Raw genomic sequence first — 144,179 nt, forward strand, 5'->3', positions numbered from 1 at the left:
CTCATCCATCACATTTGGCCTACGTGGTTCAATTATTAGGAGATATGCACACATATCTTTCAAGCTCTTCATCACTGTCCAGCACAACCCCCTGTTCACTTTTTCACTATTAACCTGCAATAAATTGATTTGTTGGTGGGTATGTAGCACTTATTTGTATTTATTATGGATCCCCATTAGCTGTTGCCAAGGCAGCAGCTACTCTTTATGGGGTCCGGCAAAAGTAAGGCAATTATACAATTTAAAAAAAATTACAATACAGTTAATACAGAATTCACAACACACTAAATGTGTGCCCTCAGGCCCAAACGTCACTGCCACATATCTACAACACAAACTTCATATGTATGAGTCTGTATAGTGCGTATGTTATCATGTGTGTGTATGCATGTGTCTGTGCCGATGCTTGTGTTGCTTCACGGTCCCCACTGTTCCATTACGTGTATTTTTATCCGTTTTTTAAATCAGATTTTACTGCTTGCATCAGTTACCTGGTGTGGAATAGAGTTCCATGCAATCATGGCTCTATGTAGTACTGTGCACCTCCCATAGTCTGTTCTGGACTTGGGGACTGTGAAGAGACCTCTGGTGGGATATCTTGTGGAGTATGCATGGGTGTCTGAGCTGTGTGCTAGTCGTTTAAACAAACAGCTCAGTGTTTTCAACATGTCAATACCTCTCACAAATACAAGTAGTGATGAAGTCAATTTCTCCTCTACTTTGAGCCAGGAGAGATTGACATGCATATTATTAATGTTTGCTCTCTGTGTACATCCAAGGGCCAGCCGTGCTGCCCAGAAGTCCCTCTTTGTGGCACCTGACCACACGACTGAACAGTAGTCCAGGTGCGACAAAACAAGAGCTTGTAGGACCTGCCTTGTTAATAGTTCTATTACACTATATTATGGACAGACTTCTCATCTTAAATCAAATCAAATTTTACTTGTCACATGCACAGGTAGACCTTACAGTGACATGCTTACTTACAAGCCTTTAACCAACAATGCAGTTTTAAGACAAATAATAGTTGAGAAAGTATTTACTAAAATAAAATGAAGTAAAAAATAATATTTTAAAAAGAAAATTGAAAAATAACAAATAATTAAAGAGCAACAATAAAATAACAGTAGCGATGCTATATACAGGGGGTACCGGTACAGAGTCAATGTGCGGGTGCACAGGTTAGTTGAGGTAATTGAGGTAATATGTACATGTTTTTCCCCACAAAAGGACTTTTGCAAACGAGGACAGGCGATTTTTATCCGCTACGCGCTTCAGCACTCGGTGGTCCCGTTTTGTGACCTTGTTTGTCCTACCATTGAGGCATTGTTGTTCCTAGACGTTTCCACTTCACAACAACAGCACTTACAGTTGACCGGGGCAGCTTTAGCAGGGCAGAAATTTGATGAACTGACTTGTAAAGGAGTCATCCTACGACGATGTCACGTTGAATGTCACTGGGCTCTTTAGTACGTGCCATTCTACTGACAATGTTTGTCTATGGAGATTACATGGCTGTGTGCTCGATTTCATACACCTGTCAGCAATGGGTGTGACTGAAATAGCTGAATAGCCTTGGCCATGTACTCTTGATCCATGTAATGTATTTCCATTACAGAATAAAAAAGTAATTTTGGACTGATCAATGTAGATAGTTTCAAATAAATGCTTAAAAGTTACATATCACAACATTTCAATTTGAAATCTTTTGGACCTCAGAGCAACCTTGAGGGAATCGTATTTGAGTCAGAAAATGATGGTCGTATGATAGGGAAGATATAAAAAACCTTGCAAAGAGCTTATTCTCTTGGAAAATAATAATAAGTAGGTAATAATACAATACGTTTTCTGAGCAAATGTAAGAAATAACAAAAATATACTGCAAAGTTGGCACAGAGCTAGAAACAGGGTGACAGTGTCTGTCGGCGCCATCTTGTCAAAGTACATGTTACCGTGGAAACGATATCAACTACTGTCAGCTCAGCTGTCCTACAACACAATATTCTATAACTGGCTAGTTTTGTCTTGACTCATCTCTCCTTATTTCCGCCGTTTGGCCTAGATCTTTCCTGGGAGACAAATCCCAGAACGGATATCCTCACAGTTGTGGGCTACATGTAGACATTGCAGAAACATATCCCAGCTTGAATGTAGATCAAATCAAGTTATTTATACAGCACATTTCAGACATGGAATGCAACGCAATGTGCTTTACAAGAAAACACAAATAAAAAACAATGAAAATAAATGCTGAAATATTTACTACACAACAAACACAAGATAAAAAAATGAAAGAATGACACAAACTGAACAACTAAAAAGCACCCTAAGGAAAAGCTAAGATAAAAATATGTGTTTTAAGATCTCTTTTAGTATCCACAGTTTCAACCCCCCTCAGGTTCTATGTTGCCTTCTCTGGATTTGAGGTCTTACCAATGCCTTGCCCAGCTCCTCGAGAAAGAGCCGTCTCCTCTGGAGCTTCCCTCTGTTCCAATCTGGGTTCAACGCCATCCAGATGACAAACACGTTTCACGCTGAGATGTCCAAAATTAAAAAAAATATCAGAAGTGGCCAGCTTAGGGTTCTTCTTTTGCAGCTGTAGCCATTGCCAGCTTGTTTAAACCCCTCCTTTTGTGGCATTGTAATGCATTATGATTTCTGGTTTTTGATGTTCCTGACCACAAATTCTCCCATCCCTATGCAGCGTACTCATGAGTACCACATTTGTGCCTTTCTTTGGCACGTAGGACACTAGGGACGTGTCGGCCGTGAACAAACTTAGAGGAATTGATAGGCCTGTTTATTCAACAGCTGAGGTGGAAGTTCTGGCATATTTTTTCGTACTGTTCCTACCATCGTCAGCTTCCTCTTGAGGAGCTCCTGTCCCAGCTTGTGCGAAAGTAAAAAACTTTATTGCATGTGATGTTGTGGCCACGGAGTCCCTGTGTCACGTCCAGGACAACCCACATCCTTTGGTTCTTCTCAGGGGCTCCTCCATCTGACTTCCCCGTATACACTTGCAAGTTCCACGCATATGATAAAGCGGCATCACAGACAGCCCAGATCTTGATTCCATATTTTGCAGGTTTAGACGGTATGTACTGCCTGAAGGGGCAGTGGCCCCTAAATGGCATATGCTGTTCATCAACAGTAACGTTGGGCCCAGGGTTGTAAAACAGGGGAAGGCAGTCCATCCACTTGTTCTACACTGACCTGATTGCAGCTAGCTTGTGTCTCTGTCGCTGAGCTGGTCTGGTGTCTTGGTTATCAAAGCGGATAATCCTGGACATAATGTGGATGTTTTCCAGAGACATTGTTTCAAGGAAATATTATCTGCCAGTTTCTGCATCCCACAGGGATTCTATGGATTCCCCATTGGATCTGAAAAAAACAGCAAGGATAAGAACCCCAAAGTATGCATGTAAATGAGTTTGGTCCATCTCCTTCCTTCTCTCTCCAAAAACACACCTTCCCTCCAAATTAGTGCAGTCCAGAATCATTTTCTTGATGGTGTCTGGGATTAACAATTCAAAAGAAGACTATGTCCTGCACATGAGTAACCATCATCTGCGTCGGCCCTGGTTGCATCCTTATCACATTGACAGCCATGCGGGGTGGCTCATTCCTTGGGCAAGAAAACCATTCAATTTCCCAATTTTTTAACATCCATATTTCTCCTCCTGAAGGCTGCTGATGAGCTGGTTGCTGATGGGCTGGTCCTGGGGCTGGCTGAGGGGTCAATCTAATTGTCTTCTCCAACTCGCTGTCAGACTTCGTATTCTGAGACTCCAAGACATGATCCTCATATTCGGAAAATTCTTCATCTTCCAAAGTGGAGGACGCTCCTTCGACACTAGCTTCTCTCTCTGCCAAAATTACTGTGAAGGTACACAGCAAGCCTCTTTGTTTAATTTTTACTTGTTTTCACCTACACACACACACACTTTGGCACACTTTTACCAGTGGACCCGAACACCACATATGTAATATAAATGTGTAGGGGGGTGTACAGTGTGCACTTCATGAAAATGTGTTATTTTACATGTTCTTCACAGAAAATGAGCCGTCTGGTCTTGATGAATACCCGTGCTGCAGCATTCTCTATGTTTTGCAGTTGACCAATGGCTTTCTTGGGTAGACCAGGCAGGAGAGAATTACAGTAGTCAAGCCTGCTTGTAATAAAAGCATGGATGAGTTTCAGCCTTAGAGCGAAATGGACGCATTTGGCAATGTTCCTCAGGTGGTAAAAACCTATTTGTGTCACATTCCTAATTTGTGATTCGGATTTTAGTTCAGAATCTAAAATAACACCTTTATTGCCCATGAATTAAAATGTGCGGCTACATTCTCTCTCTGTGCTTTGGCTCCAACAATAAGTACCTCGGTCTTGTCTGGATTTAGCTGGAGGAAGTTGTGAGTTATCAAAGTTTTTAAATCACTAATACAATCACTAATACATGGAGCTAAAATCTACTGGAGACACAGGAATGAAAAATTGTGTATTGTCTGCGTAGCAGGGAAAATCAATGCTGTGCTTTCTGATAACGCTGCCAAGGGGTAACATACAGTTGAAGTCGGAAGTTTACATACACCTTAGCCAAATACATTTAAACTCAGTTTTTCACAATTCCTGACATTTAATCCTAGTTAAAATTCCCTGTCTTAGGTCAGTTAGGATCACCGCTTTATTTTAAGAATGTGAAATGTCAGAATAATAGTAGAGAGAATTATTTATTTCAGCTTTTACATTTATTTCATCAAATTCCCAGTGGGTCAGAAGTTTACATACACTCAATTAGTATTTGTTAGCATTGCCTTTAAATTGTTTAACTTGGGTCAAACGTTTCAGGTAGCCTTCCACAAGCTTCCCACAATAAGTTGGGTGAATTTTGGCCCATTCCTCCTGACAGAGCTGGTGTAACTGAGTCAGGTTTGTAGGCATCCTTGCTCGCACACGCTTTTTCAGTTCCGCCCACACATTTTCTATAGGATTGAGGTCAGGGCTTTGTGATGGCCACTCCAATACGTGGGGATGTTTTTTAGCGACAGGTACTGGCAGGATCGAGGGATGAACAGAGCAAAGTACAGAGCGATCCTTGATGAAAACCTGCTTCAGAGCGCTCAGGACCTCAGACTGGGGCGAAAGTTCACCTTCCAACAGGACACCGACCCTAAGCACACAGCCAAGACAACGCAGGAGGGGCTTTGGGACAAGTCTCTGAATGTCTTTGAGTAGCCCAGCCAGAGCCCGGACTTGAACCTGATTGATCAACTCTGGAGAGACCTGAAAATAGCTGTGCAGCGTCCAACCTGACAGAGCTTGAGATGATCTGCAGAGGAGAATGGGAGCAACTCCCCAAATACAGGTGTGCCAAGCTTGTAGCGTCATACCCAAGAACGGTCAAGGCAGTAATCGCTGCCAAAGGTGCTTCAACAAAGTACTGAGTAAAGGATCTGAATACTTATGTAAATGTGATTTTTCAGTTAGTATTTTTTTTTTTACATTTGCTAAAATTCTAAAAACCTATTTTTGCTTTGTCATTATGGGGTATTGTGTGTAGATTGATGAGGGGAAAAAACGATTTAATCCATTTCAGAATAAGGCTGTAAAATAACAAAATGTGGAAAAAGTTAAGTCGTCTGAATACTTTCCGAATGCACTGTATATGCCAAGTTGCTCTCTCAGAATATCATGGACCTGCAACTTTGACTTTCTCCACTCTTCCTTTCTGCAATTTCTCTTTAATTGATTAGTTTCCTCACTCATCCAAGTTTCATCACATCCAAGTTTCCTCACTCACCCTCACTCATCCAGGCTCTCCTATTGGATGTGGCTTTTTTCAACTTTATTGGAGCCACCGTATGGCATCAATGGTTGCCCTTAATTTGCTTTTAAAGTTATTAACTAAATCATCACGAGAGGAAGGCGGAATAGGTGGTGGAGTATTGTTCATACACTCAACAAAATCTATAGCAACTTCAGAGGTAAGATAGCGTTTATTAATAATGCGTTCAGTATTACCCTGTGCTATGGGCAACAAGGTAGTAAAAATGTCACAGTGGTGATCAGATAAAGCAACATCAATAATAGAGGATATGTCAATAGAAAGCCCCTTGGTAATAACCAGGTCCAGAGTATGGCCACGGTTATACAGTAGGTGGGCCCAGTAACATGTTGGATAAAGTCCATAGAGCTCAAAAGATTCATAAATTCAATGGCCTTGGAGTCAGTCTCTTTGTCAACATGAATATTAAAATCACCCCCAACACAAGGATTTTATCATAGCTCTCAAGGACAATAGACAATAGTTCAGATAAATCAGTAAATAAAGTGGGGCAGTGCTTTGGTCGCCTATACAGGGTTATGGCTGCTGGCTGACTTTTTATTGTCATTCACAGCCAATACAGATACTGTACCTATCTACATTTTCTCTGGTGGTGCTGGGGCTACCTTGCCAAACATGTCAGTCGTCATACCTTCCTGCATGGTGTCCCATATTTCAATGAGTCAAACTCTTGTACATGCAAATGTATTTGGTGATTAAAGGTGAATCTGATATTACTAAAGACACTTGTGAGTCCTCTCGTCACAGACTTACATATCTGACCCAGCTCCTATCACAGAGAAAGAGGGGGTGGGAGAGAGAAAGTCTGTCACCATACAGGCATGGAAGCCAACATTAAATACACTGTTGAATTTAGCCAATCAGAGATTATGATTCATAGCTAATTTACAAGGGACATATGTCAGCATGACAAAATGTAGCTACTTGCCAACAACACACCAGTCTCAGGTTTGACGGTTGACAGCCCAAGTAGAAGCTAGTCGGAGGTAATCCATATCCTGGCTATCAGCCCAAGATTGTTGAACAACTTTATAGAAACCCATTTTCACTAGAGTAGCTATTTCCCGAGCAAGGGCAAGTACTATCCACATGTAGGAAAGGCTATTCATTGATGTTTGTAGCGCAGGAGAGTCGAGTGGGGACGAACAGATTCGGTTCAGTCAGTTGTCCTGATGAGCTCTTCCCAGCGAGCTAGTTTATGCTTGTGGCTAGAAACTTCAGCTAGAATTCGAAACTTGTCTCCTGAAGTTGAAATCATAACATTTTTATCTGAGTATCTGTTCGGTCTTTTTTAAAAACAAAAATCGAACGTTAGATATAAATGCCATAGTTGTAACTTTTCGATTAAAATCACTAAAATAAATGTGCTTTAGCCGTCACCCTGGCCTGATATTGCCTACACTATCTAATTACTTCCCCCTCCTTACTGCTGCAAGCGGGAGCAAAGGACACGGTGTCTGCCCTGTGTTGTTGTGTTATCAGCTTGCAGCGCAAACTCTCCCCATTGAGCATTGTAGACCAGGTCACGGTGACATCCACATAGTTACTACCAATATTACAAGTTATTTCTCGTGTAGGCTGCTATCCTAATCAAAATAAAATCAAGTCGGTTGGAACAAATTGAAGATAGTGAGCAAATCCAGGGAAAGGTATTTCTCACGTCACCCATCGACATAAACATCACTTTCGTTTACAAGTTTTAACTAGTGCCATGCAGCTGCGGTTGCCAGCTAGCCAGCGTAAATTAACTGGGAAGGGTTTATCAGGATGACTGTCTGAAACTAATCCATTCTTCTCCACACTAGACTCTGAGCTACGCAACATACGTCATCCATTTGGATGAGACGTTCCAGTGGGCAAGTTCATTTTGCGTGACTTGATACTTCGGGTGGGCTCATTTTCTACCATACTATTGGTCCTCCTAAGGAAAGGTCTTCGGCCGCCCAGTTAACAGGCTAAAGAAGGCATGAATTGTTGACATATTTGTAATCCTAACCAAACCCTCAAGTCATGAAGCATGACTTTATGACCAAATTATCCTATTTACCCTTTGTAGTCAATTTTGACACTAGAATAAATGTTTCTGACTCATATCGATTTCACATAGCCGGCTTTCAAAAGGAGAGGTCAGTTTTCAAGGGCAGTTGACCTTTAATTCAATGAAGGGGAAAGTATTGTAATTTTTATTAAGTACATGTGGGCCAGTTTCCTTGACACAGATCAAGCCTGCTCCAGAACTGAAAAGCATGGTCAATGGATAATCGTAATTGAAATGTCTCATTAGTCCAGGATTAGCTTAATCTGTGTCCAGTAAAACTGTCCCCATAGTGTCAAACTTAAACTGAGTGTATCGCCGGACATATGTAATCATTACCGTAACTTCATTTATTTAATCAAAGCATTGTTGCCCAATGATCACATAACATATTGTTCACAAAGCTACATGACATGGAAATGCAATCATATAGTTATCAAAATGATTCTTACTGTATTACTATCAGTGATGATGAAAATGAAGGACTGTGAGGCAATGCGCCATTTGACACTATTGGGTCACAGTGATTAAACCACCATGCCACCGTTGACAGATGCAGTTACGCAAAATCGCAACCAATTATTCTTTCCATTCATTGTCACATTTGAGGAATTATATTAATTTATTCTGTTTGCTGACAGTTTTCAAACGTTCTACAGATGCAGTCACAGTAAGCTTCCATTTTCCTCTAATATTTCAATTTTTAAAGCTCATTACTTATCCTGTCATATTGTCTGCTTATCCTCCACCGATTATGAATTAGCCTAAAAATAACATTGTTGTTCGACAATGTCACGACACTATGTGCAGTATGTTTTGTGCAGTACTTGCCAGTTTGATACAGCATACACTGATGGTATGGACATTTGGTGTTTGATTGTATGGTCATCACTTTCATATTCCTGTGTTAATTCCATCTCTGACTTATCCTACAGATGTTGCGGATACCATGTTTATCCAAGATAAACTATTATGAATGAAATGTATGAGATTGCTTCCCTTGAGTGACAGCGGTGTATTCATGACATCTAGATCACATATATATAGCACATTTTCAAAATCAACTTTGTATTTTGGTCCACCGCACCCTATCCACTTAGTACTACCAATATAGCAGCATCCACATGGGCACATTTAATACACATCAAGTCAATGTTACTTTAGCTAATGATTCATAGCATGAAGACCTTGTTGGAAACCAATGATTGCCCTCTGTCTTTGGTTACACTGGAACAGATAAATCAGGCAGTTCTACCTGGAAAGACTTAAGGTTAACCTACCCCCTGAGGCAAATAGAAACAGTTGCGTGACTGATAGACATCCTTGTGCATTAAATGACAGATGGCTAAATTACCCATTCTCAAGATAAAGTATCTCTCACACAGTAGGATACCAGGAACAGAGGCAGACAGGCTCCTGTTTTACCTCTGTACTCGGACTGGTCCGCCCTAGGCTCTCTTGGTACAGTAAATGGAGATAACCACAGAGAGAGGAGTACCACCTACTGTACTTACCCATTTAACCAGAGACAATAGAGGAAACTGAAACCAACCACACATTGTCGAGTTCCTGTCAGATTTGTGGGGGTGAGGCAACAATCAGTAGACCAGAACTGCATTTGATAGATTTTCTGGACAAGTTGAAAGAGTTCTGAGCAAGCCTCCCCCTCTTCAATTTACTGGGGGAAAACTACTTTGTACCCATGTAGTTCTATGGTGACCATTAGGCAGGCATGAGATGACACGCCCATTTAGGCAGACGAACAGAGGACAATGTGGAGAAGCCCGTCTGCGGTATCTCACTAAATCTCAGATTTAACTTCTCTAACTATAATTAGTCCCGAGCTCCTATAATCATATAGGCCAATGCATTGAAGGGCCACTAATTCAGAATGGATGGTCAACTTTGATACATTATATATGTTAATGTGATAATTGTGTAGTGAGAATAATTGGGCGCATAATTGAGATTTAATCGGTAAGAAAGGCTTTTTTGAAAAGCTGTGGGAAGTCCAATTCCACATGATCTTAATTTAGATTTCAGGTTGTTTTATTACTACAAATTATGTGAAGTTTGAAAAATCAAAAAGTTTTGTTACGATTATGTAAATGATCTTATACAACGTGTGGGTCTAATCCTGAATGCTGATTGGTTAAAACCGCATTCCAGCCGGTGTCTATTCCACAAGTTACCACCGGCTAAATCCATGACGTTAAAATGCCTATTTACTATGTTTCATCTGAATGTGCAATCCACTATCTCATCAGCCCAGCCATGCAATTTATAAACTTGATCTCCACTATAAAAAGCATAAAAAGACATTATCTCACAAATTTTTTTAGACATTTAGTTTTCAACAGCTGAGATTTGTATAAACCTTGCTGTCTCTCTCCGAAATTTTGCGACATTGTTTCAATATTCAAATTCGATATCCAGCTGTCCCATAGTAATGAACGTGTCGGGGGTCGGGACGAGACAGACAGGCAGGCAGTGTTTCTCAGCCAGTGGAAATAATGAATCAGCTGGCATAATTTTTTATGGATATATACAAATAAATGTCAATTGAAAAAAGGTAAAAACAAAATGAAGTGCAGCTAGTTTGCAGTCTTTCCAGCTTCAGTTTGAAGTTATTGTGTTAGCTGTGTTGGCTAGCTCCTCTGAACAACAGTGTCCTGACGAGTGAGCACATTTTCTATGACAGGGGAAATCGCACCTCATTAGCTCATTGTTATGGATGTCTCCAAATAAATGTCACTAGGAAACAGCTTAAACAAATGCAAATGCAGGTACTTCGCTGTTTTTCTGGCTGCACTTTTTGACGTGGTGATGTCAAAATGAGGGTGTTGTACAAAACAAAGTCATCAGCAATTGGATAATCTCTAACCAATGAGGGTATCAAAGCCAATTATGAATTTTCAAAACGCTGCTTTACCCACGTGTGTTCTGGCTCTGGCCCAACCCATTGGTTTTTGGGACCAATCAGAACGGTTAGAATGTGTTCTCATTCGGTAAAGAGTTGGGGAGGTACTCAGATCCAGACTGAGGAAAATGAACAAGTGTCCGTGGGCATGGTATAGCATTTGGCCGGAGCAAGGAGTCTGGGTAGCCAGACAATAATTAAATGGTAGTAGAATGAAAATGGTTTGTGTATGTGGGTCTGGCTTTCTTACTTCTGATTAACTGTATGATAAGGAACTGCATCCTGCCATTCCTAGGGCCTGAAAAATAACTGAAGTATGGTTAAAATAATTGCATCTACCTTCTAACATAAAGACATTTTGAAGTTTGGAAAATGAGAATGCATACACAGTATGTGACCCAATGACAGTTTTTTATGACAGTGTTATAACGATGAGTAGAAAGGACACATTGTTTATGTATTGTATTTTCTTTAGTCCTTGACATATGGAGGAATATACAAGGGTTTTGTTTTTCAGGAGAATACAGGAAATTGAACAGTGTTCTGTACATGAACATAGTATCGTCAGTGTGGTGGTGCACAGTCACCAGAACCGTGAGGTTTGCACGTCTCCACGTGGGGTACATTTCAAAAGTATTCAATCACATGTGAGAAGTAGCAGCAGCTCAGAGAAGAAATATAATGTACACAGAAGTATGTACACCGTCAGCAAAGTCACATTACAAAAATGGTTTTGCATATACATATATATACATGGAGGAAGGAAACGTATACAAATTATCAGAAGCTATAAAATGTTTTTCATAAAGACATTTGCTATGAGTGATCTCTGAAAGCATAAAATCGACTTGGAAAGTCAGGGACTATAAAAAAAGAAGAATGTTAAAAAGCTGCTATTAGAAACGTATCCCGCTGTTGTTAAGCAGTGGTACTGATTTGGGTTGACCACAGTAATACAAGAGACAAAATATCCATTTGATGATCAAAGTACAGTAGAATATCAACACATTCATCCTGAAACACCATTGTTAGAATGGGGGTTAAAACTATGGGTAAAAAAAAGGCCTGCTGTAACCAACTGTTCATTTCCTCAACCCGTTTCTTTGTACTTGTGTGGGTTAGAAGCAGAAGCTTGAATAGTCATGTCTTTGATTTTCAAGACCATTTACCTTTAGATGTTAACAGGATTTAATTGAGATTTAATCACATTGTGGAATTAGGTCATTATTCAATGAAACCACTTGGAATGCACATCACATGGCATCCTATAAATCAAATTCTTAAGAATTCTAAAAGAACTAAAAAGCATGTAGGACAGCCACAAAATGTCAGCCATCTAGGCTGATGTTTTGTGTGGAAATTAACTGATTGGAATTGATTTATAACTCATATTGAGTGGTTGGGTGACATTTTCTCTTCCATTGTGGTCATATTGGTCATCATGTGATAAAAAAAAACACAGCAAATCCAAGCCCTACTTAGAGCATATAAATAAACTGAAATAAAAATTGAAACTTTTTTCATTTTGTTTATTTTTCATTACTCCTGAAAAGAACTTGGCAAATCATCAGATCAGCACGAAAGAACATTACTTACCTTTAAAGAATCCCACCCAGTGCTTTAACATTCGTCACAGTCTAGCCAATGCCTCTACGTAACCAAACCTACAAATGGCATCCGATTACATTTATCATTTAGTCATTCTAATTAGTGCAGGTACACTAACCAAAACTCATAACATCAAAATTAAGATTTCATCAAACCAAGTCAATTCTGAGAAACTTAATAGGTGCCACCACCAAAACAATGGCACAATGTGTCAGTACCGGCGCGCTTGGCTCCTGTGGCAATCATGACCAGCTCGTATGCAGCATCCATGCTTTATTACTGACATATTCTGGACCAAACATAGTACTTCTCATTATGTGTTTAGGTTAATTGGAAATTGGCAACACAAATATTCTGACTCTGTACAAATGAGTTGGTGTCAAATCAAATCACATTTTATTGGTCGCGTACACATATTTTGCAGATGTTATCGCAGGTGCAGCGAAATGCTTATGTTTCTAGCTCCAACAGTGCAGTAATACCGAACAATACAAAACAATACACACAAATCCAAAACATTTAAAGAAAGAAATTAAGTTCAATTGGGTCATGATTACACGAGTTGACGATAATTTAAAAAGAAGAAAAAAAGGAAATGGAATGATTTCTGCTGCAAAATCTTTTGTCGGGATGAGAGTTCTTTCATTGTAATTCTTAGGGCCTCGGTGTACAGTGGGAAATCATAGTAAAAACTGCAGAGGAAACACTATGGTTACAGTGATGGGCCAACATGTTCCCAGCACACAACACTTCCCCCCTTTTCTGCCTGATAACTAGTTCAGTGTAATGTTGTTGCTGAAGAGGACCTCAGCTGGCCATGGTATGTACATATGAGGAAGGGCTGTAGTAGGCAGGTCTGGCACGGCATGCATGTAATGCATGATAACATATGTCCTTTAGTATTGTCTAGGTATGATTAGATAATAATTTACAAATTTAAACATCTATAAATTTGGAAAATTGCTGATTGTGCCTCAGTATCTCCTTTCATGCAAAGAATTTTGGAGATTGTTTACTTCATGATATACGTACAAGCTCTTGTCTTTTCCAATATAACTAAACCTTTGACCAGTTGTAGCATTTTGGATAATTGCCCCCTGCACTGCCCCTTAACCCAAAGTGTGCAAACAGGATGTCAGCATTGAAATCAGTTGTGATCAGTGAAACCCATTCTATAACCCATTCTAAGGCATTAGACTTAATCAGGATAGTGTATGAAACCAGTAGTAGGGCACTGACTTGGACTATGTATGAAATGTAGCAAAATGTACGGTAATGACATTGAATGAAACCATAGTATGTGCTGTACCAAGAACAAAGAAGGAGGTTTTGCCATTGACGAATGCTTCCCTACTTTGGTAAGATAAAAAGAAATCCGTAATATGGTTTTTAATGAGCGTCTTTGACAATTGGTTGTCCATCATGTTGTCCCATGTTGGCCTAAAACCATGCGTCCCAAAAACGGTTTCTTTGAAATGTAATCTGCACATCAAAGGCCTCCTTGTTGGAAAAGGTACTTGGAGTTTGGATAAACCGACAAACACAGAGCCAAGACCCAACCCGTCCCGCTAAAAACACTCCTGTCTGCTAACTAACCCTCAGCAACAGTGACAGAGAACTTCAAATCCATCCTCCAAAACAGTGCTCATGACTGAAGCTTCTAATTCCATTTGAGAGTGTACTCCCCTACCTCTGTAGAAAGGACATCCACACAAAGCCATTTCACTAGCGTTTAAAATCCTTTAGTCCAGTCTTTGACTTTCCAATTGTTTTTGCGACTTCCAAAAAAAGTGAGTGTGTACGGGAAACAGCACTGTGCAAAGAAAAAAAAAGAACCCAAACAAAAACAGAAGAGTAGTTGGCCATGGTTTTTGTTTGTGAAAAGTTGTCAATAAAGTGAAAAAGAGAAAAATAGAAAGGAAAGTATTTTTAGAAAGCTCCAAGGCTTCTTAACAGCCGCCCCTTCAGGCTATTTCCTTTATCCTGCGCATGTAGTCATGCAATTCCTCTGGGTCCTGAAAGCCCATGTCCTGGCAGACCCACTGAATGTCCTCTTCATCTGCGATGGGGATAGAGTTGTAGGGCATGTCTTCTGTGGGGAGCGTGGTGAAGGTGGTGAACTTGACGCGCTTGCGCTTGGATGTGGGCGAGCTGGCCTCCTCGCCGTGTTCCTTGGTGGAGCCCCCGGAGCTGCCGTCACCCCTCCCATGGACCTGGCTTTGAACGCTGGTCTGGGAGCTGCCGCTGCTGTGGTGGTCCCCGTGGCAACAAGTCTGTAACCCCTCCATGGGGTTGATGGGGTTCTCCACTGTCTGGGGTGAAAGGTCACTCTGGGCCCTCAAGGGCTGTCCGTTCCCTAAAAAAACCCAGTGGTGGGAATGGTCCATGTTGGCTTGGCCCTCGGGGGGGATTCTCTTGTGGCGGTACTTGAGAACGAACACGATGCAGTTGATGAGGAAGACCAGGATGGCAAGGCAGAAGACGCCCAGTAGGGCATACATGCCGATCTCCAGGTCGGTCATACTGCGGGGTGCGTGGATGAAGTCATCGTCTTCCTCCTCTTCCTCTCCCTCGGTGGGCCTCTCTTGGTTGCTGATGGTCGGGAAGTTGGTGTAGTCGATGGGAACGCTCGCCGGCTGCTCGTTGGACGGCTCGAAGCCTCCACCACCGATGTTGGAGTCCACCACTGGCTGCCTGGTGACATGGGCTGGCTCGATTTCAATCTCCATTTCCTCCTCTGAGTCTTCCTCCGGTCCGAAGCGGACTTTCACGTACACAGGGGCCGAAGCGATGATGCTTTTGCGCTTGGTCTTCTGACAGGCCTCACAGATGGTCATCTCCATGCGCACAATCTCCCCGGAGCCCTCGCCCTCTGCCACCACCACTGGCCAGCGCTGCTGAGGCTCCTGGGATACATACACCACCTTGTCGTTCAGCGTGGAAGCATTGAGATTGTAGTCCTTGGGGTCGAAGAAGGTCAGAGGCGATGCGGTGCTGTCGCTGTAGTAAAGCCAGATGGACAAGCTGGCCTCCTGTGATAACAAGCAGATGAAAATGTAGTTATTAGTGTTTTTTCTACCATTACAATGCCCCAGCATTTCACTGAGGAATTATACATAGTGGACAATCTGTCGACAAACTCTCCTGGAGGCTAAGGAGAGAGACATTTTTAATGTATTTTTAAGAAACACAAACATTTACCAGATAAAAATATGCTGAAATGCTTTCAGGACAAACACAACATGAGCATTTCGTTAGTTGGTTTGATGAAACCAATGCTCTTTCACACCTCTGCATGATGTGTGATATGAATATACAGTACCAGTCAAAAGTTTGTACACTACTCATTCAAGTATGTAGAAAATAGTAAAAATAAACAAAAACCCTGGAATGAGTAGGTGTCCAAACTTTTGACTGATTCTGTATATGTGACCAATTCCTGCCTTTGAAGTCTCTTGACTCGCTCTGATCCCTAAATCTTCTAAGCATGTCTAAACATCGGAACCCCCTACCTTGGCACAGAGCGAGACACACACAGGCGGTCTGTCTCAGAAGTGTACGCCAGCGAACACACGGTTCACTCTGAGAAAGGAGGGGTGAGTGGGTGTTGGGCAACTGTTGTCCTGCAGGCAAACAGACGGAGCTGCATGACTGCACAGCAGTTTCCCTGACAGCTCGAGTATGGCATTATGAGAACAATGGCAATGTTCGGTGGCCATGTCTCCAGGTAACAAGGTATTTTTCTAAAACAATACCTCTCCGCGCACCTGCTTTGTAGGGCTGACAAAAGAAAATAGCTTTTCTGACAGAGCGCTTTTAGATCCCAACTGAGACGTCTTTTCACTTTCCAACGAGAGAGGCATTTATCTAAATTCTGTCTGGATTGGAATGCCCTGTTGGAGAGCTGAGATTTATTTTTATTTGATTCAGGTGGACACTGAACTTCAAGGTTGCTATGACATTCCTGCTCGAGCACGGGCCTCTCATCTCCACTTGTCAAAATTAAGGGGGCCTTTGAAACACATGATTTAAATAATACATTGAGTATGTCACCCTGTCCTGATGACCCACTAGTACAATGACACATGAAAAAGGTTAGGCACAAAGCAAACAACCCACTGGGCACAAACTGGTTAAATCAACGTTGTTTCAACATAATTTGTCAACAAATTGTGATGTGAAATATACGTGGAAAATACATTGGATGTGAAAAAAGTAATTAACGTAAACTGTTGTTTTGAGGTTGAAATTTAAACCTCAGGATTTGGCTCCCAAGTGGCACTGCATCTTCTCAGTGCTAGAGGCGTCACTACAGACCCTGGTTCGATCCCGGGCCCAGCGTCGCCCGGCTAAGACGGGGTAGGCCGTCATTGTAAAATAAGAATTTGTTCTTAACCTCATTAGGGTATGTGGGACGGTAGAGTCTCACCTCGTCAACAGCCAGTGAAACTGCAGGGCGCCAAATTCAAAACAACAGAAATCCCATACATAAAATTCCTCAAACATACAACTATTTTACACCATTTTAAAGATACACTTTGTTGTAAATCCAGCCACAGTGTCCGATTTCAAAAAGGCTTTACGACGAAAGCACACCAAACGATTATGTTAGGTCAGAGCCAAGTCACAGAAAAACACAGCCATTTTTCCAGCCAAAGAGAGGAGTCACAAAAAGCAGAAATAGAGATACAATTAATCACTAACCTTTGATGATCTTCATACTCATGTTACACAATACATGTATGTTTTGTTCGGTAAAGTTCATATTTATATCCAAAAATCAGAGTTTACATTGGCGCATTATGTTCAGTAGTTCCAAAACATCCGGTGATTTTGCAGAGAGCCACATTAATTTACAGAAATACTCATAATAAACATTGCTAAAAATACAACTGTTATGCATGGAATTTTACATCCACTTCTCCTTAATGCAACTGCTGTGTCAGATTTAAAAAAAACTTTACGGAAAAAGCACACCATGCAATAATCTGAGTACAGCGCTCAGAGACCAACACAACCCAAACAGATATCCGCCATGTTGTGTAGTCAACAGAAGTCAGAAATAGCATTATAAATATTCACTTACCTTTGATGATCTTCATCAAAATGCACTCCCAGGAATCCCAGTTCCACAATAAATGTTTGATTTGTTCGATAAAGTCCATCATTTATGTCCAAATACCTCCTTTTTGTTAACGCGTTTAGCCCAGTAATCAAAATTCATGAGGCGCGATCACTAGGTGCAGACGAAAAGTCAGAAAGTTCCGTTACAGTCCGTAGAAACATGTCAAATGACGTATAGAATCAATCTTTAGGATGTTTTTAACATAAATCTTCAATAATGTTCCAACCGGAGAATTCCTTTGTCTTTAGAATTGCAATGGAACGCAAGCTACCTCTCACGTGAACGAGCATGGTCAGCTCATGGCACTCTGGGAGAGACCTTACTCAATCCCCTCTCATTCGCCCCCACTTCACAGTAGAAGCCTCAAACAAGGTTCTAAAGACTGTTGACATCTAGTGGAAGCCTTAGGAAGTACAATATGACCCCATAGACACTGTATATTCGATAGGCAATGAGTTGAAAAACTACAAACCTCAGATTTCCCACTTCCTTGTTGGAGCTACTCAATACTGGCCCCAGCCATAAGAAGTTAATCAGGGCAAGGTGACCGGAAACATGACCGAATACAAACAGTGTAGCTATTCCCTCCGCAATCAAACAAGCTAAGCGTCAGTATAGAGACAAAGTAGAGTCGCAATTCAACGGCTCAGACACGAGAGGTATGTGGTTGGGTCTACAGTCAATCATGGACTACAAAAAGAAAACCAGCCCCGTCGCGGACCACGATGTCTTGCTCCCAGACAAACTAAACAACTTCTTTGCTCGCTTTGAGGACAATACAGTGCCACTGACACGGCCCGCTACCAAAACCTGCAGGCTCTCCTTCACTGCAGCCAACGTGAGTAAAACATTTAAAAGTGTTAACCCTCGCAAGGCTGCCGGCCCGGACGACATCCCTAGCCGCATCCTCAGAACATGTGCAGACCAGCTGGCTGGTGTGTTTACGGACATATTCAATCAAGCCTTATCCCAGTCTGCTGTTCCCACATGCTTCAAGAGGGCCACCATTGTTCCTGTTCCCAAGAAAGCTAAGGTAACTGAGCTAAATGACTATCGCCCTGTAGCACTCACTTCCGTCATCATGAAGTGCTTTGAGAGACTAGGACCATATCACCTCCACCCTACCTGACACCCTAGACCCACTCCAATTTGCTTACCGCCCCAATAGGTCCACAGACGACGCAATCGCAATCACACTGCCCTAATCCACCTGGACAAGAAGAATACCTATGTAAGAATGCTGTTAATCGACTACATTTCAGCATTTAACACCATAGTACCCTCCAAACTCGCATTAAACTCTGCCCTGTGCAACTGGGTCCTGGACTTCCTGACGGGCCGCCCCCTGGTGGTGAGGGTAGGAAACAACATCTCCACCCCGCTGATCCTCAACACTGGGGCCCCACAAGGGTGCGTTCTCAGCCCTTCAACCTCAGGAGGCTGAAGAAATTCGGCTTGTCACCAAAAACACTCACAAACTTTTACAGATGCACAATCGAGAGCATCCTGTCGGGCTGTATCACCGCCTGGTACGGCAACTGCTCCGTCCACAACCGTCAGGCTCTCCAGAGAGTAGTGAGGTCTGCACTGCGCATCACCGGGTGCAAACTACCTGCCCTCCAGGACACCTACACAACCCGATGTCACAGGAAGGCTAAAAAGATCATCAAGGACAACAACCACCCGAGACATTGCCTGAAGTTTACAAACTATAATTTCAAGTTTGTCAAAGTTTCATATATTCAACTTCTCAGATGCATTCAGATTCAGTTTTCAAATTCAGTTACCTACATTCAGATTCAAAACCAGAGACAACATCCTGGTACTTTGACAGCCAGGAAAAGTAGAGGAGAACAGATCGAATTAAATGCTCATTGTTAACAGAAGCTTCTGGCAGTTTCTGAAGCCAATGTGGCATGTTTAACTTTTTAGGGATAGGGGGCAGCATTTTCACTTTGGATGAATAGCGTGCCCAAATTGAACTGCCTCCTACTCTGTCCCAGATGCTAATATTTGCATAATCTTATTAGTATTGGATAGAAAACACTATAAAGTTTCTAAAACTGTTTGAATTATTTCTGTGAGATTAACAGAACTCATTTTTGCAGGCAAAATCCTGAGTTGAAATCAAAACAGGAAGTCAGAAATCTGAGCTTGTATGTATTCACCAGAGTCCCCAATGAAATCCCCTTGAGATATGAATGATTGTGCACTACCTAGGGGTTCCACTAGATGTCAACCAATTGAAATTATAATGAAGCTTCTATGTTGTTTTGGGAGTGAATGAGAGCAGAATATATCAGATGTCCATCAAGCAGCCATTTTGTGATCACATTTTTCCTTATGTTAGTCACTTGCATTCCATTGCTCACGAAGACAAGAAAGAATACTCCGGTTGGAACTTTATTGAAGCTATATGTTAAAAACATCCTAATGATTGATTCTGTACTTAGTTTGAAATGTTTCTTCGACCGGTAATATCACTTTTTGAAGTTTTTGTCCGATATAACGCTGACCAGAATTAGCGTTTGGATATGTATACCAAACGCGCTAACAAAAGAAGGTATTTGGACATAAATAACGGATTTTTTCGAACAAAACAAACATTTATTGTGGACCTGGGATTCCTGGTGTGCTTTCTGATGTAGATCATCAAAGGTAATGGAATATTTATCATGTATTTTCTTGTTTATGTTGACGCCATCTTTGCGGCTGTGGTGTTTTACTTTTGAGCGCCGTCTCAGATTATTGCATGCGTTTCTTTTTCCGTAAAGTTTTTTTGAAATCTGACACAGCGGTTGCATTAAGGAGAGGTATATCTATAATTCCATGTGTATAACTTGTATTATCATCTACATTTATGATGAGTATTTCTGTTGAAACGATGTGGCTATGCAAAGTCACTTGATGTTTTTGCAACTAGTGAATCTAACGCCTCAATGTAAACTCAGATTTGTTTATATAAATATGAACTTAATCAAACAAAACATGCATGTATTGTGTAACATGAAGTCCTATGAGTGTCATCTGATGAAAATAATCGAAGGTTAGTGATACATTTGATCTCTATTCTGGTTTTTGTGAAGCTATCTTTAGCTGGAAAAAATGGCTGTGGTTATTGTGGTTTTGTGGTGATATAATCGTTTGTAGTGCTTTCGCTGAAAAGCCTATTTGAAATCGGACACTTTGGTGGGATTAACAACAAGATTACCTTTAAAATGATATAAGACACATGAATGTCTGAGGAATTTTAATTATGAGATTTCTGTTTTTTGAATTTGGCGCCCTGCACTTCGACTGGCTGTTGTCATATCGATCCCGTTAACGGGACTGCAGCCATAAAAGGATAACTTTTTGAAGTTTTCGTCCGAAGTTATGCGGGACTTGCACGAGCGTTTGGAAATGTGTACTAAACGCGCTAGCAAAAGTAGCTACTTGGAAATAAATAATTGACATTATCGAACAAAACAACAATGTATTGTTGAACTAGGATTCCTGGGAGTGCATTCTGATGAAGATCATCAAAGGTAAGGGAATATTTATGATGTAATTTCGTATTTCTGTTGACTCCAACATGGCGGAGAAATGTTTTTTATATCTGAGCACCGTCTCAGATTATTGCATGGTGTGCTTTTTCCGTAAAGTTTTTTTGAAATCTGACACAGCGGTTGCATTAAGAACAAGTGTATCTTTAATTCTATGTAAAACATGTATCTTTCATCAAAGTTTATGATGAGTATTTCTGTTATTTGATGTGGCTCTGCAATTTCTCCGGATATTTTGGAGGCATTTCTGAACATGGCGCCAATGTAAACTAAGATTTTTGGATATAAATATGCACATTATCGAACAAAAAATACATGTATTGTGTAACATGATGTCCTATGAGTGTCATCTGATGAAGATCATCAAAGGTTAGTGATTAATTTTATCTCTATTTCTGCTTTTTGTGACTCCTCACTTTGGCTGGAAAAATGGCTGTGTTTTTCTGTAACTTGGCTCTGACCTAACATAATCGTTTGGTGTGCTTTCGTCGTAAAGCCTTTTTGAAATCGGACACTGTGGCTGGATTTACAACAAGTGTATCTTTAAAATGGTGTAAAATACTTGTATGTTTGAGGAATTTTAATTATGAGATGTCTGTTGTTTTGAATTTGGTGCCCTGCAGTTTCATTGGCTGTTGACGAGGTGAGACTCTACCGTCCCACATACCCTAGAGAGGTTAACGGGATCTCAGCCATAAGAAGTTAAAAGCAGTGGTTCGTACTTTCAGTTTGCGTGAATGCTGCCATCCATTCACGGTTTCTGGTTGGGGAAGGTTGTAATAGTCGCTGTGGGTACAACATCACTGATGCACTTGCTAATAAACTCGCTCACCGAATCAGCGTATTCCTCAATGTTATTGTCCGACGCTATGCGGAACATATCCCAGTCCACGTGATCGAAGCAATCTTGAAGCGTGGAATCCGATTGGTAGGACCAGCGTTGAACAGACCTGAGCATGGGCGTTTCCTGTTTTAGTGTCTGTCTATTGACAAAAAAATGGAGTTGTGGTCAGATTTTCCGAAAGGAGGGTGGGGGAGGGCTTTGTATGCGTTGCAGAAGTTAGAGTAACAAGGATCCAGGGTTTTGCCAGCCCGGGTCGCGCATTCGATATGCTGATAAAATGTAGGGAGCCTTGTTTTCAGATTAGCCTTGTTAAAATCCCCAGCTACAATAAATGCAGCCTCAGGATATGTGGTTTCCAGTTTACATAGAGTCCAATGAAGTTCTTTCAGGGCCGTCGATGTGTCTGCTTGGGGGGGCGGATATACACGACTGTGATTATAATCGAAGAGAATTCTCTTGGTAGATATTGTCGTCGGCATTCTAGGTCACGACTTCCGCCGAAGTCGGCTCCTCTCCTTGTTCGCTTCACTTGTCACTGTTCCATTTGTTTTGTTTTGTTTCCCTGCACACCTGGTTTAAATTCCCTAATCACACTACATATTTATTCCCTCTGTTTCCCCCATGTCTTTGTGTGGAATTGTTTTGTTACATGTTTCGTGTTACGCGCCAGGCTTGTTTTACCCCGGGTACCGTGTTGAACCCGAGTGTGTTTAACTTATGCATTATTGTGACTGTTGTCGCGCTTTGCACTTTTGCCATTTTGCCATTTGGCTGGAGGTTTTTGATGCAGTCGCGTCCGTCTGTTGTTACTTCTGCCAATTAAAGTGTGCGCCTGATCACAACTCTCCGCTCTCCTGCACCTGACGTCTTACCAGTAGCGCACAACCTGACATGAACAAAAGGACTTGAGTTCCTGTATAATCACACCACGTCTCGTTAATCATAAGGCATACACCCCCGCCCTTCTTCTTACCAGAGAGATGTTTGTTTCTTTCGGCGCGATGCGTGAAGAAACCAGGTGACTGTACCGACTCTGATAACGTATCCCGAGTGAGCCATGTTTCCGTGAAACAAAGAACGTTACAATCTCTGATGTCTCTCTGGAAGGCAACCCTTGCTCGGATTTCGTCTACCTTGTTGTCAAGAGACTGGACATTGGCGAGTAGTATACTTGGGAGCGGTGCGCGATATGCCCGTCTACGGAGCCTGACCAGAAGACTGCTCTGTCTGCCTCTTCTGCGGCGCCGTTGTTTTGGGTCGCCGGCTGGGATCCGATCCATTGTCCTGGGTGATGCACCAAACAGAGGATCCGCTTCGGGAAAGTCGTATTCCTGGTCGTAATGTTGGTAAGTTGACGTTGCTCTTATATCCAATAGTTTATCCCGGCTGTGTGTAATAAAACTTAAGATTTCCTGGGGTAACAATGTAAGAAATAATAAATAAAAAAACTAAATACTGCATAGTTTCCTAGGAACGCGAAGCGAGGCGGCCATCTCCGTCGGAAGTAGTTAAGTCTTCTTTGGATCAACATCTCAACCAAATATTATCCACGGTTGAAATGATTTAGTGTGCCCAGTGGGAAAGCACTAAGTAGATTTAAGGTTGACTGTCCTAGCAGGTGACTGTAATGTTCTAATTATATTCCATCAATATGAAAATGTATCCATCAGAAGGGTGCATTTTTACCCATTTGTTAAGTCTTCTTTGGCGAGCTCAGATTAACTTCGGTAAACATATCAACAGTATTCCCTTCGACCATAGAATTAGATACTAGATTTTAATATGATCTCTGTGACTTAAGACAGCTAAAGCGTTGCTGACTCATAGGAGAGGATGTGGGCATCGACTCTGTCCTTACAGGTAAAGTGTCACATATGCTCAATGACAATAGCTGCCCTGGCAATCAAGATCACAGTTCATGCTCAGGATGGTTGAACTTAACAAATGTTAATCAAATGCAGATGTAGCCTAATAAAAAGGGGTGGAGACCTTGTCCACTTCCCTCAGTTGTAAACTCAGCAAAAAAAGAAATGTCCTCTCACTGTCAACTGCGTTTATTTTCAGCAAACTTAACATGTGTAAATATTTGTATGAACATAACAAGATTCAACAACTGAGACAAACTGAACAAGTGCCACAGACATGTGACTAACAGAAATGGAATAATGTGTCCCTGAACAAAGGAGGGGGGGTCCAAATCAAAAGTAACAGTCAGTATCTGGTATGGCCACCAGCTGCATTAAGTACTGCAGTGCATCTCCTCCTCGTGGACTGCACCAGATTTGCCAGTTCTTGCTGTGAGATGTTACCCCACTCTTCCACCAAGGCACCTGCAAGTTCCCGGACATTTCTGGGGGGAATGGCCCTAGCCCTCACCCTCCGATCCAACAGGTCCCAGAAGTGCTCAATGGGATTTAGATCCAGGTCTTCGCTGGCCATGGCAGAACACTGACATTCCTGTCTTGCAGGAAATCATGCACAGAACGAGCAGTATGGCTGGTGGCATTGTCATGCTGGAAGGTCATGTCAGGATGAGCCTGCGGGAAGGGTACCACATGAGGGAGGAGGATGTCTTCCCTGTAACACACAGCGTTGAGATTGCCTGCAATGACAACAAGCTCAGTCCGATGATGCTGTGACACACCACCCCAGACCATGACGGACCCTCCACCTCAAAATAGATCCTGCTCCTGAGTACAGGCCTCGGTTTAACGCTCAATCCTTTGACGATAAACGCGAATCCGACCATCACCCCTAGTGAGACAAAACCGCGACTCGTCAGTGAAGAGCACTTTTTGCCAGTCCTGTCAGGTCCAGCGACGGTGGGTTTGTGCCCATAGGCAACGTTGTTGCCGGTGATGTCTGGTGAGGACCTGCCTTACAACAGGCCTACAAGCCCCCAGTCCAGCCTCTCTCAGCCTATTACGGACAGTCTGAGCACTGATGGAGGGATTGTTCTTTCCTGGTGTAACTCGGGCAGTTGTTGTTGCCATCCTGTACCTGTCCCGCAGGTGTGATGTTCGGATGTACCGATCCTGTGCAGGTGTTGTTACACATGGTCTGCCACTGCGAGGACGATCAGCTATCCGACCTGTCTCCCTGTAGCGCTGTCTTAGGGGTCTCACAGTACGGACATTGCAATTTATTGCCCTGGCCACATCTGCAGTCCTCATGCCTCATTGCAGGATGCCTAAGGCACGTTCACGCAGATGAGCAGGGACCCTGGGCATCTTTCTTTTGGTGTTTTTCAGAGTCAGTAGAAAGGCCTCTTTAGTGTCCTAAGTTTTCATAACTGTGACCTTAATTGCCTACCGTCTGTAAGCCGTTAGTGTCTTAACGACCGTTCTACTTTTGCATGTTCATCAATTGTTTATTGTTCATTGAACAAGCTTGGGAAACAGTGTTTAAACGCTTTACAATGAAGATCTGTGAAGTTATTTGGATTTTTACAAATTATCTTTGAAAGACAGGGTCCTGAAAAAGGGGCGTTTCTTTTTTTGCTGAGTTTAGTTTATGGCTCATTCATTTATAGAGTAAAAGAGGGGATGTTTAGCAGACGAAGTGGTGGAGGATTTTCCTGTGAAACAGAATCAAATGATGTGAAATAGCCTGAGAACCCCTCTGAGAGTTCCACTGGCAGATGGATTGACTGCCTTTTATGGCCCAGGCCCAGATAGCACTTTAGGACAATACATTACCCTAATTACATTTTAAGGTGCCAAGCAGCGAAAGGCGAGATAAATTGTCATTTAATGCCAGGGCCTGATGGTAGAGGTTTTTTGGCCAGAGCAAAGAGAGAGTTGGTAGAGAAACAATAGCCATTGTCCCCCAATTGCCTAGCCATTGAAACCTGGCTGTGTTCTCTCGTCATGTGGAATATGAACGAACACGGCCCAAGTGCGGAAAACACAGTTTCATCCAGCTTCTCAGGATAAGGTGGACTTGTGACCAATTATTTCTTTGTGAGGATTAGAGAAACCAAAGTCCCCAGTTGCCATCGTTGCCAGGCTCAAACACGACGGAAATAAGACCTCTTATTAAACAACATTTATTTTTGCTTGTATGATGTGACGTTCCCTGGGAGTTTTTCGTAATAAATCCGATTTTTTCCCCCACCCTGCGCCCGTGTTTAGGGGGGTTGTTTGGGCGCAGCACAGCATTAAGGCAAATAGGTTAATGAGCAGTGCGAGCGTCAACAGTCCGTCTTGTGGATGTGTGCTGCTTCCCCACAGATGTTCCTTGTAACTTTTTCTAAATCAATTCCAGGATCATATTAGCGGACTGGATGCAGTGTTACAAACAGTAAGACCAATTAGAGAGAACGTTTCCCTATGGAAATCTATGTGTTATGCAGGTAAGAAAGAGACTTCAACAGTAGTTGTTTTGCCAGCTATAGACGCTGTTAAGAGAGACACCCATGCGTTAAATCAAGGTATCAAAACAACTTAGATTGAATTAAGTGTCAGTTAAGATGTCAGTCTCCGTAATCAACTGCTTTCGTCTTACGCTGTTGCCGCTTTCAAGGAGCGGAACACTAAACCAGACGCTTATAAGAAATCCCGCTACGACCTCCGATGAACATCAAACAGGCAAAGCATCAACACAGGACTAAGATCGAATACTACTACGCCGGCTCCGATGTTCGTCGGATGTGGCAGAGCTAGCAAACTATCACAGTTTACAAAGGGAAACCCAGTCGCAAGCCTACCAGATGAGCTGAATGCCTTCTATGCTTGCTTTGAGGCAAGCAACACTGACACCAACACAGTTGGGATGGCACGACAATACCTCTTCCCCCTCAGATCTTAAAAAGTTATACAGCTGCACCATTGAGAGCATCATGACTGGCTGCATCACGGCTTGGTATGGCAACGTCTTGCCATCCGACCGCAAGGCACTATAGAGGGTAGTGCGTACGGCCCAGTACATCACTGGGGCTGAGCTCACTGCTATTCAGGATCTCTGTACCAGGCGGTGTCAGAGGAAGGCCCTAAAAACTTGTCATAGACTGTTCTGTTTGCAAACAGGCGGCAAGAAGAGAAGAAGAAGAGTCTGGAAATTACAGGACCCTTAACAGCTTCTACCCCCAAGCCATAAGACTGCTAAATAGTTAACCAAATAGCTACCCGGACTATCTGCATTGACCCCCCTTTGAACGAACTATTTTGCCTCATCACATACGCTGCTGCTACTGCTTATTATCTATCCTGTTGCCTAGTTACTTCACCCCTACCTTTATGTACATATAGTGCCTTCAGAAAATATTCAGACCCCTTGACCTTTTACACACTGTTACGTTACAGCCTTAACCTACATAAAAAAAAAATATATGATCAGCAATCTACACACAATACAAGGCAAAACCAGGTTTTTAGAAATGTTTGCAAATGTATTAAAAATAAAAAACAGAAATACCTTAATTAGATAAGTATTAAGACCCTTTGCTTTGAGACTCGAAATTGAGCTGCGGTGCAAACTGTTTCCATTGATAATCCTTGAGATGTTTCTACAACTTGATTGGAGTCCACCTGTGGTAAAATTGAAATGATTGGACATGATTTGGAAATGCACACACGTCTATACAAGGTCCCACATTTGGCAGTGCATGCCAGAGCCATGAGTTCGAACCAAGCCATGTGTTCGAAGGAATTGTCTGTAGAGCACAGATCTTTGGAAGAATAGCTAAAAATGTCTGCAGCATTGAAGGTCCCCAAGAACACAGTGGCCTCCATCATTCTTAAATGGAAGAAGTTTGGTACCACCATCACTCTTCCTAGAGCTGGCCGCCCGGCCAAACTGAACAATCGGGGGAGCAGGGCCTTTGTCAGGGAGGTGAACAAGAACCCAATGGTCAATCTGACAGAGCTCTAGAGTTCCTCTGTGGAGATTGGAGAACATTCCAGAAGGACAACCATCTCTGTAGCACTCCACCAATAAGGCCTTTATGGTAGAGTGGCCACACGGAAGCCACTCCTCAGTAAAAGGCACAGCCCGCTTGGAGTTTGCCAAAAGGCACCTAAAGTCTCTCAGACCATGAGAAACAAGATTCTCTGGTCTGATGAAACCAACATTAAACTCTTTGGCCTGAATGCCAGGTGTCACGGCTGGAGGAAACCTGGTACCATCCCTACGGTAAAGCATGGTGGTGGCAGCATCATGATGTGGGGATGTTTTTCAGCGGCAGGGACTGGTAGAATAGTCAGGATCGAGGCAAAGATGAACGGAACATAGTACAGAGAGATTATGGATGAAAACCTGCTCCAGAGTGATCAGGACCTCAGACTGGGGCGAAGGTTCACCTTCCAACAGGACAACAACCCTAAGCGCACAGCCAAGATAACGCAGGAGTAGCTTCGGGGCGAGTCTCTGAATGTCCTTGAGTGGCCCAGCCAGAGCCCGGACTTGAACCCAATCGAACATCTCAGGAAATACCTGAAAATAGCTGTGCAGCAACGCTCCCCATCCAACCTTATAGAGCTTGAGATGATCTGCATAGAAGAATGGGAGAAAATCCCAAATCAAAATATAATATTGTAGATTCTTCAAAGTAGCCACCCTTTGCCTTGACAGCTTTGCACACTCGTGGCATTCTCTCAATCAGCTTCATGAGGTAGTCACCTGGAATGCATTTAAATGAACAGGTGTGCCTTGTTAAAAGTTAATTTGTGGAATTTCGTTGCTTCTTAATGCGTTTGAGCCAATCAGTTGTGTTGTGACAAGGTAGGGGTGGTATACAGAAGATAGCCCTATTTGGTAAAATACCAAGCCCATATTATGGCAAGAACAGGTCAAATAAGCAAAGACAAACAACAGTCCATCATTATTTTAAGACAATTCGATCAGTCAATACGGAACATTTCAAGAACTTTGAAAGTTTCTTCAAGTGCAGTAGCAAAAACCATCAAGCGCTATAATGAAACTGGCTCTCATGAGGACCGCCACAGGAAAGGAAGACACAGAGTTACCTCTGCTGCAGAGGATAAGTTCACTAGAGTTACCAGCCCAAAGGAATGATTCACAGAGTTCAAGTAACAGACACATCTCAACATCAACTGTTAGGAGGAGTCATGGTCGAATTGCTGCAAAGAAACCACTACTAAAGGACACCAATAAGAAGAAGAGACTTGGCTTGGGCCAAGAAACACGAGCAACGGACATTAGACCGGTGGAAATCTGTCCTTTTGGTCTGATGAGTCCAAATTTGAGATTTTTGGTTCCAACCGCGGTGTCTTCGTGAGACACAGAGTAGGTGAACGGATGATCTCCGCATGTGTGGTTACCACCGTGAAGCATGGAGGAGGAGGTTTGATGGTGTGGTGGTGCTTTGCTGGTGACACTGTCTGTGATTTATCTAGAATTCAAGGTACACTTAACCAGCAACGCTACCACAGCCTTCTGCAGCTCCAAGCTGTGTACGGGCTATTTGACCAAGAAGGAGAGTGATAGAGTGCTGCATCAGATGACCTGGCCTCCACAATCACCTGACCTCAACCCAATTGAGATGGTTCGGGATGAGTTTGACTGCAGAGTGAAGGAAAAGCAGCCAACAAGTGCTCAGCATATGTGGAAACTCCTTCAAGACTGTTGGAAAAGCATTCCAGGTGAGGCTGGTTGAGAGAATGCCAAGAGTGTCTAAAGCTGTCATCAAGGCAAAGGGTGGCTACTTTGAAGAATCTCAAATATAAAATATATTTTGATTTGTTAAACACTTTTTTGGTTACTACATGATTATATGTGTTATTTCATAGTTTTGATGTCTTCACTAATATTCTACAATGTAGAAAATAGTAAAAATTAAGAAAAACCCTTTAATGAGTAGGTGTGTCCAAACTTTTGACTGGTACTGTACCTCAATTACCTTGTACCCCTGCACATCGACTAGGTACTGGTAACCCATGTATATAGCCAAGTTATCGTTACTCATGGGGTATGTATTCCTCGTGTTATTATCTTGTTATTATTTTTCTATTTTTCTCTCTGGATTGTTGGGAAGTGCCCTTAAGTCAGCATTTCACTGTTAGTCTACACTTGTTGTTTACGAAGCGTGTGACAAATAACATTTGATTTGATATCTGTATGTAAAGGCTAGCATATACATTTCCTTCGCTTTAAATAGGCAAATTACATTATGTACTGTACTCAGTACTGTATGTTTAGTTTAATAAACTGAACATCCTTTAGTTGTTTTCCTTGAACTTATCTATACAATGGTCTTCATCAGGACGTACAACGGCATGAGGCGAAAGTCAAGGCTATAACTGTGGTTGACAAACTTACTATCCCGACACACATGTATGATTTGCATATATGATATGTATGATAGTCGTTCACGAAGGAACATTCATAAAGACCCGCTGTACAACCCACTCCAGATAATGGTGGTGCTCAAGCTGAAGTACTTTGAGAAAATGAATATGAATGAAAAGAATGTCCTCTTGACACCAATTAGTTAAAATATGGTTTAAATGGCTTTCAATGTAAAGAGGTACTATATATAGAGAGAAATTGCTACAGTACAGTGTTATGTTCGCTGGAGTGACCTTCCTCCAAAGTTGTGTGAAGCCTTCTGTAATTTCAGGCAGCTAATTTGACAATGTTTATCATTTTGACCTGACAATGTCTTCTTCTGTCATTGAGTATCTTTGAAGGCCAAAACAAAGTGGGTCTGTACATTGAAGAAGAGCTTTTGGTTCTATGAGTCAGGCAGTTGCTCTGGTGTTCTATTAACACCATCAAAAGACGTGAAGCTGAATATGTACCTTGGTGAAAATAAACTCACCTATACTCACCTGAGTACCAAACAATATGATGACAGGTGGCTTATGTATATGAACATATACTTACTGACATCCCCACACAAACTTAATGACATCCACACGTATCATCTTATCTATTAGTATATTAGTATAGTACCTGCTTTGGTGCAGTAAGTGTCTGCAGGCCAGTTGCCTTGGCAACCATAGTGTGACTGTTGCCAGGGCTGGGCTGTATTGACAGAGCAAGTCCAGAGATAGCATGGACGCGAAGTTCCAAGATGGAGACTTTCTCGTCGGTGACGGAAAACAGCGTCTCTCCCAACATGGCCTCCACGGCGAGTGGAGACTCCACCTGCAAACAACAAGAGACCATTTGACTGTCACACCAATCATTTTGTGTCATGACAGATGGAAACACAGGCAAGTGGGACAAAGACATTGGCATTAAATATGAGACATGGGCATTAAATATGGAGTTGGTCCCCTCTTTGTTGCTATAACAGCCTGCACTCTTTTGTGAAGCGGTCTAAGGCACTGCATCTCAGTGCTTGAGAGGTCACTACAGACATCCTGGTTCGAATCCAGGCTGTATCACAACCGGCCGTGATTGGGAGACCCATAGGGCGGCACACAATTGGCCCAGCATCGTCCGGGTTTAGCTGGTGTAGGACGTCATTTTAAATAATAATTTGTTCTGACTTGCCTCGTTAAATAAAGGTTAAATAAAAAATATATATAATTATGTTGGAAAATTGCTGTTGGAACATTGCTGTGGGGACTTGCTTCCATTAAGCCACAAGAGCATTAGTGAGGTCGGCACTGATGTTGGGCGATTAGGACTGACTCGCATTCGGCGTCCCAAAGGTGTTCAATGGGGTTGAGGTCAGGGCTCTGTGCAAGCCAGTCAAGTTCTTCCACATCCCTCTCGACAAACCATTTCTGTATGGACCTCGTTTTGTGCACAGGATCATTGTCATGCTGAAATAGGAAAAGGCCTTCCCCAAACTGTTGTAACAAAGTTGGAAGCACAGCATCTAGAATGTCATTGTATGATGTAGCGTTAATATTTTCCTTCAACTGAACTAAAGGGCCGAGCCTGAACCATGAAAAACAGCACCAGACCATTATTCCTCTTCCACCAAACTTTACAGTTGGCACTATGCATTGGGGCAGGTAGCGTTCTCCTGGCATCCGCCAAACCCGGATTTGTCCGTTGGACTGCCAGTTCGTGAAGCGTGATTCATCACTCCAGAGAACAGATTTCCAGTGCTCCAGAGTCCAATGACGGGGAGCATTACACCACTTGAGCCGACACTTGGCATTGCGCATGGTTTTCTTAGGCTTGTGTGCGGCTGCACGGCCATGGAAACCCATTTCATGAAGCTCCCGACGAACAGTTACTGTGCTGATGTTGCTTCCAGAGGCAGTTTGGAACTCGGGAGTGAGTGTTCCAACTGAGGATAGACAATTAAAAAAAAAAAAAAAAATGTATACTTTGTTTTTATTGTAGGAACACAAAGAAAGTACAAATACAATTTTTACGCGCTACGCATTTCAGTACTCGGCGGTCCTGTTCTGTGAACTTGTGTGGCCTACCACATCGCGGCTGAGCCGTTGTTGCTCCTCGACGTTTCCACTTCCCAATAACAGCACTTACAGTTGACCGGGGCAGCTCTAGCAGGGCAGAAATTTGACGAACTGACTCGTTGGAAAGGTGGCATCCTATGATGGTGTCCTGTTGAAAGTCACTTAGCTTTTCAGTAAGGCCATTCTACTGGCGGTGTTTGTCTATGGAGATTGCATGGCGGTGTGCTCAATTTTATACCCTTCAGCAACGGGTGTTGCTGAAATAGCCAATACACTCATTTGAAGGGGTGTCCACATACTTTTGTATATATAGTGTATATAGACTAATTGAGTGATCAAGTAATGTCTCTCACAACTGTGTAAACAATACAAAATCTGACTCTTACACCCTTTGTAGTGCCGTACTTTTAGCAAAAAAAATAATTAGCTTTCCAAAAAGAGAGAAGGAAGAACAGTGGGGGAGGCCAAAGCATACATTTCACAAAAGTGCTGTTACGCCCTTTAATTAGGGGTTCACAGCAAACTGGTGAAACCTATTGTTATTCTTAGATATCAAATTACTCAAGCATAGATTGGTAACTTTTTTCTAATTTGCCACACAGACACTAGGGGCCATTAGGTGGTGCTGTTATAAGCAGTCTCACTTAAACCCTCATATCTGACACCCCATTTGACCTAAAGACGTGGAACTTTGTATGTAGGTGTCTTTCCTCATATGTCCAAATAACACTATATTTGGTATGCAGCCCCATGGTACATCTCTTAGTTGGTTAAGAGATGGCTGATGGCTTTAATGTAACTATTTAAATCCTTTGTAAATCCACTTCACAATGGCCTATCAACTTGAAACGTTTTAGGGTCATCAAAGACATTACCATGATTAACCATGTTAAGTTTGGCATTGACATCTTAAAAAATAAGGAAACTATTCTGCACTACAAAGGCAAAACGTAGCAACTACGTATTTTTTCTTCTTCCGGGAAAATCTGACTTAAAAGTTACTGGATTCTATTCAAATGTAACATGTTTCAAGTTAAACTGTAGTTTGTTTGTATCCTGTGTAGTGAATGATTAGTTTAGGCCATGAAACTGTGTGTATGCTAATTTAGAAACCATGACCTAATCAGAGAAGAGGAAATTGCCTAGGATTAGAGAGCAGGGTCAGGCCCAGAACAGAAGATGGATGAAGTGGGATCTGGCTAAACAAAGAGAGGACCATGGACATTCCACAGGGGAGCCAGAGGGAAACTCATTGGGGTCATAAAATGTATAGCTGGTGAGGTGACAACTACAAGGAGAGAGTAGGAAATGGGTTGTGAACTTTCTAAATGGATGCACTCAGCTGACTGTATCCTTGGTATTAAACACTTGAAACTTCTCTTGAGCTTTTGGTCTCAATTCCTTATTGCAAAGAGGTTGCAATAGCATTTTCTTTTTAACAAAGTATTTTTCTGTCTAGACAGACAGCAATTTATGATTCTCCATGATATATTCTGATCAACTGGCTTGATCTTGTGTCAGGAAAATAAATACCACATTAATCAGATAATATACCTGGCCATTACAACAGATCAAATATTTTCAACCAAATTCGTAGTTACTTTGTTTTGCCTTTGTAGGGCAGTATTAACAATTCACGTTTGTTCTAGGCTACTCTTAATTTTCTAGGACAGACAGGTCCAGCAGTCCTTGTGCACCATAAAATATGCTATAAGCTTGAGATCTTTTGATTTCTCCCAGCCTTCTAAGCCATTGATCACTCAGGTTGCTAAAGCTGGTAACTGCACAGTGGGAGACTAGGCGGATGACCATATAGAGTACATGCCTATGCAAATGAAGCCATGTTTAAAGGAAGGACGACCACAGACAGATCTCCTTCATCATTTAATCCTTGTAGAGCATTCCATTACAAATACGAAATGGGTGTAAGAAATGAGGAAGAGTTATACTTTTCTCGCTTTCACATGTCCAGTTTGTCTAGGTCAGTGTGCATGAAGCAGAAAATATCTTGTCTCGCATTCTCTAAGTGCTTCTGCATATTACTTCTGCACTTCGGTCAAGTGTGATCCAAACACTCTACCTCAGTGTCAAGTTACTATTAGCCTCTAGGGCTCTAGCCTATAATGCTTTTGAGTGCAAGAACATAAATTAAGGAAAAGAGACAATTGAAAAAAGCTATTTAATTTCTCAGACTTTGGAGACCTAGCCAATGTTCTATACCTTCAGCACAGTGAATACAATTGAAAGAAGCAACTTCACTTTTCATACTTTGGAGAACTAGCCAAGGTTCAATACCTTCAGTACAGTGGACCCCAGCTCCAGGCCCACCAGCACAGTGCGGTCCACCAGCTCAGCTATCCTGGGGTCGACCACTTTCAGCGAGTCCTGCACCAGGTCGGTCACATCCACCTGCCAGTCGGGCCCCAGCATGGTGATGACCTGGTCGGTGCCCTCGGTGGAGGTGGTGTGGAACTGGGTCAGCACCTTGACCAGGGTGCGCTGGTACTGCAGGGTGCAGCCCCGACTCACCCGCCGGTCGTCCTCGTCGTCATCCACGTCACTGTCTCTGGCGCTCCTGATTGAGAGAGGGGGGTGACAAATGGCCAATGATGTTAGTATCAATACCGTAACCCTGGTCAATATCGTTTCCGGTATCAATTCCATTACCAGTGTCAATACCATTACCCATGTCAAAACTGTATCCAGTGTCAAAGTTTACAACAACAAAGTTGAACCACATAAAAATGTATTTGCTTTACTATTTACTAAACAGTTTCAGCAGTTTATCATAACCTTTAATGATGCATGTTTACTTAATATGTTTGTGGAAGATGCTGTAGTGTAGTTAAATCCTGCGTCCTGTTTCGGGAGATTATGTTATTAATTGCTTCTTATCATTATATAATTAACATCATAGCACTTGATGTGATGAGAGGCCCAACACTAATTCATATGGAGGACATTTGTTACAGTGTCTGTTCCAATGTGCCCTTCGTGAGGGAAAAATCCTACAACCTGGCACAAAACTCCAAAAACGACCAATCAAGCAAGATTTGGACGTGTGCCTTCCATTCTTTCCTCAGCAGTCTGACATGCTGCCGGCATTCCCTAAATGCTAAAAAGCTCTCCTCTGTTTCCAAGGGTAATTAATCTTTGCTTTGACTTATCCTTTCAGATAACTTGAGAAGCAGAAGCAGGAGCAGCAGCGAGCATTCAGTGACTGACAAAGCATTTACCATCCATTGATTCCCGGAGCCCGCCTGAATATCAAGCAGTCCCGTGTTTCCTAAAATGTCTGACAATACTCGAACATGTATCACGTCCCCTGGCAGGCTAACGCTAGACATTTTAAGGCTAAAATGTGCTGTTCGCCTGTGTTCCTCATCTTGTACAACAAAGCCGCAATGGCAGTGGAGAGACAGACGAGAGTGTAGACGAGCGTTCAGTTAAGACTAGGTAAACACGAGAGAAAGCATGACTCTCTTCATTGAGTATCATGACTCTCGCTCAGGTGAGAGAGAGTTTACCACGTTGAGGCTGTACCTGGAAATATGTTGTTGTTTTTCTTCAGAAGATTGATACACACGAATGAGCTCAAGTTTTGATGCACGTCGCCCGGCCTACACGATGACACTTTTTTCCTCTTTTAGAACCCATTACTGGATAACAAAGACAGTCAGCAATGCAGCGAACACACTGCGGTCCAAGAGACCTGGCCATTGATAACGATTAGGTATTAAACAGCATTGTGTTAGGGGGGGGGGGGGGGGGGGAGAGCGAGAGAGAGAGAGAGAAGACTAAATAAAAGACCATTCAATTATTACAAAATTAATATTGTAAAACTGCAAAAAAATTATATGTAATACACAGTTTAGTTTTTTTGTCCATGTTCTGACGACATCGCAAACATCTAGGTAAGAGCTTAATGTTTTGCCAAAATGACATTTGGTGATACAATTCTCTCCCCATTCAAAAATAACCATAAAAAGCCTTCTGCAGTTATGTTTTTTTCCTATTCCCTACAAAATATGAATACATTGCAGTTAATGTAGTTCATTGTGGTTCATGGTTTAGAAAATGTGGAACCCTAGCGGCCTATTTCCCGGACACTGATTAAGACTAGGATTAAGAACCATTCTCGATCGAAAATCTCTATTGAAATAGGTTTTTCAGCTAGATTTAATCAGTGTCTAGGAAACCGTCCCTAAAAACATGCAGTGAATTTACTGTCAGTCGGATGTAAAATTGGCTTAAAGTCCTGTTCTCAGGCAAACATCATAGTTTAGTTCAATTATTTAAGAGGGATAAGTGTGATTATTTGAAACCATGGGCTGGCTTAAACTCTAATAAAACATGTGTGCACAGGCAGTAGCTGTGCTAAGATGCCTAAACATTGCTTAGGCAGGATCCCGTCCCTAGAACGACATTGTTGTGGAAAACTCAATCCAAAGATCTAGGCAGTCACTATTTACAGTGTAGTAGTACATCTTTAAACAAGCAGCTGCAAAGGAGATCTGTCTCTGACCACAGTCAGGGAAGAACTCGGTTGCATGTCCCTCATATAGGGCGGCAGGTAGCCTAGTGGTTAGAGCGTTGGGTCAGTAACCGAAAGGTTGCTAGATCCCCGAGCTGACAAGGTAAAAATCTGTCGTTCTGCCCCTGAACAAGGCAGCTAACCCACTGTTCCTAGGCCATCATTGTAAATAAGAATTTGTTCTTAACTGACTTGCCTAGTTAAATAAAGGTTCAATAAAAATGTAATAATAAATATAGAAGGAGGTGATAATACAATCATATTGGATACACAACGGTTTCTTTAAACAAGCAACAGTCCCAGAACATAATGGCCTTGTGTTAGGGTGCAGACATAACAGGAGTCTATGAAATGCAGTTCATCACAGAACAGAGCATAAACCTTGAGAAGTTACAACAGCTCACCCCAAATTCCGCCACCACAACATGTAACATACGACTTAAGATGATACATGACAGACGATACAAACAAGAGTGCAGTAATCTCAAATGTAATTCAAATTCAGTAAAAGAAACATCAGCTCGAAAACAGCAGTGCACTCCATGTTTAGTGTGTGGGCGAGTCCTTCCTACCTGCGGTCAGGAAGAATGGGTACCCTCCAGCCCTTGATGAAGCTCAGGTTGCTGTCGGACAGTTCCACTTGGAGGGGGAGTTTGGGCACCCACACGGTCAGCTCCAGGGGGGCACTGAGGTGCTCATAGCTGAAGATGACCCGGGCGTTCATGGAGCCCCGTGTCTCCTTCCCGTTCACAAACACATAGTCACAATTCATGGACACCTGCGAAAGAGGTGATGAGTCAAGAGTCATATGATAATGTATCTGCCATTGATATGGGTGATATAGTACAGTATGGATGCAGGGGTGGCGTCAACCACCTACAGTGCATTCGGAAAGTATTCAGATGTCTTGACTTTTCCCACATTTTGTGACGTTACAGCCTTATTCTAAAATCGCTAAATTATATATTTTTACTCATCAATCTACACACAATACCACATAATGACAAAGCGAAAACAGGTTTTTTGAAATGTTTGCAAATGTATTACTAATAAAAACTGAAATACCTTATTTACGTAAGTTTTCAGACCTTTTGCTATGAGACTCGAAATTAAACACAGGTGCATCCTTTTTCCATTGATCATCCTTGAGATGTTTCTACAACTTTATTGGAGTCCACCTGTGGTAAATTCAATTGATTGAACATGATTTGGAAAGGCACCACCTGTGTCTACAAAGTCCCACAGTTGACAGTGCATGTCAGAGCAAAAACCAAGCCATGAGGTCGAAGGAATTGTTCGTAAAGCTCTGGGACAGGATTGTGTCGAGGCACAGATCTGGAGAAGGGTACCAAAAACATTTCTGCAGCATTGAAGGTCCCCAAGAACACCGTGGCCTCCGTCATTCTTAAATGGATTTGGAACAACCAAAACTCTTCCAAAGAGCTGTGCGCCCAGCCAAACTGAGCATACGGGGGAGAAGGGCCTTGGACAGGGAGGTGACCAAGAACCCGATGGTCACTCTGACAGAGCTCCAGAGTTCCTCTGTGGAGATGGGAGAACCTTCTAGAAGGACAACCATCTCTGCAGCACTCCACCAATCAGGCCTTTATGATAGAGTGGCCAAACGGAAGCCAGTCCTGAGTAAAAGGCACATGACAGCTGCTTGGACTCCCAGACTATGAGAAACAAGATTTTCTGGTCTGATGAAATCAAGATTGAACTCTTTGGCCTGAATGCCAAGCGTCACGTCTGGAGGAATCCAGGCACCATCCCTACAGTGAAGCATGGTGGTGGCAGCATCATGCTGTGGGGATATTTTTCAGTGGCAGGGACTGGGAGACTAGTCAGGATCAAGGGAAACATTAACGGAGCAAAGTACAGAGAGGTCCTTGATGAAAACCTGCTCCATAGTGCTCAGGACCTCAGACTGGGGCGAAGGTTCACCTTCTAATAGACAACAACCCTCAGCTCACAGCCAAGACAATGCACGAGTGGCTTCGGGACAAGTCTCTGACAAGTCCTTGAGTGGCCCAGCCAGAACCGGGACTTCAACCCAATCAAACATCTCTGGAGAGACCTAAAAACAACTGTGCAGCAACACTCCCCATCCAACCTGACAAAGCTTGAGAGGATCTGCAGAGAAGAATGGGAGAAACTCCCCAAATACAGCTGTGCCAAGCTTGCAACGTCCCAGAAGACTTGAGGGTGTAATCGCTGCCAAAAAATTCTAAAAACCTGTTTTTGCTTTGTCATTATGGGGTATTGTGTGTAGATTGATAAGGAAAAAAACTATTGAATCAATTTTAGAATAAGGTAACAAAATGTGGAAAAAGTCAAGGGGTCTGAATACTTTCCGAATGCACTGTAGTTTATTACATTGGATTTGCTGGTGCACAGCTTTCCTCAGCTTCAGCTGAAGGAAATAGGGAGTACACATTCCTTTTTTCGCTTACAGAGTATGTGCAATGTGTACTATTTTTAGGTCGCAGTAATCCTCCTTTGTGAACGTTCCAATATTTTGCCACGAGGGGCTGTATTTTTGTAATTAGAAATATCTGGGAACACAGTGTAAACAACACTACTTGAGGGTTTTCTCCAATCTAATTTGCGTCTCTTGTTGAGTGGAAGAATTGGCTCTTAAGTACAACCTACTCAAAGCCTTTAAAAATCATTCATGGGGCGCATGCTGCCCCCCCCCCCCCCCAACCCCACTCACCACCATTTTCTGTGTTATGATCTATACAAAATTATGTGGAGACACACTGCATAATATACTAACACAAGCTTTCAGGCAACAGATAATTCATAGAATACGAAAGCTTAATACACCAGGCACCCACAAAATTCTGTTTATTTATTTTTTATCCAGCAGTTGTCCAACTTATCCAGTTTATCCAAGCAGTCATTTGGCACAGAATTTCTCATAAATACCCATCCCTTAAATACTAAAATATTTACTGTAATAAATAGCAAGGTTTGCTTTTGCTTTTGGGATACCATCAATGATTGATCTGGCAGTCGGAGGCAGCTGACACTAATCAAAGGAGCTAATCTCTTACAAATGGAGGTTGGGATCGCCAGTCTTCTCAGTGCTGGGGATTCATCATAGTGGGGGGACTGGGTAATAAAATACCCAGTTCATCCAGACAGGCCTCTCCACTCTGCAATCCATACAGGCCGGGTCGGAAGCCTTCAGCGAGAGAAAAGTATGTATCTTTCTTTCCCTTGTTCTGATCATTGGCGTATTCAGATCTATGAGACTTTGCCATCTTTAGCCACCTTTGTGTGAATAGGGATTTCGGGATTATATTTGTCTGCCGGAGATCTAGGATGACGGTTGGAATCAGCGTAATAGACTTTTGGAATACTGAATTATGACAATTAGGTTAGTGCTTGCCAGAAGGGCCATGCACAGACTTTTCATGGGCAGGTGCTCTGCCACACACACATTTTAAGCAAGTTAGTACACAGTGCTTCACTCTTTAACCTGATTGACATCAGGAAAAGAGTGTGGGCTATCAGCTGATCTTTGATGTTGATGATTGATGCAAATATGCTAGTTACAGGTGTAGGATCTTAATTGGAGCCAGTTTGCTAAAATAATACATTTTTGTTAGGGCAAATCAACTCTGACATTTTAAAGTGGGAAATTACAAACTTAAGAAGCCTTTTTAAACCTTGAATACACTACACACAAAGTTTGCATTTCCTGCTCTGCAGGAGAATTCTCAGTAAGAGTTATCAAATTAAGATACGACATATGTAGCTTGCTCGATTTCTTTTACTGATTGTGATTAATCTTCAACGCTTGTATCAAATAATAACTTCATAACTTAATATTCATAATTGTCTAACTCGGGCCTCCCAAGTGGCGCAGCGGTCTAAGGCATTGCATCGCAGTGTTGAGGCGTCACTACAGTCTGGGGTTCGATCCCAGACTGGGCGGTGCACAATTAGCCCAGCGTTGTCTGGGTTAGAGGAGGGTTTGGTCGGGGGGCTTTCCTTGGCTCTTCGCGCTCTAGCAACTCCTTGTGGCGGGCAAGTTGACAAACAGTCGTCAGTTGAATGGTGTGGCTGGCTTCCGGGTTCAACCGAGCTGGTGTTACGAAGCAACTTGGCGGGTCATGTTTTGAAGGACGCATTACTCGTTTTTTGCCTCTCCTGAGCCCGTTGGGGAGTTGCAGCGATGAGACAAGATTGGATTGCAATTGGATATCACGAATTGGGGAGAAAAAGCGGGTAAAATTACAACAACAACAAAAAACATAATAATTGTCTAACTCATGATATACGGCTGGCTGGCTAGTGGCTTGTGTAGATATTTTAGTAGATGGTAGTTAGCTAGAGTGTAGACTACCTGTGTTGCTGCTGCCCTGACATACATGCGCAACTCCTGACTGAAGAAGGGATGGAGTTGGTTCGGAGGGTCATTGATGCAGCCGCTCCTGTCTGTCTTTCTGCCTCTCTCTGCTGTGCTATCAGCCAACCAGACTGAATATTAATGATGATGTAGGTTAAATCAAGCGTTATCAAGTGTTAATCAAATGTTATGCTGCTGTGGCAGTACATACTCGACCGATGTATGCATTTTTGGATACCGGGTAAGCGCAATCGTCGTACAGGGCAGACTTGGAAAAAGACGCAACTGGGCTCTGTACAGGGCAGATCAACAGGTGCAACCAACGGATGGGGTGGGGGGTGGTGAACTTGACAAAGTTACAACGAATTGCGGCGGGCAAACAACAATGACAAAACCTTTATACCAAAAAGTTTTTAGGGGAAAATTATACCACCACCCAAAAGTACACTTTGGAGACTGTGAGGGCAAAGGGGCATGTGCCTGCACTGTACAGAGCAAAGGACATACCTGCACCCCCACCCACACCCAGGCACAGACAGACAGACAGATAAAGTACAGTCATCCTCTGTACCAAAACCACCACAGTGCACCCTCCACACCTGTGACCTACCACTCTAGGCCTCCACTTCGCTATAATGCTAACACCAGCCTCCCTATCACTCTCACTCACTTTGCTGATACGCCCTCGCTAACTGCACTAACCCAAACTATCCCAGCTCCTGCAGGCAGCTAATAAACTTGCCTGGCTAATTGTGAGTCAAAAGCTGTTAACGACTACAGGCGTCAGAAGGCCAGCGGGGGTCCGTGAAAGTGCTCTAATGCACGTAGCTGCGAGCTGCCGTCGCTACACAGCCCTCTAATGTTCTGTGACACCTTCCATGGTGCCAGCAGATTGCCTGCGTGGGTTCAGGGCAAAGAAAGACAGGGCGGGCACTGCCCACTATGGTGGCATCCAGTTTAAACCCACAAGCAGAGCTGCAGGATCAAAAGGATCACCACCCGCCTTCAGCACAGTATATCCACTTCGTTGAGGCATATGCATGTGGAAAACAGAAGGTTGGTGGGGTGACCTGATAGTGCTTATTCTACTGACTAATGCGTATGGATCTAATGAGAAACAATGATCACCGTTTAGTCTATGCACATCCCATGCTGGCCAGCCTCTGCTCACACTCTTAACTTCAACATGTGCCTCCAAACAGGATTTAGGCCTGTAATGAGTTCCGTTTGATCGCATGAGTTGTTTGAATGTATGACAATACCTCATGCAGACTGTAGGCCTATCAATACCACCTGTTTGGTTCCTGGAGGTGCAGTATATGGCAAAATAAAGCATAACCTGGGCAGTGTTCATTAGGACACACAAAATAAAAATGCTTTAGAATGTTTTGCAAAAAGAAAACAAAAAAAAGTGTTTCCTGGTGGTTCCTGGTGGTGGTATTGGACGAGTTCAAGTAGTCCTTCTCTGTTTCAGTTTGGTTCTTTTCATTTGGGGCCTAATGAACACACCCCAGTTGTGTTACTGTTGCCCTGTATTTACCATTATGAAAACCTACTTTAATTGATGGAAGGTACAGTAAGATAATCAATAATCAATTCTCTTTAAAAAATACCCCATAACTCTTTAATCGACAGAGGAGCACTTTGCGAAACACATTGCGTTTCATTGCTTTATCTATTCATACATGATTTCTGGGCCAGCAAGCTCCAATTGACTGGATTAAGTCCTCATTGTGAAGCTATCAACAATAATAAGACAATTTTTTCAAGACCTCTCAATACCACAGCAGACAGCAAGGAGACAATACTGAAGACAGTATACCACTCAGGTGTACTTATCTCATTGCCTCACAAAGCCTTTCTTATATAAGCCTGGTCACTGGCTGAAGGTGAATGTGTCACAATGGTGTGAGAGTGCAGAATGGAGGAAACTGAGGACTTGGCTGGGCAAGGGTTGGATGACCACTGGCGTGGAAGAGGGCGCCCTGCCGCCACACGCGCGCGCACGCGCGCACACACACACAGCCCTGGGAGAAAGGATCAGCTGGGGGAGTCATGTCGTCTCCTGCTTGCTGACAAATCCCCAGCCCTCGCCTCCACTCGCCCAGCCTCCCCTCTGCTTCCTGCCTTCTCCCCATACTGCCTCCCGTACTCGTGCACTCCTCCCACCCCAAACAACACAACATAAAACACCACAACAAACCCCAGTCTGAGCAGAGCACAGATGTATGGTTTAATAACAATCCTACTGTGCTCTCTCTCGCACACAAACACCATCCACTGTACATTCAAATGGGATTGGGTTATCTGCCAGCGCTGACATATATCGTGGCCTATTTATTTCAAAGGGGGAATAAAAAAACAAACAAAGAAATAAACGCCTCAGCAAAGAGAAATGAGCACCGCGTAACGTTTTCCAAAAGTCGGGTACAAAAACAGAATAACGGCAGGTTGGCGAATATCCAAAGCTTTAAAAAAAACACACACGCTTTGTTAAAAACAAAATCCAATAAATGGATCTGACGTCTACACATTTGGAATTCACAATCTATGTGCACATGGTGCGGCTTGGTTTATATAACAAGACGTTCTCTATATGCTTTACTTATAGACCACGCGGAGCCTATTGAGTGTTCCACAGACTCACCAAGGCTACACAAACACAATAATAAAATATAAGAGAATAGAGTAATCTGATTAGAATAAATCTGCATTAAGAGCGCGGTGTATGAATAATGGGAATAATGTGGCATCACGAAATGCAAGGGGAAGAGCACACAACCACACACACTTGGTGGGTTGTCTTTGTGAACCTTTCGTTCGTATTCTGTGGAGTGTTGTATAGAACTGTCAGGACTCATGTACATCTCGGCGTGAAGGGCTCATCTTGCGTTAGCTTCTAAAGTTCAATGGCAGGGGCAGTGAACCAAAGTCCACTCAATAACACTGCACTAATGCAGCTCGTCTTGAAACCATTCTAAACCTTCTCACATACAGATTAATGGCAAAAAGTAATGCTTTTTATTCACGCTCTGACATATAGATCCTAGTATTATCACACATATGAATGTCAGAATAAGATTAGGGACTGTCTGTATTCTGTCTGTGTTTTACAGCTGATGCTTTTCCTCCATTTATTCAGAACGAATTTGCATTATAATTATGCACTCCGCTTTCAATAATCCCACGTGATAATCTCAAATAAACAAAAATGCATAAATCCACATAAAAACAATTGCCTATAATTTTTCTCTTCATCACATGTATAATTTTCTCACATGTCCTGTAAGGTGTCATGGTGCAGTCATCAAATGCGCTCGGAGAGAATCAACAAATACATTTGGATTCAATTTCAGAGGTTGCAGCCTCCTTTATCCAGCTCTTTCTACAACAAAATGGGATTTACCAACGCTGGTTATGGGGTTTGCTTCTTTAATCCACAAATGGGAGTTGATGTTGCATACTACAGCTGTGGCTCCCAACGGGCTAGAGTTGTGTTTGTGACTCATCCCAGGACACTAGCAACGTCTCCTCGCCTCCAGTTATCCTACTTGGCTAAGGTCACGTCCCAAATGGCACCCTATTCCCTATTTAGTGCACTACTTTTCTTCGGGGCACATAGGGCTCTAGTCAAAAGTTGTGAACTATATAGGGCATACGGATCCATTTGGGACACAGCCTAAGTGAATGGAAATGGATGGTAGGCCTTGCCCCAGATAATGCAGCTAAAGTAAACTCTAAGGTCTGGAGAAACGATGGCAACCAGACTAGGCATCCTTCAGAGCTATTACTGTGCTTTGTAGCCTATTGATTTTGGTGTACCAGTAAGACTATGAACATCCATTGATTCATCCGTGGGGGGTTCAAAAGCAACTGAGTCAAGAGCACATAATTATGGACAGCCATATAATGAGGTTTTGTTGTTCGCATGATGGTATATTAAAGTGTGCTGCAGGCCCCTTAGGGTGTGTCCAAGTACGGTGGGATTCCATTTGGTATCAGATGCATTACCAAGACAATATCATTCTTAGAGGGATAGGGTTGAGAAATTCCGGTAACTTTCCCAAAAGTCCAAGGTATTCCAAAATCACGGTTGGGAAAGTTACTGGAATTGTGCAACCTAAGAGGGAACTACTGTACCTTACCTTCACAATGTCTTCGTTAGAGGACTTGCATTCTACGAAGGATGATACATCAGTCACGACTCCACTCATTTCAATGGAGACCACTTTCACGGGAATGGCCACGGTTCGGCCAGTCAGTATCGCAGTGTTAATGATTTCGGTGTCCTGTAGAGTTTAAAGGAGAGAGGGAACAAACATGAAACAGTGTTAGATAGTGTTTATCGCACATTTATTTCACAGAGTACTACCATATTAACTTTTCAAAAAGGAAGTCCAAAGAGTTCTGCTGGAAGCCATTCTCAGTGGTCGTCTGGGTTTGATTTTAAATGGGCCACCCTTTTTCGATACATTTCATCACGCGAGGTATGCATTTTCAAAAGATACACTGTAGAGGTGTCCTCAAATGTTCCAATGAACACTTTGAAAAGAAAATTAAGTGAGACAAGATAAAACATTTTTAGAATGCACAAAGAGAATAATGAACATCAATCACTGTGCAGGACACAGTTTTATGTTTTCCCCTCCACGCTGCAACTGTACGCTATAAAAAAAAAGGCAAGACGTTCGCATTGACAATGTATGCAAAGTCATGTGAGTTGTGAAGTGAAACATTCATTCTTCATCAAGCGGATGCAAATATGAAAGAGAAGTGAAACGCCAAAGGAATCTTTTCATAGCCCTACAAAACATTATGTCGTCCTCAAAACCTTTTTGTCTGTCCTCACAATGTTGGTTACGGTTAGAGAATCTGCGTTATCATCTTATTTGCACTAAGGCGGCAAATAACAAAGTCTAGGGTCACTAATAGATGCCTGAAATCACAATGCTGGGGAATATACACTGAGTACACAAAATATTAAGAACACCTACTCTTTCCATGACATAGACTGACCAGGTGGATCCTTATTGATGTCACTTGTTAAATCCACTTCAATCAGTGTAGATGAAGGGGACGAGACAGGTTAAAGAAGGACTTGTAAGCCTTGAGACAATTGAGACATGGATTGTGTATATGTGCCATTCAGAGGGTAAATGGGCAAGACAAAAAATGTAAGTGCCTTTGAACAGGGAATGGTAGTAGGTGCCAGGAGCACCGGTTTGTGTCAAGAATGGTCCAGCACCCAAAGGACATCCAGCCAACTTAACACAACTGTGGAAAACATTGGAGTCAACATGGGCCAGCATCCCTGTGGAACACTTTCGACACCATGCTCTGACAAATTGAGACTGTTCTGAGAAGGGAAACTCATTATTAGGAAGGTGTTCCTAATGTTTAGTATACTCAGTGTAAACTGACTTGAGAACTGATTATAAACAGGGCCAAGACCATCAGCAGATGTACACTTATTTTATGACTCCAGTGATATAGAAACAGCCAATTAAAATGCACACAGTCTTCAATTGGACGACTTTGAATTCATTATTTTGGCGGAATGAATGTGAGCTGTGCGGGGGTAATGAGTTAGACTCTAATTTGTGTCCCTCGTGAACCCCCTAGAGAAAACACAAACCATGTAAATGTGCCTTTGATTTCAATCAAAACACTATATTTAAATATCTGTTTTGTCTCAAGCCTTAGAGGCAAAACAGTATTACTTAACGTGGTGTAATAAAAAAAATGGCAGCATATGAAATACTAATTATGTTGCACGGTCAGGTCCTGCCCAAATCAAATTAGCTGGTGCACTATTTGAACATTGATGCCATTCTACCTGCTGACACATTTATTCATAATACAATGTTTGTCAGGCAATTATTCAGTGAGGAGAATGTGTAAACCTAGCCTCCTAGTTTCTTACTAAACAGCCACTGCAGACCAATGACAGGGGCCTCAGACGTAGACAAATGAAGGGATGGAGAAAATAGAGTCCCAATAACTATTTTTCCTCACAACAAACAGCAACCGCCACCTTATAGTAACAAGACGCCCCATCCTCCATCATGTTTCTCATTTTCATGTGTCAAATGGTATTCTGCTGCATGGCTAATGTAAAAAATGTAAATATGGGCCTGAGTATTTGCGGTAGCGGTAAGCGGTAGCTGCAGTGTCTGGAGTAATGAGTGAGAGTTTATCATGAACACAGTAAGGGGAGAGCTATCAATAACGCGCAGGAGGCGATTTCAAAGTCATTAAACATTTCATAGCCCACGAAACACCAAGGTTAAAGCATTTAGACACATGAAGAAAACTGTCAGCTAGTGTACACACAAGACATGACTACTCCAGACCAAATAAACGGGACTGAGACAACTCTATCAGTTCAATACATGGCGGAAATGAAAAATGCATTATACTGCTACTGTAACACTGTAACATTGACTAGTATCGACTACTAGTTTAGCTTTGTCCATGTGAGCATTGTTGTTTTAGATTTATTCAATTAAAGAAGCAGGGTCCATTTGAAACCAAGTAACCAAATGACAAGCAATGAGAGAACGAATTAAGCTTGGCAGCCCTCAGTTGTTGAGTTTTGACGAAGCTGATTAGCAAGTGAAACCCATCAAAGCCTCTGCTGCTTACTGTGCCCTGGCTCCTACTCCTCATGTAAATGATCAAAATGCAACGTCAGATGTGCCAGACATGTGGTGTGTGCATCTGTGTGTGTGTGTGTGTGTGTCTGTCTGTGTGTGTGTGTGTGTGTGTGTGTCATGCGACTTTTTGCCACAGGGGCCTCGGCAAAGACGCTGTCATGTTTTATTTATCATCTGTTCGCTACTGCGGCAGCATGGCGCAGTGGTGGAGCCAGCAACACAGTACCCCGCTATTCCCCTCCCTCCTCTCCTTTGCGCCCTCATCCCCCTCTCCTGCTCTCTCCACCTCCCCATCCCCCGTTTATGAGAAGCCCCTGAGAGGGCTCTTTGGCGCGGGGTGCTAATTGTGCCGAGAATGTGGCCGCCAGGGGGACCTGGCTGGGGCCCTGACAGGACTAAAGTGATGGAGCCCGGCCTGATTTAACCACATTATCCTGGAAGATGCACTCTGCACTGTAAATTCACCCGCTTCCTTCCCTCCTCCTCCTCCCTCCCCAGCTACTGGCTCCCCACTCCCCTCCTCCCCAGTATTAGTGGCTCAGCTCTGCCTGGCATTGACTCTGCTTAGCAAAGCTTTTACTTCCTGGATTTTTTTTTTTTTCTCCTCTAGTTATTTTTCTCCATCTCTCCCTCTCTCGTTCATGCTAGAGCTAAATCAGAGAGGATATTCATTTTGCGCGCTTGGCGTGCAATGTTCTTCTCAGTCCCTCGCCTGAGTTTTTATTTGTTACTCAAGATACAAAATGCATCTTGTGTGTTTTTTCGGATTGCCTCATTCTGCTGTCTCCCAAATCCATGCAGAAAAAATATTAATGTGAGCATTCTGGTTTCTAACAAGCTAGCAGAGGATGTGTGCAGTGGTAGACACAACGTGCAGAGTCTCTTGTCGCTACTATTACTGTTACAATCATTTGACACAAAGAGACCTGGGATTACGTGGCATTAGATTCTGTGTGAGTCCCAAATGGCACGCTATTCCATGTAGTGCACTACCTTTGACCAGATCCCTATGGGAATAGGGTGCTATTTGGGACACAGACTTGGTCTTTCCTCTATAGTACATGAATGAGAAACAGTGAAACACAGCAACTGAAATTGCATGAAATGGCACAGGTTTCTATCCTGACGACTCACACTAAATTCTTCCGCTGCTCTGTCATTCACTACATTCTTTAGTCTAAGACTGCAATCATTGAAGTCGTTTGTGGTGACGAGGGGCATTGTACAAAACAAATTCATCAGCGATTGGATCGTCTCTAACCAGTCAGAGTACCAAAGCCAATGACGAATTTTCCACCTGCCGCTTTACCACGTTTGTAATGGCTCTGTCCCAACCCATTGATTTCTGGACCAATCAGATGGCCCCGAATGTGTTCGCATTCAGTGAAGGGTCAGGGAGGTACTCAGATCCTGACTCATTGCGGAGAAAAAACTAACATCTGTGGGCGTGGCGTAGCGTTTGGTCGGAGCAAGGAGTCTGGGTAGCTTTTGCTATTTTTTGCGATTCCCCATGCGTTGGCCTTCCGTGACTCTGGCTCCTTTCAGCTGAACTCCTATCTTCATCGTTCTGCCTGACCTCTCTAATAAAGCCCTCGAAGCACACCGTCATGTTTCGTGAATACACAGAGGTTTTCTCCCTCCTCGCTTAATAACCTCTGTAGTCGAGTGTGTAAAAAAAGTGTCTTCAGCATCTGGGCACTTACTTCTCTGCAACTTGTGGCATTTTAAACCTATATGAATATATGCGGGGCTGAGAGAGCTAAGTATCGCTTTAACATTTGCCCAAGCAGCTGAATTTTAATAGCCTAATAATGAAGTCTCCCTCCCTGAGACTTTTCACAGGCTCCCTTCACCAAATAAAGGGACGTGAAACCACACAGGAGGCGACTTGACCTTTCAGGACTGGCCCTCTGCCTTCCTATTACTTGATTAATGTCCCTAATTTCCACAATCGGTGTTTACGGCTTACTAATTGCCCCTTTTCATGAGATAGGGGTGGAGGCGCCAGACAGACTCTTCGCATGGTGTGCCATTACTAGGTGGCCTTGGCGACCTTCTCTTAGCAGGAGAAATGAGCATCGAGCAAGTGAAAGAGAACCTCAAGTGTTGATAAGCATGCTTACCTATGACAATGGGGATCGAAGGTCCTTTAATGAGAGTGGCTAACTTATTTTCTTGCATGAGAGATCTGAATTGAACAGTGGCAAATGTTACAATAGACAAATTCAACTGATATGAAACGTATTATAGCATACTGTATGTGATGTCACAGGTTACTCACCATGGAGAGTGGGATGATAGCCTGAATGTCCTTCTGCACCACGGTCAACTCAGTCACCACCTTCTCTGAGTCCGGAGGCGGGTTCTGGCCCCGGTAGTCGATGTTCCAGTTGATCCTCCTGGTGACCGATTGGCTGGTGAAGTTCTCCATCTCAAAGTCCAGTTGCATCACCTCGATATTGGCCAGCGCATCCCTGTGGGGCGGGGAATGGAATAATTGAGCGATTATAGCGTAATACGTCAATTACAGCAACATGTTACCAAAAACACAGCAGGAGCCAGCACCAAATCCAGTCATTTAATTAATTTACAAGGGGCTTAATGGGGTTCAGGGCTGCATTTGAACATTAAATACGCTAATGAGTAGGCTATCAGCGTAAACAGATGTTCTGTCAAGTATAAGGCATTATTTATCGAAACAATCAGAAAATGAAACAATTAGGCTGCTGCTTGTGCCCATCTGTTGTTTTGGAATAACCGATGAGGTCCAGAAATGTGGCATTCCTATCGACTTTTAGGAGCTACCCGACCATGCATGAGATTTTTTAATGTTTGAGGAAGTTTATCAAAAGATATGAACATTAACGGCAGTGCGCCAACATGGTTCTAAAAACTGTCAAATGAAGGAGGCATGAAAGCCTTCACAATGTAATCCTCAGGTGAGTCATCACTTAAATGAATGTGACTGAACTCTGGAAACTCCAGAAGTGAGTTGAACTTCTTTCAAGGTGATCGATGAGCCTTTAACAAGCTAAGCTTTGATAAAGACTATACGGTCGAAATGTGACAGTTCTTTTATAAAAGAGCCCCATGACAAGACATTACAACCGTCTCATTGGGTGTCGATGAAGCAAAACCTGTTCATGACATTTCTATGAACATCATAACCTTTACATGACATTTGCATTATCATTACCTTCGCCCATATATGTGCATAAGTACCAGCAGGTTATGGCTAGCACACATGCAGTAGAGTGGTCAAATATACGATGTGAACATTCCCTCCTTCCATTTCAAACATCCATTACATTAACCACATGTACAGTAAACACACTGTGTACTCGAACAAGCGTTAATTTCGCCTGGGAAAAGATGACCATTGAACTTTTCACCCGGTTTCATTCCATACATTTAATATGTACTAAAACATTCAACAAATTCTGCTTAGAAAATTCTTTCTCTTCTTGTAAGATGATATAAAACTATTGAATCAACTGTGGAATGACTATACCAGCAGACCGACATACTATATATGTTTAATATACCACCTTTACTATTGCTCCAAGTTGCGAAACCATCACATTTAAAAGACACATTCTGCACCGAGCAGCAGTATAGGCCCTACAGTAGGTTCCCGGTTTACAGGACCATTACAGCCAACCTTGACCTGGATCTGAAATTAACCATCCCTCCGCAGAGAGAAGGTGAGTCTGTTATTCAAAGGGAAAATGCCAGCATTGTAATGAAATTGGGGAGCCAAGTCCCTATCTGCAGTACCGCACTCCTCATAAAGGGCCTTACTGGAAACAGCATGATGAGAGCTGACAGCCTAAATAAGTTCTGCCTGTTTGTCTCAACATCACACACAGAATATTCTACTCCTTTATCCGTGACACTCCTTGCGAAACAGGTAGCTTGGCGAAACGACGCTTGACAACTAGAACTGAGAAAACCAGACACCCGAATCGTTCATGTGGGGAATGAGAGTTACACGGGTGGAAATTGAGTAAATGCGCTTTAGGGATATGTTGTGTGGGTGGCGTGTCTTCTTCAAAGGGAAGGCCTTGTGGGGTTAACAACGCCCTTTCCGTGCACCCTGGTTAGCTTTATTAGCTGCATTATTGTGGGCCATCAGTATTAAACAACCGGAATGACCTCTAGGCTACACCAAGATCATTTTCGAGTTTCGTATCTCACATGGTTCTCGGTTAGAGTAAATTAAAATCAGCCCTGTTGGATGTGTCCACTGAATTGCAAGAAACAGTGGTTGTGTCTTATTTTCTTGAGCATGCCAAGGGGAGAGATATGCCTTGCTACTGTAGCTATCACAGCACAGCTCCGTAGCAGAGGATTGCTAAAGGGCTGAGACAGTGATTCACACAAGTCACGTGGCTGGAGCTATCACTTCAACACTTCACCCCATGCTCCGGGAATATTCAGCTCCCAGACCTGGGTTAAAATTCTTCAACTAGCCTACAGTTGAGGCTCTCTCTTTCTTCTTGCAAGAGTTTGTAGAGATAATACATAGCCCCACCTATTTTAAGCCCCACTTTTCTGGCTTGGGGGGATGCCTGTTTGGCATCTTATTTTAGCATTAATAAGTGTCACATATCAGGTTGCAAACGATGTAAAAAATAAAATAAAAACATGGTCTCTTTTTTGTTTTCTTGCCTCCAAAATGCAGGTGTTTCAGCCTAGCTCAGTGCTTTCTGTGGTGGTGGGGCAGCCAGCGAAATATACGGAGCGTAGGGATTAGTAATGTTCTCTAGTTGTGCCGTGATTGGCTCAGTGTTCTGTCACTCATGTCACCGGCAAATCTAAGGGTAGAGCTTGAAAAATTCAAGCCACTTGGGTGCTGCCATAGAGTTACATTAGAAGTGCCCATCCAATAAGGCTAAAAGGTCATTGGCCACAGATAAATTTAAGTCAAATCATGTTATATATACAGCAACTTTGATTGGACTGATCATGTCAACATCATACTTTCTAAATCTTTGCTAGCAAGCTAGCAGTCATCATCATGAATCAAGTCGACAAATTCAACAATGAGTGGTTTGGAAGGAATCAGTGGCTAACTGCAAGCACTGCAAAGCAGTCACTACCCTGCTATTCAGTAGAGTGGGTGTGTGGTACCAAGTCTGGGTTTACAGATCTCTTTTCCAAGTTTAAAAGGATAAACATTCAACATTGGCCATGGTGTCAATCCAGCATGACTTCTGCCTCGCTCAAAACAACTGGAAACTCAGAACTGGGAAATCTGTATTCAGTGAGTTCAAGACGACTGGGAAAATACGTTTTGAATGGTCATCCAACTCGGAATCTCAAGTCGGGAACTCAGGCCTCTTTCTAGAGCTCCGACCTGAAGATCACTGACATCATCATGATTCAACTTTGTTTCCCCCCCGAGTTCCCAGCTGTCTTGAAAGCGCCATAAATCCAAAGAATGCCTGACTTTGATGACAAAGTATGACAAAAAAATTGCCCACGTAGGACCGCCGCACGACCTTCCTGTTCAAGTGAACACAGCACAACAAGGTGAGTCCAAAAATGTATTGTATGCTGCTGCATAAATTACGTAATATGCCAGTGAGATATGTATACTGTAGCTAAGAACGTAATACTAAGTGTATGTTGTGTAGTAAGCTGTTAGTAGCCCATGTGCCTCACCCTAATAATTTGGTCCCATTTCCCCTCCTAATTTCGCCTACTGTTCTGACTTGGTGGTGCACATGTAGCCTATATCCTGTTTTAGAGAAATGTAATCACTGAATATTTGTAAGAGCTTGCATTGTCTGCTTATAAGCCCTGTTTATTTATCCTACGGTTCTGACTTGGTGTACAGGGATAATACTGTACATTTCAAAAGTGGTGAACAAATAGTTATATTGACTACGTCCGTCCTAGCTTGCTCATTAATGTCTTAATCGAAATGACGGATTGACTCTTATCCACTCATCGTCCCCTTATGCCATAGTTTGCACATCTCAATTGTCAGTAGAAACCACATTTGTTAAGCAAGTTAGCCATATCAGCTATGATTTTTAAAAGGCTGTAAATGAGGCTAAATTAACTGTTTCACTGCCAGACAAGGCTCCGCTGATAGCCAGGTGTAGCAGTGGTAAGGTGAAGGGACTGCTGTTGTTGGGACTCTGCTGTTGGGACAGCTTTATGTAGGATCTAACAGTGTGTGGGACCTGTTTGTCACCGTTATAGTGCAATGAATGTATTGTTTAGTTTTGGGTTGTGTAGTGGGTTTGCCCCTCCAAAATGTACATGCTAAAATCGCTATTGCATAACCCTATAGACTAGCCAAAGACAAATGTGGCAGTCAAAATATGTATTCAAGATGGCGCCGGAGAGGATGGGTGCCGTTTTATTGGCTCTTAACCAACCGTGCTATTTTGTTTGTTTTTTCGCATTATTTGTAACTTATTTTGTACATTATGTTGCTGCTACTGTCTCTTATGACTGAAAATAGCTTCTCACCTCGAATTGGACAAAGAATTATTCTTTAATGAGTCGGACGGGAAGGATATACCCCAAACATCTGAACAGGCCATCATCCCCATCATTTGCTGGAGAAAGAAACTGAGATCGGTGTGCCTTGTGAGGATCAGGAAACGAGTGGCTAATCTGCCTTTGCCAACCGTGCTGTTAGCTAACGGTCAATCGCTGGAAAATAAATGGGACGAACTGAAAGCACGAATATCCTACCAATGGGACATCAAAAGCTGTAATATCTTATGTTTTACCGAGTTGTGGCTGAACGACGACATCAATAACATACAGCTGGCGGGTTATACACTGTATCGGCAGGATAGAACAGCAGCCTCTGGTAAGACACGGGGCGGTGGCCTATGTATATTTTTAAACAACAGCTGGTGCACGATATCTAAGGAAGTCACGAGGTTTTGCTCGCCTAAGTATCTCTTGATAAGATGTAGACCACACTATCTACCTAGAGAGTTTTCATCTGTATTTTTCGTAGCTGTTTACATACCACCACAGACCGATGCTGGCACTAAAACCGCACTCAATGAGCTGCATAGGGCCATAAGCAAACAGGAAAACGCTCATCCAGAGGCGGCGCTCCTAGTGGCCAGGGACTTTAATGCAGGTAAACTTAAATCAGTTTTACCTCATTTCTACCAGCGTGTTAAATGTGCAACCAGAGGGGGAAAAAACTCTAGACCACCTTTACTCCACACATAGTGACGCATACAAAGCTCATCCAACATTTGGCAAATCTGACCATAATTCTATCCTCCTGATTCCTGCTTACAAGCTAAAATTAAAGCAGGAAGCACCAGTGACTCGGTCTATAAAAAAAGTGGTCAGATGAAGCAGATGCTAAACTACAGGAATGTTTTGCTAGCACAGACTGGAATATGTTCCGGGATTCTTTTGATGGCATTGATGAGTATACCACATCAGTCACTGGCTTCATCAATAAGTGCATCGATGACGTAGTCACCACAGTGACTGTACGTACATATTCCAATCAGAATCCATGGATTACAGGCAACATTCACACTGAACTAAAGGGTAGAGCTGCTGCTATCAAGGAGCGGGACTCTAACCCGGAAGTGTATAAGAAATCCCGCTATGCCCTCCGACAAACCATCAAATGGGCAAAGTGTCAATACAGGACAAAGACCGAACCGTACTACACCGGCTCTGACGCTTGTCAGATGTGGCAGGGCTTGCAAACTATTAAAGACTACAAAGGGAAGCACAGCCGAGAGCTGCCCAGTGACACAAGCCTACCAGACGAGCTAAATAACTTATATGTTCACTTTGAGGCAAGTACACTGGAACATGCATAAGAGCATCAGCTGTTCTGGACGACTGTGTGAGTAAGACTTTTAACTTCTCTGGGATATGTGGGACGCTAACGTCCCACTTGGCCAAAAGCCAGTAAAAAATGCAGAGCGCCAAATTCAAATAAATTACTCTAAAAAACAAACTTTCATTAAATCACACATGAAAGATACCAAATTAAAGCTACACTGGTTGTGAATCCAGCCAACATGTCAGAATTCAAATAGGCTTTTCGGCGAAAGCAAACGATGCTGTTATCTGAGGATAGCAACAGAGTAAACAAAGAGAGAAAAGCATATTTCAACCCTGCAGGCGCAACACAAAACGCAGAAATAAAAATATAATTCATGCCTTACTTTGACGAGCTTCTGTTGTTGGCACTCCAATATGTCCCATAAACATCACAAATGGTCCTTTTGTTCGATTAATTCCGTCGATATACACTGCTCAAAAAAATAAAGGGAACACTTAAACAACACAATGTAACTCCAAGTCAATCACACTTCTGTGAAATCAAACTGTCCACTTAGGAAGCAACACTGATTGACAATACATTTCACATGCTGTTGTGCAAATGGAATAGACAAAAGGTGGAAATTATAGGCAATTAGCAAGACACCCCCAAAAAAGGAGTGATTCTGCAGGTGGTGACCACAGACCACTTCTCAGTTCCTATGCTTCCTGGCTGATGTTTTGGTCACTTTTGAATGCTGGCGGTGCTCTCACTCTAGTGGTAGCATGAGACGGAGTCTACAACCCACACAAGTGGCTCAGGTAGTGCAGTTCATCCAGGATGGCACATCAATGCGAGCTGTGGCAAAAAGGTTTGCTGTGTCTGTCAGCGTAGTGTCCAGAGCATGGAGGCGCTACCAGGAGACAGGCCAGTACATCAGGAGACGCGGAGGAGGCCGTAGGAGGGCAACAACCCAGCAGCAGGACCGCTTCCTCCGCCTTTGTGCAAGGAGGTGCACTGCCAGAGCCCTGCAAAATGACCTCCAGCAGGCCACAAATGTGCATGTGTCAGCATATGGTCTCACAAGGGGTCTGAGGATCTCATCTCGGTACCTATTGGCAGTCAGGCTACCTCTGGCGAGCACATGGAGGGCTGTGCGGCCCCACAAAGAAATGCCACCCCACACCATGACTGACCCATCGCCAAACCGGTCATGCTGGAGGATGTTGCAGGCAGCAGAACGTTCTCCACGGCGTCTCCAGACTCTGTCACGTCTGTCACATGTGCTCATGTGCTCAGTGTGAACCTGCTTTCATCTGTGAAGAGCACAGGGCGCCAGTGGCGAATTTGCCAATCTTGGTGTTCTCTGGCAAATGCCAAACGTCCTGCACGGTGTTGGGCTGTAAGCACAACCCCCACCTGTGGACGTCGGGCCCTCATACCACCCTCATGGAGTCTGTTTCTGACCGTTTGAGCAGACACATGCACATTTGTGGCCTGCTGGAGGTCATTTTGCAGGGCGCTGGCAGTGCACCTCCTTGCACAAAGGCGGAGGTAGCGGTCCTGCTGCTGGGTTGTTGCCCTCCTACGGCCTCCTCCGCGTCTCCTGATGTACTGGCCTGTCTCCTGGTAGCGCCTCCATGCTCTGGACACTACGCTGACAGACACAGCAAACCTTTTTGCCACAGCTCGCATTGATGTGCCATCCTGGATGAACTGCACTACCTGAGCCACTTGTGTGGGTTGTAGACTCCGTCTCATGCTACCACTAGAGTGAGAGCACCGCCAGCATTCAAAAGTGACCAAAACATCAGCCAGGAAGCATAGGAACTGAGAAGTGGTCTGTGGTCACCACCTGCAGAATCACTCCTTTTTTGGGGGTGTCTTGCTAATTGCCTATAATTTCCACCTTTTGTCTATTCCATTTGCACAACAGCATGTGAAATGTATTGTCAATCAGTGTTGCTTCCTAAGTGGACAGTTTGATTTCACAGAAGTGTGATTGACTTGGAGTTACATTGTGTTGTTTAAGTGTTCCCTTTATTTTTTTGAGCAGTGTATATCCAAAATGTCCATTTATTTGGTGCGTTTGATCCAGAGAAACACCGGTTCCAACTTGTGAAACGTGACTACAAAATATCTCAAAAGTTACCTGTAAACTTTGCCAAAACATTTCAAACTACTTTTGTCATACAACTTTAGGTATTTTTTACCATAAATAATCGATAAAATTGAAGACGGGATGATCTGTGTTCAATACAGGATTAAAACAAACTGTTTTAATCAAAGCTAGTATTCTGGTCACGCGCCTCTAACTAACAGTACACTTCCAGTGACCCTCGTTCAAGATGGCCGTACTTCTTCATTACACAAAGGAAAAACCTCAACCAATTTCTAAAGACTGTTGACATCCAGTGGAAGCGGTAGGAGCTGCAAGAAGGTCGCTTAGAAATCTGGTTTCCATTGAAAAGAGAGTGACCTCAAAACAAGAAAATCTGAATGGTTTGTCCTCGGGGTTTCGCCTGCTAAATAAGTTATGTTATACTCACAGACATGATTCAAACAGTTAATATTAATAATAATATGCATATCTTATCTTCTGGGGATGAGTAGCTGGCAGTTGAATTTGGGTATGCTTTTCATCCAAATGTGAAAATGCTGCCCCCTATTCTAGAGAAGTTAAACAGGTCAACATTCACAAGGCCGCAGGGCTAGGTCCAAGAGGCTTCTAAACAGCTTCTACCCCCAAGCCATAAGACTCCTGAACATCTAATCAAATGGCTACCCAGACTGTTTACATTGATCCCCCCCCCGCCTCTTCTAAGCTGCTGCTACTCTCTGTTATTTTCTATGCATAGTCACTTTAATAACCCTACCTGCATGTACATATCACCTCAAATTACCTCGCCACCGGTGGCCCCGCACATCGACTATATACCGGTACCACCTGTATATAACCCCGCTACTGTTATTTACTGCTGCTCTTTAATTATTTGTTATTTTTATCTCTTACTTTTACTTTGTATTTTCTTAAAACTGCATTGTTGGTTAACCTGTTGAGGACAGAGGGCGCTGTTTTCACTTTGGGGGAAAATCGTGCCCAATTTAAACGGCCTCGTACTCAATTCTTGCTCGTACAATATGCATATTATTATTACTATTGGTTAGAAAACACTCTCTAGTTTCTAAAACCGTTTGAATTATATCTGTGAGTAAAACAGAACTCATTTTGCAGCAAACTTCCTGACAGGAAGTGGAAAATCTGAAATCGATGCTCTGTTCTAGGGCCTGCCTATAAATGTCCTTGATATTTATTAGTATACATGCACTTCATACGTCTTCCACTAGATGTCGACAGGCAGTGAGAGAAGAAATGGAGTGTATAACTTGATCTGGGGTCGAATAAAAGCTCTTGGCATGACGTGTCACCAGTTTCCTGTTTTCTGGAGCGCGCGAGAAGGGACCTGGTATTGCCTTCTGAAAAGCTGTCGTTATAGACGACTAATATCTCCGGCTTTGATTTTATTTGATAAATGTGACAATATCATCGTAAAGTATGTTTTTTCAATATAGTTTTATTAGATTATTGAAATTTATTCGGGACGTTAGGCGTGTTGCGTTGTGTGCCTTTGTTCAGGAAGGAGAGCTTCGCGCTACTTTGCTAGCTTTCCGTGCTAATTGACTGGAGAAGAGGACATTCTAAAACCAAACAACGATTGTTCTGGACAAAGGACCCCTTGTACAACATTCTGATGGAAGATCATCAAAAGTAGGACCCATTTTATGATGCTATTTCATATATCTGTCGAACATGTGAAATAGTAGTTTGCGCCCAGATTTTGGGCACTCTCTCCCTATAACTAAGCTGGATGTCGTAATGAAGTTATTTTTAGAATTCTAACACGGCGATTGCATTAAGAACTAGTGTATCTATCATTTCCTATACAACATGTATTTTCTAGTAACGTTTATGAATAGTTATTTGGTCAGAATAGTTGAGTGTCATAAAAATATCCGCACATTCTGGGAAAAAGATGCTATGTTAGCACAATGTATAACCACTGATTTCAGCTCTAAATATGCACATTTTCGAACAAAACATAAGTGTATGTATAACCTGATGTTATAGGACTGTCATCTGATGAAGGTTTATGAAGGTTAGTGAAAATTAATATCTTTTGCTGGTTTATTCGCTATCGCTAACGTGCCTATTGCTATCGCTAACGTGCCTTGATGAATGAATGCGGTAGTGTGGTAGGCTATTGTAGTAAGCTAATATAATGCTATATTGTGTTTTCGCTGTAAAACACTTAAAAAATCGGAAATATTGGCTGGATTCACAAGATGTTTGTGTTTTTTCAGAAATGTTTTATGATGAGTATTTAGGTATTTGACGTTGGTGTCTGTAATTACTCTGGCTGCTTCGGTGCTATTTCTGACGGTAGCTGTGATGGTAGCTGCAATGTAAAACTGATTTATACCTCAAATATGCACATTTTTCGAACAAAACATAGATTTATTGTATAACATGTTATAAGACTGTCATCTGATGAAGTTGTTTCTTGGTTAGTTTGGTTGGTTCTTGGTTAGTTAGGTTGGCTTTGTGCATGCTACCTGTGCTGTGAAAAATGTCTGTCCTTTTTTGTATTTGGTGGTGCGCTAACATAAATATATGTGGTGTTTTCGCTGTAAAACATTTTAAAAATCGGACATGTTGACTGGATTCACAAGATGTGTATCTTTCATTTGCTGTATTGGACTTGTTAATGTGTGAAAGTTAAATATTTCTCAAAAATATTTTTTGAATTTCGCGGCTGCCTTTTCAGTGGAATGTGGGAGGAGTTCCGCTAGCGGAACCCCGGTGCCAGACAGGTTAAGGGCTTGAAAGTAAGCATTTCACTGTAAGGTCTACATCTGTTGTATTCGGCGCATGTGACAAATAACATTTGATTTGATTTGAGTTTGATTAGTCTGAGAGAATGCCTCTCCACAATTGTTCCTTTGAATCAATAGTGGCAATTATAAGTCAAGAGCAACATCCGTGAGAGCATGCCAACTCGACCCTGTTGATTGCTTTACCCTTTGTTTAAAATTGAATTATTCAATGTGTTAACCGAGAATCAATTTCCATCAAATCTGATTTTCCTTTCGTCCCCACGGGGATATGGTAGGACACTGCATTTACAAAATGAATACTGCTATAATTAGGAAGCCATTTGCAAAAATCGATAGCCTAGTACAATGCATAACAAGAGGTAAGGGAGGATCCAGACAACAATAAAGCATTAAGCAGTGGTGTGCTGGGGCTAAGTGTAAATGGGACTGTGCTTAGAATAACTTCAGGGATGATTAAGCAGCAATCCAAAGAGAAACTTTGGGGGGCAAAATAAGGCCAAACAACAAAGATTGTTAATTGGATCAAAGGTGTCACCACATTCAAAAGAGCCAACATTGTCCCCTTCAGACAATTTTGTGATGACTTGCAGATCAACCAAACACAAGTGTTGAAACATTATTTATACTCAGTGGTAGGATGCGTAACGATCTTTGAAAAAAAGACAAGTGAGATACTGGTATTTATTTATTCTTATTTAACTAGGGAAGTCAGTTAAGAACAAATTCTTACTTACAATGACAGCCTACCCCAGCCAAACCCTAAACCGGACAACGCTGGGCCAAATGTGCGCTGCCCTATGGGACTCCCAATCACGGCCGGTTGTGATACAGCCTGGAATCAAACCAGGCATTGCATCTCAGTGCTAGAGGCATCACTACAGACCCTGGTTCGATTCCCCGAGTGTGTGCACCTATCAGAAGTCCATGAAGTACATGTTTATGAATGTGGTGTTAACCTCCTAGAGTCAATTGACACATTTGTGCGTCAATCTTAGTTACATAACAAAAAATCCACATCAAAATCTGTCAGTTTAAGCTAGAGATATTTTGCCTTGGATCCGTCTCAATACACCTAGTACTTCCTAGTACTTCTGCATCTGCGATGAAACGTGGCAAAGAAAGCCACAAGTGTCAGGAGACTCGTCTGAAGTCGGTACCGTCGATGTGCCAACTTCTGTCTGGTAGCATCCAAACTATTTAGGCTACAAACTAATAGGACCCCAATGTGGAAAGGGGAAATTCTCACGAACACGATGAAGTTCTCCCTTTTGCTCTACGACCCTCACAAATGTCACTCGTCCGAAGGTAACCGGTACCGGATAAATAAATTAAAAAGTGGGGAAGTATGAAGGTAGTTTTGTGACTACCCCCAAAAAAGGAGTTAAATACTATATGTTATGTTTGAACAATTAACCACCAGGTCCTCACATGTTTCTTTTACATTAACATGTTACATATTATTTTCATTACACTTATGACGAACACATAATGACTGCATGCTGTCATAACAACAACGGCATCCTTAACACAGAGCATCACATGGTCGACATTAAAAGCAGTCACTATTCTTAGTTCCTTGTATAACGAACATGTATCCAGGCTATGGAAGAAAGTAATGTTTTCCTCTATCAGGAAATGCTAAATGCTCCGAAGCGCCGCCTTCGCCCAGAAGATTGATCACGCTTTATGATTGAAGATGACAATATGATCAATTATTGGCCTAGATGTTATGCCAAACCATGTCAAATGAAGGCTTTAAACCTATTAGGCTTAATGTGGTAATATAACTGGGACCATCTTTTGCATGGATCTACTCATACTACTTTTGTGGGCAAATTTATAAAGCAGCCCAGCATGGTCCATTATCTTAAATATATACCAATGTCGGCACAAAAAGACAGAACTATATTACAGTTAAATGTGCTTTCCAACAGGTCCCAGCATTAATGTTATTGCACTTAGCTTGATAACGTGGGCCTGATTCTATCGTTTTTATTTACTTTTAACAGCTAGAAGGCCAAATCAAATGAAAATAGGAAATTGCCTACTATTTATCCTCAGAGACTGCTACCTGGCTCTAAAATGTAGGCAAAACACATTAGTGACAAATTAAACGCTTTGAAAGGCTGGTCATGGCTCAACACCATCATCCCAGAAACCCTAGACACACTCCAATTCACATACCACCCCAACAGATCCACAGATGACGCAATCTCAATCACACTCCACACTGCCCTTGCACACCTGGACAAAAGGAACACCTATGTGAGAATGCTGTTAATTGATTACAGCTCAGCGTTCAACACCATAGTGCCCACAAAGCTCATCACTAAGCTATGGACCATGGGACTAAACACCTCCCTCTGCAACTGGATCCTGGACATCCTGACGGGTCGTCCCCAGGTGGTAAGGGAAGGCAACACCACATCTGCCACGCTGATCCTCAACACGGGGGCCCCTCAGGGGTGTGTGCTTAGTCCCCTCCTGTACTCCCTATTCACCCACGACTGTGTGGCAAAGCACGACTCCAACACAATCCTTAAGTTTGCTGACGACACAATGGTGGTAGGCCTGATCACCGACAACGATGAGACAGCCAATAGGGAGGAGGTCAGAGACCTGGCAGTGTGGTGCCAGGACAACAAACTATCCGTCAACGTGAGCAAGACAAAGGAGATGATCGTGGACTACAGGAAAAGGAGTGCTGGACACGCCCCCATTCACATCGACAGGGCTGTAGTGGAGCGGGTTCGAGAGATTCAAGTTCCTTGGGGTCCACATCACCAACAAACTATTGTCATAACTCTCCTGTGATGATCTGAAGGATCAGGTTACAGTGGATCTGCTCTGCAGCGTGCTCTCTCTCTCTCTTGGAGGGGGAGAGCGGGAAATCGGCTGTTTTATTGTTCCGAGTTTGGAATGTAAACTGTGGAACACATAGAGACACTTGGACATCAAAAGTTTGAAAAATTAAACAATATTTCTATTTTTGAGAATGTGGGTGTGGTCCTTGGACACTTAAGGGACAATCATGATGAGCGTGTTTCATTTGGTGATCTCATGAAAGACAGGAAACATTCATTCATGTGTCTTTGGCTGTGTACACTTCTTAATTATGGGGTTCACATCTAAATATGTGAGACGTACGTGATTAAACATGGAACTATTTGTGAAAAGATGTAATGTGATGTTAACCTTCTAAATTAGAAAATATGGGTTTTCATATGTAGTTAACCAAATCAATGTCCACGCCCACGTGAGCATAAACATTAGGTTGGCATCATGGACTGCCTTTTTCTCAGAAGTGTGTAAAACCACGTCCTACAAAATGTACATGAAGTCAGAGAACGCCGGGACGGAGTCCCCATGTTGGAATGGCTACAATTCTATAGGCCATTAGACCAGAAAATATGGAGCTGACGCTACATGTTGAAATGGTTAAGAACTACAACTCTATAGGTCACGGAGACCATACAGCTGTAGTTTTGGCTACACGGCTGGAAATGGTTAAACTCTGAGACTAATCGATCACTACAGAACAAGAGCAAATCCTAGACGTATAATTACTAGTCAGTCTGCAGCTGGAAATTACAAAAGTGTAGTACGAGAATACCGACAACCACGGAAGCATCTATTCTATGCAACAACCATCTGTACACCTGACGTATCCATTACAACAGACACTATCCAGAGCCGCTGAGAAAGCAACAACTACGAAAGACATTATGACCTCTGGGGAAGTTGACCAGAGACTCTGATGAACTGACTCTCCAGCAGACGGGCCGGCGATTCTCACAGAGAAGACAACAACGACATATGGGCCTAAATATATACATTGCATTTATTCTCGAATGAGCGGCCATTCATGTGCAAAGGATTAGCATTTCAATGAATGTACAGTTGAAGTTTAAATGTATTTGGCTAAGGTGTATGTAAACTCAGTTTTTCACAATTCCTGACATTTAATCAGAGTAAAAATGCCCTGTTTTAGGTCAGTTAGGATCACATTTTCATTTTCAGAATGTGAAATGTCAGAATAATAGTAGAGAGAATGATTTATTTCAGCTTTTATTTTTTTCATCACATTCCCAGTGGGTCAGAAGTTTACATACACTCAATTAGTATTTGGTAGCATTGCCTTTAAATTGTTTAACTTGGGTCAAACGTTTCGGGTAGCCTTCCACAAGATTCCCACAATAAGTTGGGTGAATTTTGGACCATTCCTCTTGACAGAGCTGGAGTAACTGAGTCAGGTTTGTAGGCCTCCTTGCTCGCACACGCTTTTCAGTTATGCCCACAAATTTTCTATAGGATTGAGGTCAGGGCTTTGTGATGGCCACTCCAATACCTTGACTTTGTTCTCCTTAAAACACAATTATGGAAGTATGCTTGGGGTCATTGTCCACTTGAAAGACCCATTTGCGACCAAGCTTTAATTTCCAGACTGATGTCTTGAGGTGATGCTTCAATATATCTACATAATTTTCCATCCTCATGATGCCATCTATTTTGTGAAGTGCACCAGTCCCTCCTGCAGCAAATCACCCCCACAACATGATGCTGCCACACCTGTGCTTCACGGTTGGGATGGTGTTCTTCGGCTTGCAAGCGTCCCCCTTTCACTCCAAACATAACGATGGTGATTATGGCCAAACAGTTCTATTTTTGTTTCATCAGACCATAGGACATTTCTTCAAAAAGTACAATCTTTGTCCCCATGTTGCAAACCGTAGTCTGGCTTTTTTATGGCGGTTTTGGAGCAGTGGCTTCTTCCTTGCTGAGCGGCTTTTCAGGTTATGTTGATATAGGACTCGTTTTACTGTGGATATAGATAATTTTGTACCCGTTTCCTCCAGCAAAGAATCACAAGGTTCTTTGCTGTTGTTCTGGGATTGATTTGCAATTTTCGCACCAAAGTACGTTCATCTCTAGGAGACAGAACGTGTCTCCTTCCTGAGCGGTATGGCAGCTGCGTGGTCCCATGGTGTTAATACTTGCCTACTATTGTTTGTACAGATGAACGTGGAACCTTCAGGTGTTTGGAAATTGCTCCCAAGGATGAACCAGACTTGTGAAGGTCTACAATTTATTTTCTGAGGTCTTGGCTGATTTCTTTTGATTTTCCCATGATATCAAGCAAAGAGGCACTGAGTTTGAAGGTAGACCTTGAAAAACATCCACAGGTACATCTCCAATTGATATGATATCAATTAGCCTATCAGAAGCTTCTAAAGCCATGACATAATTACATAATGACCTAATTCCAAGCTGTTTAAAGGCACAGTCAACTTAGTGTATTTAAACTTCTGACCCACTGGAATTGTGATACAGTGAATTATAGGTGAAATAATCTGTCTGTAAACAATTGTTGGAAAAATTACTTGTGTCATGCACAAAGTAGATGTCCTAACCGACTTGCCAAAACTATAGTTTGTTAACAAGACATTTGTGGAGTGGTTGAAAAACGAGTTTTAATGACCTAAGTGTATCTAAACCTCCGACATCAACAGTAATTATCAACTGTGTGTTGTCAATCCATTTTGTCTCTCCCGCTCTTTTCTGGTTCCAACCCTTTAAATTGTCTAGCAAGCAGTCATACCGGTTTAGCCCACTAGGGACTTATCAATGCATTGTGTTAGTAACCAATATCTACTGTTTGTTTGTTATGTATTTCTGTGATTATTTAGTTAGTAAATAAATAATTAAGCCAATTTGTATATTGCCGATTCATCATTTAGGCTAGGGTTTGTGCAGATATCCAAGGGTTTGCGACGTTCAGTAATGAGAACTGATAAGGTAATAACAATACATTAATAGAAGACTAATCGATAAGATATGACAATTTCTGAAGAGTCGATTCAGGAAATAGAGACTCCACAAACATTTTCATGTGGTGCCCCGACTTCCTAGTTAATTAAAGTTTACATGATTAGTTTAATCACGTAATAATAATTACATATAGAGAATTGATTTGATAACAGTCATCACATTTAATGATAGTCCAGACACAACACTATCATTGTCTAAACACCAAGAAAGTCGCGAGGAGGGCACACCAATGATTTTTCCGCCTCAGGGGACTGAAAAGATTTGGCATGGTTACCCAGATCCTCAAAAAGTTCTAGAGCTGCACCATCAAGAGCATCGTGACCGGTTGCATCACCGCCTGGTATGCCAACTGCTCGGCATCAGACCGTAAGGCGCTACAGAGGGTAGTTCATCACTGGGGCCAAGCTTCCTGCCATCCAGGACCTATATATTAGGCGGTGCCATAGGAAGGCCAAAAAAATTGTCAGACTCCAGTCACCCAAGTCATAAACGATTCCCTCTGCCACTGCATGGCAAGCGGTAACGGAGCACCAAGTCTAGGTCCAAAAGGCTCCTTAACCTGTCTAGGACTGAACCCCGTTCCGCTAGCGGAACCCCTCGCCAACAGTCAATAAAATTGCAGGGCGCCAAATACAAAACAACAGGAATCTCATAAATTTCTCAAACATACAAGTATTAGGCAGCATTTTAAAGATAAAATTCTCGTTAATTGTCTGATTTCAAAAATGCTTTACAGCGAAAGCTCCACAAACGATTATGTTAGGTCACCACCAAGTCACAGATAAACCCAGCCATTTTTCCCGCCAAAGAGAGGAGTCACAAGAAGCACAAATAGAGATAAAATGAATCACTAACCTTTGATGACCTTTATCAGATGACACTCATAGGACTTCATGTTACACAATACATGTATGTTTTGTTCGGTAAAGTTCATATTTATAAACAAAAATCGTATTTTACATTGACGTGTTAGATTCAGTAGTTCCAAAACATGCAGTGATATTGCAGAGAGCCACATGAATTCACAGAAATACTCATAATAAATGTTGATGAAAATACAGCGATTATACATGAAACTTTAGATACACTTCTCCTTAATGCAACCGCTGTGTCAGATTTCAAAAAAACTTTACGGAAAAAGCATAATCTGAGAACGGCGCTCAGAGCCCAAACCAGCCAGAGAAATCTCCACCATGTTGGGTAGTCAACATTATTCATATTATTCATGTATAAATATTCACTTACCTTTGATGATCTTCATCAGAATGCACTCCCAGGAATCGCAGTTCCACAATAAATGCCTGTTTTGTTCGATAATGTCCATCATGTCCATTTATGTCCAATAGCTTCTTTTGTTAGGGCGTTTGGTAAACAATCCAAAAGCGCGATCTGGTCCATTCGGACGAAACGTTCAAAAAGTTATATTACAGGTCGAAGAAACTTGTCCAACTAAGTATAGAATCAATCTTTAGGATATTTTTATCATAAAAGTTCAATACTGTTCCAACCGGAGAATTCCATTGTCTGTAGAATTGCACTGGAACGAGACCAACCTCTCAAGTGAAAGTGCATGACTGAGAAAGAGGCTGTAGGCAGACCCCTTAGTAAAACAGCTCCCATCCGGCCCCACTTCACATGAGAAGCCTGAAACCACGTTCTAAAGATGGTTGACATCTAGTGGAAGCCGTAGGAAGTGAAAAATAACCCATATCCCACTGTGTATTCGATAGGGGTGAGTTCAAAAACTACAAACCTCATATTTCCCACTTCCTGTTTGGATTTCTTCTCAGGTTTTTGCCTGCCATATGAGTTCTGTTATACTCACAGACATCATTCAAACAGTTTTAGAAACTTCAGAGTGTTTTTATCCAATACTACTAATAATATGCATATATTAGCATCTGGGACTGAGTAGGAGGCAGTTCACTCTGGGCATGCTATTCATCCAAAAGTGAAAATGCTGCTCCCTATCCCAAACAAGTTAACAGCTTCTACCCCAAGCCATAAGGCTGCTGAACAATTAATGAAATGGCCACCCAGACTATTTGCATTGATCCCCCCCTTTGTTTTTACACTGCTGCTACTCGCTGTTTATTATCTATGCATAGTCACTTTACCCCTACCTACATGTACAAATGACCTCGACTAACCTGTACCCCCGCACATTGACTCGATACCGGTACCCCCTATAGCCTTTTTTTCTACTTTAGATCATTTAGTAAATATTTTCTTAACTCTATTTTCTTAAAACTGCATTGTTGGTTAAGGGCTTGTAAGTAAGCATTTCACGGTAAGGTTGTATTCGGCGCATGTGACAAATAAAATTTGATATAATCATGGGTACCTTTGCCCAGTGACGGGCAATGATATTGCTGCCATTTTTGGCAATGACAGAATCCCATCTCCATGGCACTGTAATGCAGCAACATATAAAAGTTAAACTGTACATATCATTTTGGCATTTTTCTATTGGTTTTGTCTACACATAAAATGGATCCATCACTGAAGTTGATAATCAAGCTGTAAAAAGCATGCATTTGAAAACTACAGTTTAATGTAGTGGTCCCCCAATCAGCTTTCTGCCAAGCAGGGAAAAATGTTGAAATCATTGGTGTAAGCATATCTTTTATGCATATCATACCTTATCTAAATATATTTTTTATGGCTTTGCATTTAAGCAATTTATTTAACAAAGCATATCCAAAGATCTTTTGGACAGCTACCCTAAACTGGATCCATATCTACAGTAAATTGCAAATAGGTCTATTGTAAATAGGACGTTTTGAAGATGTCTCGTATCGTCTTTCAAAGAACAAATCTTAAAGTTTTTACCAGTGTGCTGGGCACGACCACCTCACTCACTCTGTGATGTTTAAGTTAGATGGTTTGTGTTTAGTCCTAAGGCTGTTGACTTACCCGGCTTGTACTCCTTTGTTCTTGTTCACGTTGATGGTGGTGATGGAATGCTTTGCCCCGGACTGCACCTCCCAGTCCACAGTCCACTGGGCATTCTTTGACTTGGTTTGTAGAAGATTCACCCCTTTCTTTGCCTTGACCCTGTAATCGACAGATAAAAGGAATACATCAACTTCATGAACAGTTCATGATTTATCTGCGAGGTCAGAGGTTGGTCGGTTTGTTTTTATATTAGAGTTCCATCATGTGCACTGTATTACATTGGGGCAAATGCAATTTCAAAAGATCAATCATTGAAAGTTAATGTAGATCAGTGGTCACCAACCGGTCGATTGCGGCATTCCTAGTCAATCACTAAACATTTCTGTAGAATAGTCAACGATAAAGCCTTGCACTCCTTGTGCTGTTGGAGGTAGATGCACTTGATTCAGAAGCCCTGCATACCGGGTAGGCAAAGTTTTCCCATTTTGAACCATTTCATTTGTCTGAAGGGAGCTGAATCAAGCTAAATCAAGTGCGCCTACTGCACTGGCCAATCGGATAGCTTAAATCACTGAGCCTACAGCTTCCACAACCCCACAGCAAAGTTTGATAATAGCCTACATGAGATTTCATAACCTTTAAAACCATAACCAGAGAGAGATTGTCAAAGAATACAGTAAAGAGTGAGTTCATGTTTTTATTCAGCACTGTCAACACTGTTTTTATTCAACACTTTTGCAAAACATAAAACGTGCTTCTCCCTACTTCCACTCATGCTACAACCAGCACTGCAGCTACAATGAATGTATCAGTAGGCATGAATTTTTATTATTAGCAACTTGTCGTGTCTATTTCTTTATAGAGGAATATTTCACCTTCTCTGGTCATAGGAACAACATGAATTTGTGCATTAGGCATAAAAAACCCCGTGCGACTCAAGTTTCACCATCAGGTTAGGCTTACTGCACAAACATAATTCCTACAGAACTATTTTTATTAGGTTAATGTTGCATAGGCTTAAATTTTTTAAATCATGTTAAAAACAATAATCTGAGCGGTAGATCTCCGCTTGCTTTTTGACTCCGAAAGTGACCTCGACTCCGAAAAGGTTGGTGACCGCTGATGTATATGGACAATGTGGTGATACATCTTATCTAAAGACAAAGGCTATTGCACTCGAGAGTATTTCTCATCCAGCCAACTGTATATTAAGCATCAGGAAAATTATAAAAATCCACTCCATATTCTTTGGTTCCATAATCTTTTGAGAGAGCTTGAATATTGTACTGCACAAGGGTTTTTAGGACTATGATCCATTTCAGTGACTCTGATTAATTCCCCCATATAAATGAGAGGGTATGAGGAATGTGAATTGAACTTGCCCTAGCACTCGCACAAAGCCGAGTAATGAGTGAGCGTAGCAAATCAGAAAGGTTCAGCTGTGACTAGTAATAAGCACTGATTCTGTAATACTCTCGCCAGCTTTGTAGCCCTGATAGAGGAAAATGGAGGAGCCTGTGTGAACTACTTCGGCTAAGACACTACTATTATTTATTCATTCCACACAGTTGCCGTCTGCCATGGCAACTTCTATTAAGCACTGCGCTGAAGTGGATGACTGCTAAACAAGAGCGGTTAGCTCTAAATGCTCCTAATCCTTCAAGGCCATATAGCTAAAATGTTTTGAGTGCAAACACATGCTCTGAAAGAGCATTTAAGAAATGACTTCTCTTTAACCCTCAATGTGTATTAATTAGCTGTTGTATGTAACCTATGGAGAATCATCTTGTTTAGCACATTTAGCTAACGTGGATTGGTGCATAGCTCTTCATCCATCTAGTCTTGAATACATTTCTCAGATTGTCAAAGAGTGTGGTTAACACCTTCAAACACAACAATCCAGTGATGGCTCTATGCAACGGAAAGCAACTATATTGAGTGAAGGGCACTCCTTGCCTCTGGATCATGAACAGCAATCTCAACAATCATCTCGAGCACTCCAATATCTATCTTGTTGATCACTCCAAGTAAACAGCTTTGAGGTTTGACAGTCAGTACAGAGCCTTGCAGCTGAAGAGCCGGAGGAAAAGAGAAGGAAGAAAACCTGGCTGGCAGGGATATGTTCTTAAGAAGGGCATGCTGGGAAATTTAGAATGTTCGAACCAAGGAGATATCAGAGGGGATCGCAAATCAAAAACCTGCAACTGGCAATGTTCACATCTGATACAGAATTGACTCATATCTTTGTTGCAGTGTGGTGGCAGACACAGCTGGGAACCAAATTGTGTGTTTTGCAGAGGTTTGATGGTAACTAATTAACATAACATGATGATGCGTACAGTTAAGGCTTGTCAAAACAGCAAACTCCTTCCCATTGTGCAACTTGGGGAGGATGAGAGTCAGCAGTATGCCTGGCAGGTTGTTCTGCGACCTATACATCGGAATTCTGACCATATTTCTTCAGGCTCTTGTAATCATATATACATTTGATTTTATTTAACTAGGTAAGTCTGTTAAGAACAAATTCTTATTTACAATGACGGCCCCTTGTTCAGGGGTAGAACGACAGATTGTTTCCTTGTCAGCTCGGGGATTCGATCTAGCAACCTTTCAGTTACTGGCCCAACGCTCTAACCACTAGGCTACCTGCCACCCCAAAGCTGACCAAACACTTAAAAAGGGTGACAGCAAATTCATTGAGGGGGTGAATCTTTCTGCCGGCTTAACCCCCAACTGGTTTCAAACGCTCCCTCCCTTTGAACTGCCTGCTCCTTCTGCACTCCCTCCCTTTGAACTGCCTGCTCCCTCTGCACTCCCTCCCTTTGCCTTTGAACTGCCTGCTCCCTCCGCACTCCCTCCCTTTGCCTTTGAACTGCCTGCTCCCTCTGCACTCCCTCCCTTTGAACTGCCTGCTCCCTCTGCACTCCCTCCCTTTGAACTGCCTGCTCCCTCTGCACTCCCTCCCTTTGCCTTTGAACTGCCTGCTCCCTCTGCACTCCCTCCCTTTGCCTTTGAACTGCCTGCTCCCTCCGCACTACCTCCCTTTGCCTTTGAACTGCCTGCTCCCTCCGCACTCCCTCCCTTTGCCTTTGAACTGCCTGCTCCCTCCGCACTCCCTCCCTTTGAACTGCCTGCTCCCTCTGCACTCCCTCCCTTTGCCTTTGAACTGCCTGCTCCCTCCGCACTCCCTCCCTTTGCCTTTGAACTGCCTGCTCCCTCTGCACTCCCTCCCTTTGAACTGCCTGCTCCCTCCGCACTCCCTCCCTTTGCCTTTGAACTGCCTGCTCCCTCTGCACTCCCTCCCTTTGCCTTTGAACTGCCTGCTCCCTCTGCACTCCCTCCCTTTGCCTTTGAACTGCCTGCTCCCTCTGCACTCCCTCCCTTTGCCTTTGAACTGCCTGCTCCCTCCGCACTCCCTCCCTTTGCCTTTGAACTGCCTGCTCCCTCTGCACTCACCTGATGACTGGACCATGACCAAGAGAGGCTGCAGCTCCCTGTTTTTCAATGAGGCCTAGGTTTACTCTTATCTCCCGCTCTACGCTGCTGCCCGCCCTCTAAAAAAACACCTTCATTTTCAAATGGTAAATCTCTGAAGGTGCAAGGCAAGATTTGAATCTCTGTATGCAGTTATCGCACGCATCTTTCCCTAGAGAGTGAATCTGTGTGGAGGAACGGTGCACACCTGGAGTGTGCCCTTTCCAAACAGTAAACCCACAAACAGAGTTGGATTGGTTTGGTTCAGATGAAAGAAGACGGCTCTAAAGATCTAGCCCAGCTCCAAGTGTCACCTTCAGTACCAAGCTATGATGAGCAGACCACCTCCCGGTAAACAAGACAGAACACAGTGTTCAAAGTTGGCAAGGAGTCAACACCAAGACTTGGTTGCTAATGTGGTTTCAAGCCATCTGAATCAATGGCTTATAGGCAGTATTAATCCAGGTAGTGTAACGGGCTATGTTTATTCTTCACATTTACACCAGTCAAATTACAGCAAAGAGAAGGTTTTCACTGGAAACTAAAATATTAATAGAAACACTGTTGATTGTTCTTTAGGTACAAGTCTAATGCCCAATCCAGCCATATCCGCCTCTTCCCTCACTTTTCTTCCCCGTTTTCAGGCTCTCCCAGACACAACTCTCCTGTGTGTGAAATTATCCAGCATCCACAACAAATCCTTTGTTTAGAAACCACTCACAGATTGCACATCAGTTTTTTGGCAGTTGCTAGAGGTAGCATGTTGCGGTGAGGAGTGATAAAAACAAACATTTGACCATGTTGGCGGTGACAACAGCTCACAGATAAAGTGATTTGCCACCGTTGGGAGGCCAACGTTGGGCTTTCACGTCGGTACCCTCGGCAGACCTCGAAAAGCAAATGCAGGCAAAAAAGTTAATAAAAAGGAACTAAAATGTCAGCACTAGAATGTCTCAAAGGCATAATCTGCACTCCCTTTTGCTCTACTGCAAAAACAGGGCCTCTTCAACAACTACATTTGGTCAGCAAAGCCTTTTTCCACTCATCTGTCGACTGAAGCTCCATTCGTTTATCTGATACAACTTCTCCACTTGGGAGTTCTGCAGTCAAAACAAATTCCCATTCCATGACAATATATTATTTGGCTATCAATGTATGCTTGTCCTTGGCCCTGTGCTTAATGCAGTGCCTGTTTCGTGTGATGTGATTCAATCCGTGACATAACAGCTCGGCATGACATGTTTAAGGAAGCTTGCGAAACCTTATTATATGTTTCCAGGATTTTGCACCCTTGAATTTGCAGCTTTTTAAAAATGTTACTTCACTAGGCAAGTCAGTTAATAAGAACAAATTCTTATTTACAAAGACGGCCTTCCCCAGCCAAACCCGGACGATGCTGGGCCAATTGTGCGCCGCCTTATGGGACTCCCAATCACGGCAGGATGCGATACAGCCTGGATTCAAACCAGGGACTGTAGTGATGCCTCTTGCACTGAGATGCAGTGCCTTAGACCGCTGCGCCACTCGGGAGTCCGAGTTTGATGTAATGTGAGGCTCAAACATATTCCGGTGCCACTCCACATAAGCCATGAATTGCACTGACAGAGCTATTATTTCAAAACTGCCACAACAACCATGGATTATGTTTACAAGGTGCGCTGCAGTTGACTGCTGTAGAAAATAGCACAAGAGACTATTAAATAATCTTTTACACAAAGGCACCATTCAACAGGGGTTCATTGAAGGTCCACAAGTAGTTCATGAGTAGTTATTTATTGAATTGTGATCTCAGATATTGTGTATGCCAGACCTTGAGACTCACTGTTCGGCATAAAATACAATGTTGACCATAGTCCTTTCTGATATCCCTCATACCTGTACATTATATCAAAAGTAAAGTCTCATCAGACCCAAAGTTGACTAAAGAGATAGAGCGAGCAAGAGAGAGACCTTAGCTTTGCATCGCCTCGGGGGAGCAGCACATGCCTCCTGCTCATTATTGTGGGAATATGAGAGGAACATCAATACGAGGCTGTGTCAACCTCCCTCTCTAGCCATGTGGACATTCTGCCATAATTGGCAGCGGGCAGCCATCAGGACAGATGTTCGCTTTGCAAAGAGATGCCTGGCACCCCAAAAAGATTGGATGCACTTGTCACACTGCTGATGCTCGTCTGATGGTAAACCGAGTGGCCAGCCTAGGCCATGTGAAGGGGCAGCCGCCATGGGTCAGGAATTATCAGCATCTTCAGTAATCTCTCGCTAAAACAAAAGACGATAAGGGACGTGGACAGCGAGGGATGACCCGACAGTCAGGATTTACACTAATCTGACAAATCATCGGAGGAGAAAAGGACCAAAGGCACGTATAATAGTTTTCTTGGGGCTCTTCGAAGATGCAGAGTATAGGAGCGTATAACTGTCGATCTGATAGGGCTCCACATGAGCGTGCGTAAAGTGTATTAATCTGAGAAAAACAGTTTTGACAAAAGCAGGAAAGGGTAACCCGAAGAATGACGATCATGTTTGTACTCGTAACTATCCAACTACCAATCTCAAAATGCAAAACAACTTAAGTTATCCTGATTATTTGAGCTGATAAAAACATGCACTTCATTTGATCAGCTTTACACCTGGCCCCTTGTTTTGACTCATCTAGCGGTCATGGCAGGGTTAAGTAGTTTCCACAGACCAAATAGGCAACGAGAAAAAGTGTAGAAAACCAAAACAGAGAAGATGTAGAGCTGCCTCATTACAATCACAACAAGAGTTTAAAAAGCTGTTTCAAATATGGCTCCCTAACTACTTACATGCAATTACAGTACCCAAAACAGAGGCTGCCTGGGAGGGAGAAGGGGTTGAGAGAGCAGGTTACGGCTCCTGTCTTATCTTTAAGTAGTGAGGTGGGCTGATGTGTTTCCCTCAAGTGGAGACTCCATTATCTGTGCCCTGATGGCATTGATGCAAATGCAGCCATCTGCACGCACACACAAACCACAGACATGCAGGTGCACACACTCAGGCACACAAACACACACCCTGACGGCACTGATGCATGCAGCTATCTGCACACACAAACACTTATGCACACACACACACAAACCACAGATACACACACACACAGGCACTGCATGACGGTGGTAGGGACAACGGTGGCTGGGAATCCGTCCTCCTGGAAAACAATTATTCTAAGTAGTTTTCCCATCAGCCGAAGCCATGAGCAGAAGACCCTCGGGTGAGCCAGAACCTTTCTGTGGAGGCAATCGGGGAAAAGCCGCTCTCCAATTTATTTGATAAGGCGAGTGGAACTGAGCGCTGCCAACAGACGAAGAGAACAAGAAAATCAGGGCTTCTCTGAAACCAAGTTGCTGACATTTTCAGAGATCACATCAGAGAGAGAGAGAGAGAGAGAGAGAGAGAGAGAGAGAGAGAGAGAGAGAGAGAGAGAGAGAGAGAGAGAGAAAGAAAGAGAGACGTTTGCACATATATGAATGCTGCCAGAACAAAAGCAAGTTGTCACATTGTGATTGGATACTCGGTTACTCTCTGTGAGGAATCTGAATACCGATACACTTGACAAGGTACAATGATTTTCAGGGCAGGGGAGCCTTGACGATTACACCGGAAGCAGTGTGAGATTAAGTGCTGGGGAGAATTCTATTATTGTTATGCGGTTCAGAGAGCTTCTCCATCCGTCTTGATGCGGCGTCTCATCTCTCGACCCCTCTTGCCAACAGAAAATAAACATCAGCGCCATATTAATTTGATGACGAGATAAATGTCATTTTGAGCACTTCTAAAGATCAACGAAATATCCGATTATATCCAGTGCCCATTGAATGTCAGAGGAAATACAGGAGACCTGGGATGGACTGACAGAGTAAGGAAACAAGAGGACAAAAGGGACAATCCCTCGATTTGGGTCAGCTTGTTTTTGAAAGCGTCGGGTACAAAAATGAAAAGTAAAAGAGAAAAACAACTCCCACCAATTGATTGAACGATTACACAAGATGATAACAATGGGGATCGGCGAGCACACGGCTTCCCAACACAAACCCAGAGCTTCTAAACAGTGATGCTTCATGCTGTTGTTGCTGCTGTGAGTGGGCCAGTTCTGTTCTCCAAAGGATCCCTCTTTTCATCCTTTTCTCTCACGCACCAGCTCTCATTATGTTCACACTGTTCTGTCAACCATACCTCCCCTTTCTACTCCCATGCACGATTCCCTTCCTCCTTCACCCCCTCGCCCCCGTGCTCCTTCCTCACTCACTGTCTATCCTCTTCAATAAATCACTTCCAACACATAGCTGTTCAATTAAACTTTTACTAGATATTGCTGGGGGCTTGTCTGTCTAATCAGGGGCCCTGTAGATATAGGTAATTCGTCTCACTAACCTACTACGCCGGGTGCCCTGATAAACCATCATGTAGCAGTCATGGCCTGTATTGACCAGCACCTATAAAGATAATTGCATTTTCAAATCTCCCCAGTGAAATGGAGAGCCGTCTTCCTTATAGACAGTAAATGGAGAAGACAGCTACTCACTGGCGCAACCTCCTCCTTTACTGCCCTGCAACACAGACTCTCAGACTCATAGTTCTACTATATGGGTGTTGTGGAAGTGCAATACCACGAAGAAGCCACCAGGTGGCCCTCTGCTCACTGGGAGAAAGGGGGATGCCGAAGTGGGGCTATGAGAGACATACTGGGTGGGGAAGGTGTTAAAGTTATATTGGGTGGGGTTTTGGTGTTAATAAATGCAAAATGTGATCCTCACATGATAAGATATGCTGCGATTTCGAGCTGGATTCAAAAGGACAATTGCTAGTTTGCCATATACCCTATCTGGACTGTGTTAATCTTTTTCCCATTTCTAGACTTCAGGCAGGTGCTTCAGACCCACACAGCCAGGTGATTTATCAACAAATGATACTCAGTTTGGGCAATGTCTCGATAAATGTGTAAAAAAAAAATCAACATCACCTAAGTCATTAAGCATCTCTCCACAAAAAACAAAGATAGAAAAAACGTTGAAAGGAAATAAAGCTAACCAGTAGCACTGCAACGTGCTTCCAAATGGCATGTTACCATTACTCCCCGTGACCTCCGCCTTAACTCCAGATGGAAATGTGCCACTGTTTAATATACTCCGACCTGTCCTCACTGCAACCTCGCCTTAATCTATTTCCCTAGGCTGCTGTTAAATCGCTCTGCTTCAGCTCCCTCCATCTGCTCCCTTTCTTACCCTCCCTCCCTCTCTTAACCCTCCCTTACTGATCCAAATGACTGTGCCTTGAGTTGAACGCTGATTAGGAGGCAGCGCTATCCGGTTCACCACTCTTGGAGTTGGAGGAGGAGAGCAACAGCGTAGGGAGATATATCTGTGTGCATATTGGTTGGTTGGTTCCCCTGGCCAGCGATTACACGCCCATAGTGAATTTGGACAGTCGTTGCCCAGGATGGCCTTTTTAAAAATCAAAATCAACACATCCAGACTGCCTCAAATGAGGTCTCCATCTACAATCAAAGCAAAATGCGCTGGGCTCTGGGTTTCAAAGTCAATATGGGATCTAGGTTACACACCTCCCATATAACTTCAATTTTGAAAACGATGGAGGATGGTTTGTAAAGTGGGAGCGGCTAAGCCAAATGAAGCGTAACGTAACAGCGCAGTTGATCGGTATTGTAACTGACCCTGATAATGATAACGATCACTGGCCATCAAACTGTAAAACTTCAAGCGTGTGCAATAGCTAATAAAAACAATGCGGGATAGTAAAACTCAGCAAAATCACTCAAGGCCTGGTGCATTAGGTGAGGGCTGCGGAATGACTTGGATTGCATTTCAAGAGGTTATTCCACTCCAACACACACACACACACACACACACACACACACACACACACACACACACACACACACACACACACACACACACACACACACACACACACACACACACACACACACACACACACACACACACACATACAGGAACCCAGTCAGTGTTCCACCCCAAAATCCTAAGGGGACACAAAGTATGCCATAATCATTATACTTAAATCTATATGTATATTTTTCTGCATATCTAAGCATACCTCTTGAGCTGTCTGTATCCTCCTGACAGTTTTTTTTTTTAAGAAACAAAATACTTCTCTGCATCTCTGCTAAGATCTGGGTAAAATATTGAAAGGAATGTAAGTATTATTCAGTACATTTAGTAATTGCTTGCTTTGTAGTCTACCAACCTTGCCAGCAGGCATGCCAGCTAAGAAAGTTAGACAAGCTACTCTAACTTGATTGATAGCCTGAAATGGCTTCTTGGTAGGTAATTATGAAGTTGCGAGATTGGAAACCTATCTGGGCTAGCTAAAGCCAATTTCATAAAATTGCTAGGTGGCTCGTAGTATTACAGAGAAACAACAAACGATGATATTTTTTTAAACAGGACAAATCTGAAGGGCACGTGCCTCTGTGCCCCCTATGGGCATGACGTCTCTGAAAAAAAAAACATTGACAGGGGTGACAATGACACCACCCCCTCTTTCAAAAAAGAAAGCCGTGGAATACCTAGAACGCTGAGCTGGAAGAGTGCCCTAACCCGTCGTCGTTGCCGTGACAATTTGCAATCCATGTTACATCGAGGGCTCAGACCAGATCACAAGGCATCATTGCTGATGAGGGAACATGTACTTTTCACACGCTCAGGGCCATGTGGTTTTACAGCAAGTTTGCTGAAATGGAAGAAAGCATAATTTTGTGCAACCAGGCTTTTATAAAAGCAGTGTAAAACTCTCTCGATCTCACTCTCCTCTTTCTCTCCCTCCTACATGAGACAGGGCAGAGCAACTAAGGACAAAACCTAACCCTGAGCTGAGCCTGCTGACTGTGCCAGGCAGGCCTAGCACATTTGGTATTTCCCCCCCCTGGACTATTATTGGTGGGGTATTGTTTGTCAGAGAGGTAATGTGACACAATTCCCAAGGCATTGACACATCATCTTTCTAAGGCAACTGAAGACAACAATAGCATTTCAAAGCCATTGACATGAAAATAAACCATTGACATGAAATCACGACAAATAAGACAGGCTAGTCTGATGGAATTACAGTGCATTCAGAAAGTATTCAGACCCTTTGACTTTTTCCACATTTTGTTACGTTGCAGCATAATTCTAAAATGGATTAAATAAATTAAAATCCTTAGCAATCTACACACAATACCACTTAATAACAAAGCAAAAACAGGTTTTTAGAAAATTTATAAAAAATAAAAAACAAATATACCTTATTGACATAAGTATTCAGACCCTTTGCTATGAGACTCGAAATTGAGCTCAGGTGCAGCCTGTTTCCATTAATCATCCTTGAGATGTTTCTACAACTTGATTGAAGTCCACCTGTGGTAAATTCAATTGATTGGACATTATTTGGAAAGGCACACACCTGTCTTTATAAGGTCCCACAGCTGACATTGGATGTCAGAGCAAAAACAAGCCATGAGGTCGAAGGAATTATCCGTAGAGCTCAGAGACAGGATTGTGTTGAGGCACAGATCTGGAGAAGTGTACCAAAACATTTTTGCAGCATTGAAGGTCCCAAAACACACAGTGGCCTCCATCATTCTTAAATGGAAGAAGTTTGGAACCACCAAGACTCCAAGAGCTGGCCACCCGGCCATACTGAGCAATTGGGGAGAAGGGGCAGGGAGGTGACCAAGAACCCGATAATTACTCTGATAGAGCTCTAGAGTTCCTCTGTGGAGGTGGGAGAACCTTCCAGAAGGACAACCATCTATGCAGCACTCCACCAATCAGGCTTTTATGGTAGAGTGGCCAGACGGAAGCCACTCCTCAGGAAAAGGCACATGACAGCTGCTTGGAGTTTGCTAAAAGGCACCTAAAGACTATCAGGCCACATCCCCTACGGTGAAGCATGGTGGAGGCAGCATCATGCTCTGGGGATGTTTTTCAGCGGCAGGGACTGGGAGAATAGTCAGGATTGAGGGAAAAGATGAACGGGGCAAAGTACAAAGAAATCCTTGATGAAAACCTGCTCCAGAGAGATCAGGATCTCAGACTGGGGCGAATGTTCACCTTCCAACAGGACAAACCTAAGCACACAGCCAAGACAATGCAGGAGTGGCTTCGAGACAAGTCTCTGAATGTCCTTGAGTGGCAAAGCCAGAGCTCGGACTTAGACCCAGACCCAGTCGAACATCTCTGGAATGACCTGAAAATAGTTTTGCAGCAACGCTCCCCATCCAACCTGACAGAGCTTGAGAGGATCTGCAGAGAAGAATGGGAAGCTTCATACCCAAGAGGAATCAATGCTGTAATTGCTGCGGAAGGTGCTTCAACAAAGAACTGAATAGGGTCTGAATACTTATGTAAATGTAATATTTTCATTTTTTTATGTTTTATAAATGAGCAAACATTTCTAAAAACCTGTGTTGGCTTTGTCATTATGGGGTATTGCGTGTAGATTGATGAGGAAAAACATGTTAGACTAACAACATGTGGAAAAAGTCAAGGGGTCTAAATACATTCCGAAGGCACTGTATGTTCCACTTCCAAGTGAGCTTCGTATTTGGGTTTTTCAAGAAAATGAGGGTTAGAAAGAAAACGTTCAAAATTAACCAGTGACTGGGGCTGTTCTAGCAAATCTCCATTATAACAAATGAATGTAAAATTATTAATTTCTCATGGAAGGGAACAGGCCCACCAATCCGTTGCCATGGGAACAAATGATGCCGTGAACCAGGCAAATTATTAAATAATGTGTACCAATTTGTAGGGAAATGAGTTCTGTCACTTGTGTCTCTTGGCAAAATATTTGAGAGACTCATTTTCTATAGAAAAAAGCCAGGAAGAGAATAAAGCAACGTTCTCTCCCAACCATTTGAACCGCTGTAAGAGTTGTGTGCTGAAAATAAATGAAGACTTCTCTCTTGTGTTTTGCATATGAAAAGGCAGTTAAATGCCTAGCATCTGCTTTGGTATTAAAGATTGAAGTGTCCAAATGTTAGATGGAGAAGGGCTTGGGTCACTAAGTCTTGTCTTAGCCTACTGCTGCAAAACCCCATACATTTCCCCACATGCAATTCACAGCATACTTTCGGAATTTCTGCAATCCTCATAGTATCTGGCATCACAGCTGAGCTGTATATCGAAACTCATGTCATTGGATAAAAGGATTACTTTCAGTTGAGTGTTAGAATTTAAAAGCATTGACATTAATGTTCGTGTAATGACTTTGGATGCCAAACTGGATCCATTTAAATACGAGATTAAACTTTATTAACCTAAAGGGGTGAAAAACGAATGCTGTTTCGTACATATGGTTGAGTTTCACATACTTTGAAAGGTCACATAAAATCACTTCTAATATACGCCAATATAGTATGGTGGCTGGTAAGTTTAATTTAATTCAGTTTAATTCAATAAATACAGCTTGATTATACAATATATTGTTTAATGCCAATACTTCAACTAATATGGCCATATGACATACTCTCATATCAGTATGTAGGCCAGTATAGTAGCATAGTAGCAGTAGCTAGCCTCAGCATTAGCCACCAATGAAAAGAGTGGCACTCCTATACCACATTTATACTCCTCCGTTCCATTTATCCACATACCACCCCCAACTCCCAGAACACCTGGCCCCCTTGTCCTGATCCTAAACCCCACATATCATGCCCTGAGGGACTCCTTGGCACAATAATGGCATGCCGAGCCCGAGGTCTGGGAACTTCTGCTGGAACATGGCTGTCTGGTCCAATCGGCTGTCTGCCTTACACAGGGCTCCCCTACTCTGACAACACACAGCCCAAACAGGGGCTTAGTGGGCACACAGTGTGGAGCCACAGAGGGAGAAGTCCACCCCGCATGGCTCGTTGTGTGTTGTCTTAGCAGCTGTTCCTCCAGAACGTTGAGATGAGGGATCAGCTTAGCATCAATTGTTACCCATAGAGAACGAGGCATAGAGAACAAAATCAACAGCACTAGGGTGGCTAGCTGTTGTGTTGGCGGATTTTAGTAGTAAGAATAGATGTAGATTTGATAGTGCCATCTTTTGATCTTATTATAGTGGTAAGCATACCATCTGATGGCCAAAATGACTGGTCAACACAAGTGAGTCTTAGGATTCCAGGAGACCTACCACAACACTGTATCCTATGAGAATCTCTCCATGGTGCACGTGTCTGGAAACACAACCATGCCTTCAAAAGCCTGACATCTTTAGAGTAAGAAACTCTTTTCACCCTAAACAGACAAATTTTTCATTCTAGGCGAAAAGGCAGACATGAAGCGCGAGGGAGAGAGTCCAATCAGCTATTTCATGGCTGTTTTTACCCTGGGTCTCTTGATTGTCTATTGGGCTTTAATAACTTCAATAAAACGGTAAGGGGGTCATGGCTCTCTCACAGAGCTGAGAGACTGCAGCACTAAATAGCCATTAGAGAGCATGAGAGGGCATAGGACATATCTATAACAAATCTGCCCCAGTGAGCTGGCAGGAATCAATAATAAGGGGCTCCAGCTTCTCAAATGTATTCTCAATTAAATCAGCCTCACATAATGACCTCGGTCCAAGGGAGGCCAAGGGAACGTCCACTGAGGGTCCTTCGGAAAAAAATTGAGAAACGTGTTTGGTCAGAGCTGTCATGGGGGCTTTACCCTAGCCTGCTATGGGGTTGGAGTGCAGCTGCATCAGAATACAGGCGGAGGAAAATATCAACAGTGATATTGCTTGGAGGATGGAAAGGCCAACACAGGTTGAGATGCCCGAGGAATAGAGAAAGGCATTTCACTAACGAGAGGCGGTGAATTGCTTAAAACCAACGTTTTCAGGAACAGTGGAAATACCCTGACATTCAGTTTAGCTGAATACGCAACTGTATGCAACTGCAATACAGAAACGTGTTTCTAGTTTCTCTTATCAAAGGTGTGACAAGCAAATCTTTATTTTACCTTATCAATAATTTGTTGCCTTTATATAAACAATGTTCAAACTGCTCACATTTTCATGGTACACACTTAGCATTCGCCCTGCTAGGTTTGCTAGCTAACCTTGTCACCCTTCAATAGAGGGTAATCAAAATGGTTCAAAACCTGTCACCACTTAGGAAATACACATACAATGGGTCACAACCAGCTAATCACTACACCAAATCTACATTACGCCTCTATTCGAAAAGTGGCCATATTTGGCCAACTTCACCGCTACTTGTGGCGAGGTTGAGCGGCATTTTTTTCATCAGCCAATAGCGGGACAATCGCCGGCTGATTAATTGATTATGCTATGGGGGGTGGCTGTAGAGAGCGAAAGAGTGAGTTGAAGTCTCTGATGCAATCTATTGATTGCGTCAGAGACTATTGAGTAATTCTATTGAGTAATTCTGGTGACAAAATCTTTTTAAAGGCAGCATTCATCTTGCCGGCGACCATTGAAGGCAGCAACTGCTCAGCTAATACTCAACCCAAGGATAGACATCAATATGGGAAAAGTCAGGTTAATCAAGCATCAGTATTGCAGCACTCATACAGTGCATTTGAAAATCTTCTTTGAAAAGATGTCACCGAAAGATAGGGCAGGCGCGCTTCTAGCCCCTTGGCAACTTTGCAGTATTTCATTTTTTCATGTGTTATTTCGTACACTATTAGCCCAGAAAATTATTTGTGTTATTACATACAACCGGAAAGAACGTATAGGATCCTTTGTTCATACCCCCAGGGCAATTGAACTGAATCCAGAGGATGATCCAAAACACCGCCGGCGGAGAAGCGCACACCACCCACCGCATCCGGAGTATATTACTCGCTAATGTTCAGTCTCTGGATAATAAAGTTGACGAGCTCAGGGCGAGGATTTACTTCCAGAGACTGTAACATACTCTGTTTCATGGAAACATGGCTCTCTCTGGATATACTGTCTTTGTCCGTACAGCCAGTTGGGTTCTCAGTTCATCGCACTGACAGGAATAAATATATCTCCGGGAAGAAGGAGAGCAGGGGTGTATGTTTCATGATTAACTACTCATGGTGTGATTGAGATAACATACAGAAACTAAAGTCCTGTTGTTCACCCGACCAAGAATACCTCACAATCAAATGCCATCCGTATTACCTTAGAAGACAATTCTCTTCGGTTATAGACACAGCCGTGTATATTCCCCCTCAAGCCGATACCACGACGGCCCTCAACGAACTTTATGCTCCCTCAGGATATCTGGAAACCACATATCCTGAGGGAGCATTTATTGTGGCCGGGTATTTTAACAAAGCTAATCTGAGGAAAACACTACCAAAGCACGACTAACACATTGGCTGTAGCACTCGAAATAACTACAAGGCCCTCCCCAGCCCTCCCTTTGGAAAATCTGATGACAACTCATGTTGATCCTTCCTTCCTATAGGCAGAAACTAAAACACGAAGAAATGGTGCTTCGGCAATTGAGCGCTGGTCTGACCAATCGGAATCTATGCTTCAAGATTGTTTTGATCAGGCGGACTGGGATATGTTCCGGGTAGCCTCGAACAATAATATCGACGATAGGTTCCGGGTATGTTGTACCCACTGTGACTATTAAAATCTACCCAAACCAGAAACCGTGGATAAATGGCAGCATTTGCGCAAGACTGAAAGCGCGAACCACTGTATTTAAACATGGCAAGGTGACTGGGAATATTGCTGAATACAAACAGTGTAGTTATTCCCTCCGTAAGGCAAAAACGTCAGTACAGAGACAAAGTGGAGTCACAATTCAACGGCTCAGACAAGAGACCTATGTGGCAGGGTCTATAGACAATCACGGACTACAAAGGGAGAACCAGCCAACGTGGAATACCGACGTCTTGCTTCCGGATCAGCTAATCACCTTTTTTCACCTGCTTTGAGGATAACACAGCGCCACCGACGCAGCCAGCTACCAAGGACTATGGGCTCCCGTTTTCCGTGGCCGACGTGAGTAAGACATTTAAGCATGTTAACCCTCAAAAGGCTGCTGGCCCAGACGGCATCCCTAGCCGCGTCCTCAGAGCATGCACAGATCAGCTGGCTGGAGTGTTTACTCTCCTCTAGAGCAGTGATGTTTTGGGGCTGTTGCTGGGCAACACAGACTTTCAACTCCCTCCAAAGATTTTCTATGGGGTTGAGATCTGGAGACTGGCTAGGCCACTCCAGGACCTTAAAATGCTTCTTACGAAGCCACTCCACACGGGCGGTGTGTTTGGGATCATTGTCATGCTGAAAGACCCAGCCACGTTTCATCTTCAATGCCCTTGCTGATGGAAGGAGGTTTTCACTCAAAATCTCACGATACATGGCCCCATTCATTCTTTCCTTTACACGGATCAGTCGTCCTGGTCCCTTTGCAGAAAAACAGCCCCAAAGCATGATGTTTCCACCCCCATGCTTCACAGTAGGTATGGTGTTCTTTGGATGCAACTCAACATTCTTTGTCCTCCAAACACGACGAGTTGAGTTTTTACCAAAAAGTTCTATTTTGGTTTCATCTGACCATATGACATTCTCCCAATCTTCTTCTGGATCATCCAAATGCTCTCTAGCAAACTTCAGACGGGCCTGGACATGTACTGGCTTAAGCAGGGGGACACGTCTGGCACTGCAGGATTTGAGTCCCTGGCGGCGTAGTGTGTTACTGATGGTAGGCTTTGTTACTTTGGTCCCAGCTCTCTGCAGGTCATTCACTAGGTCCCCCGTGTGGTTCTGGGATTTTTGCTCACCGTTCTTGTGATCATTTTGACCCCACGGGGTGAGATCTTGCGTGGAGCCCCAGATCGAGGGAGATTATCAGTGGTCTTGTATGTCTTCCATTTCCTAATAATTGCTCCCACAGTTGATTTCTTCAAACCAAGCTGCTTACCTATTGCAGATTCAGTCTTCCCAGCCTGGTGCAGGTCTACAATTTTGTTTCTGGTGTCCTTTGACAGCTCTTTGGTCTTGGCCATAGTGGAGTTTGGAGTGTGACTGTTTGAGGTTGTGGACAGGTGTCTTTTATACTGATAACAAGTTCAAACAGGTGCCATTAATACAGGTAATGAGTGGAGGACAGAGGAGCTTCTTAAAAAAGAAGTTACAGGTCTGTGAGAGCCAGAAATCTTGCTTGTTTGTAGGTGACCAAATACTTATTTTCCACCATAATTTGCAAATAAATTCATTAAAAATCCTACAATGTGATTTTCTGGATTTTTTTCTCTCTCATTTTGTCTGAAATAGTTGAAGTGTACCTATGAGGAAAATTACAGGCCTCTCTCATCTTTTTAAGTGGGAGAACTTGCACAATTGGTGGCTGACTAAATACTTTTTTGCCCCACTGTATTTAAGCAACATCTCAAGACATCAGTCAGGAAGTTAAAGCTTGGTCGCAAATGGGTCTTCCAAATGGACAATGGCTTAAGGACAACAAAGTCAAGGTATTGGAGTGGCCATCACAAAGCCCTGACCTCAATCCTATAGAAAATGTGTGGGCAGAATTGAAAAAGCGTGTGTGAGCAAGGAGGCCTACAAACCTGATTCAGTTACACCAGCTCTGTCAGGAGGAATTGGCCAAAATTCACCCAACTTATTGTGGGAAGCTTGTGGAAGGCTACCCGAAACTTTTGACCCAAGTTAAACAATTTAAAGGCAAAGCTACCAAATACTAATTGAGTGTATGTAAACTTCTGACCCACTGGGAATGTGATGAAAGAAATAAAAGCTGAAATAAATCATTCTCTAGTATTATTCTGACATTTCAAATTCTTAAAATAAAGTGGTGATCCTAACTAGCCTAAAACAGGGAATATTTACGAGGATTAAATGTCAGGAATTGTGAAAAACTGAGTTTAAATGTATTTGGCTGAGGTGTATGTAAACTTCCAACTTCAACTGTATGTAAGAATGCTGTTCATTGACTATAACTCAGCATTCAACACCAGAGTACCCTCCAAGCTCATCATTAAGCTTGGGGCCCTGGGTCTAAACCCTACCCTGTGTAACTGGGTCCTGGACTTCCTGAAAGGCCGCCACCAGGTGGTGAAGGTAGGAAACAACACCACTTCGCTGATCCTCAACACAAGGATGCGTGCTCAGCCCCCTCATGTTCTCCCTGTATACTCATGACTGCGTGGTCAGGCACGCCTCCAACTCAATCATCAAGTTTTATAGACGACACAACAGTAGAAGGCCTGATTACCAACAACGACAAGACAGCCTACAGGGAGGAGGTGAGGGACCTGGGAGTGTGGTGTCAGGAAAATAACCTCTCACCCAATGTCAACAACCCAAAGGAGCTGATCGTGGACTTCAGGAAGAAATTGAGGGAGCACCCCCCCATCCACATCTACGAGACCGCAAGAGAAGGTGGAAAGCTTCAAGTTACTCGGCGTACACGTCACTGACAAACTGAAATGGTCCACCCACACAGATAGTGTGGTGAAGAAGGTGTAACTGCACCTCTTCAACCTCAGGAGGCTGAAAACATTTGTCTTGGCACCTAAAACCCTCACAAACGTTTACAGATGCACAATTGAGAGCATCCTGTCAGGCTGTATCACTGCCTGGTACGGCAACTGCACCACCAGCAACCGCAGGGCTCTCCAGAGGGTGTTGCGGTCTTCCCAGCACATCCCTGGGGGAAAACTAACACGCCCTCCAGGACACCTACAGCACCCGATGTCACAGGAAGGCCAAAAAGATCATCAAGGACAACAACCACCCGAGCCACTGCCAGTTTACTCTGCTTTCATCCAGTAGGCCATCAGACTGTTAAATAGCCATCACTACCACAGAGAGGCTTCTGCCCTATATACACATACTTGAAATCACTGGCCACTTTAATAATTGGAACACTAGACACTTTAATAATGTTTACACATTTTGCACTACTCATCACATATGTATATACTGTATTCTATTCTACTGTATTTGCTCTTCCAAATATTTATATATTCTAAACTCCATTCCTTTACTTTAAATGTGTGTGTATTGCTAAACATGTGTAAGTGACCAAAATAATTAGATTTGAAAGTATTCAGACCATTTGACTTTTTCCATATTTGTTATGTTACAGCCTTATTCTAAAATATATTACATTGTTTTTTCCCTCATCAAACTATACACAATACCACATAATGACAAATCAAAAACAGGTTTACACATTTTTGCACATTTATTACAAATAAAAAACTGAAATATCACATTTACATAAGTTCTCAGACCTTTTACTCAGTACTTTGTTGAAACACCTTTGGTAGCGATTACAGCCTTGATTCTTCTTGGGTATGACACTACAAGCTTGGCACACCTGTATTTGGGGAGTTTCTCCCATTCTTCTCTGCAGATCCTCTCAAGCTCTGTCAGGTTGGATGGGGAGTGTCACTGCACAGCTATTTTCAGGTCTCTCCAGAGATGTTCGATCGGGTTCAAGTCCGGGCTCTGGCTGGGCCACTCAAGGACATTCAGAGACTTGTCCCAAAGCCACTCCTGTGTTGTCTTGGCTGTGTACTTAGGGTCATTGTTCTGTTGGAAGGTGAACCTTCGCCCCAGACTGAGGTCCTGAGCGCTCTGGAGCAGGTTTTTGATCAAGGATCTCTCTGTGGTTTGTTCATTTCATCTTTCCCTCGATCCTGACTAGTCTCCCAGTCCCTGCCGCTGAAGAACATCCCCACAGCATGATGTTACACCATGCTTCACCGTAGGGATGGTGCCAGGTTTCCTCTAGACATGACTCTTGGCATTCAGGCTAAATAATTTAAGCTTGGTTTCATCAGACTAGAGAATATTGTTTTTCATGATCTGAGAGTCCTTTAAGTGCCTTTTGGCAAATTCCAGGCGGGCTGTCTTGTGCCTTTTACTAAGAAGTCACTTGCGTCTGGCCACTCTACCATAAAGGCCTGATTGGTGGAGCACTGCAGAGATGGTTGCCCTTCTGTAAGGTTCTCACATCTCCACAGAGGAACGCCTGAGCTCTGTCAGAATGACCATCTCCCCAATTGCTCAGGTTGGCCAGGTAGCCAGCTCTAAGAAGAGTCTTGGTGGTTCCAAATTTCTTCCATTTAAGAATGATGGAGGCCACTGTGTTCTTGGGGACCTTCAATGCTGCAGAAATATTTTGGTACCCTTCCCCAGATCTGCGCCTCGACACAATCCTGTCTCTGAGCTCTACGGACAAAGTTTTTTTTTAATAAGGTGTTTTGTTGCTTAGTTTTTTTAAATTAGCAAAAATTTCTAATAAACAGTTTTTGCTTTGTGGAGTATTGTGTGTAGATTGATAAGGAAAAATTATAATTTCATACATTTTAGACCCCTTGAAAAAGTCAAGGGGTCTGAATACTTTCCCAAATGCACTGTATCTTTGGTTTTAAAAATTACTGATTTCACAGAGTTTGGCTTGACAGTCTTATAATGTGATAGAATACATACAAAATCAAGTTTACAATGAAGCATATCATTGGAATGTTGAGAATTAGATCAAATCAGACCGGTCAGCAATGGACTTTTGGTCCCATGTACCAATGACCTCCCTTGGAATCGGTCCAATATATTCCCACACGTTCATTCCTCTGAATCCATTGGTGTTCCAATGGACATCAGCATGAGCTGCCTGAGCCCCTCGTTCACTGTTACTCATTCCCTTTAATGTAGGCTTCCACTGGATAGGCTCCTTGGCCATGTGCCGCCCCTTTAACATTGAGCAACAACAAGGGGAGGGGGGAAATGCAACACAAACTGTACATCATGTCTGTGTCCCAAATGGCACCCTATTCCCTATGTAGTGCACTATATAGGAAAAGGAGTGCTATTAGGGACGCACATATGCCATCTCCCTGAGTCCAAGAGATACGTGGCACAGAGGGAGGCTGGGAGCTGCAGGGGAGGCTGGCTTCACGCCATGGCCTCTCTGATCCAACATCCATTTGCCACCCTGTCTCCTCCAAGACTACCGCACTTCTAGCGCACGGGGCATGCTTGTGCCTTGCAGAGTGTGTGTGTGTAGTCTCTGTGCACTTGTAGTCTGTGCTTGCACGCTCATCTCTCCTTGTGCTTCTGTGACTGTGTGTGCAGTCTCTGTATGATTGAAATTATCTGTGTGTGTAAGCGAGGCTCTTTGTAGTGTGTATGTGGCAGTCTCTTTGTGCTTGAAATCTGTCTATGTGTGTAAGCGTCTTTATAGTGTGTGTGTGTGTGTGTCTCTCTCTGCCTGGGTGATGGTGTCAGCGAGCCACACGACATATGCACCCAGCAGCCTGTCTCACCCGCCTGTTCTGGAGAGATACTTACTTACGCTGGCACGCATGTAAATGGGCCTACCCTTATCTCTGAGCCTCAGGCACAGCCCCCTGGGAAGTGTGAGGCGTGGTAGTGGAAGGAGACCGGGAGAGCATTGACCGGGCAAAGCCACTAGGAGCTGGACTGCAGGACATTATGTCTGTGTCAAGGTAAGCACAGTAATGTACTCCAATTACCTTGCACCCCCATGCCCCTCGTTTGAATCATTTAAAGTTCTCTGTTCAAAAGCACTGAGGTTCAAAATGCTTTTCCTCTAGCTGGGGGTCCAAATTTCTGTGCAAAACACACTTCAATGACAAAAGCCCTTCCATGAAGCCACCAAGGCAAAGCAATTTTCTACGCTGCGTCATAAGGCAAGCTGAGACAAGCTGTTCTTTTTCTCTCTGTTGAAAATCACACATTGGAAGACATAAGGACCGGATGCTCTACCAAGCATGCCTTGTGTACACAGTGACTTCAGAAAGTATTCATACTCTACTTATTACACATTTTGTTGTTTTACAGCCTAAATTCAAAATGGATTACACATCTACACACTATACACCATAATGACAAAGTGAAAACATGTTTTTATAAATTAGTTCAAATTTACTGAAAATTAAATACAGAAATAAACGTCCTCTCACTGTCAACTGCGTTTATTTTCATCAAACTTAACATGTGTAAATATTTGTATGAACATAAGATTCACCAACTGAGACATAAACTGAACAAGATCCACAGACATGTGACTAACATAAATGGAAAAATGTGTCCCTGAACAAAGGGGGGGGGGGGGAGAATCAACAGTAACAGTCAGTATCTGGTGTGGCCACCAGCTGCATTAAGCACTGCAGTGCATCTTCTCCTCATGGACTCATGGATTGAGATCCGGGCTCTTCGCTGGCCATGGCAGAACACTGACATTCCTGTCTTGCAGGAAATCACACGCAGAACGGCTGGTGGCATTGTCATGCTGGAGGGTTATGTCAGGATGAACCTGCAGGAAGGGTACCACATGAGGGAGGAGGATGTCTTCCCTGTAACGCACAGCGTTGAGATTGCCTTCAATGACAACAAGCTCAGTCCGATGATGCTGTGACACACCGCCCCAGACCATGACAGACCCTCCACCTCAAAATCGATCCTGCTCCAGAGTACAGGCCTCGGTGTAACGCTCATTCCTTCGACTATAAACGCGAAAATGACCATCACCCCTGGTGAGACAAAACCGCGACTCGTCAGTGAAGAGCACTTTTTGCCAGTTCTGTCTGGTCCAGCAACTATGGGTTTGTGCCCATAGGCGACGTTGTTGCTGGTGATGTCTGGTGAGGACCTGCCTTACAACAGGCCTACAAGCCCTCAGTCCAGCCTCTCTCAGCCTATTGCGGACAGTCTGAGCACTGATGGAGGGGCTGTGCTTTCCTGGTGTTGCTCGAGCAGTTGTTGTTGCCATCCTGTACCTGTCCCGCAGGTGTGATGTTCGGATGTACCGATCCTGTGCAGGTGTTGTTACAAGTGGTCTGCTACTGCGAGGACGAACAGCTGTACGTCCTGTCTCCCTGTAGCGTTGTCTTAGGCGTCTCACAGTAGGGACATTGCAATTTATTGCCCTGGCCACATCTGCAGTCCTCATGCCTCCTTGCAGCATGCCTAAGGCACGTTCACGCAGATGAGCAGGGACCCTGGGCATCTTTCTTTTGGTGTTTTTCAGAGTCAGTAGAAAGACCTCTTTAATGTTCTAAGTTTTCATAACTGTGACCTTAATTTCCTACCGTCTGTAAGCTGTTAGTGTCTTAACAACCGTTCCACAGGTACATGTTCACTAATTGTTTATGGTTCATTGAACAAGCATGGGAAACAGTGTTTAAACTCTTTACAATGAAGATCTGTGAAGTTATTCGGATTTTTCCAAATTATCTTTGAAAGACAGGGTCCTGAAAAAGGGCCGTTTCTTTTTTTTGCTGAGTTTTATTAATTTACATAAGCATTCAGACGCCTAATTGAATACATGTTAGATTCACCTTTGGTGGCGATTAAAGCTGTGAGTCTTTCTGGGTAAGTCTCTAAGAGCTTTGCACGCCTGGATTGTACAATATCTACCCATTACTCTTTTCAAAATTCTTCAAGCTCTGTCAAATTGGTTGTTTATCATTGTTAGACAACCATTTTCAAGTCTTGCCAAGTAAATTTAAGTCAAAACTAACTCGGCCACTCAGGAACATTCACTGTTTTCTTGGTACGCAATTCCAGTGTGGATTTGGCCTTGTGTTTAAGGTTATTGTCCTGCTGAAAGGTGAATTCATCTCAAAGTGTCTGGTGGAAAGCAGACTGAACCAGGTTTTTGCCTGTGCTTAGCTCCACCATTTATTTTTTATACTGACAAACTTCCCAGTCCTTAACGATTACAAGCATACCGATAAAATGATGCAGCCACCACTATGATTGAAAATAACGAGAGTGGTACTCAGTAGGCTTGGGCGGTATACCGTATACCGGTATTTGGAAAAAGCAACGGGATGGTTTTTCCAATACAGTCAATACCGTTGAAACTTTGAGTTAAAAAAAAATATATATAATATTTGTAGCTACTTTTTAAGTAAATACCTGCAGTCAACTTGTGCAATACGTCATTTCATCCTTCACATTATGTAGCTTACGGTAGTCCCCAGTCATGTGTCACGTTGTGTTTGTTAACAAACACACAACGATGAGCGACTGAAGCCTTGTGAGTCACTCACTGTCGTGCAGCATGTACCAGGTGATCTAATTACAGTATGGAATTACCAACTAAATGTTTGCCAGCTAGATATCTTACAACTATTAAGTTATCTGTCTAAAATGTGCTAAATGCTCAGCAGTTGTGCTTTTGGCTTGCTAATTCTCTAGCTAGTTAGCCATCTAGCTAAGTGTTAATACTTTTAAAATAAATACCTGCAATCAACGTGCACTAGGTAATAGATAATGATTGTGTTCATAATTTCGACCGTTAGATAATTTTTCATTATGAAGCATTTTCATTATGAAGCCTACAGCGGTTTGAGACAGTCACGCATGTTTGTTTACAAAGAAGAACAAGCAACATGGGAGCTTTGAGAGGGGAGTCACTCCTGAAGCGCCACTTAAGTGAGGTGATAAAGTAACACTTGTATGAAATTCACTACAGTTTGTGAGCTATATATCTTATAACTATTAACTTCTTATGGCTGCAGGGGCAGTATTGAGTAGCTTGGATGAAAGGTGCCCAGAGTAAACTACCTGCTCCTCAGTCCCAGTTGCTAATATATGCATATTATTATTAGTATTGGATAGAAAACACTCTGAAGTTTCTAAAACTGTTTGAATGATGTCTGTGAGTATAACAGAACTCATATGGCAGGCAAAAACCTGAGAAAAATTCCAACCAGGAAGTAGGAAATCTGAGGTTTGTAGGTTTTCAAAATCGCCTATCGAATACACAGTGGGATATGGGTAATTTTGCACTTCCCAAGGCTTCCACTAGATGTCAACAGTCTTTAGAACCTTGTCTTATTCTTCTACTGGGAAGTGGGAACGAAGGAGAGGGGATTGAGTAAGGTCTACCATGAACTGAACATGCGCTGACCATGCGCGTTCATGTGAGAGCAAACTCTGTTCCATCGCACTTCTGAAGACAAAGGAATTCTCCGGTTGGAACAGATTTATGTTAAAAACATCCTAAAGATTGATTCAATACATCGTTTGACATGTTTCTACTGACTGTTACAGAACTTTTTGACATTTTGTCTGCTTTTAGTGAACGCGCTTCGTGACTTTGGATTTGTTTACCAAACGCGCTAACAAAAGTAGCTATTTGGACATAAATGATGGACATTACTGAACAAATCAAACATTTATTGTGGAACTGGGATTCCTGGGAGTGCATTCTGATGAAGATCATCAAAGGTAAGTGAATATTTATAATGTTATTTCTGACTTCTTTTGACTGCACAATATGGCGGATATATTTTTGTCTTGATTGGGCTCTGAGTGCCGACCTCAGATTATTGCATGGTGTGCTTTCTCCGTAAAGCTTTTTTGAAATCTGACACAGCGGTGTCACAGCGGTGTGAAATCTGACAGAACAATAAATTGTTGTTTTGTTTGATAATGTCAAATATGTATGTCCAAGTAGCTGGCGCTGGTCCAGGCGAACTTGGACGAAAACTTAAAAAAGTTAAATTCCAGGTCGAATAAACTGGTCAAACTAAGTAGAGAATCAATCTTCAGGATGTTGTTATCATATATATCCAATAACGTTCCAACCGGAGCATTCCTTTTTGTCTACAGAAGTAACGGAACGCATGGCGATATCATGAGGAATGCGCATGACCAGGAACTGGCATTCTGCCAGACCACTGACTCAAATAGCTGCCATCCGGCCCCACATCACACTAGAGGCTTCATTTAACGTTCTACAGACTGTTGACATCTAGTGGAAGGCGTAGGAATTGCAAACAGATCCATATCTTACTGGGATGTGAATTGGCGATGAGTTGAAAATTAACCAGCCTCAGAATTTCCACTTCCTGTTAGGAAGTTTGCCTGCCATATGAGTTATGTTATACTCACAGACATAATTCAAACAGTTTTAGAAACTTCAGAGTGTTTTCTATCCAATGGTAATAATAATATGCATATATTAGCATCTGGGACAGCGTAGGAGGCAGTTCACTATGGGCACGCTATTCATCCAAAGTGAAAATGCTGCCCCCTATCCCTAAAAAGTTAATGAGAAATGGATCTAAAATTCCATGTATAACACTTGATCTTTGATCAACGTTTATTATGAATATTTCTGGAAATTGATGTGGCTCTCTGCAAAATCACCGGATGTTTTTGGAACTACTGAACATAACGCGCCAATGTATACTGAGATTTTTTTATATAAATATGAACTTTACCGAACAAAACATACATGTATTGTGTAACATGAAGTCCTATGAGTGTCATCTGATGAAGATCATCAAAGGTTAGTGATTAATTTATTTATATTTCTGCTTTTTGTGACTCCTGTCTTTGGCTGGAAAAATGGCTGTGTGTTTTTTCTGTGATTTGGCGGTGACCTAACATAATCGTTTGTGGTGCTTTCGCTGTAAAGCCTTTTTGAAATCGGACAATGTGGTGGGATTAACAACAAGATTACCTTTAAAATGGTATAAGATAGTTGTATGTTTGAAGAATTTTAATTATGAGATTTCTGTTGTTTGAATTCGGCACCCTGCACTTTCACTGGCTGTTGTCATATCGATCCCTTTAACGGGATTGCATCCCTAAGAGGTTTTAAGTTCACTATTAAAGATGTGCCAAATAAATTCTCTCCAGTTGAGTTTTGCTAAATTGCTCATGCATTCAACTGAAATGTGTCTTCCGCATTTAACACAACTCCTCTGAATCAGAGAGGTGCGGGGGACTGCCTTAATCGACATCCACGTCATCGGCGCCCGGGGAACAGTGGGTTAACTGCCCTGCTCAGTGGCAGAACGACACATTTTTACCTTGTCAGCTCAGGGATTCAATCCAGCAACCTTTCGGTTACTGGCCCAACACTCCTACCCACCAGGCTAGCTGCCACCAGACTGACAGCAGCAGAGACAATCCCCTACTGGATTAAGATCCCTGCTGCCTAATATTTGTTTTGTGCGTGCTGCAAACTGTGTTTTGATATACTTGCATAACTTTGAGCTTGGTTGTCTGTCTTAGTAGTAAATGTTTGCATGCGCTCATTAACATTTATCTAGCATCCGCTATGAGAATTCCTTAGTACTTGTTAGCATTTTGTTAGCACTCTGTTGTGTCATTTTTGTTTTGTTTTTTACATTTAAAAAAAAATTAATACCGCCCCTTGTGTGCCCTACCAGTAATACCGTATATCCCGAGATTGCACAGGCACGGTATGAAGGTATGGAAATCTTGATACCGCCCAACCCTAGTACTCAGTAATGTGTTGTATTGGATTTGCCCCAAACATAACACTTTGTATTCAGGACAAAAAGTTAATTGCTTTGCCACATTTGCAATATTACTTTAGTGCCTTGTTGCAAACAGGATGCATGTTTTAGAATATTTTATTCGGCCCAGGCTTCCTTCTTTTCACTCTGTCAATTAGGTTAGCATTATGGAGTAACTACAATGTTTTTGATGAATCCTGCATCACAGCCATTAAACTCTGTAACCTTTTAAAAGTCACCATTGGCCTCATGGTGAAATCTCTGAGTAGTTTCCTTCCTCTCTGGCAATTGAGTTGCCAGACCCCTGTATCTTTGTAGTAACTGGGTGTATTGATACACCATCCAAAGTGTAAGTAATAACTTCACCATGCTCAAAGGGATATTCAATGTCTGCTTTTTTTACCCATCTACCAATAGGTGCTCTTCTTTGCAAGTCATTAGAAAACCTCCCTGGTCTTTGTGGTTGAATCTGTGTTTGAAATTCACTGCTCGACTGAGGGACCTTACAGAAAATTGTATGTGTGGGGTACAGAGATGAGACAGTGTTAAACATGATTTTTGAATGACTATTGTTATTAGTCCATGCAACTTATTATGTGACTTGTTAAGCAAATGTTTAGTCTGGAACTTATTTAAACTTGCCATAACAAAGGGGTTGAATACTTATTGACTCAAGACATTTCAGCTTTTCATTTTTTATTAATTTGTAAACATTTTGAAAAACATAATTCCACTTTGACATTATGGGTATTTTGTGTAGGCCAGTGACAAAACAACTCAATGTAAGACATTTTTATATTCAGGCTGTAACACAACAAAATCTGAAATACGTCAATATGAATACTTTTTGAAGGCACTGTATAGGAAGTCCACAAGATTATAAAACTGTATTTAAGTGCCATTGTATTCTATCATATGACACTTGACTTGGTCTTTATGAAAACGATGGACTGTGGATTCAATGTCTATCACCACCAAAGAACGTGGACCGCTCGCCCAGTGATCCCAAAAAAAGCAGGCTAGCAAAAAACCACATCGCCACAAGGGAGTCGGAATTTAAACCGGAGTCTCTAAAAACATCATGCAGCGATCCAAAAAACATGTGACAGATTCAGCAACTGGGCATATGCCGCAGATTATGCCACCGCAACAAGATGAAAATACAACTCATACATTTACAAGCATTAACTTCCCTGAAAACCCTCTGCTCAGCCATCTGTTATAGATACGTACCAGCACACAATACTCTTGTCCGTATTTCTTTCCCTTTTGATTGGCCAACTTTCTTCCATTACCATTTCCGTGAGTTAGATCATTTATTTATGTACTCATTTCCCTTCATGCCTCATAATGGCGCGGAAACACAGCCAATATGCAATTATCCCTGGCACGGAACGGCATGGCACAGCACAGACTGAATGGAGTCCTCAAACCAGCTTTAACACCACTAGCCTACGCAGTATGCACTGCCTCTGCCCATATGATTTCATGCTAGGATTTACATCAACACAAACGGGTGAAATTCTATGAGGCGTGAACAGTTAATTCCCAGCAGGACAGATGTTGGCAAGTCATGGGGACACTGGGATGGGTTAGTATTGCCAAACATATCAACATTGCTGACATTAATGGGCCAGTTTCCCATACCCATATTAAGTCTAGTCCTGAACTAAAAAAACATTGACATTTTCCATTGAGCATGTTTTTTAGTCCAGGACTAGGCTTACCGGAGTCTTAACAAAAAAATTATATATAAAAAAAAAAAGATATGACTATATGTTAACTAATTTATCCTTAAATGTATTCATACATAGTATAAATGTTTTATATTTGTGTCCATATTGTCCTTGAGTTTCTAGTAGATAGACCATATGGTTCAAGAGAAAATAGCCTAATTAACAAACAAAAAACATCTAATCAACAATTACATTATTTTCAATTAACTCTGCAACTCTTCCAACAATTGACTTTTTTCACAACTGCCACCAGTTTGACGCCAACACATTGACAAAAAAGACATTGAAATAGTTAAAATAAATGCTATTGTGTGTGTAAAAAAAATAAGTATATTTCATGCTGAAACCCTAATTTTAATCAATCAATCAATCAAAAGTATTTATAAAGCCCTTTTTACATTAGCAGATGTCACAAAGTGCTATACAGAAACCCAGTCTAAAACCCCAAACAGCGAGCAATGCAGATGTAGAAGCATGGTGGCTAGGAAAAACTCCCTAGAAAGACAGGAACCTAGGAAGAAACACAGGCTCTGAGGGGTGGCCAGTCCTCTTCTGGCTGTGCCGGGTGGAGATTATAAGAGTACATGGCCATTGAGGCCAGATTAATATCTTGAAGAACAAAGCTGCAATATGTAACTTATTGGGCGACCCGACCAAATTCACATAGAAACATGAGTTATAGCTCTGTCATTCTCATTGAAAGCAAGTCTAAGAAGTGGTAGATATGTTCTATGTGCGCTATTTCTATGCTTCCCCTTCTTAAATTTTGTTTTGCTTCTTTTACTTTTGGTTTTGTACACCAGCTTCAAACAGCTGAAAATACAATATTTTTTGTTATTGAAAAGATAGTTCACAGCGGTTTTGATGGTAGAACGATTTTCTACACTGCTTTGCTTGTTTTGTCACAAACTGAAATTAGGCTAATTATTATAATTTTGTAAACCAGGAAATGGCAGAGCGATTTCTACATATTGCACCTTTAAAACACCAATGGCATTCACTAAGGTGATGGTTTATATTCAGGATAATGTTTTACTGCTTTGTCATAAAAACATGTATGTAAAAATAATCTTATTTAATTATTTCACATATACTAAACAAAAATAGAAATGCAACATGCAACGATTTCAAAGATTTTACTGAGTTACAGTTCACATAAGGAAATCAGTCAATTGAAATAAATTCATTAGGCCCTAATCTATGGATTTCACATGACTGGGAATACAGATATGCATCTGTTGGTCACAGATATCATAAAAAGGGACGTATATCAGAAAACCAGTTAGTATTTGGTGTGACCATTTGTCTCATGCAGTGCGACATCTCCTTCGCATAGAGCTGATCAGGCTGTTGATTGTGGCCTGTGGAATGTTGTCTCACTCTTCTTCAATGGCTGTATAATGAAGTTGCTGGATATTGGCGGGAACTGAAACACAGTGTCAATCCAGAGCATCCCAAACATGCTCAATGGGTGACATGTCTGTGAGTATGCAGGCCATGGAAGAACTGGGACATTTTCAGCTTCCGGGAATTGTGTACAGATCTTTGCGATATGGGGCCGTGCATTATCATCCTGAAACATGAGGTGATGGCAGCGGATGAATGTCACATCAATGGGCCTCAGGATCTTGTCAGGGTATCTCTGTGCATTCAAATTGCCATCAATAAAATGCAATTGTGTTCGTTGTCCGTAGCTTATGCCTGCTCATACCATAACCCCACCGCAAACCATAGGGGCTCTCTGTTCACAACTTTGACATCAACAAGCCACTTGCCCACACAACGCCATACACGTTGTGAGGTCAGTTGGCCAAATTCTCTAAAACAACGTTGGAGGTGGCTTATGGTAGAGAAATTAACATTAAATTCTCTGGCAACAGCTCTGGTGGACATTCCTGCAGTCAGCATGTCAATTTCACGCTCCCTCAACTTGGGACATCTGTGGCATTGTGTTGTGTGAAAAACTGCACCTTTTAGAGTGGCCTTTTATTGTGCCCAGCACAAGGTGCACCTATGTCTTGATATGCCACACCCAGGGATGCAAACTGGTGAGAGCCCAAAAAGGTGACACTTTTTTTGCACTGAAACATGCAAAATATCCCTGCTTGGGGGAAATGCAGGTTTTAACTAATTAAAAAACAAAGAATATGATCTACATGATCCGTCTCTGTGTGTAAAATAAAAGGTGGTTATGTGAACCTAACTCACAGCTACAATTTTTTAAAGAAAGCAATCCAATGTTATTTGTTGCCTAGACTTTACTGCAAATGACACTCAAGTCTTGAGAAAAAACAAAACACTAATATTGCAGTTAGTCATGACAGCCTTTATAATAGAACGCTTGGGAACACACACATCTAAATATTGCACTTGGGGAAAAAACTAAGTAGAAATAGAATGAAACAAACAGTCATTCTATTTTTGCTCTATTATTTTGGCCACTATAGTAGACGTCGATCAAGGCTACATGTGTGCAAAAATAACATTCACGAGTAAAAAAATATATAATCCACCCTCACTCACGTGTTACTGTCAAGTTCAACGCAACAAAAACAATATATTTGGGCTACACTGCACATGATTACATTGTACACTGTCTGCCTGTGGACATCTATTCTACAATGTGCCAACAGAGCATGATACCCTTTGTTGGCATAATTGATCTCTTTCAGGCAGAGAGTACACCTGGCATACCCCTTTTTATCCACTGCATTGAAAAAGTGAGAAAGAGGGAATGTGTGTGGTGTTCCTCTCACCTCTATAGTGGCATACAGTTTAAGCCAGGCCCAGCTCCAGCTACACTTGATCCCTGAATCCACTTGTTTAACAAGCAACGCCTCATTTTCCCCTAATTCCCTCATTCTGAAAATTAACCACATACTGTTGAGGGAAAACATTAGTTCACAGATAGTGCTCTAGTTAGTTTGTTAACATTTCACACAGATTGCCAGGGTCCAGTAAGCAACAAACGCATTATAACTTGAGGAACGGCAAGGAGTCGTATACGTTACCAGTTAATACTATAGAGAATGGTTAGGTTACTGAAGTTAGCTAATCTGATGTTGTAGTGTTAGCTAGCTAACATTAACTGTCTGACCTTATTAGCCAGCTAATTGTCACACCATAAACTCAATTATTTTATCAGTTAAATTGGCCCAACATTTCTCTGGCTAGCTAACGGATAATTCGATCCAGTACTGTAGCAAAATAATTAACTTGTTTGGGATAGGGGGCAGTATTTTGACGTCCAGATGAAAAGCCTGCCCAAAGTAAACTGCCTGTTACTCAGGCCCAGAAGCTAGGATATGCATATAATTGGTAGATTTGGATAGACAACACTCTAAAATAATGTCTGTGAGTATAACATAACTGATACTCTAAAATAATGTCTGTGAGTATAACAGAACTGATATGGCAGGCGAAACCCCGAGGACAAACCATCCCCCCAAAATAAAAGATTCAGCCTACCACTATGTTCAATGGCTGTCACTTTTATTATAAAGCGAAGTCCTCCCAAATTGCAGGTCCTAGGGCTTCCACTAGATGTCAACAGTTATAGAAAGAGTTTCAGGCTGTTTTTTTTTAAAATTAGCCAGAAATTGTAGTTTTTCTAGGTGGCTCCCATTTTGGCTGTAGTGTTTCCAAGCGCGTAAATGAGAGCGCGTTAACAATAACGATTCTCCGTCTTAAATTGTATCGTTTATTTACGTATTAGGGTACCTAAGGTTTGATTATAAACATTGTTTGACTTGTTTGGAAAAGTTTATTAGTAACGTTTGGGATTCATTTTGTTCATTTTGATGGAGGGAAACTGGGTGGATTATTGACTGAAGCGCGCCAGCTAAACTGAGTTTTTATGGATATAAAGAAGAACAAAAGGACCATTTGTGATGTAACTGGGAGCTTTTGGAGTGCCAACAGAAGAAGATCATCAAAGGTAAGGCATTTATTATATCGCTATTTCTGACTTTCGTGTCGCACCTGCCTGGTTGAAATATGTTTTTCATGGTTTTGTATGCGGGGCGCTGTCCTCAGATAATCGCATGGTGTGCTTTCGCCGTAAAGCCTTTTTGAAATCTGACACAGCGGCTGGATTAACAAGAAGTTAAGATGAAAGTTAAATATTTATAATTCTGTAGTTTGAATTTCGCGCTCTGCAATTTCACCGGATGTTGTTGAGGGGTCCAGCTAGCGGCATGCCTTTCCCAAAGTTAACAATGCTAACAATACTTGTTCCACAACACTTTCTCCCTCACCTCAAACTTTCCAAATGCCAGTTGTTTTTCGGTTACAGCTCATGAAGTACGCTTCACCACCTTCTCACCCACCTCTTTGTTATCGTTCAGGGGGCGCGCTGCTGTAGCTGGTAAACTGTCATTCCCCTCTCTGCTCTTTCCAGAGCGTGCGCTGATGCTATAACTAGCACATTGGTTGTCTCTTCTCTCTTCAGTCGCTGCATTCTGTTGTTATGTGAACGATTGGCGGAGCCTTGAATACAGTCAGTATTGCTACAAACGCGCATCACTCGTTCGCATACAGCCAGTACTGATCTAAAGCCCCACATGTTTTTCATCGGATCTACACGAATCACGTCGGTCACCTATTTTGGATTCAAAACGGCAAATTCCGCCGAAAGGTGACTCGTTTGCGTCACTGCACACCTATCAGGTGGATGGATTATCTTGGCAAATGATAAATGCTCACTAACGAGGATGTAAACAAACTTGTGCACAACATTTAGAGAAATAAGCTTTTTGTGTGTATGGAAAATATCTGGGATATTTTATTTCAGCTCTTTAAACATGGGACCAACACTTTACATGTTGTGTTTATATTTTTGTATATTTTTGACAAGGCCACACAGAGGGCCAGAGATAATTACAGACACCTGTGATAATCTGAAGTACCCAAAAGGGCCACTCGATGTCTTGTGATAGATTACATAAAATCCTTGAAAGATACCAACATTCTAGTAGTTTCAAATGTTTCCAGTAATATACCCTCATTTTGCAAACCTACCCGTGTCAAAGAGACCCCTCCAGAGTTCATACATCATTACAATCAAACATAGTGGTGGGAAAAAGTCCAACTTCTCCAACACTCCCTTTGAAAACATCTCAGCTATCCAAATCACTCCCTGGGGCAGCGCTGTGTACATTATTACAGGAAGACGCCTTACTTTGGAGCCTCCGCCTGTCAAATGTGGTGTCAAAAAACCTGACCAATTTCTGCCTGTTTTGTGACAAAATGAAAGGGAGGACAGGTAAATAGAGATGGCCTGCAGTAGAAAATACAGTTCTTATCTGTGCCTTGTCTAAACCCGTAAAGCGCCTTGGACAACCAGGGGGAACTCACTGCTGCAGATCTAATAGAACAGACGTAATAGAATGGGACATACAGTACATTGACTGAGTAATACTGTAAGACTCATTTTCTGTAATGCAAAACCACTCGGAGGGATAGACGTCTGTCTGTTCAGAGCGAATAGACTGCCTAAATATATTGCATTGTTCTGGCTGTGCTTAAGTTACCCATGATATCATCAGTCATGCTCCCTCATGCACGTACAGGCACGCACACACACAAGTACACACACTCAATTGTAAATCATGTCATCTCATTCCCTCAATTACCAGAGCTTGACAATAACCTATGGTGATCACCCTATAAAGAAATAAATTGAAAGAGCAAGGTGAAGGGGGAAATAAAAATGTCAGTTAAGTACAAATGTGACCTTGGTCATTTGAGCACAAAAATCACTCTTGAATATGATTCAACCCAGTGATTGTAGAAATGTGGCCCCCATAACCCTACAATATGCATGTGATGTCAACCAATGACACCTGTATGTAAACCAATGACAATTCTTTGCTCCACAAGAGAGCCTCTATTGGACCAAATCATCCAAGGATGGAAAGCCTGTGCTAGGTTTTACTCTTTTGTTAAATGCCAAACTTACACCCAGCCCCTAATCCCTAAGCATTCCTTCAGACTTAAATGGGACAAAAAGGTTTGAGCAATGTGGTAACAATTCCAGCCAGCCTATCAAAAGGTAAGGTGAAGAAATAATCAAACGACTTTAAACATGTCCAATCCTTTCAGATCTGAGGTAATGCCAAGGGGGTAGGGGCTAAGGGTCAATTTGAAATTCAGCATCTATTGCCTTACATCACTTGTGTACATCAAAAGGATGGAAACTTTAAGTCATACAGAAAAGATAAGAAATTCTGCACATCGCAACTCAGTGAAAACGTTGACATTGACATCTAGAAATGCGAGTGGTCGGTAGGACTGATATAGATAAAAACAGGGAATAAAATGCTTCTCTCCAAGGAGAAGACACGATGGTCTACTACAAAATGCAAAAAATACTTCAAGCAAGAAACTGCCTCAGGCTTAAAACCTTAGTTTGGGATAAGTCTACTTTCAGGTTGACTTGCATAAATAGCGGTCACATGGGCAAAGCTGTAGTATGTGAACAGTTGTGCTTCTGTCCTCCACACTAAAACACCAAGTTCAAAGCCAAGTTTAATTTAACATCTGTCACATACATCTTGTTTTTAAGTTTTATGTGTCCAAGGCCCATACGAATGAGATATTCACTCACATTGTGCAATGGTAAGTGGCATTCTTGACACTTTTTTCCCCCTTGACGGAACATAAATAACTGAATGAGTGAGAGTGTGTGGCTACTTTACAGGTAGCTCTCTCATTGAGCAGATAAAGAATAAAAAACGGGGGGAGAGGACAGAGGATAATAAACAGGAAACCCTAATCTAGAGAGGGTCAATCAAACAAAGTCTAAGTAGAGGCAGAAGAGGATTTGAGAGGCTACAGGACAACATGCCTCTCCTGGCCCCTATCAGAGATGACCGCTGATAAGCGCCGGGGCTCAATGTCATCTGATGTGGGCTGACAAGCCACTAGTGGCAGGACGTCACTCATCCTGAGTCATCCAATCAGTGCTCAGCTCACTCCGTACCGAGCAGGCCTGACTTTACCCATCAACGACATGGGAATAAGACTAGAGGGACTGGGACAAGGACACATTGCAGAGCATAGGGCCACTGGGCAGCAGGACACATAATCCCGGGTCAGGAAGTAGCCATTTTCCTAGATAGCGGCAACAAAAATGCTGTAGGGCATAAAAATAAAATAAACATTATTTAATTGTTTTATTGTCACATACACCAGACGGGTGCAGTGCAATGTGCTGTATTACAGAGTCAGCCATAGTAGTACGGCGCCCCTGGAGCAAATTCGGGTTAAGTGCCTTGCTCAAGGGCACATAAACATATTTTTCTGTGGCAGGTAACCTTGTCGGCTCGGTTATTTGAACCAGCGAGCTTTCGATTATTGGCCCAAACGCTCTAACTGCTAGGCTAACTGCCGCCCCATACTGGTCACTGTAGCTAACGTAACCCTATAAACTTTCACATCAAGCTCACATAGGCTCTCATTTGTTACTAAGGCACTTGGATATATACAGTGTACATGTTAGGTCACTATGTACGTATAAGGCAGGATTTTACTTACAGTTCATTGAAATGTCATGTCATCATCAAATAAACGGTATGTTAACATACGTACATGGTAATAATTCCAATGCATCATAAATGGAGCCAAAGAATGAGATGTTTTCATTCCCTCATCTGTTTATTCACTACCCAAAATAGAGGCGGACTCCTCAATCTCATCAAAAACACAGAACAGACACATGCCGCAAACTATGCATGTCATTAATTGTAGCTTTCCTGGGTGATGATAAGCATCACAGAGACACGCTGGGTATGATTAATACTGCCATGCACTGCATTTTTATTATTTCCATGGTAACAAAACATTAAAGGCCTAGCTACATAAGCCCTCCCCACCAACACATACACATGCACAACAGCATGAACACATGAACACACACACACACACAAACGTTTGTTACAATGGGAATCAGGGGGAAAAATGGGAACCGGGGGAAAAAATGGGAATTTCCAAGAGTTCGGATGAGGGGAGGGAGGGATAGAGGAGGTAGACTTCTGCTGAGTTCAATTCATAAAGACTTTCCTCATGACATCTTTAATAATATTTTTAAGGGGGAGATAGCAGTCTGAGCGGGACAGATTGTTTGGTACAGTGGCCGCCCGTCGACATCCCACCTGCTCCCCCCAGATCTCATCCAGCTCCTGCCCGCAATCCCGCAATGTTATAATTACACATCTTAAAAACCACCATCTTATGCATTATACTGTGCAATGAATGCATGATTTCATAAGACACTTTCTGTTTGGAATAAAGTCATGTTATTAAAACAAACTCCAGTGTAAACAAACTAATTTGAAGCAGCCCAGACAAAAAGTCCCTGCAAGACCGAATACAATTATGGGGGGAATTAGGAACTTTCCACTTCCAAAATCATCTCAACTCGAACTATTAGTAAGATAAAGGAAAGGCAACAAATAGGCTAGACAGACTACTGCCCAATCATGGGCCATTATTTCATTGCCTTTAGAAAATGATTAACAACATAGGCTACTTTCCCATGAGAACTGCAAGCTGACAATTTCTTTTATAATTCATCACAAGTGGCCACTGACTCAATCACATCAGATAATTGTTTTTGCCACCACTACTGTTTGAAGCCATCGCGCGAGCCATTTGTGTAACATGCACCCCAGTTAGAGGTGGGGAGAGGAGAGGGACACAAGATTCATGTGATATAAAAGTGATTTTATAACAATTCACAGTGCATTTAAAACAGCAATACGACCATTATGAAATATTTTGCGGGACTAAAATAATATTTTCACCACAAATTTGACCGCTCGCCCGCAGCATGAACCATTCAGGCTGCGGAGCATACTTCTCTGTCGGGGCCGACACGGGAGTCCCGCGGTAATGCAGGGCTCTAGGTGGAGACACCTCAACAGTTGGCTTCCAGCACTGTTTCATTCACGCCCCATTTAGTCACCTGGCTCAGGGTCTCTCTGGATTTTTTCCCCCTCTATCACCTATTTTTATTCTTCTACACTATCCCCCAGAGAGACAGAAATGCAACACTGTATAATTCTTAGATAATCACTGAAATTGAAAAGAGGAGGGTCAACTATTAAATGAGAGGTGACATTTGAAAGTTATGTTTCTAAGGAAACCTAGTTTGCATTTCATGAAGACAATGGTGGTTAGAAATCAGTTCAGAGGTTGCAAGTTGCACAATAACGTGATGATGGTTGAAATATTAGACAAGGCAATATGGAATATTATGAAAGGTATTATGAAAACCTTTGAAACTTGAATCTGGTCGTCCATTTTGTTCCTCCAGGTTTTAACTATGAACCGAAACTTACACATTGTGACTGTGTAAGGAAAAAAATAAAATGTTCTTGGCATATTCATCACTAAAGGGGATAGAATTATAAAACCTACATGTTATGAATGGGCGGGCCACAGATGAGGTCAAGTTATTAGTAAATTCTTGATCTATCGATGACAACAGCATTAGGGAAAGGGATTAGGCAGGACACATCTTGGAACAAAGTAATCCACATATTAGGTTATAGATCTCTCTGGGGACGGAGCATCTTCTTGGAACTGCTGTGATGGTCAGAAGTGAAATGCTTGGGGCTCTCCACCTCAGAGTCTGGGTTTTATGAGAAATGGACAGGTCTCAAGCCACACATTCAGTTTAGTGTGAGGAAAGCCTTGACCTTGTGAAAATACTTCTGTGAGGATGAGACAGCTCACAATCTATACCTTTATACACAAACTGAAACATATCAAGCATGCATGTATGGTAGTACGCACACACATCCCATGCCTGTCCGACACACACACACACACACACACACACACACACACACACACACACACACACACACACACACACACACACACACACACACACACACACACACACACACACACACACACACACACACAGTAGTAGTAGTAGTCTTTAATATTGAACTGGGGAGATAACGCTAATGCACTATTCCTGCCTGCATACTGTAAATCCTAGAACTGCCTGTTCCTGTTCGCCTTAATGAGTTATTGAAGCATAATTAATTCACGGTGAATTCCTAAATTGAAGTCAGAGTTTCCATTACGATTAGGGAGCGCCGTGTTTAAGAAGAGTTTCGCCGTCATGCCTCAGATATCGCTTAATATCTGGCCCCTCTCCCTCCATCTCTCCTCATCTTCAGGAGAGTAGAAAAAGAAAGCTAATTTTCTTGAGGCTTTCATGGATTTAAATAATCATTTTATTTTGTCTGGGAACTCTAACCCTCTCATTATGTTGATGGAGAGGAATAACAGTGAGAAACACAGGGATGAGGGAGAGGAGACATGCCTCGTATCCCCTAAGCTCTAATTCGACAAGAAGTGGGTCAGCTCATGATGAATTTAATTTGAACAGATGTCAATTAATACCCATTATGCCTGCTCTTTCAGGAGGCTGCTGAATGATCTTGTGGGTGCGTTCCAGGCTGACTACATGGCTTGTCGTGCTGGTGAGGGCATGGACACTAGTGGCTGCCATTCATAGGAACACCAAAAATAAATACTAATGTACAGCAGCCTACATTTATAGTATCTTTCATCACTAGACATGCAAAACCATTAATATACTGCAAGTACTTGAGAACAACACCACCTTCGCGTCCGGTCGCATTCCGCTTCGCTCCACAGGTAGTATCACATTTCATTTCATTACATTACAGTACAACGGTTTGATTTGTTTGATCTTAGCTAGCTACATAGCCGTCTTTGTATCAAAGATAATTTGTGTAGTTTAGAGTAAGTATCTAGGTTAGCTAGCCAGCTATTTTCGTTCTTGTAACGTAACGTAGTCAACACTGCTAGCTAGCCAGCTAGCCACCGAATAGCAGCACTGTAGAAACTCTTACATTCAACGGAACAACGGAACGACTTGATTAGTGTAGTGTTAGCTAGCTACATAGTTGTCTTTGCTGTCTTTGTATCTAAGATAATTGTGTAGTTTATACTAATTTCGGTTAGCTAGCCAGCTATTTTTGTCCTTTTAACGTAACGTAACGTAACGTAGTCAACACTGCTAGCTAGCCAGCTAGCCACCGAATAGCAACACTGTAGAAACTATTACATTCAACGGAACAACGGAACGATTTGATTAGTGTAGTGTTAGCTAGCTACATAGTTGTCTTTGCTGTCTTTGTATCTAAGACAATTGTGTAGTTTAGACTTATCTAGCCAGTTACCGAGGTTACCTAGCTAGCTATCGAGGTTACCTAGCCAGCTACACCTTCAAACAAAGTCAACAACGCAGCCACTGCTAGCTAGCCTACTTCAGCAGTACTGTATCTTTTTAATCATTTTGGTCAATAAGATTTCTGCAACGTAAGCTTAACTTTCTGAACATTCGAGACGTGTAGTCCACTTGTCATTCCAATCTCCTTTGCATTAGCGTAGCCTCTTCTGTAGCCTGTCAACTATGTGTCTGTCTATCCCTGTTCTCTCCTCTCTGCACAGACCATACAAACGCTTCACACCGCGTGGCCACGGCCACCCTAACCTGGTGGTCCCAGCGCGCACGACCCACGTGGAGTTCCAGGTCTCCGGCAGCCTCTGGAACTGCCGATCTGCGGCCAACAAGGCAGAGTTCATCTCAGCCTATGCTTCCCTCCAGTCCCTCGACTTCTTGGCACTGACGGAAACATGGATCACCACAGATAACACTGCTACTCCTACTGCTCTCTCCTCGTCTGCCCACGTGTTCTCGCACACCCCGAGAGCTTCTGGTCAGCGGGGTGGTGGCACCGGGATCCTCATCTCTCCCAAGTGGTCATTCTCCCTTTCTCCCCTTACCCATCTGTCTATCGCCTCCTTTGAATTCCATGCTGTCACAGTTACCAGCCCTTTCAAGCTTAACATCCTTATCATTTATCGCCCTCCAGGTTCCCTCGGAGAGTTCATCAATGAGCTTGATGCCTTGATAAGCTCCTTTCCTGAGGACGGCTCACCTCTCACAGTTCTGGGTGACTTTAACCTCCCCACGTCTACCTTTGACTCATTCCTCTCTGCCTCCTTCTTTCCACTCCTCTCCTCTTTTGACCTCACCCTCTCACCTTCCCCCCCTACTCACAAGGCAGGCAATACGCTTGACCTCATCTTTACTAGATGCTGTTCTTCCACTAACCTCATTGCAACTCCCCTCCAAGTCTCCGACCACTACCTTGTATCCTTTTCCCTCTCGCTCTCATCCAACACTTCCCACACTGCCCCTACTCGGATGGTATCGCGCCGTCCCAACCTTCGCTCTCTCTCCCCCGCTACTCTCTCCTCTTCCATCCTATCATCTCTTCCCTCTGCTCAAACCTTCTCCAACCTATCTCCTGATTCTGCCTCCTCAACCCTCCTCTCCTCCCTTTCTGCATCCTTTGACTCTCTATGTCCCCTATCCTCCAGGCCGGCTCGGTCCTCCCCTCCTGCTCCGTGGCTCGACGACTCATTGCGAGCTCACAGAACAGGGCTCCGGGCAGCCGAGCGGAAATGGAGGAAAACCCGCCTCCCTGCGGACCTGGCATCCTTTCACTCCCTCCTCTCTACATTTTCCTCTTCTGTCTCTGCTGCTAAAGCCACTTTCTACCACTCTAAATTCCAAGCATCTGCCTCTAACCCTAGGAAGCTCTTTGCCACCTTCTCCTCCCTCCTGAATCCTCCTCCCCCCCCCCCCCCCCTCCTCCCTCTCTGCAGATGACTTCGTCAACCATTTTGAAAAGAAGGTCGACGACATCCGATCCTCGTTTGCTAAGTCAAACGACACCGCTGGTTCTGCTCACACTGCCCTACCCTGTGCTCTGACCTCTTTCTCCCCTCTCTCTCCAGATGAAATCTCGCGTCTTGTGACGGCCGGCCGCCCAACAACCTGCCCGCTTGACCCTATCCCCTCCTCTCTTCTCCAGACCATTTCCGGAGACCTTCTCCCTTACCTCACCTCGCTCATCAACTCATCCTTGACCGCTGGCTACGTCCCTTCCGTCTTCAAGAGAGCGAGAGTTGCACCCCTTCTGAAAAAACCTACACTCGATCCCTCCGATGTCAACAACTACAGACCAGTATCCCTTCTTTCTTTTCTCTCCAAAACTCTCGAACGTGCCGTCCTTGGCCAGCTCTCCTGCTATCTCTCTCAGAATGACCTTCTTGATCCAAATCAGTCAGGTTTCAAGACTAGTCATTCAACTGAGACTGCTCTTCTCTGTATCACGGAGGCGCTCCGCACTGCTAAAGCTAACTCTCTCTCCTCTGCTCTCATCCTCCTAGACCTATCGGCTGCCTTCGATACTGTGAACCATCAGATCCTCCTCTCCACCCTCTCCGAGTTGGGCATCTCCGGCGCGGCCCACGCTTGGATTGCGTCCTACCTGACAGGTCGCTCCTACCAGGTGGCGTGGCGAGAATCTGTCTCCTCACCACGTGCTCTCACCACTGGTGTCCCCCAGGGCTCTGTTCTAGGCCCTCTCCTATTCTCGCTATACACCAAGTCACTTGGCTCTGTCATAACCTCACATGGTCTCTCCTATCATTGCTATGCAGACGACACACAATTAATCTTCTCCTTTCCCCCTTCTGATGACCAGGTGGCGAATCGCATCTCTGCATGCCTGGCAGACATATCAGTGTGGATGACGGATCACCACCTCAAGCTGAACCTCGGCAAGACGGAGCTGCTCTTCCTCCCGGGGAAGGACTGCCCGTTCCATGATCTCGCCATCACGGTTGACAACTCCATTGTGTCCTCCTCCCAGAGCGCGAAGAACCTTGGCGTGATCCTGGACAACACCCTGTCGTTCTCAACTAACATCAAGGCGGTGGCCCGTTCCTGTAGGTTCATGCTCTACAACATCCGCAGAGTACGACCCTGCCTCACACAGGAAGCGGCGCAGGTCCTAATCCAGGCACTTGTCATCTCCCGTCTGGATTACTGCAACTCGCTGTGGGCTGGGCTCCCTGCCTGTGCCATTAAACCCCTACAACTCATCCAGAACGCCGCAGCCCGTCTGGTGTTCAACCTTCCCAAGTTCTCTCACGTCACCCCGCTCCTCCGCTCTCTCCACTGGCTTCCAGTTGAAGCTCGCATCCGCTACAAGACCATGGTGCTTGCCTACGGAGCTGTGAGGGGAACGGCACCTCAGTACCTTCAGGCTCTGATCAGGCCCTACACCCAAACAAGGGCACTGCGTTCATCCACCTCTGGCCTGCTCGCCTCCCTACCACTGAGGAAGTACAGTTCCCGCTCAGCCCAGTCAAAACTGTTCGCTGCTCTGGCACCCCAATGGTGGAACAAACTCCCTCACGACGCCAGGACAGCGGAGTCAATCACCACCTTCCGGAGACACCTGAAACCCCACCTCTTTAAGGAATACCTAGGATAGGATAAAGTTATCCTTCTGACCCCCCCCCCCCCCCCCTTAAAAGATCTAGATGCACTATTGTAAAGTGGCTGTTCCACTGGATGTCATAAGGTAAATGCACCAATTTGTAAGTCGCTCTGGACAAGAGCGTCTGCTAAATGACTTAAATGTAATGTAAATGTAAATCTTCATCTCATGTTCTCGGAGCCGAGTCTTACATGAGAGATTCAAAAAGATTTTACATGATATAGTCCTCATTTCTCCACTGTGCTGGTTGAATTGATAGCGCTAGGACATTAGGTAGCTAGGCCTCTCTGTTACAGGGTAAATGGAGTGTTCCGGTTCTAGGCGAGTTCAATAGATAGATGTGCTTTATTCCCTTACAGAATGTTGAAAAACAGACACTTCAAAATGTCTTGACGTTTAGGATTCTAGAGAACATCTCCCAGTTCTCTTTTAATTGCGTAAGCTCCGGCAATTATGTAAGAAAAATATTATGTTCAATACATTCAGGCACCACTTCAAAGGACTGAGATGAATAAAGTTGACTAAGTTCTTTAAATATACAGAACCAGTCAAAAGTTTGGACACACCTACTCATTCAAGAGTCTTTATTTTTACTATTTTATACATTGTAGAATAATAGCAAAGACATCAAAACTATGAAATAACACATATGGAATCATGTAGTAACCAAAAAGTGTCACACGTACCAACAAACGGGTGTGATCATTCTATAGTGGTCCCTGTTGCGTATGATCAAACCGGTGTGATTAGAACGCTTGATTAGAACGCTTATCATAGGTGTCCATTAAAATATATGCAATAATCGGAATGCAATATTTGTAAAAGCAGCCAACAAGTGCTCAGCATATGTGGGAACTCCTTCAAGACTGTTGGAAAAGCATTCCAGGTGAAGCTGGTTGAGAGAATGCCAAGAGTGTGCAAAGCTGTCATCAAGGCAAAGGGTGGCTACTTTGAAGAATCTAAAATATATTTTAATTTGTTTAACACATTTTTTGTTACTACATGATTCTATGTGTTATTTCATAGTTTTGATGTTTTCACTATTATTCTACAATGTAGAAAATTAAGAATAACCGTTGAATGAGTAGGTGTGTCCAAACTTTTGACTGGCACTGTATATATATATATATATATATATATCTTTTTTTTTAGCAGTATATATATATATATATATATATATATATATATATATATATTGCTCAAAAAAATAAAGGGAACACTAAAATAACACATCCTAGATCTGAATGAATGAAATATTCTTATTAAATACTTTTTTCTTTACATAGTTGAATGTGCTGACAACAAAATCACACAAAAATTATCAATGGAAATCAAATTTATCAACCCATGGAGGTCTGGGTTTGGAGTCACACTCAAAATTAAAGTGGAAAACCACACTACAGGCTGATCCAACTTTGATGTAATGTCCTTAAAACAAGTCAAAATGAGGCTCAGTAGTGTGTGTGGCCTCCACGTGCCTGTATGACCTCCCTACAACGCCTGGGCATGCTCCTGATGAGGTGGCGGATGGTCTCCTGAGGGATCTCCTCCCAGACCTGGACTAAAGCATCAGCCAACTCCTGGACAGTCTGTGGTGCAACGTGGCGTTGGTGGATGGAGCGAGACATGATGTCCCAGATGTGCTCAATTGGATTCAGGTCTGGGGAACGGGCGGGCCAGTCCATAGCATCAATGCTTCCTCTTGCAGGAACTGCTGACACACTCCAGCCACATGAGGTCTAGCATTGTCTTGCATTAGGAGGAACCCAGGGCCAACCGCACCAGCATATGGTCTCACAAGGGGTCTGAGGATCTCATCTCGGTACCTAATGGCAGTCAGGCTACCTCTGGCGAGCACATGGAGGGCTGTGCGGCCCCCCAAAGAAATGCCACCCCACACCATGACTGACCCACCGCCAAACCGGTCATGCTGGAGGATGTTGCAGGCAGCAGAACGTTCTCCACGGCGTCTCCAGACTCTGTCACGTCTGTCACATGTGCTCAGTGTGAACCTGCTTTCATCTGTGAAGAGCACAGGGCGCCAGTGGCGAATTTGCCAATCTTGGTGTTCTCTGGCAAATGCCAAACGTCCTGCACGGTGTTGGGCTGTAAGCACAACCACCACCTGTGGACGTCGGGCCCTCATACCACCCTCATGGAGTCTGTTTCTGACCATTTGAGCAGACACATGCACATTTGTGGCCTGCTGGAGGTCATTTTGCAGGGCTCTGGCAGTGCTCCCCCTGCTCCTCCTTGCACAAAGGTGGAGGTAGCCAATTTGTAAGTCGCTCTGGATAAGAGCGTCTGCTAAATGACTTAAATGTAAATGTAAATGTAAGGTAGCGGTCCTGCTGCTGGGTTGTTGCCCTCCTACGGCCTCCTCCACGTCTCCTGATGTACTGGCCTGTCTCCTGGTAGCGCCTCCATGCTCTGGACACTACGCTGACAGACACAGCAAACCTTCTTGCCACAGCTCGCATTGATGTGCCATCCTGGATGAACTGCACTACCTGAGCCACTTGTGTGGGTTGCAGACTCCGTCTCATGCTACCACTAGAGTGAAAGCACCGCCAGCATTCAAAAGTGACCAAAACATCAGCCAGGAAGCATAGGAACTGAGAAGTGGTCTGTGGTCACCACCTGCAGAACCACTCCTTTATTGGGGGTGTCTTGCTAATTGCCTATAATTTCCACCTGTTGTCTATTCCATTTGCACAACAGCATGTGAAATGTATTGTCAATCAGTGTTGCTTCCTAAGTGGACAGTTTGATTTCACAGAAGTGTGATTGACTTGGAGTTACATTGTGTTGTTTAAGTGTTCCCTTTATTTTTTTGAGCAGTGTGTATATATATATATATATATACAGTGCCATACCTTGGTAATTGCCACAAGAACATGTAAGGCAGTAAGTAACGCGTTGGCCATTAGAGATGCCCAGTTACTTTTGATGATATATCATATCGTTTTCACAATATTACAACATTATTTTAGCGCTAGTTGGCTGTACCTGCACAAACTACAGTATTAATCCTTAAAGCTTGTTCTCCATCCTCTTTTTAAATAGGGAGCCAATTTTGTTTTCAGTTCTTTTATTTCCATTACTGATCAAAACTCGTTTTCTCATGACTCTCTCTTGTCACTCTGCAGAAGACATATGGTGAGCGATATGTTTGGAACATTGAATCGCAAATCACAGTATCAATACATATAGAATTGTGAAAATCGCATACATATCGTACCTAAGTATCATGATAATAACATATCGTGAGGTTCCTGGCAAATCCCAGTCATATTGACAATATTTCCTTCTGAAAGCACACATTTCAATTAATTGCGTACTCAACTGTTTTGGAGGAGAAGGTCCAAGGTCCCTTTCCTCTGACCTTCTCCTCTAAATAATTTTGAGAAGAAGGCTAGGAAAGAAGATGTGATGCATCCAGGAAAGATGAATTGAGAAAGAGACACTTACTTGAGGGTGAACTGCTCCACTGTGGAATTGGGCACCAGGTAGAGGAAGATGTTGAGGGTCTCTCCTGGCTTCAGCGACTTCTCAGGCAACCTCAGGAACATGTTCTTATCCAGCTGCTTGTCCACCACCAGCTGCTTCTGGCTGGAATGGTACAGGCTGATGCTACCAATGCGGAGGAGGGGATGTTGAGAGGGAGGCTCGCCCCGTGATCCTCCTCTGCGGCCCGAGCTCTCGCCGCACTCCCCTCCGCTGTCCGGGTCATGGAGTGTGTAGTACAGCTCGGCCTGGAGGGACTCCCCGCTCAGCTCCAGGACCAGGCTGTCGCTGGAGCTTTTCCTGCGTCCCAGAGGGGCCACATTGGTGTTGAACCAGGTGGGGGGCAACTCCAGCTGGGCCAAGCACTGGGCAAGGTTCCCCCGGAGGCGGCATGACGTCTTGATCTCGCGCACATCCCGGAAGCCGTGGAGCCTGACGCAGGGCAGCTTGTCCTGGACCTTGAAGTCATCCCAGTCGCGACCGGCGATGTAGAAGAGCACCTGGACCACGGGGTTGCTAGATAACACCCTCGACTGGACGATGAAGGCCCGGACCTTCCAGTTGACCGTTAGCCGCCCGAGGATGTCCAGAGGGCTGGAGGGCTGGAGGAGGTCCTTGGATAGGCTCTGGTCCTGGGTGAACGGGCCGAAGGTTATGTTAACGGCGGGAAAGTCCTTGGTCTGGAAGACCACAAAGCTCTCGGAACGCTGGAGAGGGTGTTTGTTGGCGGGGCTACCGTTGCTTTGGCCCGAGGACCTGGTCTCTCGCAGGAAGAAGGCCAGCTGGGCGTTGGAAAGCTTGAAGTTGGCGGGAAGGTAGATGTCCGGAGGGGTGGGAGTGGGGGTGACTGCCGAAGATCTCAAGAGAGCATCTGAGCTAGTCGGGGATACTTTACCTGCAAACGCTGAACACAGAGAGATAGAAAGAGAGAGAGTAAAGGGTTAGAATCTTTACAATGCAACATGTATTTTCCATTTTTGCAAATTACAACAGCTCTTCACATGAAACTGCCACAGATAACAACAATTATCTGATAAAGAGACAGTATGTGTCAAGTGGCCTGCAGGCAGATTGCCCATTGTGTCCAATGAAACGGGTTGTATAAGTAAACAAGCTGCATGACTCTGATTTTATCGTACCTGCTGTTCACAAGGTAAACAGCTCAACACCACACACTCAACCAGTTGTTCCTCGAGTTCAATAACACACCAATAGTCAGTTTTAAAACTGACAGAGAAGCTAACGAATGGACAAAACACACAAGCTTTCAAAACAACAAGATATTTGACAAAATGTAAAAGAGAAATAGGGAGATACTTTAGAACAAAATGAAGTGGGAACAAACACTCAAACGTGTTATCGAATGACAAACTCTGGGAAAAGAGAACAAATAAAAACATGTGCCCTCAAGCTATAAAATACAATCTGCTCAGACACAGGACACAGTCATAAAAAAACAGCATTGATGTTACATACTTATCAATAGTACCAAGAACATGAAATAAATGTGCCAAAGCCTTTCCAGACAGACCAAATCAGAGATTAAAAGTCCCATATTCCAAATCGCCTGGCATTGAAAGTATATGTCCTCAAATAGCCCTTCAAAAGAGTATATCCAATCATCAGTAGAGAGTGAGTTTGCAGTCACCAAGTTAACAGATTGCCAGTTTAAAAAAAAACTCCACGTTTCTCTCATAAATCTCCTCAGATATTCGCAGTACTAGAACAGATTCCTGGTGGTTCCCCTGCTTGCGCTGCGGCACACAGCTGTGGGGGATCTACAGAAGTTCTTGAACTTGTGCTTATGTTCCCTTTGGTGCAGTCGTGGTCCACAGCATAAACCCACAGAAGCTCTTTGAATCCAGTCCACACATGTAGCTCCACTCTGGCAGCTGTCCCTGATAGACCAAACCCCTCTTCGCAAGCCCGGGTTTAATACTGTAGACAAAGCCTTGACACCGCCCTGTCTCGCCACACCTAGCCTCAGTCTATAATCAACATTTGAGCTCCCAGACAGCGCTAAGACACACAGGCCTCAAAGGACTCTTGCACCACACACACACACACTCGTAAAAAAAAAATACTGTTCAGCTCGATTCATCCTCTCCCACTGGACATGTTCAGGAAGAGGCTTTCGTGTTTGTGTGAGGCAGAGTGTGTGAGTGAATGAGTGTCTATGTGTGTTGGACGGGAGGGGTGGGAATGGGGGAGGGATGTACTACTTGAATGCATTCAGGCAAAGAGGGTGAGCGGGAGAAAGAGAGAAAGGGGGGGATTAGGTAAAGATCATAGTTGAATTAGCTCTGCCTGTCCCCTCTTCTTCTGCCACGGCCCCCCGAGAAAGATAATGAGGATGCCTGGGGAGGGTTGGGGGTGGGGGATTGACTACTTCTGTCCCCCAAGTGCCTGGAATTCCTACAATAAAATAGAAAGGAATTATTGGATGTGTGTGTGGTCCAAGCCTACACTCAGCATCACGCTCAATAGGGGGTCGAAAAGATGAAGGGGCCTGTTGCTCATTCCACCAGGAACCGTTTCACTTATTTCCACATCAAGAACATAAACAGAACAATTCTCATCTCGTAATGGGATAGATGTTCTTGAACACTTTTTATCAGTTCTTGTCAGTCATGTACCCGATTTTCCACAGGGCTACGGCTGATTCTGCGCATCTGCTTGAGTAGCCTCTGCCGAGTTCCCAACAACCAATGTTCTGATATTCAGGGAAAATGGAAAGAGAGCCCATGACTCGACTTCCGCTTATGGACGTTAACAAGGCAACACTACATTTGAACTCTTCCTCCACATTTATTGGACTGGTTGAACAGTATTCCCAGTACAGTTTTTTTCCCTTCTCGTCAATACCATTATGTAGAGGGTCTAATTTCAGGCATTTATTTTACGCCTGCTACATTAGTTTACTGCTTGAGGAACATGAGTACATTTCTGCCGAGTGGTCTGAACCATATGGTGTGCTCCTGCAGTGTGGTTAGACTCTGGCAGTCTGAGGGCCAGGCAATGAAGTACCTCTTAAGGGGTCTGACATGATACTCTCAGCTCTGCACAGCAGCGCCGTTCCATTACGAGACATTAGCTACTTGAGTGTCTCTTCATCCCTTTCTAAACACGCGTTATGCACACAACTGATTGCTCTTGTTTAGTTCCCCCTCCCTCCTTCTGTGTACACCAGCCCGATGTACGGGCTGATTGAGGGGGCATGATTTACGGGCCCAAATGCACTGGGGGTGCTCCTCCTTTCACTTTTCCTTTGCTGCTGTATCAAAGTGGGGTCGGGGTGGATGGGGGCGCAGATGGGGCTTACAACAGGAAACCTGATACCCCCCCGCCCCCTATTTGGCTTCCTATTAGACATAAGGGCCAAATTGATTGGCTTCTCTTCCTGTTGCATGCTCCGTTACATGATACCCATCTGTTGGGTGGGGGATATCAATGAGTAGCTAGCATCACCTCAGGGCTCTTTCCATCTATCAGGTCACTTTCCCTGATGGGGATTAATGAAAATGTCTGACCACAATTGGATGTTGAGGTTGGGGCTATTTCATTACCATTTAGAGCCAATCCGCAGTTTACGAAACACGACGATTAGTAGCGCAACGCAGTACGTGAATGTCATTTTTCATCACAAAATGGGTGGTTCCTTGTAGTACGCAGTCCTGCCTACGGCGCAATGCAATGCAATTTCCTCTGCATTTTTTTTATGGAGCATATTATTGCTTGCACGACGGTGGGGGCAGTGTTGTGTAGATAATGAGGCTGTATTTTACCACAAACTCGCTTGGTTAAAATGGAACCAGAAAAATAGCTTTAGCTCCTTTCTTTTTTGGCACAAAGTTGTTTCACAAAAATAATGAACTCTACATCGATCACTTTAAACTGCTATAAAAAGTAAGCACCAGTGTTGCTATAAATCTGTGAACTAAAGTGATGGGCTCGGTTTCCCAAAATAATTAAATCGATTTAACTTATCCCATAGGCTGCTCCAAGACACCGCCGGCGGAGAAGAGGTATTCGGAGTGGACTTTTAGTCCAACTCAGGAGGCATGCACACCATCTACTGCTTTTGAGTATTTTACTCGCTAATATTCAGTCCCTGGATAATGAAGTAGACTAGCTCAGGGCAAAGATCTCCTTCCAGAGAGATATCAGGGGCAGTAACATACTATGTTTCACGGAATCATGCCTCTCTCCGAATATACTGTCCCTGTCCATACAGCCAGCTGGGTTCTCAATACATTGTGAGGATAGGAATAAAGAACTCTCCGGGAAGAAGGCGGAGGTGTATGTTTCATGGTGTGATTGTAGTAACGTACAGGAACTCGAGTCCTTTCGTTCACCCAACCTAGAAAACCTCACAATCAAATGCCGAGAACTAGAGAATTTTCTTCGGTTATCGTCACAGCCATGTACAGTCCCACTCAAGCCCATACCACGACAGCTCTCAAGGAACTACAAACTGGAAACCGCATATCCTGAGGCCGCATTTACTGTAGCTGGGGACTTTAATAAAGCAAATCTGAGGAAAACTCTACCAAAGTTTTATCATCACATTGTCTGTAGTACTCGCGCTTCAACAACTCTCAACCATTGTTACTCTCCCTTCCAGGATGGATACAAGGCCCTTCCCCGCCCTCCCTTCGGGAAATCAGATCCCGACTGCATTTTGCTCTTCTCTTCCAATAGGCAGAAACTCAAACAGGAATTACCCGTGCTAAGGTCTATTCAATGCTGGTTTGACCAATCGGAATCCATGCTTCAAGAGTGTTTTGATCTTGCGGACTGGGACATGTTCCCGGGTTCCCTCTGTGAATAACATTGAAGTATACACTAACATGGTGACTGAGTTTATCAGGAAGTGTACAGGGGATGTTGTTCTCACTGTGGCGATTAAAACCTATCCAAACCAAAAACCGTGGATAGATGGCAGCATTAGCGCAAAGCTGAGTGCAAACCACCACATTTAACCACAGCAAAGTGACTGGGAATACGATTGAATACAAACAGTCCAGTTATGCCCTCCGTAAGACAATCAAACAGGCAAAACGTCAGTACAGAAAAAAGTGGAGTAGCACGGAGTAAAAAGGGAAAACCAGCCACGTCGCGGACACCAACGTCTTGCTCCCCGACAAGATAAACAAGTTCTTCGCCCATTTGAGGATAGCACAGTGCTGCCGACACAGGCCGCTCCCGAGGACTGTGAGCTCTCATTCTCCGTGGCCAACGTAAGACATTTAAGCGTGTTAACCCTCGCAAGGCTGCCGTCCCTGCATCCCCAACCGCATCATCAGAGCATGCACAGACCAGCTGGCTGGAGTGTTTACAGACATATTCAATATCTTCCTATCCCAGTCTGCTTCCCTCACTTGCTTCAAGATGTCCACCATTGTTCCTGTAACCAAGAAAGCGATTGTAACTGAACAAATTACTATCGCCCCGTGGCACTCACTTATGTCATCATGAAGTGCTTTGAGCGGCTAGTTAAGGATCATATCACCTCCACCTTACCCGACACCCTAGACCCAATGCAATTCACATACCACCCCAATAGATCTATGGATGATGCAATCGCCTATCACACTGCCCTATCCCATCTGGACAAGAAGAATACCTACAGTTTAAGTCGGAAGTTTACATATACCTTAGCCAAATACATTTAAACCCAGTTTTTCACAATTCCTGACATTTAATCCAAGTAAAAATGCCTTGTTTTAGGTCGGTTAGGATCACCACTTTATTTGAAGAATAAGAAATGTCAGAATAATAGTAGAGAGAATGATTTATTTCAGCTTTTATTTCTTTCAGCACATTCCCAGTGGGTAATACGTTTACATACACTCAATTAGTATTTGGTAGATTTGCCTTTAAATTGTTGAACTTGGGTCAAACGTTTCGGGTAGCCTTCCACAAGCTTCCCACAATAAGTTGGGTGAATTTTGGCCCATTCCTCCTGACAGAGCTGGTGTAACTGAGTCAAGTTTGTAGGCCTCCTTGCCCGCACACGTTTTTTCAGTTCTGCCCAGACATTTTCTATAGGATTGAGGTCAGGGCTTTGTGATGGCCACTCCAATACATTGACTTTGTTGTCCTTAAGCCATTTTGCCACAACTTTGGAAGTATGCTTGGGGTTATTGTCCATTTGGAAGACCCATTTGCGACCAAGCTTTAACTTCCTGACTGATGTCTTGAGATGTTGCTTCAATATATCCACATCATTTTCCATCCTCATGATGCTACCTATTTTGTGAAATGCACCAGTCCCTCCTGCAGCAAAAACCCCCACAACATGATGCTGCAACCGTGTTTCACGGTTGGGATGGTGTTCGGCTTGCAAGCCTCTCCCTTTTTCCTCTAAACATAACGATGGTCATTATGGCCAAACCATTCTACTTTTGTTTTATCAGACCAGAGGACATTTCTCCAAAAAGTACGATATTTGTCCCCATGTGCAGTTGCAAACCGTAGTCTGGCTTTTTTATTGCGGTTTTGGAGCAGTGGCTTCTTCCTTACTGAGCGGCCTTTACGGTTATGTCGATAGAGGACTCGTTTTACTGTGGATGTAGATACTTTTGTATCTGTTTCCTCCAGCATCTTCACAAGGTCCTTTGCTGTTGTTCGCAGATTGATTTGCACTTTTCTCACCAAAGTACGTTCATCTCTAGGAGACAGAACGCATTTCCTTCCTGAGCGGTATGACGGCTGCGTGGTCCCATGGTGTTTATACTTGCGTACTATTGTTTGTACAGATGAACGTGGTACCTTCAGGCATTTGGAAATTGCTCCAAAGGATGAACCAGACTTGTGGAGGTCTTTCTTTCTGAGGTCTTGGCTGATTTATTTTGATTTTCCCATGATGTCATGCAAAGAGGTACTGAGTTTGAAGGTAGGCCTTGAATTACATCCACAGGTACAACTCCAATTGACAAAAATTATGTCAATTAGCCTACAGAAGCTTCTAAAGCCATGACATCCTTTTCTGGAATTTTCCAAGTTGTTAAAAGGCACATTCAACTTAGTGTATGTAAACTTCTGACCCACTGGAATTGTGATACAGTGAATTATAAGTGAAATAATCTGTCTGTAAACAATTGTTGGGAAAATTACTTGTGTCATGCGCAAAGTAGATGTCCTAACCGACTTGCCAAAACTATAGTTTGTTAACAAGATATTTGTGGAGTGGTTGAAAAATGTGTATGTAAACTTCCGACTTCAACTGTAGCTAAGTAATGAACCATCATCCCAACCCATGAAGTTACTACCCTGCATGAATCTGCGGGTAGCTAATCAACCAGGTTCAATGTTAGCTAGCTAACATTAGGCTATAACTAGGCAAGCAAATGACTCTGAGATACGAATAATAAGATCATACATGTAACGTTAGCTAGCGAGCCAGCCAGCTAACGTTAGCTAGCTAACAGTACACTAACTTGAAATGAAACCACTTTCTATCAAAATTAGAAATGTGTAATATCTGAAAATGTATTAAGCTAGACTATCTTACCCGTATTCAGTAACAGTCAAAAGTTCAGACACACCTACTCATTCAAGGGTTTTTCCTTTATTTATTTTTTTACAATTTGTAGAATAATAGTGAAGACATTAAAACTATGAAATTACACATATGGTGTAACCCAAAAAAGCGTTAAACAAATCAAATATATTTTATATTTGAGATTCTTCAAAGTAGCCACCCTTTGCCTTGATGACTGCTTTGCACCCTCTTGGCATTATCTCAACCAGCTTCATGAGGTAGTCACCTGGAATGCATTTCAATTAACAGGTGTGCCTTGTTGAAAGTTAATGTGTGGAATTTCTTTCCTCAATGCGTTTGAGCTAATCAGTTGTGTTTTGACAAGGTAGGGGTGGTATACAGATGATAGCCCTATTTGATAAAGGACAAAGTCCATATTATGGGAAGAACACCTCAAATAAGCAAATACAAACGACAGTCCATTACTTTAAGACATGAAGGTCAGTCAATATGGAACAGTTGAAGAACTTTGAAAGTTTCTTCAAGTGCAGTCGCAAAAACCATCACGCTCTATGATGAAACTGGCTCTCATGAGGACCACCACAGGAAAAGAAGACCCAGAGTTACCTCTGCTGCAGAGGATAAGTTTATTAGAGTTAACTCAGATTGCAGCCCAAATAAATGCTTCACAGAGTTCAAGTACCAGACACATCTCAATATCAACTGTTCGGAGGAGACTGCGTGAATCAGGCCTTCATGGTCAAATTGCTGCAATGAAACCACTACAAAAGGACACCAATGAGAAGAAGAGACTTGCTTGGGCCAAGAAATATGAGAAAAAAGGAGATTTTTGGTTCCAACCGCCGTGTCTTTGTGAGATGCAGAGTGGGTGAATGGATGATCTCTGCATGTCTAGTTCCCACCATGAAGCACAGAAGAGGTGTGTTGGTGTTGGGGTGTTTTGCGATAAAAAAAAAAATTCAAAGCACACTTAACCAGCATGGCTACCACAGCATTCTGCAGCAATATACCATCCCATCTGGTTTGTGCTTAGTGGGACTATCTGTAACGGCGTTCCTCCTTCTCCTCATCCGAAGAGGAGTAGCAAGGATTAGACCAAAATGCAGCGTTGTGAATAGACATGATTTTTAATAAACAAATCAGAAAACACGACGAACACTTGAATAATTACAAAACAACAAACGACGTAGACAGACCTGGACGACGAACTTACATGAAACACGAAGAACGCAAGAACAGGAAAACTGACTACATAAAACGAACGAACAAACAAAACCGACAACAGTCCCGCGTGGCGTAACATACACTGACACAGGAGACAACCACCCATAACCCTCAATGTGAAAACACCTACCTTAATATGGCTCTCAATCAGAGGAAATGAAAACCACCTGCCTCTAATTGAGAGCCATATCAGGTCACCCTTTAAACCAACATAGAAACAGAAAACATAGACTGCCCACCCAAACTCACGTCCTGACCAACTAACACATACAAAACTAACAGAAAACAGGTCAGGAACGTGACACTATCATTTGTTTTTCAGATGACCTGGCCTCCACAATCACCCGACCACAACCCAATTGAGATGGTTTGGGATGAGTTGGACCGCAGAGTGAAGGAAAAGCAGCCAACAAGTGCATACTGTAGTAAACATATTGTAGTAATACTGTAGTAATACATACTGTAGTACATAAGGAAGAGCAGGCCATGTCTGTACTACAGAAGGCGGGGCACGCGGGAGACCGGTGTTATTTCATAGTTGTGATGTCTTCACTATTATTCTACAATGTAGAAAATAGTAAAAATAAAGAAAAATCCTGGAATGAGTAGGTGTGTCCAAACTTTTGACTGGTACTTGCTTAATTAATTTGATTCAAATTATGTTTTTCGTATTCCAAGAAAAAAAAACTCTGGGTTTCCATTAGGATGGAATGGAAAATGTGGCGCTGTACAACGTGACGGTCGGCAGTATAGTACTGGGCTATTTAACTAACGAATCCCCGTAGGGCACGAGGAAGGAGTAGGTTGTCCTTGTAAATAAGAATTTGTTCTTAACTGCCTTGCCTAGTTAAATAAAGGTTACACTAAGAGCATAACATTTCTGCACCCTAATTTTCTAATGATTGTCTAACCAATACCCAAATGGAGATTAAGTGAAAAAAATCTCATTGATTTATCAAGACCAGTCCCCATGTTTGCCTCAGAGGAGCGCAAAACTGTTCTAAAATAATTGTAGGCTTTTGCTTCTAACTTTTATATGCTCTTTAAATAAATATGAACATTAATTATGTGTGTTCGCTTGTTTTGTACTGTTCTGTAGTTTCGACCCAATGATTCGTCTGACAAACAAAGAACTTCACGTCCTACAGGCCTAGTAATGGATCAAAGCTGGCGAGATATTCAATAATGTCATCTTCACAGACGAATCAACCGTGGCCCTTGAGCAATTTGCTCATAATTGCTACAGAAAAAGAGGAAGAAGATCAAGCAAGCCGAGTCCCAAGCATCCGCTTAAAATCCCTGTATGGGGGCAACCTCTCGCTAGGGACCAGGCCCATATTAGATTTTTGATGGTTTGTTTGGCTATTTACGAAGCAAAAGGTACATAAACTATTGTAGCCTACACCTCACGGACTATTATGTGTTAAACAATAATTCACTCGTCTCCTTTTTCAGGTATCATGGCTCGAGATTTCTTTGAGGAAGAAAATATCAAGAGATATGCTGGACTCTGTCAGAGGTGTTTCTGGGTACACATCATTTCTTTCAAGGTAGGATTATAGCAATATTTTGTTACGTTTAGGCCTATTTACATGTATATTTCTATTATTGTACCTCATTTTGGCAGTTAGGCTAAATGTCTTTTTTTCTTCTCCAAATGCAGACAATGACCCAAAACACACTGCCGCCCGGGTTTGCATTGCAAATGAGGGCATAAACTGGGTCAAGACGCCAGCAGAGTAAGTAGACATTTATGTAGTAAAATAAAGATTAAACAATAAATCAATAAATAAAAGACCTACAACACCTTCAGTAGGCCTACAGTATATCTAATAATATTTATTTTTCATCTCTACATGTAGGTCTCCTGATATAAACCCGATCAAATTTGTTTGGCATCAACTGAACACATTCTTTATTGTAACCACAATGCCACATCTATATTTCCAATTACGTTTAGAGTTTGGGATTTACAAATGTGCGCTTTTAATTATTGGTTACATTGTTTTAGTTCGAACGTGCAGACTTTTTTTCTTTAAATGATTGGTTCATGTAGGATGCTACATTTTTGACCAGTTGCTATTGTAAGTAGGGATAATAAAATAAATCCTACTTCTATTATATAGCCTTCTATTATATAGCCTACCTCAGCCAGTTGTTATTTTATATAGGTCTAGGTTCTGAAAAAAGACACTCCAATTAAGCCCTCTTGTTGTTTGTAAAGTCAAATTAAAATGAAGATTATTGTTGAAATGAGATTTCTCCATCTGTTGGTGTGCAACACTTGCATTATATATTTTTTCAGAACATTAACCGTGTCTAGGTAGAAGTGGAAAGATAGATACAAATGATTTGTTGCAAGTTGGGGGGATCACAACTTGCTCGGCAATTAGACAATTCTTTAGTAAAGGTTGAATAGTCTATTGTTCAGCTAATAGCCCATCCTGCTACGCTTGTGAAAAACTAATAATAAACTTTTCCCCCTTTCCACATGTTAAAGATTTCAATTGATAAAGTGTTTTTAGACTTATTAATCGGCCCCAAACCCAATTAATACATTTGGGCACAGTTGATAGCGTGCTGGACTTCGGGCTAGAATGTTCAGGGTTCGAAACCTGCTCCCTGCTTGTTTCATTACATTATTATGCCGGTCTCAGAGAAAATAGCCTGGATTGTTACTCCCATCTCATTCCTCGCTCTCTTCCACGTGTCATTCAGCACGCTTCTGGGCATGCTGGCAGGATGTACTGTTTTTTATTCTGTATATATGAATTACAAATCAACCTTTACTTAAATCATGTTTCTCGTCTATTGCATAGTTACAATATGTAATCATTGATATCCCAGGAGCAGGAGTGTTAAACACTGAAGTGTATAATTGTAGTACATACATGCAGACACAGCATCATTCAAATAATCGAGTTTGATACACCTGGTATTGGATATGACTGAAAATAAACTTGCTAAATAGCAATTTTGGTAAATTAACTTTATGACCAAAAAATGCACAATCATTAACTAACATATTCCTCTCAATTGTAAATTTTTTGCTTGACTCGTTATGACATTATAACTACTTACATTTGCTTCCCCCGTAATGTTTTGTCAGCCATCTTTGCTGAAGAAAGTCACCAGGGACGGGTGGCTCGCATCAAATTCATCATTGGTCATATAAAAACATTGGGACCCAAATGCATAATGAGTGCTCTAACTCCCTCTAGCGGTATTCTGGAGCAATGAAGCATTGACACTGGGTACCTCTAAGTCCAGCGGTGTAAGCTCGCAACTTTTAAAGGAGGAACCACTGTAGCTGCATTTCGTTTCGCTCCATACAAATTGTGCCAGCTGATTCATGATTTCGACTGGCTGAGAAACGCTGCCTGCCTGTCTGTGCTGTCCCGACACGTTCATTACTATGGGGCAGCTGGAGATCGAATTTGAATATTGAAACAATGTTGCAAATGTTGGAGAGACAGACAGCAAGGTTCAAACAAATCTCCGCTGTTGAAAACGAAATGTTAGTCTAAAATAAATGTTAGATAATGTGTAGATGTTTTTTATAGTGGAGATCAAGTTTATAAATTGCTTAGCTGCTCTGATGAGACGATGGATTGCGCAGTCAGATGGAACAGAGTAAATTGGCATTTTGACGTCATAGATTTAGCCGGTGGTAACTTGTGGAATAGACACTGGCTGGAATGCAGAATTCAGGATTAGACCCACCCCTTGTATAATTTTGCATAGTTGCTATGCAACAGGACTAGTCGTCCATTCTAAACAAAATGGTTGCTATGCAGGCTGGATAACTTCATGTCACTTGCTAGCTAGCTACCTAGCCAACTTCAGCTAACTCAAACTGGAATGAAAGTACTCTAGCTGCATTTTAGTTTGTTTGAGCATTTTTTCTATTGACATTTACTTGGGAATGGCCACGATAATGTCGTTGAAGCACGACTTCGCCTGTCTCAGAAAAAGTTATCTCGTCTGGGCACCTTTCACTCTCTATGAATGGTACAGAGATCGAAATTCAAAAGTGAAACATTGTTTCCAAAGTCGGACAGGCAGACAGAGGCATATATTAACCCCCGCTGTACCAAACTAAATGCTAGGATGGAACCAAGGGGAAATAGTGTGCGAGTTGAGATAAATACAAGAGATTATTATTTGGACAGCAACATGAACAGTGATGATTTGCAGATTATGAAACTATTAGCAGGCATAGTGTGTCACGCTACTTGTCAAGCAAATCACCATCCAAGATCCAAACAACCAGTTTTCTAATACTCTTTTTTTTGCCTCGCCTTCCAAGCTCCCCAAACCCTTGTGAAAATGAACGAGGTGGCACAGACACCCCCACACAATCCCCTGGAAGGGAGCATCAATAAGGCGTTGGATGGTTTAGAGCCTAGCGAGGAAATCACACATACCAGTGAAAATACTTGGATTACTACACAGTATGCACCTTTGAAATGTGCAAATCACAGTTTTTGTGAAATAGGCCAACACTGAACAGGGAACATGCTACATAAGCATATTCTTGCTTAATAATTAATGATGTTACAAATATGTACAACAACAACAGAGTTGTTTTATTCTGTTTTTAAGTAACAGCACAGGTTTCCTGATGCCATGAAAAGGCTACAGTGTCACATATAATGCAGCCTGCCAAAGTCAGTGAAAATATAGACACAGTGTTATGAGCAGAGCGACGCAGGTTAAAATATGCAGAGCAATTAATTTTATGGGCATGGCAGGGAAGTGAGTAAATGCCTCTTCAAGGACAGGGGAAGGAAAGGTTGCTTGAGCGTTTAAAGTGAACGACAGCTTTCTCGACCGAGATACTAATATCTATCCTAAATATCTTTGGCTGCTTTAAAAAAAATACATTGCACAGAATATCGATCTTATAAGGTATTAAGGTTGAAAAAACGCTCCAAACATTTCATAGACCTCAGTCAATCACTACAGAAACAATTTACAACTTAAAATAAAAACGGCTGATGTCAAAGTAACAGAACAAAGCAAATATTAGTAGTCTGTGCTTGCCGCTCAAGATTCTCATGGTCTAAAGATATTTTCAAAATCACATTTCACGGAGATAATGTTACTGCAATTTGGGCAGTTGTTGAATATTCATGTGTCATAAAAAGTTTCACAATTTCTTCCAAAATTGCTACGCAAATAGGCAGCTATAAAAAGTAATCCTCTAAAACAATCTGCACTATCATTTTGATTAATGTTTAACACAATAAAAAGTGTAGATTGAATTCTTGTTGAAAGCCAACATACCTATTTCTCCCCATCCCTGAGGATTGTCTATTTTAATCGACACCAGAAATGTACTGTGTACGTTTCCATTCCGTTTTCATTCACTTCATTTTGTCTGATAGCCAAAACACAACATGCCAGTCAATTTATAAGACTTAAAAGTAAGATGTAAAATGGCACTGTGACATGTTCATGTTTAAAGAATAAAAATATGTGTTGTCTTACATGTTTGAATTTTAGCTAGCTAACATCTAAACAAAACTTGTTATTGCCTCCTCATCGCTTACGTTATTCAAAATGACATACTGTTTTTATCTGGGATGTCGAACACCTAATTCAAACACATGTTAAACTAATTTGGTACATTTCAGAGTTGTATGTGTTGACAATCACATCACAAACAAAGGGAATCAAGTTTTAATTTATTATTATTATAATTGTTATATATATTTTTTATTTAATCTTTATTTAAATAGGTCAGTCAGTTAAGAACTAATTCTTATTTACAATGACGGCCTACCGGGGAACAGTGGGTTAGCTGCCAGATTTTTACAATGCCAGCTCAGGGATTCAATCCAGCAACCTTTCGGTTACTGGCCCAACGCTCTAACCACTAGGCTACCTGCCGCCCCAAAGTAAGAAGATTACTGCTTGAGATGCCTCAAGGCACTGATTAATGTATCCCTAATCGCCATCAGTCATAGAAGAAAACAGCAATATAATACCATTAGAATGAGAGAGATTTTTTAAACCCCAACGCTGACACCAAATGCTTTTCACATTCAGCGGTTGGGCACGTTCAGGGCAGACCTGTAGACATTCACAGTCTCAAAAATACATAATAGAACCAGAACAGAGCTGGTTAAGTACAGAAACTGGGGAAAATAGTGAGGCTTTAACGTAGGCATATGACTGGCCGCATCTTGGCCAGTAACAGTGAAATGCCTGTCTGCTTCCTGCATGCACCAAAAGAAATAGAGATGGTTTCTCCCGGACCGATGCTAATCAAACACCTACAGTATGCGCACAATAAAAGTGTTATTGTAAGAATGGGGAACAGAATAGTAGAGGAGAGGGAAACTTTATGTTTTTGGGCCTCAGACGCTTTCTTATTTTTTACTGTTTCTATCAGCACTAATAGCCACTGCTATAGATACATAAATTATATATTTTGCAATAGTGTTGGGGGGGGTGAATAAAATCAATACAGTTGATCTTTTTACAATATTGTATTGAAACTTTGACTCCAAGTATCGATTTATAAAAATAAAAACATTTGCATTAATTTACATTAAAATTTACAGAAAACATAGTGCACACCTTGATCTGTTGATTAGATACCTTGTACTTTTTCCTCTCAGAACTTCGTCCTTGACTTTAACACTATTTGAGGAACAGTTGACCAATGGGTGGGTGTTAACAATACATACAGTCATCTCACAGCAAACAACTGTGGGACAGAAGTTGCTAGTAAGATGCTATTGTAAGGACAAATATCATTTCATTGGTTTGAGCAAACATCTGCCAATTAGGATTCCATGATGAGATGCTCGAGTTAGTATAGGCTATAAAGTGGAAGAAAATATTGGTGCACTTCTACGATCAGCTCCTGCATTTGGCCCCAAAATGTTGCTTTTTGTGTTTTCACCTCTGAGGCCTGGCCCCAAAAAATATATTATGTCATGTTTCTTTGGGCCTTATTCAATTGTAACAAAATAAAACAACGTTTCGGGAGTGAGACAAAATAATTTTGTTGTGGAAATGATTATTTTGAATGACTCAATCAAAAGATACAATGTCGACAGGACCTGAACGGTAATGGTTTATTGTAATAAGCAAAAAAAGTATTGTTATCTAAAACAACAAACCTTGAAATCAGGATCATTGTTGTCTGATGAGCTACATTTCTCCACTTAAAGCTAGAATTCGCAGCTGAAACAATAACAAAGACCAATCTGTTTTGGTAAAAAGCTGAAGGATGGGCCTGGAGAAATGTTACCACTCTCAAATTCATAGACAGAGCTACGGATGCATGGACTGACCATCCGTGATATCAAAATTATAGTTTTAACTATGTTTTGAGGCTATACAGTGTTTGCTTACCTTCAAGTTGCTTACAAACATTGGAGTAAAACAAGCTTATGGGTTCTGGTGGGGTACGACAGTTCATGAGGCATTTATAAGTTATATTATTCAACAATCAATGAGTATACGTAATTCATTTAAAGGTCCAATTGTAGATTCTAGCTTTAATTGACTCAGGAGGTGCAACCCTGGTCTCGGCTCTGAAGAAACACACTCGTCACACATGCACACTCACACAGTAAGAGACACCTTGGCCACACAAAGGAGGATTGATTTCACTTTGAAGACTGCTTAATGAGTAAGGAAAGAGATAGCAATATGGATAGAGCTAGTCAACTGGGAACACTAATGAGTCCATTGACTGAAAGGGTGTCTGCGGAGGTTGATGAAAGATTACACCAGAAAAGCATTGCTTTCACACTGTCTGCTATCACCCTCACAAACATACGTTTAAAAAAAATGTAGCTCAAGTGCTTTTTTGGAAAAAGGGCTCAGAAATGCTTCGGTCTAGCCTTGAGGTTACATTCAAAAGTGCCATAGAACAATAAGAGAACCTGTATGTTTGACAATGTAAATGGGGTTCCATACTACAGTGGTTGACAGTCTCTGGGAGGAACAATAAATCATCCTATTAAAGTATCAGTAGTACTAAGATATACAGTTGAAGTCGGAAGTTTACATACACTTAGGTTGGAGTCATTAAAACTCGTTTTTCAACCACTCCACAAATATCTTGTTAACAAACTATAGTTTTGGCAAGTATGTTAGGACATCTACTTTGTGCATGACACAAGTAATTTTTCCAACAATTGTTTACAGACAGATTATTTCACTTAAAATTCACTGTATCACAATTCCAGTGGGTCAGAAGTTTACATGCACTAAGTTGACTGTGCCTTTAAACAGCTTGGAAAATTCCAGAAAATGATGTCATGGCTTTAGAAGCTTCTGATAGGCTAATTGACATAATTTGAGTCAATTGGAGGTGTACCTGTGGATGTGTTTCAAAGGGGTACCTTAAAACTCAATGCCTCTTTGCTTGACATCAGTGGAAAATCAAAAGAAATCAGCCAAGACCTCCACAAAAAAAAATTGTAGACCTCCACAAATCTGGTTCATCCTTGGGAGCAATTTCCAAACACCTGAAGGTACCATGTTCATCTGTACAAACAATAGTACACAAGTATAAACACCATGGGACCATGCATTCTAAGCATTCTGTCTCCTAGAGATGAACGTACTTTGGTGCGAAACGTGTAAATCAATCCCAGAACAACAGCAAAGGACCTTGTGAAGATGCTAGAGGAAACATATCGAGTCCTATATCGACATAACCGTAAAGGCCGCTCAGCAAGGAAGAAGCCACTGTTCCAAAACCGCCATAAAAAAGCCAGACTACGGTTTGCAACTGCACATGGGGACAAAGATCATACTTTTTGGACAAATATCATCTGACCTAATACAAGGAATTTTAACTAGGATTAAATGTCAGGAATTGTGAAAAACTGAGTTGAAATGTATTTGGCTAAGGTGTATGTAAACTTCCGACTTCAACTGTAACTTACACACATTTGTAACAATCACTTCCTATGCAAAATTTTACTCAATCGAAATAAGTTGTGGAACAACATTATTTCATTAGCTTGGCAATTGCTGGGGAGGCTATTCAGGAAAACCAAGTCTATTGTAAAGGAACGCTTCACAGTGTCATGCACTGCCCCCGGACCGAGTTGGGGATTTTGAGCTGACAGCCTCTGTGCCCTTCGGTGGGAGAAAAATATATATTTGTTTCAAACTCCTTCGGCGCGCACGCACGCACACGCACAGCTTTTAGTTTGCTTGTTCCCATGGTAATGCACTCCAAAACTCACAGCCAGATCACCATAACAACCAGGAGTACCAGGAAAAGTAGTCCTTGCCTGTTGACAAGTGGGGCTTGAGAACAAGAACCCAAATTCTGGAATACCTATACCCCGCTTCCATGGCCACAGATCAGGAAGAATGTGATTTGCCCGGGTCAACATATGGGGCTCCACTTAAACTGAATGCTCCACTGAATGGTCCTAGTCTGGGTTAGAGAAAGAAAACCGTTTGTGAATGAGATGAGCAATAGAATAAAACTTTGACTTAATTTTGAGCGGAATCTCATGCACAGCGCTTTTTCCAGAAATGTACATAAGTTATATATATATCCTATAAGAAGGATGGAAATGTTGTGCTCATGGTTGTAATGGTTTTAGCGCAGTCGTGACGAGGCCATTTAATGCTCTCTTTATTACCTTAAGGGAAGAGCAATATTTGCAATGGTCTTGCTACACCCAAAGTTGCGGTAGTGCAAATGCAGCAGATGTGTGCAAATTAGCTGAGTCCGCTAGCAGGCCTAGCCATTGTGCAGTGACATCACCATCACTGAGGTCTAAAGTCAACTGTCACTCATGGGGTGATAGGCTAGCCTCTTGTCAGCAATTGCTATTGTGTGTCCCGAGCTCACATCCTGGGTTGGGAAGACAGGGTCAGAATAATAAATCATTGATAAACCTCAAAATCATGCACATAAAGTTGGTCCATAAATGGTTTAGGGCTGACCCAATTTAGTTGACTGGTCGATTGTTTGGTCGATAGGCTGTTGGTCGAACAAGATTTCTTTAGTTGAGCAGTAGCAAAAAAATAAAATAAATGACTAAATATGAATATCATGGTGTACAAGACACCTGTATGATTGGCGCCTGTCTGAGTGGACTGATCCATTGTGGAGGCCGTAGGGATGGCACAGCCCATCACTCTACTGAAATTGTATATGGTTATATTACATAAAAACAATGGTGCAACACTAATACAAATTATATAATTTTATAACAAATGCACTTTCTCCCTCGTTGGATAGCGGTCGCTGTCCACGGTTCTGAAACACAGCAGTGTGCTGTTGAATTGGCGCCTTTTCCTATACCATGTTGCTATGTGCATAATAGCAAAGTTAACCAGCATATTAATGTTGAGTACAATGCCGCGGAGGCAGCAGCAGAATGAGAACATGAGAAAACAGCCCTTGCCTTATTGTCTAAGAAAAGTGAGGAGTTCGGAAACCCAAACTTAATTAGGTCAATAATCAATAGCCTAATTGTTAAATGTGCCTGGCATTATGAATCATCAATATATCTACAGAAATAAGACAGATCCTGCCTCTGTTGCCTGTTTGAGTGTTTGTTAAATAGCCTACTAATTCCGTGAGCACCAAGCCTCACACAGCATCAAGTAAACAATTTCACAAATTCGGTTGATTTATATCTTTGCTTTTCTGTAATAAAGCTTTACACTTTTTTGTTAGAACAGCCTCTCTGGTATTATTTATAATTTATTTAATGTTTACACTGTTCCAAATTGTCTGAAAAACAATATTAATAATGCTCCGTTTTCTTGATCTCCTTCTTATTGTTATTATTTTTATTTAATAATACGTAATGTCATTATCCTTAGTAGGCTTAGTACAGCAGCCTTGTATTACCACCATCGAGATCTAGGCCTAAGAGCACATTCTATTTAGTCTTAATACCGTAACTTACTTAAGCCTATATTTCAATACTTCTATTGGCTACTGTATCGATCAATCATTAATTTTATCATGTCATCACACAGCATACGAGTCATTCATGATTTGAAATGCAATCAAGCATTTTAGTTTTAAAATAAAATGTCACAGGAAGTCCAAAAAGATCATCAAGGACAACAACCACCCGAGCCACTGCCTGTTCACCCCGCTATCATCCAGAAGGCGAGGTCAGTACAGGTGCATCAAAGCTGGGACCGAGAGACTGAAAAACAGCTTCTATCTCAAGGCCATCAGACTGTTAAACAGCCATCACTAACATTGAGTGGCTGCTGCCAACATACTGACTTAAATCTCGAGCCACTTTAAAAATGTTAAATTGGATGTCATAAATGTATCACTAGTCACTTTAAACAATGCCACTTTATATAATGTTTACATACCCTACATTACTCATCTCATATGTATATACTGTACTCTATACCATCTACTGCATCTTGCCTATGCCGTTCGGCCATCGCTCATCCATATATTTATATGTACAAATTCTTATTCATTCCTTTACACTTGTGTGTATAAGGTAGTTGTTGTGAAATTGTTAGATTACTTGTTAGATATTACTGCATGGTCGGAACTAGAAACACAAGCATTTCGCTACACTCGCATTAACATCTGCTAACCATGTGTATGTGACCAATAAAATTTGATTTGATTTGGGAGTCCGCCTATGGCGATAGATTGACGAGGGCATTTTCTGAGCTAAACTGACCAAGACGCACCGCCAACAACAACACATAAAACCTCACATAATTATGCCTCAAAACAATTACAATTTCTCACAACCAGTCTTTTGGGCTTTTTAGGTGAGCGCTGATGCCGCTCTTTGATAAGCAGTGCCCACTTTGTCAAAGGCAGCAGCGCAAAATATTTTTGCTTGTCCATTCCCAGCACCCCTCTCCAGGGTGCTTTTGCACCAACGTTCAGTCAAAAAAAGTATCTAACATAAATCATGTAGCAGATAAAGGATATGGTAGAAAGAGTAGGTGGCCTTTTCTGTACCCTACAGGCTGGAGATGAAATCTATGAGAATGTAATGAGACGGACACTTTTTACATCATGCAGGTTTCTCCGATCAAATAGCCTGACCTAAATGGCGCTCAATCAAATAAAACATTTGCTGTCATGTTAACAAAGCAACATATCCTAAACGTCGTTTTTTGGTACTGTCCGGATGTCGTTTTTGTTTGTTTTTACAAACAGTAGGCTTACCACATAGATAGGCATTCATAAAATGTCATTTCAGGTAACAACATTTTAGGTTTTGTCTTGCCACTGGTGGCAGAATGACAAAGACCGGCCCTGGCTAAAGGTCAGGCCCTATTGTGCTCTATTTTAAGCGGATTGGTTTTACTGGGGGAGGTCGGGTAATGTAATAAAAAAAAAATAGCACATCTGTAATTTTATTTATGTACGAATCTGCCATGTCAGTAATTTATTCATGGCAGGAGAGTAACAATTCTAGCCAGAATAATGGACTGTTTTTGGGCGAACTCCAATGTCCTCAGATAATACTAGTCCCGTGCGAATCGACATCCATGTGCTTTGAAAGAAATGCTTGAGTTTGACCTGGGTTGCTTGCGGTTTGTGTAAGAAAAAAATAACTGATTTGAAAACTAAGTGCTGCGCATAGGCTATATAGCTTATCATATATACAGTGGGGCAAAAAAGTATTTAGTCAGCCACCAATTGTGCAAGTTCTCCCACTTACAAATATGAGAGAGGCCTGTAATTTTCATCATAGGTACACTTCAACTATGACAGACAAAATGAGAAAAAAAAATCCAGAAAATCACATTGTAGGATTTTTAATGAATTTATTTGCAAATTATGGTGGAAAATAAGTATTTGGTCACCTACAAACAAGCAAGATTTCTGGCTCTCACAGACTTCTTCTTTAAGAGGCTCCTCTGTCCTCCACTCGTTACCTGTATTAATGGCACCTGTTTGAACTTGTTATCAGTATAAAAGACACCTGTCCACAACCTCAAACAGTCACACTCCAAACTCCACTATGGCCAAGACCAAAGAGCTGTCAAAGGACACCAGAAACAAAATTGTAGACCTGCACCAGGCTGGGAAGACTGAATCTGCAATAGGTAAGCAGCTTGGTTTGAAGAAATCAACTGTGGGAGCAATTATTAGGAAATGGAAGATATACAAGACCACTGATAATCTCCCTCGATCTGGGGCTCCACGCAAGATCTCACCCCGTGGGGTCAAAATGATCACAAGAACGGTGAGCAAAAATCCCAGAACCACACGGGGGGACCTAGTGAATGACCTGCAGAGAGCTGGTACCAAAGTAACAAAGCCTACCATCAGCAAGGGCATTGAAGATGAAACGTGGCTGGGTCTTTCAGCATGACAATGATCCCAAACACACCGCCCGGGCAACGAAGGAGTGGCTTCGTAAGAAGCATTTCAAGGTCCTGGAGTGGCCTAGCCAGTCTCCAGATCTCAACCCCATAGAAAATCTTTGGAGGGAGTTGAAAGTCCGTGTTGCCCAGCAACAGCCCCAAAACATCACTGCTCTAGAGGAGATCTGCATGGAGGAATGGGCCAAAATACCAGCAACAGTGTGTGAAAACCTTGTGAAGACTTACAAAAAACGTTTGACCTCTGTCATTGCCAACAAAGGGTATATAACAAAGTATTGAGATAAACTTTTGTTATTGACCAAATACTTATTTTCCACCATAATTTCCAAAGAAATTCATTAAAAATCCTACAATGTGATTTTCTGGATTCTTTTTTCTCATTTTGTCTGTCATAGTTGAAGTGTACCTATGATGAAAATTACAGGCCTCTCTCATCTTTTTAAGTGGGAGAACTTGCACAATTGGTGGCTGACTAAATACATTTTTGCCCCACTGTAGCTTATCAAATTACACAGTGAAGGCTTTTGTTTACATGTTTTGTGCGTATGAATTGAATATTGCCAAATGCATCAGTAAAAAATATTGAGCCTATTTCATGCAACCCTTTCTTTTAATAGATCGCAAAGTAGCAGCATGTACTTATAAGTGAACTTTCTCATCCATATCCTTAAAATGCATCTCAAGTGCAATTGCACTGTTTAGCTCACATCTGAAGTCTGGGGGCCATTTAGGACGTACTGTGGATCGCTAATATATCCTAATGATTATGATCACACTTCCTCATGGTTTGGTATGGTTTAGAAACTTCGGATCCAAGCTCGAGTTATCAGTGTGGCCCTATCACCTGGACATGTTGAAATACTGTATCTTCACGCCTAGAATAACAACCTCCAGGCTTCTGTCATAACTGTCAATTTACTGGAAAACAATAAAGAATTACAGGAGGCTGTTTGGAAAAAACTAATCCCGTCCGAATCATCCTCTGGAATAACGGACACTCCGGAGTAATAATTACATAACCAATGTTCTCTAGTAATACTAGTCCCGTGTGAATAGGTCTTTGCTCAAGTGCACGTGATGCATACATGTGTCATGTAAAGAGAGCAAGGGTTGAGGAAATAGGGAATATTTTTCCTAAACAAATTAGGAATTTCGGTAACATAACTTTTCAGTCAGAAATGGCTGTAATTATGTTGCAGCTTCAGCAACACGGACAGCACAATAAACACTTTGATGTTCTGTGGTGGTCACTACAGCAAGGAGGAGAGAGACAACAGGTGCTAGTCACAGTCACTCACTGTTGTTTTTTTAACACAGTGCAGCAAGTCTGAGCCCGGCCCGGGACAATCAAATCAATTGCTGGTCGGATTCCCTCTAGTCATTTCAGTGTCTTAATTATTTAATCAAACCGTGTGCTTGAAGCATCAGACAAGATTAGTGAATATAGTTGATTTGATTAAAACACATGGGATGTGTCAATATATGGAAAAATATAAGTTTAAAAATATCGGACAACCAATATTTTTTGTTGTTGTCGGGGACAGCTGTCACGCCCTGACCTTAGAGAGCCTTTTTATGTCTCTATTTGGTTTGGTCAGGGTGTGATTTGGGGTGGGCATTCTATGTTTTGTTTTCTATGTTTCTTTATTTCTATGTTTTGGCCGGGTATGGTTCTCAATCAGGGACATCTGTCTATCGTTGTCTCTGATTGGGAACCATACTTAGGTAGCCCTTTTTCCCACCTTTCAGTGTGGGTAGTTAACTTTGCTTGTGGCACTAATGCCATGTAGGCTTCACGGTTGTGTCTTGCTTTCTTTCGTTTGTTGTTTTGTTGGCAACATTTTAAATAAAAAAGGAAAATGTACGCACCTTGGTCTTCCAGCAACGGCCGTGACAACAGCCCTAAAATTGTGAATTTTTTAAGAGTGTGCTAAGAGTCAACAAGTTGCAAGACATGTACCATGGAGGCAAGAGGTTGTCCAAAACCAATCAGAGAAATGGCAAGGATTTGAATGCCCAGCTGTCTTGCCAGTTGGCTTTTCAGGCATCGGGGTTATCAGGCATCTAGCAGATCATAGATCCTACAGTCTACAGAGGATTATCTCTGTGTAGTGAACCAAAGACAATGCGGACTCCAAGGAGGCTTCCTTGGACTCTTCTCTGATGCCTAATTGGTGATCTGATCGGATGATTTGCCAAACCTTTTGAACTTCACTGAATACACTGTGCATCTGGCGAGACCTGAATGATGATTTAATACCACCTGAAGGATCTGCTGCTCTATCCTTGATAAATAGGTTATAGCCACTTGTAAACACTGTAAGCAGGGCATTTATGAGGTGGCTTTAGAAGTTTAGACTGTTTGTCACAGAGCGTAGGGTTAGTAGAGGTTAAGCCAGTAATTGAGGTCCCCTCAATAGGAGTTTAGTTAATTAGCCTCGATATCCTATGATGGTTAGGGATCGGGCCCTGAGGTTTTTTTATACATTTTTTATTTTACCTTTATTTATACAGGTTTTTCTCATTGAGATAACATATCTTTTCCAAGAGAGACCTGGTCCAATAGCAGCAGGGGGAACAACGGTTCAGACAAGGTTTGTGTGCCAGTGGGGTTATTTGGTGTGAGCAATACAAGTGACAGAGCAGTAAATGTATTGTATTGAGGTCTGTTGTGTATAGAATGAAGTTTACTCTACTTTAGGGTTTATACTGGCATATTGTTTTTCTCTTCGCCCCCAATGTTTTTTGTTAAGCTTTTAGCTTCGGATATTCTTCTCCACCACGCATATGTCTGGTAAGTTTGAACGCCTCCTCTGCTACTCAACCTCCCCAAAAAAGCTTCTATCAAGCGGATGTGACACCTACTCCCAGTGCCAGCTGCTTGGATCCCACCTGGCGTGTCTCCACCTGTCTGTTACAGGTACCCCCGCCACACTCCCCCCACTCTCCAGCACACACACCACAGACTTTGTACCAATCTGAATTTTATGTAGGCTAATTAACTTGTGGCGCTTATTATGTGAGCTTTACTCCGAAACACTTTAATTAGCTAGCATAGGCCTACTATTTACTTATTTTATCTCAGAATTTTATATAGCCTACTAGACTCATTTAGAGCTACTCTCTCACATTATTTTGTTGGGGTGAGTGACTCTGAACATTAGCTCCAAGCCTTTTTATTAGCCCTAAGCTTTTTATTTTATCTCTTGTGCATTAAGCTATTTGCTCCATGACTCCTGCGTGCTTTATGAACTATAAACTTGCTCGTTTACCCGACAGTGTTTGTTTCCACACTTGCGACTGATTCTCTATTGGTTACACAGATTCTTGGCCTCCTATTCTAAGCACCTCTCACCAGCTTTGTATTCCTGTGACCTGATGAAATTGCTGTACAATATGATCTTGTTGCCATCTGATGCACATTCAAATTTAATTTAAAAAAATCAACATTGCAGAGCTCTCCCTGTCCTCTGCCATGCCCTGATTGTATTACTGATGATGATATCTGGAAATGTGCATGTACACCCTGGCCCGTCAACTGTTTCTAGCCCAAATTCTGATTTTTGCTCTCGTAAAAGCCTGGGTTTTCTGCAAATTAACATTAGAAGCTTAGTACCAAAAATGGATCAATTGAAAGTATGGGTTCACAGCTCCAATCCAGATGTGTTGATCATTACTTGACCCCTCAGGTGGTTTAGATCCCGTCTTCTATAAGGTTGCAGACCCTATCATCGTCTATCGCTCACCTTTTGAACCTGTCTCTCCTCTCTGGGGAGGTTCCCAGTCCTTGGAAGGCAGCCACTGTGCGTCCATTATTTAAAGGGAAATATCGAGCTGTTCAACTGTCATAGGCCAATTCATATCTTTCCCTGTTTATCAAATGTGCTAGAAAACCTTGTCAATAATCAACTGACTGGCTTTCTTGATGTCTATAGTATTCTCTCTGGTATGCAATCAGGTTTCCGCTCAGATTATGGATGTGTCACTGCAACCTTAAAGGTCCTCAATGATGTCACCATTGCCCTTGATTTTAAGCAATGTTGTGCTGCTATTTTTGGCTTTGCCAAAGCTTTTGATACAGAAGACCATTCCATTCTTCTGGGTCGGCTAAGGAGTAAAGGGGGTCTCTGAAGGGTTTTTGGCCTCGTTTGCTAACTACTTTTCTCAAAGAGTGCAGTGTGTAAAGTCAGAACATCTGCTGTCTCAGCCACCGCCTGTCACCAATGGAGTATCCCAAGGCTCGATCCTAGGCCCCACGCTCTTCTCAATTTACATTAACAACATAGCTCAGGCAGTAGGAAGCTCTCTCAACTATTTATATTTAGATGATACAGTCTTATACTGAGCTGGCCCATCCCCAAATGTTGTGTTAAATGCTCTACAACAAAGCTTTCTTAGTGTCCAACAAGCCTTATCTGCCCTTAACCTTGTTCTGAACACCTCCAAAACAAAGGTCATGTGGTTCGGTACAATGAACCAGTACATGTACGCTCTTCTACTCTACATTGAACCAGCGAATGTACGCTTTGTGACAAATACAGAAACTGTACCTTCAAGACACTTCCATTTTGGACATATGGTTATCATTTTTTAATTTCCGCTAAAAGCAGTGAGGCCAGTGGACTATCATGGATTATAACTACCTCTAACAAGGGAAACTACTGACCCCTGTTGAACTCGCACAGATAGTGGTTGACCTATGCCCTAATGGGATCTCCACCATTTAGAGTTTTAGACCCAAGACTATTGTAATCCTCTGAAACATGCTTTTTGTAAATGGATTACCACGTCATCATTCGGTGAGATATGGTGGAAGGTGAAAGTCAAGGGGAAACTACAGCTTACTCACTATAGGAAAGGAAGCCTATGTACCCATATTCCTTGTGATCATTCCAAGACCCTACAACAAGCTCTAATATATGTATTTCCCATTAGTCCAAGATTTGAGGGTGAGACAAATAGAAATGTATGAGAACCTTCAACAATGTTTTAGTGTGGAACCGCAACTTACACCAACTACTTACTACCTCTTGAAATGTAGATCTGATTCACATTAGATTGTTGTGTTCACTCCCCAGCAGCATAGTAAACCTTGTTTTCCTCTGGGGCATATTGTCTTTCTACAAATGAGGTCATTCATCTTGCTACGTCTTACTACTGTTTTAGGTAAACGGCATATTGCGGTTTACACAATTACCAAATTCTCTGTTGTGCTGCATTAGACTGTATGGGGTGAAATGAAATGGACTGGAAGGGACTGAAATTGTGCCCTTCCAGGCGAAGGCTGCTAAGTGGTAATGTTAAATATCAGAAGATTTCTTATCAATTGTTTCCATCTGGTTTAAACATTTCTTGATGTATACATTTACAAGGAAGCCTTTGTACAAAGGCTCTGATATATGGTAGAGGGAATTAATTTGATGATATGGGAATGTCTCGTGATTCAACACAAAAAAGAGTGCTGCTATAAGATTTGGGGGTTGGGACAATACACGCCAATATATTAACCTAGCTTTACTATTCCTCACTT

The 144,179-nt window shown here is 42.5% G+C and overlaps 1 protein-coding gene across 1 annotated transcript; it reads right to left on the reverse strand.

The window, feature by feature from the left end:
- Nucleotides 1-12,835: 12,835 nt before the first annotated feature.
- Nucleotides 12,836-119,629, reverse strand: LOC120043889 (transmembrane protein 132E-like). Its single transcript, XM_038988492.1, has 9 exons — nucleotides 119,611-119,629; nucleotides 116,548-117,487; nucleotides 69,232-69,372; nucleotides 50,098-50,290; nucleotides 45,306-45,449; nucleotides 37,373-37,578; nucleotides 34,562-34,841; nucleotides 30,837-31,031; nucleotides 12,836-15,441 (listed from the first exon to the last, which is right to left on the reverse strand). The coding sequence occupies exons 1-9, from the start codon at nucleotides 119,627-119,629 to the stop codon at nucleotides 14,374-14,376; spliced, it is 3,186 nt and encodes a 1,061-aa protein (XP_038844420.1). The 3' UTR covers nucleotides 12,836-14,373.
- Between the last annotated feature and the right edge of the window lie 24,550 nt (nucleotides 119,630-144,179).

The sequence above is a fragment of the Salvelinus namaycush genome, chromosome 3, assembly GCF_016432855.1.
Source record: "Salvelinus namaycush isolate Seneca chromosome 3, SaNama_1.0, whole genome shotgun sequence".
Taxonomy (NCBI): Eukaryota; Metazoa; Chordata; class Actinopteri; order Salmoniformes; family Salmonidae; genus Salvelinus; species Salvelinus namaycush.

Excerpts from the sequence above, each read along its gene's own strand:
- LOC120043889 (XM_038988492.1), bottom strand. Across the intron at positions 37,579-45,305 it reads CTAACGAAGACATTGTGAAG|GTGTCCATGAATTGTGACTA; the intron begins GTAAGGTACAGT and ends CCTCTTTCGCAG. Across the intron at positions 15,442-30,836 it reads CACTTACTGCACCAAAGCAG|GAGGCCAGCTTGTCCATCTG; the intron begins GTACTATACTAA and ends TTGTTATCACAG.